At 53.6% G+C, this 125,319-nt stretch overlaps 1 protein-coding gene across 2 annotated transcripts; it reads left to right on the forward strand.

The window, feature by feature from the left end:
* The first annotated feature begins 7,137 nt into the window (after positions 1-7,137).
* Positions 7,138-119,537, forward strand: PLXNA1 (plexin A1). Of its 2 annotated transcripts, none has more exons than XM_064432727.1 (32): positions 7,138-7,329; positions 20,835-22,181; positions 28,252-28,434; positions 56,305-56,445; positions 58,470-58,570; positions 59,014-59,137; positions 61,081-61,234; positions 61,920-62,019; positions 70,800-70,914; positions 75,459-75,659; positions 83,704-83,800; positions 84,102-84,292; positions 87,841-87,992; positions 88,303-88,423; positions 88,765-88,901; positions 89,449-89,616; positions 90,491-90,584; positions 91,067-91,306; positions 91,463-91,606; positions 92,289-92,523; positions 93,887-94,029; positions 96,513-96,769; positions 100,574-100,640; positions 105,162-105,308; positions 106,090-106,249; positions 106,800-106,903; positions 107,337-107,433; positions 108,085-108,275; positions 108,947-109,116; positions 110,794-111,006; positions 113,932-114,082; positions 117,460-119,537. In XM_064432727.1, the coding sequence occupies exons 2-32, from the start codon at positions 20,979-20,981 to the stop codon at positions 117,553-117,555; spliced, it is 5,697 nt and encodes a 1,898-aa protein (XP_064288797.1). In that variant the 5' UTR covers positions 7,138-7,329; positions 20,835-20,978; the 3' UTR covers positions 117,556-119,537. The 2 variants fall into 2 exon arrangements, with proteins under 2 accessions (XP_064288797.1, XP_064288798.1); XM_064432728.1 differs by lacking the exon at positions 7,138-7,329 and adding an exon at positions 9,051-9,398.
* The last annotated feature ends 5,782 nt before the right edge of the window (positions 119,538-125,319 follow it).

The following is a 125,319-nucleotide window of genomic DNA, read 5'->3' on the forward strand; positions in this document are numbered from 1 at the left end:
GGGAACTGAAAAATCCTTTACAATGGTAATCTTTCTTCCAAGATGTAGACCTTTGACCATGTCTAAAAGAATTTCCCTCTTTCTCTTCCCTCCCCTGACCCGTTTCTTACTGTGGTGATGAACTTGCATCAGAACAATTGCAGGCTGGGTTTCAATTCAGTAAAAAACACTTTAGTCAATAATAATTTTTCAATGGAATTCTGGGGTTTAGGTCCTTTCTTTGTGCCCTCTCTCCTACCACTGTTCCAGGTGCACAGACTGAAGTCAGAGCCATAGTGAAACATCCCTGCTCCATCCCAGCACCATTATGCTCATAGCAGTGATGCCAGGATTCCTCTGGCAGTCATGTCAGGAGCAAACCTGACAGTGATGTCAGGAGCAAACCCAGCTCAGCTCTTCTCTGGCTGCCTTGGGGGTACCTCCAGTTCCTCCCACCCCAGAAACAGAAGGAACACAATGGATACAGACCCACCTCAGGAGGGTGCATAGCCAGGAAGCTCATGCCAAGAGACCACAAGCTACAGTGTCCTGCTGCCCTGGGCTGAGGCTCCTGGTGCTTGGTATTTCACAGCCCTGAGCATTTCTTCCTCACCAAGGTTCATGATGATCCTCAAGGGATCTCTGTGCTGCAATATAACATCCCTGTATAGAGAAATTGTCTTAAGTAATGGTTTCTGCAGATTTTTTTAAGGTATATTTATCCTATCTTTTATTGGAATAGAATTAAAGCAAAATTAGAAACTAAAATAACTTTAATTACGAATTTCATGATTCGGTATGTTGTAAATCTTTCAGCATAATATTGTGCCATAAAAATGCTATTTTGTGATAATTATTATTATTATAATTAATGTTCCTTAATTGCTGATGTCGCAGCACATGTTATCTCCCAGGTTTTCCTGCAGAGTCTCTGGAGGAGCTCTTCCACGCCGGGGAGATGCAGAGGATCCAGGGGGTGCCTGGGCAGGCTCTGGCTGTGTGCACACGGGTGGGTGCCCCAGCCATGCTGCCAGCTTCTCCCACCCTGGGGATTGCTTTCAGCACTCCCCAGACAAGGAGGATGCCACAAGCTGTGAACAATGCCCGTGCCCCAGGCTGTGCTGTGGTGTGCACCCTCCCACAGGGACACGGGCTGAGTGTGGCTTGGTGGCTCTGCCTTTGTCTGCCTCTGTCCAGTGAGAGCGCCCCAGGGCGTCTGTCTGTCCTGTCAGGGGTAGGGGCAGCTACTTGTGAGGAAGAGCTGCAGGGTGTGAGCAAGGGGAATCTGTGATGGAGAGCTCAGACTGGCAAGAGGGAGGTGGGGAGAAGGCAGTGGGATGGATGCAGTGGCCAGACCAGGGCTTGGCAGTTCTCAGAGCATCCTTTATCAGCTCAGAGGATGCTGCTGGTGTCTGGGAGGCAGTGGCACAGAGTGGGTCTGTGGGCCCAGGTGTGAGGGAGGAGCAAGAACACGGGGATGGAAAAGCCTGATGCCAAGCGCGTGAATTTTTCATGCGACCCAGAGGCCTCACTTGTAACAGCATGGGGCTGCCCAGACCCAGCTGAGAGAGGGAAGGCATCAAAATAGCCACTGAACCACCTGCTTCACAGTGGTGAGTGTATATGGGATGAAGCTGAAACCAGGATACATTTTTAATGACTCAGGAAGGGCTGGGTTTCTTTAAATAAGACTAGACAATGAATATGTGCTCCCGAAGCCGTGTAGTGCACCATGAATGCATTATTTACAGCAGCTTCTTCCTTGTCCATTTTAATTTTACATGGGTACTCGAGAAAGAGAAGGGACTCCTTGATGTCTCATGGCCACCCACTTGTTCCATGTGACAGAGGTGAATTTTTGAGCCACCAGAGGGTTTGATGTTGATCTTTCCATTATTTGAGTCATGGGGGAAACAGCCATCCTAGGAAAGGACCCTGGCACCCAGGAGTGGAGGGAGCTACAGCCTGAAGTCTTGTCTGGCTGATGCATCATCCAGTCTTGATGGTGCCATTTTCTGCCTTCTCCCCATGGATGAAATGCAGGGGGGATGTTCTAAGGCTGCTGCAGCCCTCCCTTGTGCCCACACATGCCCAGCTCAGAATCTCTGCTCCCTGCACTGCTGGAGGACCAGAAAGCCTTTGGGAAGTGGACAGTGACACATGATCCTGAGAGTGAGGGAGGAGGTGAATCTGCTCCCTGGAAAAGGTCCTCAGCTGACCCTGGCAGGACCTTGGAGCAGGTGGGAATAAACAGCAGCACAGTGGGCTGTGGCAGAGCAGGGAGGAGCCCGTGGCAGTGCATCTTGGAGACTTTGTGGACCTGGGGAATGAGGCAGTGACTTTTTCCCTGTCTTCAACATCACCCTGCCTCAAAGTCTGTGCTTGGTGCACCTTGTGCAGGGGTGTCGGGCTGCCAGGGGAAGCACAGAGTGGTTCCAGCACTCCTGAGGGGCTGCTGAGGTGGGATCAAAGTCTAGGAGCTGACGGACATGAGGCTGCTTTCCCCAGCCCTGCCAGGCCTGGGAGGGTTGAGATGGCAGCTTGACGGCTTGGAAAATAGGCTGAGATGAAGGAATATCAATAGGAGAGCGAGCTGCTCCTGCCGAACAGCCCCGGGGCAGCTAACGTGAAATGCTGGTTGTCTCGGAGGAGTTGACAGGTGTCTGCATCAGGCATCCTGCTAATTAAGCACCGTCATGAGTCACAGGGCTGAGCGATGAGGGAGCTGGGAAGGAGCTCAGCCGGAGCAGGTATGGCCGGAGGGGATCTCTGCAGGACCTCCCCGGCCCCCGGGGGTGGGTGGTGCCTGCATGATTTGTCAGCTGGTGGATGCACAGTCCTCGGTCTTTTGGGAGCTGGGATCAGCTTGGAGGAGAGCACAGCGAGGCCTCCCACTGAGTGTCTGTCTTGCCCCACTGTCTGTGTGTCCTTCCCTGGCTCCCTTGTGCTGGCACTGATCTCCAGACCAATCTCATGTCTCAGACCTGGCAGGGGCCCCCAGAGCCTCTCCCACACCCACAGCTCCCAGCTCCCGTCCCATCAAAGCTCTTCCCAAATCAAGGCGTGCATCACTGCCAGTGGCAGGCCAGGAAAATGTGGATATTCCCAGATTTGTCTTTCTCCTGACCCCTCCAAGAAGATCCTCTTACTGAAATGAGCAGGGGTGCTGCCAGCCCGGCAAGGCCTCTGCCAGCAAATTCCCAGGACCATGAGCGTGGTGGGCTGGACAAAGGGGCTGCTTGCCTCTTTGTGGACACCGTGACCCAGAGGGGGCCTGCAGCAGCAGGCAGAGGATGAAAGCTGCTCTGGCAGACAGCAAAGTGCCTTCCTTTCCAGGCAGAGCCAGGAGTGAAGGAATGCTGCCACCCTGGTGACAGCCCCTGTGCCACCCTGTGTCCCTGCCCCGTGTGCATCTCCAGCACCTTTTGCCCACTGCCCTTCATGCAGCTGCAATCCCCTGAAAAATGGCTCTATTCATTACCCATCTTAATTCCTCCCTGGATCCCCAGAGGTCCACAGACACAGTTTGTTATCCTGGCTGTCAAGGAGCTTAAAGAGTTGCTGATGCCTCCTGGAAAAGTCTGACAGTCCCTCTGGTCAGACCCAGTGCTGCTCCCCAGCCTGGCTGCTCAGCCTTTCTGCTCCTGAGGCTGGATTAGCAAAGACATCTGTGAGGGTGGGAGGAGGGAAAAAAACCCCTTTGCTGCCATCTGGGCAGAGTGGATCCCTCCTGCTGCCCGTGCCCATCAGGGGGATAGCCTGGGACCATTTGGGCAGAGCAGAGCTGCAGAGTTTGGCTGTGAAGGTCCCCAAATCTGCAATCCCATTTTCGGTTTCCCGACTGTTCTCTGGGCCAGTCAGATTTCACAGCCTAAAATCCTTTGGGCTGAGGCCACTGGGTTTCTCTCATCCCAGTGTGCTCAGCGCTTTAAACTGGGGGTTGCAGGTTCATGGGGGTTCATTTTCTGAAATTTTTTCCCATGGGCGATAACCAAGGGAAGTGACATGGTCTTGACTCCTGCACTGTGCAGAACTCTGCCTTTTAGCAGAATCTTTTAGCAATCAAAAACTGCAAACAGAAGAAAAGTTGTGAATTTTCCTGATTATTTTTGGTGCCTCACCACTCAGACTGGGAGAGCAGAGGAGAAGAGCTTCCCCATCTCCTTGGGCTCTCTCCAGTGACTCAATCCTCTCCCAGTTAGCTTCTGGTTTTGACAAAGCAGCTGTCAGGCTGCTTTTAGAGAACAAGATGCCCCTCAGTCTCTCTGCTAAGGCAGGCAAAGTGCCCCAGACACCCCAAGAGCAGTTTGTGTCTCGATGTAATTCTGCTCAAAGCTGGGTGTGCAGCACAGAGTTGGTGTTTAGAGCCATGAGAGCCCCTCACCCCCCACTGCTGGGTCTGGGTCCAGCTGCCCCCGGAGCCATCCTCATCCTCAGTGTCCCGGCCAGGCCCTGCAGAGCCTGGAGTGCCTTTGAGGTGCCACTCCAGCCGGTTCCTCGGGGCACGGCCGGGCTGCAGGGGTGAGGAAGAGCAGGGGGATGAGGATGAGCAGGGGGGGTGAGGATGAGCAGGGAGTGAGGAAGAGCAGGGGGGTGAGGATGAGCAGGGGGTGAGGATGAGGAGGGGGGTGAGGAAGAGCAGGGAGGGTGAGGATGAGCAGGGGCTGAGGAAGAGCAGGGGGGTGAGGAAGAGCAGGGGGATGAGGATGAGCAGGGGGGGTGAGGATGAGCAGGGAGTGAGGATGAGGAGGGTGATGAGGATGAACGGGGGGTGAGGAAGAGCAGGAGGCTGTGGATAAACAAGCAGCCCCGGAGGCAGGATACGAAGCCAAGCTTCCCGAGGTAAGGAGAGGCTCTCTGCGGGGTGCGGTGCCCGGGCTCGGGGAAGCCGTGTGAGTGACAAGCGTGTCCCCTGCCCCCGGGCACCCCAGCGAGCCGCCGGAGCAGCCCTGGGAGCTCTGCTAGCCCGAGGCTGATTCCCACCGACACAAAACCGGGATGTCCCCTTCCAGCTCCCTCCCGGCCCTTGCTGGGCACGGCCATGGGTGGTTCCCGGATTTCCTTTCCCTTTTTTCTTCCCCTCTCCCAGCGCTGGGCCGCCCTTGCTGCTCAGGAAGGCGCACTCTCAGCCAGGTGCCCGCTCTTCTCTCAGCTCCACCACCTTGGTTCCCCTTGTCACTGGCTGGTTGTGGACAAATACATCTTCCAGCCGGAATAAATCGCCCCGGTTTCCCGTCCCGGGGGCACACGGGAGCGGTCGCACCGGCCCGGGGAGGAGAATTCATCCCTCTCTTTTTGCCTCTCTGGCAGGAGATGGCAGCCGTGGGACCAAGGTGCCCCGGCAGCAGCCCTGGGAGAGAGTGGATTTAAAAGCAGGACTGGGAGATTGCCTGAATATCTCTCCCTTCTTTTTTATTCGTTTAAGAGGTTTTGCTGTCTCGGTAACTCCCCCGAGAGACAGGAGCAGCAGCCTCTTTGGATGTGAATACCTGACAAGTTTTTAATGTGAAAGGTATTCACTAAATTTAGTCTCTTGGAGGAAGGGGAAAAAAAAAAGGAGAAGTGTTTCTTTCAGTCTGGGGGAAGCAATCCAAATCCCAGCCACTTCCCTGCCGGCAGAGCTCGATGATGCCTCCTCTGTCTGCAAAGGTTTTAACTCTGGGCCCCGTGTGTGTCCCTGCACAAAGAAGAGGTGGGAGCATGGCAGCCACTGCTGCTGTGCCCTGGGAACGGGGCTGCTCTCAGCTCCTCTGGCCTCCTGGATGAGGCTGGTGAGTGCTGGATGGGGAGATAAACGAGAAGAAAACCTCGTTGTCCAAGTGGCAGGGACATCATCTCTGCTCTCAGGTGGGCTCTGAGCGAGGTGTGAGATGCTGAGGGTGCTGAGGGGAGTGCAGCTCTGCTGTTGAACTCAACCAGGTCACCCTTTTTCTCCTCCATTTTGTCCCTATTCTCTCTGGACCCTCTGAAAGTCCATTTTCTTCTCTTGAGACTCACCTGTGCCTTGTGCTCTCCTCTCATGTCCCCCAAAGTGCCCTGTGCTGCCCTCCACGGCTCTGGACCTCAGTTCCCCCTGCCAGAGGGGGCAGGAGCTCCTGTGGGAGTGTGGGCACGCACACACCTGCTGGGAGCTTGCAGAGGAACCCACATGTGTGCCTGCACGAGGTGAGCACACGCCTTCCTCCAGATGGGGCAGCTCCCAGGCTCCCACGGCGTGCAAAGGACAAAGTGTCAAAAGGACAAAGTGTCCCTGTGCTGAGAGCTGGTGGGGCTAAAGGTCTGGCTGGAAACCTGCAGCCATGAAAACCCATCTGAACAAGCCACCTTGCACCGACTGCCCCTGTCCTGCAGCAAACGCTGGGGCCCAGTGAACCAGAACCATTTACAGCTCCATCTCCTGATGGCGAGGTCTGGAAGGATCCACTCCTGTCATTTCCATCTCAAAGGCCTCCTGAAATCTGTGGAGGTCCCGATGGCACACGCTGTATTTATTCCTGCTGATTTTTACAGAGGTGCCTCCTTTGGAGAGGTGATGGAGCATCTCATTGGGGCCTGACCAAACAGGACAGAGGCCGGGTGCCACGGCAGCACTGCTGTGCCTGGGCAGGGACTCTGGGCAGGGAAAAGCAGGGGAAGGCTAAGAGAGTGGATAACACCGAGCGTGCTTAAAAATTACCAACAACCACTCAGACCTGCTATTGACACATTTTATTATTTCTCTCCCCTTTTGTAATTTTAATTTCAGGCGGAGTGGACGCGGTGCCAGCGGGAAGGCGCTGAATGGACAGCCCTGGAGAAGGCAGTGCTGCCGGCGGGGCCGCTGGGGGGGTGCGGGCCTGGGCCGCTGTCTGTCCGTCCGTCCGTCCGTCCGCGCCCTCCCGGCATCGCCCCTTTAAGGGCGGGCGGGGAGGCCCCGCCCATCTCTGCAAGCCCCGCCCACCTCCTCATGCCCCGCCCATCTCGCCCCGCCCCCTTCCCGCCTCGGGCGCCCCCTGGAGGCGGACCCGCGCGCGCGCCCCCGCCTCCCCCGGGCTCTCCCCGCGCGCGGCCGGCGCGGGGCGTGCGCGCGTGCGCGCGGCGGGGGCGCGCGCGGCGGGCGGCGTTCCGTCGGGGCCCCGCGCCCCGTCCCATTCATGCGGGGCAGCGGCGGCGGCGGGAGCGAGGCGGGCGCGGAGCCCCGGGCGGCGGCGGCGGCGGCGGCGGGGGGAGGCGGGCGCGGAGGAGGAGGAGGAGGAGGGGACGGAGGAGAAGGAGGCAGTGGCGGCGGAGAAGGCGGCGGCGGCCCGGCGGGCGGCTCGGTGTGGAATGCAATTATGGCTGGCACGGCGGAGGCGAGCGGGGACCGGAGCCGTGAGTAACCCGGCCGCAACTTTCGGGCGCGGCGCGATGAGCCCGATCGGTCGGTTCGTTAAAAAATAATGCGGATTTGGCTTTACTGCTCCCCTAAAAAATTTGGCTTTATTGCCACCGCGGCGACGGCGCGGGGCTGGCCCGGGCAGGGCACGGCGGCCCCGTCGGGGGGCGCGGAGGGGCCGCGGCGGCCGGGCAGGGCAGGGCTGGGCCGGGCAGGGCCGGCGCCGCGCCGCTGCCGCCGGGACCAGCCCGCATTGCGCCCCGCGGCTCCGGGAGCCGCCTCCCGCGGGGGGACAAAACCGCGCCGGGACCCAGCCTCTTTCTTTATCCGCCGCACGCCCCGCGCGGGTCTCGCAGCGCTGTGTGCCGGGGACCGGGCAGGGACGGGCTGAGGGCCGCCTCCCATCTCGGAGCTGCTCGGGCCGGGGCGCTCCCGCGGGGCGCCGCTGCCAGCCGTGCCTCCCCGCCCGGTGTAGCGGCGGGGCTCGGCCGCCTCCCTGCTGCCCTCCCTCCCCGCTGCACCCTCCCGCCCCGGCTCCCGGCGGCGTTCGCTGCCCAGCCGGGTCCGGCAGTGCTGGGGACGCGAACCGGGCTCAGCCCTTCCCGTGCTCGCCGCCTTGGATCACGCATCTGCCCTGCCCTGCAAGCCCGCTGCCATCCCCGCGTCGTGCTGCCCCACGTCCTCGCTGTCATCGCCGTGTCCCCGCATTGTGCTATCCCGTGTCCATTCACGTATTCCCGCTGCTTCGCATCCCCGCATCCCGCCGGGGCGCGGTGAGCGGCATCCGGGCTGGGCTCGTCCTGAAGCCCACAGCGCCGCCGTTCCCTCCGCGCTCCCCAGCCGCCGGCGGGGAGGTGCCGCGGGCGCCCTGCGGGATGGGGTGGGATGGGGTGGGATGGGATGGGACAGGGCGAGATGGCTGCCGTCGCCCTCGTTGTGATCGCCACTATTGTGATCGCGCCGTAGTTTGGCAGCGCAGCGCCGGGCACCTCCGAGCGAGGCGTGGGAGGCTGCGGTACCTGTGCGCGGGGCTGCGCCGGTGCGCGCCTCCCGCCGCCGCTGCGAACGTGGAAGGTGGCGAATAAAGCCGGCTGCGCGCTCCGTGCCCCTCAGCCCCTGCCCGTTCCTGCCCAGCGAACGCACACGGCAGCTCCGGCGCGCGATCGGGGAGGGATTTGCAAAATCTCTGTGGCATGCTGAAATAAATCCCGGAATCCCGCAATCGCCCTCTCCTCCCTTGTCTTCCTTGGGGGAAGATTCTTCCTTCTGCCTCTGGCCGAGCGCCGGGGTAGGGGGAGCCAGGGGAGGGGGGCTGGTGTGTAAACAGGGCTTAACATGAAGGTCACTGGTTAAAGAGGAGACGGATGGGAGAGAAAAGACAGGCATTAACCTCACTTGTTAGCTCCCCCCTGGCTCCTGCTTGGGGAGGACAAAACAAAAGCAGAACCTGCTAACGGGGGGGATGAATATTCATGATCCTTCTCGTAGGCTCCGGGACACGGAGGGGAGAAAAGTTGGGCAGATGAGCCGCCTCCCGAAGCTGCTTTTCCTCCAGCTTGCGAGAAAATCCTTTTTTGCTGAGCGAGAGCTGTGTCGGGGGGAATTATCAGCCTTTTGCTGGATTTCTTTTTTAAATTTTTTATTTTTTTATTTTCTTTCGTGTGCGGCTGCAAGAATTAAAAAGAAAGGAGAGGGAAAAAAAAAAGAGGAGCTGAGGCTATTGACTACATCAAAGGTTATCCATTTGAAAACACCATTTTCCTCTGAACAGCGGCTAATTGCTTCCTGAACAATCCCAGGGTCTTTTGTAAATACTCAGTGGGTAAAATGAGTGACTCGATGTCTCTCTCTTAAGACACTGGTGACCGAACAGGGCGGAAAGGTGGAGAAGCCAAGGAAAAGCAGTGAGGCAGATGCCTCTGGGAGGATGCATGGATAATTTCTTAAGTGGCTGCAAGGAGGGAAGGTTTTTTTCTCCTTCCCGCTCGCCGCCGAGTGATCTGCTGGTGCCAGTGGATGCCGGTGCCGGCAGCGGTGTGGCGACACGGGGCTGTGAGGAAGGCTGGTAAGGAAGTTTGGATTCAAAATACCCGATCATGCGTGTGATCTGGTGCTCCCCATCCGCCCGTGGCTGTGGCTGCCGGTGCCGCTCTCCGGGAGAGACGAGCCCGGGTGCGCCCGCTGCTCTCCGGGGGCTGCGGGGCGGCAGCGCCGGGGCTGCCTGGCTCCTGCTCCCCTGGGTGGCTGGGCTTTCTGCAGCTGCTACCCTGAAGATTAAAGTTTTGGCGACGTTGCTGTTGTTAGCGTTGCGATAGCGGCGTCGGGGAGAGTTTTCCCCTCTTGGCTTTTTTTTTTTTTTTTAATAGAAGCATCAGATTTGGAGCAGAGCGCAGGCATCTGCCTTGGTGCGCGCTCGGGCTGCGCAGGGAGCTGCGGAGCAGAGCCCTTGTGCTCCGTCACACAAAGCCCTTTCCCCGAGCGAGGAGAGATAAACAAACTCCTCGGAACTCGGCTGCGGACGGGGCCGTGCCGGCGGCTCCCGCGGAGCCTCGGCGGGGCTTTGCAGCCGAAATGCAAAGGGCGATGGAGCGGCGCTGCTGCTGCTGCCAGGGCTGCTCCCCTCCTCCACGGCGGCCGCAGCCGGGGCTGGCCCCTGCCCCGCTCCCTGCCTGCCCCTGGCACGCCGCGCATTTCCGCGGGCTCGCTGCCTTTGGCTTCGGCCGAACAAAGCGGAGGATCTGGCCCTGCGATCGGAGTTAATGAAGGAGGCTCGGGTGTGTTTGTTCTCCCGGCTGAGTGTGGGTCAGGGCCTTTGTTGCTGCCGGCCTCGCTGCTGGCTGCAGCGCTCCTGCCGCGGGAGCCGGACCAGCCCTGCGCTGGCGGCTCCCGAGCACCGAGACCGGCGCTGCAAACCGGGCAGCATCGCCCGTGCTGGGCTTCTGCTGAGTCCCGCCGGGCTTTGTTGGAATTGCCTTTCTGTAGGGTGTTCTGGTGCCTGGGTGTTTTGCATCGTCAGTGGGGAGGCACTCGTGGTTTTTGGCACCTCTGGCTCAATGGAAGGGGAGCCTTGAAAGAGCCAGGACAGCAGAGGTGCTGCCATGTCTCTGTGCAGCGACAGGAGGGTGGGCATGGGTCACCCCAGTGCCCATAATGCCACCCTCACTGCCTGCAAGCTTGAGTTTTTCATTGATCTGAACTGGTGGAATGCATGTATTGAGAACTTAGATTGTTGTTGTCTCTGATCCGTTAATGTCTCCTTCAAGTTTGTGTGCTGTGTGGAAGAAACTAGCGAGTACAGGGTTCCTGACCAGGGTTAGACCAGTGAATGGCTTTGTGATGTAGCATGTGTGTAGAGGAAGGCCCAAAGGCCAGGAATTATGAGTGATCTGGAGCTTGGTTCAGCATGTACCATGACTCCTTAACTTTCCTGAGTTTGGATTGGGACCCCTTTTCCCAGCAAAGTGCTGAGTGCCATGGTTTCATGCAAAATGAGGAGGAGCAAGTGTTTGCCACCATCCCCTGGTGAGGTGGCTGGTTTGGCTTTAGACTGGAGACAACCAGCTTCCTCTCTGGCTGTACCTGGGAAGTGTTCCATGCAGTGCTCTGGGGAACATCCCACCACAGATATGTGGTACTTGGTGAGAATGTGTGTGCCCTGACACTGTCCCTGACCCACAGCCTCACCCATGCCCCCCTTAGCCTTCCCCAGGGTGCAGATACCCCAGCATGGTCTGCCTGCTGTGCTTGGAAGTCACATTTGAGCAAACATCTTGTGCATCATGGAGGAGAAAAGCTGCAGACAATAACTAAGTTTTGATGGTTTCAGTGCCAGGCAGGGGCAGTCCTGGCTCTTCTGCCCTGCACTTGCCTTGTGGTGTATCCAAGCCCACACCTTCCCATGGGTTTGTCAGAGCGTGGCCAGACACAGGAAGGTGTCCTTGTTTGCCTTGCTTCCCTGAGCACTCTGTGGCTGCCTCCAGCCCTTGTTCCAGGTGGAAGCCTCCATTTAAAAACCTGAATGAAAAACATCTCAGAGTTTATTTTCCCTTTAGCCAAGGCTTGGCACGCCTCCTCTTTGTTGCTGGTGTGCCGAGATGTTTGAGTCTGGAAGAAAACTCCACATCCAGGTCATCAGGCTCGCATTCCATAAACACTTTTGCTCCTTTCTTCTCTGAATTTGCCCTGCATGGTGCAAGATGGACTGTTTTGGGTGATTCCTCTGTCCCTGTGGTGTCTTGGTGTAATGAGAGCCAAATCCACCCCTGGCCTGTGCCCAGCTGTGCTGGTCTGTGCCTGGGGCCAGAGACCCTCGTGAGTTGCCTGAAGCACAGAGGAGGTTTTTTATTGCTGGGGTCAGCTCAGGGCCTGGTGCGAGCCAGGGTGCGATATCCTCTTTGCTCCTTGAGCTGAGATTGTGAGGGATTTTGCTGGAGAAAGTGCCCGAGGTGAGAACATGCCAGGGGTGCCAGAGACAGGCTGCGTGGCTCTGGGGGACATGCTGTGCAGGGCCCATCTCTTCCTCATCTCTCCTCCTCCCCACCAGCAGCCTGCAGATCAGCCCTGGGGCTCGCTGCCCACCTTGTCATCCCGAGCATCCCGCAGTCTGCCAGCCACGCTGGCACAGAGACCCGGCAGCGCTGCTAATCCAATTTGGGCAGTTTAGCTGCACTTTGCTCTCCGTGCTGCTGGCCGGAGCTCGGGAGCTTTAATCTGGCTAATGACCCCAGCCTGAGTAACCAGGACCGTTCTCCTGATTCAGTTTTCCTTTCTGTCGCGATGGCGAAGGGCTGAGGCTGCTCCTGAGTCCTGTCCCTGGTGTCAGGGACGGTTTCCAGGTACAGGTATGTGCAGGGACTGCAGGGTGAGGGCAGCGTGGAGGGACACTGCAATCCCTGCTTTTACTTTGTGAGATTTCTCCTTCCCTTTTGCCGTTTTTTTTTCTTCTCTCCCTCTCTTTCTGGTAAAGATAAGCCCTTCTTCCGGAGTTATTTTGCAACATAGTATTATTTTCAGGAAGGCAAAGCCAAGAAAAATAAAAGTGTCTCTCTTCCTTGGGTTGCCTACTGTTTAATGTACAAAATACAGGGGTGGTAATTGCATTAAAACATGTATAATTATACTGGAGGGAGGAAAAAAAAAATCCTGCTAATTGCACATGTGTTTTGAACTGATAAATGTTGAGTGACTCTTCATGTTTTCTTGGGAGTTTGGAGGAGCAGAGATGCAGTCTGGCATGTGAGGGGTTGAGAGTGGGGATGGTTTCCCAAAATTATTGGGAAGCTTGGATGCTCTGAGCACCTCCGGGGTAGTGTCAGTGTCGGGGGCCTGATCCTTTGCAGATCAACCTCCCCATGCAGGCAGGTCTTGGTGTCATTGAAGGAGCCCTTTATGTGTTTAGTTAAAGTTTGTCTGTCAAAATATTCAGGCTGTCTCACAGAACTAAATTCCTGGCAAGAAGAGACGCAAATTCCTGTATTAGGGGGAGAAATTTCCTGTGTGTGTAGCCCCACATCCACGGGCTGTTCCTCCACTCTACCAGGGCGCTGGCATGAGCGGGTGCTGCTGAGGGGCAGGGGGGAGGAAGGATGGGTCACAACCGGTTTCGAGTGGCACGATGCAAAAACCACATTTCCTCCTGAGAATGCCGACCCCGTCAGAGCTGCCGATAACATCGCAGGTAATTATAATGGCAATAAGTTGTTTGCTTTGTGCATGCAGCCGGGCTTCGTGTACGGGCGGCTGCTTCGCTCTTCCTGTTCAGACTGTTAGTTTCAACAGGGGAAGAGGAAAACCCAAAAATATTTTAGGAGGAGTTTAAAAATAATCTTGGAGCTTGGCTGGTGGGCAGGATGTTTCGCAGGATCGTGTTCCCTGCTGGTCCGTGTCCAGCTTTGTGGCCCTCGGAAGGCTTTGCTGGATAGTGTTAAGTCCTGCATTGTCATTTTGGCCAGCCTGAGGGATTGCTGTTGGGTTCTGGGAGCTGGAGTGGATGGGAGTCTTCTGCCCTGGGATTTGACTTTTGCACTGGGTAGATCTGGCTGCCCTGTAGCAGAGCAGTGTCAGAGCCGGGGCGTGAGCCCCACTTACAGCTGCCACGGCCTCTGTAAAACATTTCTATCTGTTCCCCAGCACTGCATTCCCTCCACCCCCATCTGCTTCTCCATGGTTTTTATTCCTACAAGTGTTGGCATGCTGGCAGGGTCCCTGCCTGCCCGCTGCTGCTTATCTCCGTGTCCGGCTCCTGGATGGCTGCTTCCTTTCTGGAGTCAAGGGGGGGCTCTGCCCTCTCTGCCGGGACCAGAATCGGCCCGATGAGCCCCGCTGAAGTCAAGAACCTGTTTTTCAGGCTGATGTCATCGGGAAGAAATGGGGGAGGAGGAAGGCAGGAAAGCAGCGCCGTTTCCGAAGGAGAGCTGCTGCCGAGCCCCATGACGCTGACAGCAGCCTGGCTTCCAGGGCTCCCGCTGTTATTCCTTATCAGCACGGCCGAGGTGCCCGTGGGGTGCTGGCACACAAGGGACAGGTCCCGTTCTGCACGGCCACTGCGTGGGAGAGGGCTGGGAGGGAGGGATGCAATGGTGCCAGGGGAGCGCGCCAGCTCCCAGCACAGCAGGACCTCTTGGCCCACTGGCTGTGCCTTGTAAGGCTCCTGGCCTTCCGTGGGGGTGGTGGCACTTGCTGGAGCTGCCATCCAGCCACCTTCATTAGCAGAAAGTGGTTTTTTGGCAGAGGTGCTTGGACAGCCCCCCCAGCACAGGCGAGCAGCCGCCTCCTCTCGGTTTTGCACCGCTCCATGATGCTGATGCCTGTTGGAATCTCAGCTCCTCATGCATGGCATCAGGCCATAGTAGCAGGGTGATGCCTGTGTCTAACATGGCTTGGGGCTGCAGCTGGGATCTGCAGGAAGAGGAGAAGCCTTGCTCTGCTCTCCCTCCCAGCCAGCAGCTCATGGCTGCACCCACGCTTTGAGGTGTGCTCTGCCCGGGTCTGGTGGGTGAGACCCCCTTGCTGTGGAAATTGGGGTGTGTTGTGTTGGCACTGCCTATAGGGAAGCAGATTGTGGGCACAGCCACTGCTGTGGCACCTCCCCGTTAATATCAGATGCTCTTTGCCCGTGGTGCTGTGAATGAAGCTTCTTTTGGACTCTCAGAACAGTTTTCCCTGTGGTGGAATTGCTGTGAGGGGACTTTTGGGCTTTTCCTCTTCCTGTCTGTGCCTGTCCCATTGCCAGGTAAGGGTCTGCTCTCTCTCTGGATGTTTCACTTCTCCTGGGTCAGCTTCGCCTTGGGAAAATAAAACGTGGGGCTGTGCTGAGCTGGAAATTCCACAGGGGAAGCAGAGCCAGGACCTGAACTGTTTCCAGCTGTGGTTCTTGGGGCAGCATAACTGAAACAGCAGAGGGGGAAGGATGGGAGGATAATAGGGGAAGGAGAAGCACACATGGCTTGGGGAGGCTCATTTGGAGAAGTTTTGTGGTTGTTTTAATCAGAACTAATGTGATGGCAGTCGTGCTTGGCTCGCCACAGGACAGCACAAGTGCTGGTGTCAGCAAGGGGCCAGGCAGAAGCATGGGAATTTCAGCATAGCTGGGATTAAACCAACCCCAGAATGACCTCACTCTGCTGGAGTAGGGGGATCCAGCAGCCAGGAATCCTCCTGTGGCAGTGCTCCATTGCAAAGAGGGATCTCTTCAGATTCCCTCTGGGATTTGGAGGAAGTGCTTGTGACAGAGAGGTGAAAGTGCAGCTTGGAGAGCTGGGCTGGAAGAGGGGCATTGATTTGGGGAGAGTAAGATCATGGCTTGTGTTTGCGGCTGCCCTGGCCCAGTGAGGGATGTGGAGCAGCAGGCAGGGAGTGAGGAGTGGTGTGTTATTCTCCAGGGAATGAGATCAGACAAGGGAAAGATGCTGATGGCCAGAGGATCTCTCGTTGGACTTCCCTGCTGTTGAGAGACCTGGCTTGTGGGTGACCTCCTGGGTCTCTGCAGGTCCAGCTGGACCAAGGTGACCTCTGCCAGCAGGGCTGGTTTTTGGGACATTTATGTGGGGCAGTGGACTGATGGGTTGTGAGAATCAGAGTCTGGGAGTGTGTGGGCCAAAGCCAAAGGGTGAGGTGGCCTTCAGGGAACTTGGTCTGTACTACTTTGTTCTTAAGATGGGGGCAAGATGTTATTAATTGGTCCTGATTGAGGTGACAAATTTCACATCAGGCTGGTGTTTGAAGCCTTGAGTTGACCTGGGTGTTGATAGTAGGAAGCCACAGTCCCATGGCTGGTGTGCCTTGGGTTGGAGTCTGTGCATGATGAGAGGCACAGAGGGGTTGGAGGTGTTGTGCTCTGGGTATGCTGATGGACAAACTTCCTGAAGTAGGATGGGAAGCAGCAGGCTGTGTCCTGTGTGGATGATTACCCACGGGCTGTGCACTGCTCTCCTTCCAGGCATCAAGCCAGGTCTGTGTACTCCTCTCTTGGCTGCAGGGAGCACAAGGAAGGTGGGGGGCACTTTCCTCCTGGGAAGCCCAGATCCAGCACGTGGGCTGCAAACAGAAAACCCCTCAGCAGCCCTTGTAGGGTGCCTGTATGGACTGTGATACCCAGGTGAGTTGTGGCAATAAAGCAAAGGACAGCCACCAGCTCTCACTTCTGGAGTTTGGATTTGGGAAACGTGTAAGGTCTCGGTCCATGCCTGGATTCCTGGAAGGGCTGCTGAGGCTGTCCTCATGTGCCTCCTTGCCTTGGGACGCTGTGGTTGCGGGAGCCTGGGTTTCCATCTCGGAAATGCCTGTGAGCCCTTCTTGGAAGGGCTCTCTGCAGAGCAGCCTGCAGTCTCTTGGTGGTGAGTGCACGTAGTGGCTCCAGAGCTGCTCTGGAGTTCAAGCTGTTCTTGGCGTGACATGACTCCTTGCAGAGGACCAGAGAAGGGGAATTGTGCACTTGAGAAATGCTATTTAATTTCCTCAGTGCTTGTTCTTTTATGCTCCTTTTTGCTGAGGGTCAAGCTTCATGAGCCCTTGGGCAGTAGATGGCTGCTTCTCCTTGTCATGTTTCTTAGAGCAAAGGAGACTGAATTTTTTGCCCAGAAGATTCTTGCAGGGCAGGAGTGGAAGCTGGAGTGGATGGCAGGATGGAGTCCTCGGCCCCTTCCTGGGAGGGATGGCAGGAGCCTGGGAGGAAACTGAAGATATTGAATATATTCTTGATTGGGTGATAGTAACGGAGACTGGGGCAGCTTCAGAGCCTGCCATTGATTTCATCAGGGTGTGGTTTGAGCCAGGGATAAGGTTTTTAATGATTTAACTCACTGCCTAGGGAGGGACCCCAGCCAAATAGTTTTCAATGACTGCAGTGAAAGAAGGAGTTAAAGTTTAGCCCTGTTGCAGCAATTGCATATGTAGTGCAGCTCGAATTTGTACCACCAACAGGCTTTCCTCATTGCAAGGCTTTTCCCAGGCAGATGAACCTAAAAATACACCAGCTCTAGGGTGAGGCTGCCTCTCCTGTGGCCTGAAGGCTTTTTTCTCCCCGGGATAATCTCCCCTCTCTCCCCTTTGCTAATTACTGGCAGCTTGTAGCTGGTTCTTTCTTGACTGTTTCTTATTGCTGAGAGCAGCAGTGACTTGGAGGGATTACAGGTAAAGGCCCTTTAGATGCCATTTCCTCTTTTGTGGGTCAGTTATGTGGGGGTTTTCAATCCCACACCTTCTCTCCTCCAACCTCTCTTGCTAAAGTGCAAGGCTGTAAAGCTCTTGGGGTGTTTTGCTGGGAGTGAACCTGCTGGGGTCATGTTGATGGAAAAGCAGGGGTGGCAGGCGGGGTCTGTGAGTGCCAGATATGCACCTTTGTGCTTGTCTGCATGTTTAAACCCTGTCTGTGGCTGCTCCCATGAGAGCTGCTGCTTTGCAGGCTAGTGCTGACTCTGGACTTGCTGCCTGGATGAGTGGAGAGGTGGTCCTTAACTCTCTGTCCAGTCTTTGCCTTTTAAGGTTAGTTTTTCCATCCCAGTACTCTTGCTTTGTGCTATCAAAAGTGATGATTGTTTTCCCAAAGTGATGATTGTTTTCCCAAAGTGTGATCTCCCATCCCAAGCACAGGTTTTTCAGCATACTGCAGGACCAGGGAGCTCTCAGCTCGGGGGATGAGAGCTGCTGCCCCTTGCCACCTCTCCAGAAGCCAGGAAAGGGGGCACTGGCATCTCTGGGGCATGTCCATTGCTTGCTCTCTCATTGGGAGAAGCTGGGATGTGTGAGTGTTGGCCCTGCTGAGGTGGGTAACCCCCATCCAAGTTTTGCAGCCATCTCAGTGTGGCCACTTTGAGGTGAAACTGTGAGAAAATATCCTTTCCAGTGGGGGATGAAGGGGACTGGGGTGGATTTGGCTCTTGCGCTGGCTTTGTTTCTGATGGCTGGTTTCCTTCTATAAATATATGTGTATATATATATATATGTATATGTGTGTGTGTGTACATGGAAATCAAAACACAAGCCTGTGGTATTGTCTGGCTGGCAGTGTAGCCCCTCTGTGGGGTGAGCCCTGGGGATGCTCAGTGCTGCAGATGCTCTGTGCTGCATCACTTGCTGCACAGCTGCCTGCATTTGTGGTCCTACTCTCCCAGCTGGCATGCATGCAACTGGGCTGGGGTGAATTATTTTATTGCTGCCTGTTTCAGGGCAGGGCTCGGCTCCAGGGTGTCTGCCCAGGGTTTTCCATGCCTTTGGACTGCACTGGATGCATTTGTGGTGCAGGTCTTGCTTCCTGGTGGTGGCAGTCGTATGGTGGCCCTGGACTGGGTGACCCCGGGGTGAGGAGCTACTTGAATGCAGCCCCAGGAGGTTTGGGTGCCCTGTGGTTTAAAGAGTGTGCCAGTGGAGGAGCTGCCCTGCCTTAGCTGCACTGTGACCTCTCTGTGACAGCAGGAAGTGCCCTTTGGCTGCTGCTCCACAGGCAGGGAGCAGGGGCTGTGCTGGCACCCATGCTCCAGTGCAGGGCTGCCTGCACCGTGGTGGGCTTGAGCCTGCCTTAGTTCAAAGTTCAGGAGCCCATATCACTGAATCCCAAAGAAAGCAGACAAACTAACCATTTGTGCTGTTTTATTTTTATTAATAGTTGCTGATGATTTTCAGCAGGACTGGACAAAACCACGACTAGTGTCAGGTCACTAGGACGAGATGTTGCTGCTGCAGTATATTTAGGAGCAGAAATCTCTGAGGAGCTCTGCAGAGTGTCATCTCTCAGCTTGCCCCAGCTCTGCCTCACTTTGCTCTCGTTCCAACTTATGATTTGCAGTTCCCTACGTTAATTTGGGAATCTCCTGTTGGGCTTTCTAGCCCTGGTTTGTGGCAGCAGCTCGACCTCTAGTTCTCTCACCCACTTCCTGAAATAGAAGCAATGAATCATAGAAATGCACCAAGAAAGCAAGTTCCCTGTTGTGCTCTCTCATCCTGGCAGGAGATGCTCTGGTTGGCATCCCCACGCTGCACCAATCTCCCACTGTCACCTTCCCCATCTTCCCCATTCCTTCTCTCCTTGGCACGTCACTGACTCACGAATTTGGTGTTGGTGCTGCTCATGGGAGCAGTGTCTTGGTGACAGCTGTGCCAGTTTCTTGGGGTGGGAAGCCACTCTCTGGTTTCCTCCAGGAAACCCCAATGCTTGCAGCTGGGCTGTGGCTTTCTGGGGTAACCAGTGGGTTTGTGCTGACAGTGCCACTCGGTCCCACATCAATGTGGTTTGGGGCTGATAAGCTCTGATCTGGGGTGCTTGTTGTTATTCTCTTACCAACAAGCTCAGAAAAATGAAGATTCTGAGCAGTGTGAGTGTCTTCTGGGAGTGCTCTTGCCCTGACAGTGTTGTCACTGCCTATTCTCTTTGCTGGGAGGCTCTCAGTGTTGGAAAAAGTGGTAGGAATGGGTGCTCAGGACCATGGGGATGGTTTCCAGGGTGGTGCTTTGGTTGTCTCCACACCCATGGAGCTTTGTGGCATCTGGGTTTGGTCTCAGTGCTGCTCATGTGCCGTTGTCCAAATGTCCCTTGAGACTGTTGCCTTGGAGGTGGATGTGTTGGGAAGTCAAAGACAGCAGGGTGAGGAGCATTGTGGGCAGAGGCAGATCTGCAGAGAAGGTTTGGAAGTGGTGCAGGAGCTTTGCCCAGCGTGTCTGGGGCTCAGGGGAGCTGCAGGGCTGCAGGGGTGGCCAGGGCTGGGCTTGCCCTGAAAAAGGAGAGGGGAGTCTTGTGTAGGCTGGGAGTTGGGGAAGGGGGAAAGAAGTTTCTCCCTTTCCTTAGATCTCTCCCAGTCTGGCTCTGTGGCTTGGGAGGGGAGCAGCAGAAGTGAAGGATGCTGTATGGGATTTTGGGGTAGCTGTATGGCTCCGTGCTGGCTCCGTTTGGATGCAGCCCAACAAGGTTTGCATGTGGCCCAGCTGGTGGTCCCACAGCCCTGCCAAGGGCAGGATGCTGAGGCTGGGGCAATGTTCAGCCCTGCTGATATGGAAACTGGCTGCCCTCTGACACCCTGCCTCGCCAGGGCTGGGATCTGGCAGAGCTGCCAGTCACCGCGGGCCATATTTCCTACCTGTGCCACTCCCTGCTGGGGATCCTCTTGGAGGTTATCCTGGGCTGAGTCAGAGATGGATGATAAGGAGAGAGGGAGAGGCTTTCCTTCTCCTCCACTCCCTTCTGGAGTGGCTTATCTGCACTGGCTGGGAAACTGGGCTGGTGCCCCAGCCATGGACCTTGGTCCCACCTGGGTGGATGGATTGTGATGGTGGGGTGGGCTGTGTGCTGGCAGGGGGGCTTACATGAGCCCAGGTTAGTCTAGGGGTGCTTGTGCCTGTGTGGGGAGGGTGGATGGAGAAGACAGGGATGGAGTGTAAGGGAGAGGCTGCTGAACAGACACAGAGAGCAGAGCTGTGCACTGGTTTCCTGTGGCCATCTCCTCCCTGCTGCCGGGATGCCAAGGTCACCCTGGTGTGGGGGATTTGGCTGGCTCCCCACTGCTTTGCTGCTCCCTGTTGGTGAGCCCCAGCTGTGGCACAGCAGCAGGCAGAGCATTCCATGCCCCCTGCCTGTGCCCCCTTGTCCCTCTGGAGCCTCTCAAACCAACTGTCTCATGTCTGGACCTGTGTTTTCTAATGCACTGAGATGCCAGAAGGACAGGCTTGTCCTTGCCATGCCCGTGTGCTCCCTCCAACCCCTCCTGCCCATGACTCTCCTGGCAGGCAGGTGGCAGGAAAGCGGGCAACATGCCAGGGCTCTTGGCTCTCTCAACTCCTTTAAAAGGTGCTTTTGAGATCCTCCTCTGTGTAGAGGCTTGGGCTGTGCTTGCTGCTAACTGGGATTTTGCATCCTTTCCCAGCACTGCAGTGGAGTGGGATTGGAACAGCAGGTCAGGGTCTCTTCTGCCTGCTAGCAAAATGTGAAGCAGCAGAGTCTTCTGGGTGGGGTGGAACATGCTTGGCATTGCAGGAAAGCCTCCTAACCCTACTTTTCTTGTCTTTCTCCCTCTAGGGTTGACTGGACTGGCCACGCCCACGATGCCCTGAATGCTGAGCGCAGAGGAAGCAGAGGAGAGTGTTTCCCATTAGCTCCTCCTCCCTCCCCCATCCCTTTAGTTTGGGTTTGTTTCTATTTATTTTGTGGCTGGGTTTGGGCATGGCCTTGGCTGGATGTGAGGCTGCTGCAATGTGGCTCCTTTGGCTCAAGCACCACTTGTCCATCCACATTTGGACCTTGCTGCTCTTGGGGAGCACCTGGCTACCGCTGGCGGAAGGCAGCCCCAAATCTCCCTTTAGGACTTTCCCGGTTACAGACTGGAGCTTGACACACTTGGTGGTCCATAACAAGACTGGGGAGGTCTACGTGGGGGCTGTCAATCGGATCTACAAGCTCTCCAATAACCTCACACTGCTGCGGACCCACGTGACGGGGCCCGTGGAGGACAATGAGAAGTGTTACCCTCCGCCCAGCGTCCAGTCCTGCCCACACGGACTGGTTACGACCAACAACGTGAACAAACTGCTGCTGGTGGACTACTCGGGGAATCGGCTGATCGCCTGTGGCAGTGCCTCCCAGGGGATTTGCCAGTTCCTGCGGCTGGACGACCTCTTCAAGTTGGGTGAGCCCCACCACCGCAAGGAGCACTACCTCTCCAGCGTCAACGAGTCGGGCACCATGTCTGGTGTCATCATCGAGGTGCTGAACGGGCAGAACAAGCTCTTCATTGGGACGCCCATTGATGGGAAGTCAGAGTACTTCCCCACTCTGTCCAGCCGCAAGCTGATGGCCAACGAGGAGAACGCGGAGATGTTTGGCTTTGTCTACCAGGATGAGTTTGTCTCCTCGCAGCTCAAAATCCCCTCGGATACACTCTCCAAGTTCCCCACCTTTGACATCTACTACATCTACAGCTTCAGCAGCGAGCAGTTTGTTTACTACCTGACCCTGCAGCTGGACACCCAGCTGACCTCTCCCGACTCCACTGGAGAGCAGTTTTTCACCTCCAAGATCGTCCGCCTCTGTGTGGATGACCCCAAGTTCTACTCCTATGTGGAATTCCCCATTGGCTGCGTGCAGGACGGCATCGAGTACCGGCTGATCCAGGACGCCTACCTGACCAAGCCTGGCAAGGCTTTGGCCAAGTACCTGGGCATCTCAGAGCAGGAGGATATCCTCTTCACCATCTTCTCCCAGGGCCAGAAAAATAGGGTTAAGCCTCCCAAGGAGTCTGTGCTCTGCCTCTTCACGTTGAAGAAGATCAAGGATAAGATCAAGGAGCGTATCCAGTCATGCTACAGAGGGGAAGGGAAACTCTCACTGCCCTGGCTCTTGAATAAGGAGCTGGGCTGCATCAACTCGGTGAGTTCCTGCCTGTCTTTACTCAAGCCAGACTGTTTCTGGTTGCTGGTGGTGTTCTCTAGCTGGACCTTCCCCAGTGATTTGACCTGAGCTGTGTTTTCCCTGTGGATATGGGCAGTGTCAGTGAGTTGGGGCTGGGAGGGTAGAATGGTATGCTCAGGCCCCAGGGCATCTGTTGCAGCTCTTGTGGAGTCCCTTGTAAATGGCATGTGTGGTTTTGTGGGTGTTGTGTCATCTGGGGCTTGGCAGTGGCCAAGCAGGAGGTGTTGGAAGCAGCAGGATGTGCAGGACAGGGAGCACTGACCTGATGGAGGGAGCTGGGGAGGCTGCTGGTCCCAGCAGAAGTCGGTCAGATGTTCAGCATGGAGGGACCACATCCTCTCCATGGGGTGCTGGCAGGGCACAGGGCACTGTCAGTGAGGTGGCTTTTGGGGGTGACCAGTGCAAACTCATCCAGAGGTGCAGGAGGTGAGTGCTGCTGTCCTGGAACAGTGATTCCCAACTGAGGGAGCACTCCTCTCTGTCCCCAGAGAGGTGTTGTCCTGCCTGGTTCTCTCCTGAGTGCCTGTGCTCCCTGCTGGTGTCTCAGCTGCTCAGCGTGGGACCTCTGGGTCCTGGTGGGCAGGAGACCTCCCAACTTGGCTCTTGGGGTTTGTTTTCCCGTTGAATTGTTAGTGTTACTGCATTCTTTTCTGGGCAATGTTACAAACCACTAGTAGTTGCTGGAGGCTACAGCTCCAGGTGATGCAGAGGTCATAGGCTGGATAGTCCCCAAGCAGGGTCAGATATGGGGCTGCTGGTGTCTGTGTTTGGGAGGGTCTGGTGGAGGTCCTGACCCACCTGCTGTCACCCACCTCCCCCAAGTCCAGCTTGCTGGTGTTCAGCACCCATCAGCAAGCCCCCCAGCCCTGCTCAAGCAGAGCTTTGGGTGCAGGCAGGTGGGCAGGGGGGTCCCTGTGGAGCAGCCCTGCCCTCTCTCCCACCGTCCTCACCGCCGCGCTGAAGGAGACAGCTAACAGCTGCCTGACAAAGTAAAGGGTTTGCTGTCAAGAGCGCTGGGCTCGCAAATCAGATTTTGGCTTTGAACTAATTCAATTTTGCTGGAAAATGATGAAATCGTTACACGGCTGCCTGTTGGGCCGTGCAGCTGCTGGCTCTGGTGGCGGAGCTGCTCAGAGCTGCCTCCCGCGCTCCGCTCGCCGCTCCCACCGCCCCGGCAGCGCCACGTCCCCCGGGTTGAGGAGGCTGCTCTGCCCCCCTGCACTCCAGGCGTGGGTTTAAACTCTGATGGCCCTAGGATTGCTGCCTGGTGGCCAGTAAGTGGATCTCAGGGTACTCTCTGGGTCCTGCAGGTATGGCTCTTGTGGGGTGGAAGGATGTGTGCTGTGATGGGGAGGCTCCTGCTTTTGTATGAGTTGGGTTGAGGAGTGACACCTTCCTGCAGGGGAGCCAGGTGGTGTTTTCTGTCCCAGTCCTTTTCCAGCTGCCAGGCAGGTGGGGCAGGACATGACTGGATCATAAGTCAAGCCCTCAGCTCCTTGCTGTGTTGAGCACAGGCCAAACTAGACCACTGGAAGTATGTAGCTTCTTTCTGGCAGGAATTTCTGTGCCCCCCAAAAAATAAACCGACCTCTGGGGTGGGTCATGGCAATCATGGTGGGTCACCATCTCTTGGTGGTGAGGACTGGCCAGAAAATAAAGGACATGCTATTTTTCTAATTTATAAGAAGGCAAAATATAATTGCTCAATTCAGTAGTTGCTTGGGATTTACACCCCATCCGTGTGGAAATGTGCAAGGAGCTCTCTTGCTGTGCTCCTTCATGGCAGTGAGGGGCTGAGGCTGGTCCATGCTGGAGGAGGTTTTGTCAGCACTGCACTCCCAGACCTCAAGCTGTTCAGGGCCAGTGGATATTCATCCCCAGTGCTGCAGGGTAGCTCTGATTCTCCAGAGCTGGTGCTGGAGCTGGGAGGAGAGGCTACCAGGCTTGGCAGATAGCTCAGGAGATGTTAGTGATTCCTCTCCAGTGCTGGTGACTGGAGTGAATTCCTGCTTCCCATTTCTCTCTCCCTCCTTCTGGGATCCAGTGATCTGGAAGTGGGAAGGGGAAGGGACCTGGCTCTGTAGGGAGACTCCTCACACTGGTGCACTCAGACCTGAGCATGGACTTCTGAACGCAGCAGAGGCACCTTGTGGAAGCTCCCAGGCCATTCCCCTGTGCCAGCCCCGCTGCCTAAATTGCCCCTGACCCTCTCCAGAGGCATTAATGCTCCCAGGTTTCCCTCAGAGGGGTTTGGTGTTGTGTAGCCAGGCTCTTTTCTTCCCCTGTACAGCGCAGAGCTGAGATACCTTTGTGCCTGGGGCCAGATGTGCTCAGCACATCTGCCCAGTGCTCCTGTCCCCAAACTGGGAGGAACAAGGACTGGTGTAGCAGGGCTGGGAAAGGGCACTGGGCTGGAGCTGGAGTGTTGCAGCAGTGAGTTATTTAGAGTTCCTGGAGCCCTTGACTCCTGGGCTGGCAGTGTGGGCAGAGCCAGTGCCTGGAGCCAGCAGGATGTGGCATCAGCTTTCCCTGGGCTAGCCCGGGGAGAAAATGAGTTTTGACTCCTCAGTAAGGCTTGCTGCCCAGCTTGCTGGCACAGGACAGTGGCTGGTGACAAACTGGCTGAAAGTGGGCCAGGATAAGCCAAATCCTTTCCGGGGCAGCCAGACTAATGCAGGTGGTAACAAACTGTACCACACTCGGATTATTCCTGAGCAGCGATTAGTGCACAAAAAGCCTGGCATCCCAGCCTGGCACTTTGTACCAGCCTCCTGTAACCTCCTCCCTGGCTCTTTGCATCCCTCCACATCCTCCATCACAGCCCTTGGAGGTGTGCAGGGGGAATGGGGTGAGCCTATAATGGTGTTAACTGGCGAATTACTGGCTAATTAATAATGCTGAGTGATGCGAGCCTTGTCGTGCTGTCTGCTCCCTCATTGCTTTCGTAAGTGGGCTTGAAGAGAGGCAATGAGACAAGGCATATCAGGAGACACCCGCTCCTGCTCGCTTGGTGCTGTGGGCCTGCTTTCCCTCTCCTTCAGGTCCCTTTCCCCAGGAAATCCGAATTTCCTGACCCTGTTTTGGGGAGGAAAAAATAGTGCTGGGACAGAGAAGACTGCTGTGCTGTGCAGATAGCTGCCCTGGGGTGTGTGAGCCAGGGCCAGCTGAGAGGGGTGTCGAAGAAAAGCATGGAAATAAAAGCAAAACATAAAAATAATTTTTAAAAAAAGACCCTAACCCCAAGAATGAACATTGCAGCCCCCTTTGCAATAGGCTTAAGGCTGTGGTCCTACAAAAACCCATGCAAATGTGAGAGTGGGCAGATCCCAGTGTCTCCTGCAGATCCCAGCATCCGCAGGCTCAAACGCTGCAAGGTCACTGGTCCCCACGGGCCGTGGTGTGTGTCTGTCCCTGCCAGCACCGGCTGGGGCACAGCTGTCCCCTCTGTCCATCCTGCCCTCTGTCCCTCTGCCCGCATCTGCCAGGGATGTCGGTGTGTTCCATAACCCCGGCGCTGCCGCCCTTGGCCCGACCTCTGTGCCGCCTGCGCTTCCCTAACGAGGCAGTTTGCTGTTAATGAGCTAATTGTCGGCGTAATTATTTATCGAGGTGGTGTCGGCATGGCGGCGGCGGGAGTTCCTCGGTCCCAGAGCGCAGCTGTATTTGTCATTTCCCAGAGAGTATGTTGAGACAAAGCAGAGAGCAGTAAACACCATAAACATCTCTCCTCTTGCATATTCAGCAGCCGTGGGGTTGGCGAAGCTGCAGATTGAGCTCAGAGAGAGCAGAACCTGCACCCAGGGGTGCCAGGGCTTGAATGCCTTTGTGGCATTGCCCTGAACCCTTCTGCTGTTGCAGATGGCTGGGTGGAAGGTGCTGGGGTTTATTTGGGCTGTGGGGGACAGAATCTTTTCCCCAGCAAGGCAGCTAAGAAATCCCAGGTATTTGGATGGGAGCTGTGTATCGGCTGGAGCATTGCTCGCATCTCACTCTGTGGTTAGGAAGATAATTTTCTAGGATCTGCTGTTTTAAAATTCCTAGTCTCATAATACAGAGGAGGATGCTTATTATGTGTGTTGGCCAGTGGATAGGAGAGGGCAAGGCTGGCGTTCAGAGGATGAGTGGAGAGGTTGTGATTTCCCTCCTCTCTTCTTCTTACGGTTGCAGAGACATGCAGTGCCCCATGTTCCCGTTTTGGGGATCCCCACGTCTGTTATGACTGGCTGTAAGAGTTCCCCTAGTTCAGGGAAGGATGAGCAACAGTCAGGCAGGGAAGGGAGTTGATCTTTGTACATTAACTCAACACCCAAAAGCAGAAGTTAGAGAAACTGAGGGGACAGCCCAGCATCCCCAGAGTGCCTGGTGGGCTGAGTGTGACTGGTCCTTCCCTTTTGGAAGGCTGGCACAGCATTGAGTTTTTGCTGCATCAGGGATTGGCACCACTGGCCCTGGAGCTGGAGTGGTGGCACGGTGAGGAGGGTGAGCAGCCTGGCCATGGCTGTGGGAGGCCGATGTCATTGAAGCTGCAAGTGTACTGTGCTGGGGCATAGAAAAGTGGTGTGTTTTCTCCCCTCCACATGGGTGTCTGTTGGTGGGAGCTGGTCTGGGCTCATCCTTGCTTCCCAGGCAGTGGGAATTACAGAGCTCTGTACTGCCCTTGCGTACGTGGAGCTTGGGAGCTCGGCATTTTCCCATATGCTCTGTGCACATGCGGTATGGATTTAAAACCCCTTGGGGACTGGCATGCATTTGGAGCCTGCTGCTTGCCAAAAAACCTCTCTCCCCTTTAAATTCAAAATTATATAAGGAGCCTTGTGAAGCGGAAGAATCCCGTGACCGGAGCAGGCTGTCTCCCTGTCAGCCGTGCCTGCCTTGCCACTTTCCCCTCCTGCATCCAGGCTCGCTGCCACTCCTGGGGATTTGGCAAAGCCCTTCACTGCCTGGGACAGAGTGGGGATTTTGCTGGTGCTGTGTGACCACGTGAGGCTGTGGGAACACTGGGAGGTTCATGTGCCCCCCAGGCCAGACAGCTGTGGCCAGGGTCTGTTGTTCTGCTCAGCAGGTCAGGGTGAGGATGCTCGAGGTAGGGGTGAATGCTGTGGATCTGGTTCTGGTCCCACTCCCCTGCCTGCATCTCAGCTTTCACAGAGGGCATCCCTTTGTCTTTGCCTTGCCCATCATCGCACAGTCCTTGAAGGAAGTCCCTGCTGTCATGGCTGTGAGAGTGGACAGAGGCCACTGCAGCCCTGCTTCTGCCTTTCCCCAGGCAGAGGAAAAGCTTGCAAAAGCTTCTCCCATATCTGTGGGCTCGAGCTGAACTGAGGAGGCAGCTGGCTGAGCCAGCGCCTTGTCTGGGGCAGGGCAGCATGGAAAAAATGTGGGGATTTCCCGAAGACGTTCCTGCGGGAGGAGGAACAGGGCTGGCAGGTGGGTAGTGTGTTTGCTGGAGGCTCTGCTATGTGAAGTGAAGCTCTTCCAGGAGTCCTGACTTGTTTGCCTTGGCATGGCCTTGTCTGGGAAGTGTTTTTTCTTTGGGGGAAGGCTGGGGTGCAGGATTCAGCCCCTCCTGCCTCGCTGCCAGGCTGTTTTTTTTTTTTTTTTAAGCTAGTGCTGGGATGAGGAGGAGAGGAATGTGTGCGTGCTGGGGAGCTTGTGCTGGCATCCCATGTGTCTGAGATGGCACTGGCAGGGATGGAGGGGCGAGCAGGGATGCTCCACTGGCTCCTGCTGTAAGTGCTGCTCTGTAGGGTGCAGAGGACAGAGAGCCTTGGTCTGCAGTCTGTTCAAATGCAGAGAGGGCCTGCGTGCAGTGCATCTGTCCCAAGTGTCTTACATCAGTGTGCAGGGAATGTTAGGGAAATGACAACTCAAGCTTTCCCTTGGCTGGTGAGGTGGGATGGCTGCAGCAGGAGGCTGCCAAAGGTGCTGTAGCTGTGGGGTGATGGTGGATGGCTGATTGCCATCTGCAAGGTCCAGCGTGTTGAGGCATTGGCAAAAAGCTCATCTCTCCTCTGCTTTCTTCCAACAGCCGCTGCAGATCGACGACAATTTCTGTGGCCAGGATTTTAACCAGCCACTGGGAGGGACTGTCACCATCGAGGGGACCCCTCTGTTTGTGGATAAGGAGGACGGGATGACCTCGGTGGCTGCCTATGACTACAGAGGACAAACCGTGGTCTTTGCGGGCACGCGGAGCGGGAGGATCAAGAAGGTAGGAAGGCCCTCGGTGACACTGATGGGGAGGGATGACCCTTGCCTGACTGGCCTTTTGTGGGGTACTGGTTGGGCTGGGCCTCCATAACAGAGTGCCTTGATATATTTGGGGTAATGTGCAAAGGGGCAATTTCCCCTTGCTTCTCTCTGCCAACTGAACTCACAAAACCTCTGCCCGTTGGAAGGGTTGTGACATAAGGAAGGTGAGTCCTCGCTGATGGTTGTTCAGAGCCCATCCTGTCATGTCTCGGGGACAGATGGGCTTGCCCTGGAGCTGCCACGAGGCAGGCTCTGTCCATCTGGATCCTCTGTCCATCTGGCCTCGTCACTGACCTGGGCAGGGTGGGCAGAGGTGGGTGCTGATGGCTCCAGCCTGGTGAGGGGGAGCCTTCACTTCCTGTACCCTGCCTCACAAAAGGCTGCTTGTCGGTGGCAATTAGCAAATTGCTCCATGCGTGCCTTTCTCTGCCTGCATCTCCACAGGGCACGGATTTCCTGTTATCATAACATCATGCCTATAATTACAGCTGTACATGCCCTGTGTAAACATAGCTTCCATTAACACATCCTCAGCCAGGGAGAGGCCATGTGGAGGTCCTGGTAGGGTCCCTGCTATGGACCAGAGCTTGGCTGGGGGGTTCGGCCCATGTCTCTGTGACTTGTAAGGTGTTTCAGCACTCTGTTTTGGGCACAGCAATTTTCATTTTTGCTACATCTCCTTGACCTGTGCAGCCAGGGTGCCCTGCAGGAGGCTGGGTGGTTTCCCTGGCAAGAATCTGGAGCAGGATGCTGTTGTGTGGTCCCCATATGTCCTACTTGCTCTGCCCCTTTCTCCCACGACCCCTGACAGACCTGCCTGTGCCCCTGCCTATTAGCAGAGTTTTTGGGGCATGGGCAGCACACGTTGGGGTTTGGGGCATGATGGTGGGGTCCTCTCTAGCCCCACACCTTCTGCTTGTCTTTGTGCAGTCTTTGGAGGGTGCACAGCAGCAGCAGGGCTGTCGGGATGGAGGCAGCTCGTCCTCCCTTCCGGATCAATGAGGGATCCAGAGGGACTGGTGTCATGTTGCTACAGGCTTCTCCTGCCGCTGGGCTCCAGATGGGAGCTTTTAGATGGTGATGGGAAGGGAGGAGCATGTGGGAAGAGGGTTCAAAAAGCCACGGGGACAGTGTTACACCTCTAGTTCCTCAGTTACCTAGAGGGGCTGGTGGTTGGTTTTTAGATGGCAAATTGGCTTTTTCTTCTGCCTCCCTTTTTTCAGTTTTCCTCTGGTCTTTGCACCTTCAGAGCCATTTGGAAAGAGTCAACTATTGTGGGTGCCTGGTTGGTGTGTGGGCTGCATGCTGCAGCCAGGACTGCAGCTAGCACTTGATGCCCAGGTGTGGTTTGAGTGTCCTTCCTCCCTGCAGGGCTTTCTCAAGCTTTGTCTTTCCTAGTTCTGACCTTGGTGCCCCAAAGAGCAGTTGTGGCTCTCTGGCCCTGCAGGGCATGAGGACATGGAGCTGATGAGACTCAAGAGATGGGTCTCATCCTGTCTCAGTGCTGGAATGCTGGGTAGCTTTTACAGGCTTATCCTTCCTGGAGCCCCCAGATGCCCTGGTGTTGCAGAGCTCTCTAATGGCAGCATGGGAGCACTTTGCAGGCGCCAAGCCCTGCACCACGAGGTGCTCTCCTTGTCCCTGCAGTGACCTTGAGGGGGTCAGCCCAGCCCTCCTGCGGCAGGGGCTGCCTGGCTGCCCGGCAAAGCGCTGCCTCAGCAGCTACCTGATCCTGCTGCCTGGCTGCCAGGGCTGAGGCAGGGGAGGGCCAGGAGGGGCTGCTGACCTGTCTTTGATGGAACCAGTGTGTCCCTGATCAGCGGATGCAATACCTGGCAGGGGTTCAGCGGAGTGTAGCCAAGGTGGCTCCTCCAGGCAGAGAGGATGTGTGTGGGAGGGTGCAACCTTCAGCAGTGGTTGCAGTCCCTCTGCTTTTAAGCTGCTGGTGTTTCCCACTGTCCCCTTGGCAAACACCCACACTAGGCTTGGTGCAGCCTGCTGTCCCCCCCTGCCCTTTCCAGAAGCTCTGGCATCTCCTCTGGGAGAGGAAGGGCTGCACCGACAGCTGGGGGCCTCCCTCCCCACCCCCAGGAGCCCTGTAATGGATGCTGCTCTGCTGAGGGGCACTGATCTCGCCATCTGGGCCGGGGTAAGGTCAGGCCAGAGTCACTGCCGCGTCTGGCTTTTCCTTGGATGGCAGCTCCCATGCCCAGCATTTGTCCAGACTGTTGCGTGCAGACAGAGCCTCCCTTTGTCCCCCCAAAAAGCCACGCGAGCCTGTGGCTGCCCTGCAGCCTCTCCCCAGCCCTGCCGCCAACAGTTGCCGTCAGGAGGGCAGGGTGCTGGGCAGCACCTGCTGCCACCACAGCTGCAGGGGGACCCCGACTTTGGGGGGGGCTGGAAGGATCTTGCAGGCAATGTCAGATTTGCAAAACTGTCTGTGGGACAGGGGCTGTGGGCTGGGATGTGGAGGCTCCAGGGGGATGGAGATCACAACCCCTGGGGTGCTGAGTGAGTTGCAGCAGCAGAACCCGTGGCAGCCCAGTCGCAGCTTGTCCTGCAGCATTGCCAGGCAGGCGGTTATCTTTGGCTGATCCCAAGTTATGTGGAGAGGCCAGGCTTGGAAAGCCCTTGGTCCCACGTGCTCGCTGTCCTCTGTGCCAGCAGTCATGGGACTGGGGCACTCGGGGAATTCCAGCCATGCCCAGGTGAACAATGCAGGGATGAGTTCCAACACTGCTGGAGCTGGCACTGAACCACTTCCTCTGTACTCCTGAGCTGGCACGGCAGGGACCTGGCCTTGCACCCTATAGTCTGACAATGCAGTGGATGGGAAAGTGACACGGGGACGTGAGCTATGAGCATGCTGCAGCAGGAATATCAGGGGATGTTTTTGAAAGGGAAATGAAGCTTGCGTCCTAATGCTTGGGTTTTTCCTGGAAACCACCTGTCCTCAATTGGCAGTGCTTTTATTGGGCAGTTATGATTTTCCCAGGTTGTGTTTTCTATTTTTTGGGTGGATAGGAAGCTGTGTGTATGATTGCAATGGGAGTGCTCAGTCATGTGCTGGAAAGGCACGTTTGACACTGCACCAATGTCAGCTCTTGAGCTGTGTATGCCAAAGACTTGATTTTGGGTGTGCTTGAGGTGTTGTATGGAGAGAGGGAAGAAGGGTGATACTGAAAGGGGAGTGCTGAAGGTGGTGCAACCCCCTCCCAGTATCTGCACCGTGCTGGGCTGGCGGCTGCAAGCTGGAGCAGTGGGACATTCTGGGAGGTGCAGTGCAGACCCGGCTGCCCCCTTTCACTGCCATCTGCTCCTCGTTATGCAAACACGGCACTGCCCTGGGGCTCTGCTGAGCTCAGTGTAGCCCTCGTGGGTTGACCCAGTTTTGGGTGCTGTCTGGCTATTTTTGGGGGGATGAGCTGAGTTCCTCTCTCAGCGCAGCCGGTGGCTCCCTGCCCACAGCTGTCCCTGGCTGCTGTGGAGCAGGGAGGCTGTGAGCTGTGCCTCCTGCCACAGCCCTGCAGGGATACCCAGCACCAGTGGGCATCCAGGCACTGGAGATCCCTAAGGCAGGTGTGGTTACTGGACAGTGCAGCCACTGCATCCCAGCCAGGACAGCACTGGACTACACATCACTCACAGCCAGCTGAGCTCTCATTTTTTGAGGATTATCTCTCTCCCCCATCACCACTGCAATCCCTGTAGCTCCTGTTCTGTCCTGGAACTGGCTGGCCTTGGGCATGAACACATCGTGTCTCCCTTGGGAATCTGCTCCCACCCTGGGGCTTGCGCTTGCCACGTCTTGTTTATTCTCTCCCACAGAAAGCACAACTGAACTGGGCCTATGTCTGGCTGCTTTGATTTCACTTCTTTGATAATAATAATAATAATAATACTACTAATAAGAAACTCTTCACACTAAGTGGGTTATCCCTATTCCTAACAGTAGGACATGGTGCTTCTCTCCTGGTCTGTAGAGGGTTGAGGGGCAACCCCTGCAGCTCCCTGTCCTGTGGGCAGGGAGATGATGGCGCTTTGGGGGAGCAAATTTGGCAGCCTGTAGAATTCTCTAAAAGCTTTGGATTAAGGATACCTCAGTGTATTCACAACCCTTGGTGTGTCTGGACAGAAAATAGGTGCTGTGGGGGGAGGGAGTTGCTGACCAGGGCCTTTTTGGGATTTCCCTGCTGCCTGCTGGCTCCCTTCTATCACAAAAGCCCCCGTGCGTTGGCGTCCTGGGTGTGATGCATGACCTGATCACGGTCCACGTGAGCTGGGAGAAGAAGCCATCAGGCTCCCTGCCCACCCTGTCCCTGTCCCCACACATCCTTTCGCATCACCCTCTGCTTGGTGCTCAGGGTAAGCAGCTCTGGCTGAAAAGGGGCCCTTTGTGTCTCGCGCGTGAAATCCGGCCCGGAGTGCGCGGGAAGGCTTGGCCCGCCTCGTGACCCTGCTGCTGGCTCCCCTGCTTACTGCCTGTGCCTTGCCTGGCTTCTCTTTTGGGGTGTGTGTGGGGGGACACAGGGCAGGCTTGGGGCATGAACTGGCGGTGTCAGCCGGTGACCCTTGAGGACTCCCCAGGCATCGCCCCCTGTGCAGCCCCTGGAAATGCTCTCCTGCCATGCTGCTGCCTCTTCCCAGCTGGCTGCCCGGCACAAGGGCCTTTTGTTCCTCCTGCCTCTTCCCTCTGCCCTCTCCTGCTCCATCCCCACCCTCTGGAGACCCACAGCCCCCTCCCCACACGCTCACAGCCCCCGTGGGCGCCGGCGCTCAGCCCCGTGAGGGAGACGCGCTCCTCGGAGCATGCGCCCACGCCTCTCCCCAATCAATGGCAATAATTTTATTGGCATGACAAGGTAGCCGACGGTTGCCAAAGTGAATCCATCAAATACCTCTTGGCGGCTCCCCGCCCCCTCGAGAGCTCTCGCTGGAGTCGTTAAGCTGTTTTAATCAAGGTGGAGGCTGGAGAGCAGGGGTGTTAAGTGGATGGGGTGGTGGGGAGGGGGCGGCGGAGCCTTCCCGTATCCCCTTGCTCGTGGCAGGGAGCGCTCGGCATCGCCCCATTGCTGCTCAGCAGGAAGGGGCCCCGCTCGCCGGCGCTGGGCTTTGTTGCGCCGCCCGGCTCTGAACAGGATGTCTCATTGTTGGAGGAAACAATTAGAAATTCATCGTGAACCGCTGGCCTCTGGGATCTGACGGGGCGGCGAGGCCGTGGCTCCAGGCAGCTGCCAGCCTCGTCCTGGGGTGACTCCTGGAGGGGAATGCCGCTGGGGTTCCTGCTCCTGCCTCGTGCAGGGTGGATGGGGATGAACATTTCCAGGCTCCTGGCATCCAAGGGATGCTCCAGCATTCTCATGCAGCCTTGGGAAAGGAGAGGGGATGTCAGGGGACTCACTGCCCTCAAAGTCTGCTCCCCCCACCCTCCGTGCCCCCAGGCTTTTTGACTCACAAGCCACAACTCTCTCTCCTCTTTCCCCCCCATCTGCTCCGCTCTCAGTGCGAAGCCGGCAGGTGAGCGAGGCCTGGGAGCCTGGCTCCTGGCCAGCCGGGAGGCAGCAGCAGCAGCAGCCAGCCCTCCTGCAGCCTTCGCTGCCGAAAGCGCTGACGGTGCAGTCTCGCCTCTGCCTGGCGCCGGGCAGCCGTGTGCCTCGCCCCCATCCATCAGCCCGCTCCCCAGCCCGTGCCTGCTGCCCTTCACCCGCGCCAGGCAAGGTGACTTTTGGGCAGCAGGGCTTTGTGAAAGCCGGAGGAGGCTCAGGGGTGGAGGTGGACCAAAAAGACCCTGTGTCTTCCAAAGGGCTACCAGGTGTAAACCTGGCTTCTGTAATCGCTCTGTGAAGGGGTTTGGGGGCAAAACGCTGCTTGGCAGCCCCTCGGGACGAGTCGGTGCTGCCCTGCTGGGTGTGCTCAGGAGCTGGCAGGTGCCAGCCAAACAGGGCAGCATCACCTTCACAGCTGGTCCCTGCAGACCATGCTGTGCCCTGGCAGGGGCTGCCGCCCTGGAAGTATTGTGGGAATAAGGCTGGGAAAGGACAAAGCAAGAACCTATGGGGATTTGTGACTGTGTGCCTCGCTGGTTCTGCCTCTGTTGTTGCAGGGCTGTGTGGCCATGGCTTTGCAGTGCTGGGAGAGCAAGGCACACGAGTGATCTTTGGGGTCATTGATAGGGATGCTGAGCTCCCATAAATGTTTGGGTCACACTCATTGGGGGCTGCTATTAGGAAAAAGGGTGTGTTGTCTGGCTGGGAGCATGCAGTGCCAGCAGTGAGCAGTGGGTTTTCCCTCCTAGCTGGTTGGTTTGGTCGCTGAAGTGTGAAGCTGCTGAGCATTTTCTTCTGCACCTCTCTGCTGCTGAACACAGGGCTGTGGCCCCTGTCTGTGACCTCTATTCTGCTGGGAAGAGCGGGAGCACGACTCTTGCTTTGGACTGTGCCTCCTGCTGGGGACCTCTGTGGTGGCCCCAGTGGGACAGGGCAGGGAGAAAAGCCACCCCATTAAAATGGAAATGAGCTGGGAGGGCCCAGCTCTGTTGGATCCCTCCTGTTAGAGCCATTGTGCCTATTCACTGGCTAAATTTCACAAACACTGACTAATTTTGGTTTTTCAGGTGGGAGAATGGCCCCTACCTCCCACCAAAGGCAGCAAGGATGGTTTGGCTCATCAGGAAGGCAGAGGTTTGGGAGGCAGGGACTGTGCCTGGTGTGAAGGGGCAGTGCTGGTGTCTGCTTCGCCTTTGTGCAGGCCCATTAACCCAGATTTAATGGTGCCTGAGGAATTTGCCCTCAGCCCCCGGCCTGCTGGAGGAGGGAGGACGTGTACTTATCAGGAACTCAGGCAGCTCCAGTGTTGTCTGGGTCTCTGCGTGTTCCAGCCCTGCCCCAGGTAGAGACATGCCTGCAGGGAAGGTCAGACATCCCCATGAGCTGACCTTCCTGCTTTTGCCTTCTGGGCTGGGAGAAAATCCATCACAGATCGAGAGCAAGGTGGAGGTGTGGTGTGGCACTTGGGGATGCAGGATGTGGACTCCAGCTGCCCCTTAGTGGCTGCTGGATCCTGTAATCCATCTCTGAGACTTTGATACATGGATGGTCATTTGTCTCCAAGTCCAGGTGGGGATGGTGTCAGTCCCAGGCTGCTTGGAAGAGCTGCTGTTGGGTCTCTTGTCCTCTGCCCTGGTTAATTAATTACAGGCTTTCCTGAAGTGGAACAGGAGAAAGGATGCTAATGGCAGGCTGGTGCTGATGGGGAAGGCAGCAGAAAGGTGCCCCATGGGGTTGGCATTGTGGGGAGAAGTAGGAACAGAGGAGCTGGGGTGGGTGCTGGGTAGTGGTGAGGGTGCAGACCCCGGGGACAACGTCCCTGTTTCTCTCTGGTTCTTTCCCTGGATGACCTGTGCTACCAGAGCTGATCCTGGCACCTCCCTGCTCTTTGTGTACCCATGGACCAGCTGCCAGCACGAAACCTCCCTGTGGCAGTGAGAGCAATTGTCTACATGGGAAGCAAGTGGGAAAGTTTTATTTAATGGATGCTTAGTTCTTTTAATGCCATTTAGCAGCTGGAGAGAAGGAAGAGAGGCAGTGCTGTGTGACAAGGCAGCTCTCTGCAGACGGAGAATGGGCTGAAGTAGTGGGGAGCATCCCTACAGTCTGGCAGAGAAAGGCAGGATAATGTGATAGTGCTTTAATTTGACCACGCTTTGTGCTCTTGAGGGCAGCATCGTTTGGTAGCTTTGTGCTGGGACAGATCTGGCATGACCGGGGTGCTCAGTCCTGGAATGCAAGGAGAGGGATGTAAGGAAGGGTTCTGCTGGTAGGGCAGGTGCTGGGGGAAGCAGCTCCCTCCCACAATAATCCCTGTATGGGCAAAGGAAACAACGCTGGCCTGAAAAAAGCCGGCGTGGTTTTTATTAGCTACAACCCTAATGATGAATTTCGGATTGCTCTCCTGCGTGGATAAAAATTACCAGTCCTTGAATGAAGGGGAAATAAAAAAGTCTTTCTGACCTTGAAGCTGTTCGTTCACTTGTCTTCATTTCATTCCCCTTGGCTGGGGATGCAGGTCAGTTTTGGGTGCTATTTATAGTCCGCTTCATTTGGTGGTTTTCTTTACAAAGCGAAAGGTTGTCACCTTTGTTTCTGATACTGCAGAGAGGAGCTGCTCTAGGGAAAAGGAAGAATAAATGAGAAATTTCTCAGAGTGTTCCTGCATGCGGCAAAGCTTTGTAATCTGGAAAGATCAAAAAGCCCTGGACTGCCAACCTGAGCTCTTTTTGTGGAGGTGGCCAGGGTCCATGGTGCCTTGAGAGATAGGGGGTGATGCTTTTCCGTGCTGGCCAGTGGCTGCTGGGGCTGATCAGAACCTTTATTTGCACCAAAACAGAGATAGTTTCCCTTTCCAGGCAGCTTGGCTCATGTCTCCACATCTGGCATGGTTGGCTTTTGTTGAAACAATATGTGGGCTTGATTCTTCCCTTCTCCCACCCCCACGAAGGAAGCTCTGTTGTCCATCTTCACTGGAGCCACATGTCCACAGGAGCCCGACTGCTGAAGTTGAATCCCCTGCCTGTGCCTGCATCACCTCCTCCAGCCCTGCCCCTGACAGACAGACTCGTTGAAACAACAAATGTTGCCATAATTTAATTTTCAGGCAAACAATAGTCCGGGGACAATGTTAAATTCATGAAACTGGCTTAATGCGATGACATTTAATGAAGCAATTTGTGCACTAGCGTGGCTGTGCGTGGCTCTGGAGTAGTGGGGATGCTGCTCCACCCTGCTGGGCACTCCCTCTTTGGGAATAGGCTGGGAAAGGTTGGTGCTGCAGGGTAAAAGAGGGGGGTTGTCCCGCTGCTCTCCAGGCTGCCTGTGCTCCTGCGGTGCAGCTTTCCCATGCTGCTCCCTGATGCTGCTGCAGTGTGGGCTGAGAGCTGGTGGGTTCAAGCTCCGTGGTTTGGCCTGAAGGGAGGGGCTGATGAGAATGTTTTGGAGCAGGAGAGGACTTGTCCTCTGCAGCCTCTGCTTTCCTTGGACTTTTCCTCCCTGTGTCTGGAGCCCTGGAAAGGTTTTTTAACCCCCTCTGCCACTTCCTTAGTAGCCCAGATCGAAGCCTCAAACCCTGAAGCACCCCATCTCCCGTGCATGCAGTGCTGCCTCTTCCCTCCAGGGCCACCCTGGGTTGCACTATCCCATGGGCTGTTAAGAGGCTGCTCCCTTTGGAACAAGAATTGAGAATTATGCTGCACTGGGAGAGCACAGGCTTGGCTTTAGGGGGTTTACAGTTCATAAAAGCAGGTGAGAAGAGGCAGTTTGGAGGGTGGAGAGACTGGCTGTTTGCTCCAGGGGTGGATTGGATTTGTGCCATCCCACCAGCATCCCTTGGGCATCCCGGCACCAGCAACGTGTGGGCTTCTGCTGTGTCCCAGGAGAGGGTTCCCTGCTGTTTCTTCCTTCCCTTGATTGACAGAGCCCTGTAGATCTTAATTATGTGCCAGCATCCACATGCTGCTATAGCTGGAGGCTTAACGCTGGTAATGCTGCTCCATGGGCAGGAGTTCCCAAGGTAAGGGGTTTCCTTGCCTTTCTAGGGACAACTTGTAATCCTTGCTGGATATGATGGACCTCTGGAGGTGTGGGAGCAAGAGCTGGACTAGTGACAGGTGAAGGGACAGTGTTAAATGTACATGAGATTTTGGTGTGGTGTTCTTCAGTGGAGCTCAGGGAGGAGGGAGCTGGAGACACACCCATGTCACTTCCTTGGAGAACCCCACCTCATGTTTCCCACCTTGAAGGACACAGTTATCCATATGTATCCAGCAGGGCTTTTCCCACCTTCGGTCCTCCCAGTCCCTCCTGCATCCTCCCAGCAGCAACCCCAATTGAAACCTGAGCTCCACCAAACTCATGTCACTGCTGGTGCTCCTCCCAAGCAGGACTTAAAACTAAATTTGTACTGAAAGACAGCCAAATCCTTCCGGATGGATTTTGGGCTCAGCAGAGGTGCTTGTGGGCAAGCTTGAGGTCTGTAGAGCAGTTTGCAGTCCTGCTGATCTTGGAGGTTGGGTCAGTGCCTTGCTGTTCTCTGGTTCCCCTGACTTTTTCCTTTCCGTTAACAGTGGTCAAAAATTAATTGGTAGCTGTTGAGCAGAATGCAACTGAAAAAATTAATGGAGGAAAATATGATGCAGTTTGATGTGTGCACGCATGTGTGTCACTCTCTTTCTACATATGTATTTATTTTTCTTTGAAAGTTTCCAGAAATAGGTTTGTGTCTTGGCCAGGGTGACTGCATCTGTAATTATTTAGGGAAAGTGGGTGTCTTGGTGACAGCCACACAGAAATGCTCAGCATCCCTGGTGAGGATGTTGGGATGGGGGCCTTGGAGGCATCTAGTACTGGCAGCTTCCTTGGCAGAGGGAGGGGAGCAGCCTCTGCCCCCTGGATGGAAACACTGGGTTGGGCTGGGCTTACTGCCACCAGCCCTGGTGTCCTGGGAGAGAGTGAGGCTCGTCATGGTTTATGCAAAAACTAAGCAAAGTCCTTTAAAAAGACCCAAAGCCTTGAAAACTACACCTTGCATGCATGGCTCCTGCCAGCTGACTCCCACCCTATAGGAGGGATGGGAACTTCCAAACTCAATTCTGCCTTTATTTCTCCAGGATTACTCTGTGTTGCTCTCCTTCTCTTTCTGGTATGTTTATGAGCCTCAAAGGATCTTGTTTTTGTGCTCAATGCTCAAAATTAAAGATGTGTTTCCAGTAGGTGAGATAAACACTCCCTGTCTCAGCTGGGGGTTTCCTTCCTGCCTCTCCTTCCCTCCTGGAATCTGCTGGTGGGAAAGTGTGAGCCTGTGGCTGGAGCACATAACCTGGGAATGAGATTCCTGGGCTCTCCCAGGGGGATGAGTCAGCTGCAATGCAGGATGTGTGAGCTGTGGCTTCTTCCTCCAGTGGCTTCTTATTTTAAAAGAGGGCAAAAAATTGCTGCCTTTGGCATGGAGATGGAGGAGCAGGGAATGGGGAGGGGTAAATGTGCTTGCTCAAGCTTCAAAGTGTGGTTCATCTTGGTGGCTACAGGCATGCCATGTGCTGATGTGATGCTGCTGCCCATCTGCAGGTGTGCTCCTGAAATTGTGGTAACTCGGTTGCATGGCAGCATCAGCATTTCTGGCTGAGGCTGTGGCAGGGCTGGCCCAGCCTGGGTTGGCACCCACCACTGGTCCCTGCTGGATGTCCTGCTTGGTGTGCCTTGAGCATGTCCCCCTGCTCTTTAGCCAGAGATGGAGCCCATCTGTGTCCCACCCTTCATCTCAACCTGCCTTCCCTTCTGCAGCCTCATCCTTCCAGACCTCATGCAGCTGAGGTTGTCCTTCCCCATTGCCTGCTCACCTGGGATACTGAAAGGAGACTGGGCTTTGTTTTGGAAATGAAGGTGATAAAGAGCATCCAAACAGCTCTGGTACTCCCTGAGACCTTTTCTGCCTGGGTGGCTGTTGATGCCTCCCTCCTGGGATGGAAGAATCCCACTCACCTCTGCTTGGCTTGGTTTCCCCTTCCACGTGCTGTCACACTTGTGAGCACCCTCACCACTGTGCTGTGAAATCCTTGGCTAGAAACCCAGCCCAAATCTCCAAGTACGTGATTTTTCGGCTGAGACTTGGCCCACTGTGCATTTCTGAGTTGAGCCAGAGGTGACACCTCGTACCTGAGGACCAGAGATATTTTTGCAATATCTACTGTGCTTCAAGTCTTGCCCTCAGTGTCCCTGCCATGGGTGGCAGCTTGCACTGGTCAATGCTGTTAAGTCAAAAATGCTGTTTTTGAGCCCTCTGACCTCCCAAATTCTGTTTGTGCTCGAGACCAGGGAGAAACAGAGAGAGAGTGAACGTTTTTTAAATAGCTTGCGAGTTTCTGGTGTTGTTTTTCATCAGGAAAATGATAGTTGTATAGAGGCAATTAATTGGAGGAAAAGTTTCTGGTAATAAATGTCAAGAATGTTTCAAGGATGGTTTGGATAAAATACACTTTTTTTTAAAGCCTCCCAGCAAAACAAAAGCCTTACCCTATTTTGAACCTTGCCAAAGAGAAACAACTACAAAACTTCAATTTTCTTTTTTTTTTTTTTTGGTGTGTGAGTGTGTAACGTTTAAGTGCTTTTTTTTTCTGCTCAGCCTGTGCTCCTTAAACAAAAGCATGTGTTTTCCTGGCGTGGCTCCCTCGAGGCAGCTCTGTTGGAGGGAGGGCAGGGGCTGTGGAGGTGATGGCTGCACAAGTCCAGGCAAGTCCTGGCTTTTGGCAGGAGCTGGAGTTCTCCCTTTTTTGGGGCGGGGCGGGGGGAAGGGAGCTGGTGGTGGATTGTGGTCAGTTCCCTTCTCCTGCCTGCACTTCCCAGTTCTTATCTGTGCCAGCCGTGGGTGGTGATGCCTGCAGCCAAAAGGAGGAGCAATCCTGAGATGTGTGGAGTACTTTGATATCCTGGGGCAGAAGGTGATAAAGGAAAGAATGAAAGCTTCAGAGTGATGTTAGAGCCTTGGCTGCCTCTCCCGGAGCAGCCATCGCCTGCGGCTTGTGGGCTGTCAGTAACCCTGCTGTGCCTCTTGCTCCCTAGAGCTTGGGGAGTTGGCATGGCAAAACTGACATTTTATGGGGGAGGCGATTTCCTAGTGGGGATGTCTGTTTATGTGCATGCTCTGAAACATCCCTGGGGTGCTGTGGCTGTGTGAACCTGCCAGGGAGCTCTGCTCACCCCGGACAAGCCGAACCCTGCTGCGTGCTGCCTTCCAGCCACAGCCATACCTTTGGTCCCAGCTGTGGGGTTCAGTGCTGGTGTGTTTTTCATAAAGGCTCTTAATCACACACAGGATGTTTCTGTTTGTTCAAGCAATGAAATCACACAAACAACCCACCCCCAGTTTGGCTTTCGCAGAGCATCAGCTGCTCGACCCGAGTCCTCGGCAGGGCCGGAGCAATCCTCCCCTCTCCTCCTCCGGCTCTCGACCCGGCAGTGCGGCCAGAGCTCGCTTTTCATGCTGTGGATGTGCCCTGGAAAGGCGCCCGGCGCTGGGGATGGGATTGCACTGGGGCTGACTCATCACTGGGGCGCTTGGCCGAGGCAGCAGCAGCAGCAGCGTCTCGTGGGAGCCAGCAGAAAGGCTTGGAGACCTCAAGCCAGGACCAACCCTCAGTTTTGGGGGCTTGGTTGCAGGCAGGCTGCACATGAGGCATGGTGCCCCCCTAGATCCTCTTCTGAGAGGAGCATGGTGGTTTTTTGGGTGGGTGGGAGGTGGGGTTGCAGGCTCTTCTTGTTCCTGGGTGCTGGGGTTGTGTATTTTTTCATTACCCCAAGTACTTGGTCCTGGATGGGGACATCACAAACCTCCCACTGCATCACCATCTTTTGCTTTGGGTTTTGTCCTTCGGGGTATTAAGCAGAAGGAGAACAGGAATGCGTCAGGGTGGATTGAAATAAAAAAAACACCCTGACTTTTCTCACTCCTGTTGCGTGCATTGGTCCCATGGCTGCCGTTTCCATGGTAAAGCAGCGGGCCTGTAACCCAGCCCGCCCCGTGCTCCTCAGCACTTGGAGGAGCAAAAATCCTCGGAGATGACAAGAATAATTTAACGAGCCATTAACGAGAGTGGGGGAAAACACCGGAGGAGCTGGAGCAGGGTCGGGGTGGGGGCGAGGGGAGGCAGGGCTGGCTTTTGGCAGGGAGAGGGTCACGTTGGCAGCCTGCTTGCCTTGCCTTCGATGTGTTATGAAGTTTTGGAGGTTGCTTGAAAAGTGTCTGGGGAGCGGTGGCGAGCCAAGCGGGCTGCGGGCCAGCTCACAGCTAAACATGTTGTTGTGTAAAATTGCAGTCAATTAATTTAAGACCTGCCAATTTCAACTGCAAAGCGCTAGGAGGTTCTGTCAAGTTTTCAATGGGATAAAAAGGGGGAAAGGGGGATTAGTTTTCAGCACTTGGACGGGCAAATAGTGATCCTCTGCCCAAGCCTGCAAAGCACCTCCTCCTCTCTCTGTTTCTTTTGCTTGTGGTAAACTCAGCCTCTGCTGATGTTAAAAGTCCTTCTGGTGTGTGCTGTCGGGGCTGAAATGGCTGCAGGATGTCAGACAGAGCCTGGTGCTCTGCTGGTGAGCATTTCAGGGCTTAGGGAAGCACTGGCTGCAGGGGGATGACCCACACCCCTTTGACTTTGCAGCATTCCTCCATAGTCTTGTGGGGAGTATCCCCTCTCTGGCATTCCCAAAGTGGTCTTCCTCCAAACGTCTAGATTTCTGCAGGTGCTGGGTGGTACACTGAATGTCTGAAATAGAGGAGCAGCTGGAAAATGCTCAAGGCAGGCTCAAGAGGAGCCCCACATCCCCTGTGTGCAGCCTTGGAGGTCAATCCTCACTCATGATGAGGTGCATAGGCTGGTACTCACCATGCAAGAAGACAACCTGCCCCAGAGAGCTCATGGCCAAGTGGGCACAGAGTCTAAACCCCAAAAAGGCTTATTCCCCCCATTTCATGGTGGCAGTGGGGCCGTGCTGCTCTGCCCAGAACCCCTCTTTCTGGTGGTGCCCTCCTGTAATCCTACACCCTGTAATCCTCTTGTGCTGCAGGAGCACAGCACCCCCAGTAATGCGACCTGGGCTGAAAACTTTGCTGAGGTTTTGCTCTCTTTATGGTAACTTTAGTTTGAAAAGTGTTTCCTGGATTCTGGGTGGGGGGGGGGGGGTGTGTGTGTGTGTGTGTTTGTATGTGCATCTGCAAGCTGGCTTTTTTTTTCCCTTCCTTTTTATTTTTTTCTTATTTTACAGCTTAATGAAACTTCTGAGAAAATGCAGCTCTGCTGTGAGTAAGAGTCATGAGACTGGTGGGGCGAGCTGGCTTTGGCTTGCTGAGGGTTGAGCTCCTTCGTGGGGCTGCTTGAGCCTGAGATTTGTGCCTCAGCTCTTCCCTGTCCTTATCCCAGCTTGGTTTTCCATCCACAAGCACACTGTAGCTTAGATTTGCACATGTGTTCATGCATCTTTCATTCCTGTGGCCTTATACCCGGGCTTTTACTGTCACCTCTGCCACCACGGCTCTATGTCCCCAGGACACCATCTCCAAGCACTGTTTTGTCTATTTCTATTTTGTCATCAAAGGGTGTAAATCCACTTCTCCCAGTGTAAATTCTTTTCTCCTGGGGCTCAGAACCAGCTGCATACCCCACCCTGGCCCTGGGTTTGTGCTTTTCTGAGCCAGGGCTTTGTGCTTTTCTGTGTCAGGCTTTGCTCAGCGCCTGTGTGTGCGAAGGAGCTGCTGCACGTCCCTGCAGGGCTGCAGGCTGCCTGCTCCTCCTTGCTGGCAGGAGAGGGGATTTGGAGGCAGGTCCCTCTAGAGCCAGGCTCTGCTGCTTAGGCACGGCTGTCTGCGGACTTCCCCAGAATATATTAGGCGTAATTTCCTCCTGCTTCACCGGAAGCTTGTTAATATTTCACCGGGGCACGGGGGCAGGCTGCAAAGCCCATGCTTCAAAGGAGGGCAGCTTTCAGCAGCTCTGGGCTTGGCTTTTGGTTTTCCCAGCTCTTGCTATAACTCGTTCTGTGGTTTTGAAAATAGGTAAAAACCCTCAACCACCCAGCTGAGGAAGAAAGCCCAGGCAAAGCCCACCAGGCATGCCTGTCCCTGCCTTGCTGAGCTAGGCTGTGGCTCTACTGTCTGCTCAGCTCTGCTCTTCCTGCACTGACATTTGGGGAAAAAAATTGTAAATTCAGGTCTGGGTGTTTTGTGAGCTCACTTGGGTTTGAAATGGCTGGGAGGAATCCAGTGCAGCCCGGATGTGCCCTACTGTTGCCAGCATGGCTTGTGGAAGGGCTGAGGTGGGTTCCCCTTCCATGAGAGGAGATTTTTGGGAATGACTTTTAGGGAATTATTTTTGCTTGATCCTGGACTCCACAAATCGGAGCAGGATTGGCCCTCCAGGAGCAATAACAAAAGAATTACTGCATTGCATGGGCGTCTTTATGTGTTTTTTAAACTGTGCCTCCTAATTATAAATAATGGCTGCGATATGAGATATGATTATGATGGATGGTGATTCTGTATTCCGTGTGCATTAGCGGCTTTAACCTTGCCGGGGTAATTATGTCTCATTTCAAATTCTGATACTATTTATTTGAGGTAGGGGACTGGGAATTTAATTTCTACTGCTTTGTCTTTTAGTATTATTATTATTTGAAAAGGATACCTTTGCAAAATTGTTTTTTAATCATTCCCTCCAGTTGGCAGCACCAGTTTATTAATATTTTCAGTGCCCATGTGGGGCTGTTTTGGAAATGTTTGTAAAGGTAGATGTTTTGGGGGAATGTGAAGCTGAGAGCTGATGTATAGGAGAGGAGCTGTTCCTGCAAGACACCAGTGTGCACCCCGCAGCTTCAGTCTTCCCAGAGCAGCTGCCTTTGCCACTGGCTGCTGCTGAGCCACGTGTCTCTGCCAGCCTGGCTCCCTCCTCACACGAGGTCTCTGGAGGTCCAGGAAGGGCTGAGCCATCGTCCTGCCCACCCCTCACCATCTTCGATGGCACGTTTAATTAAAAACCGCATCAACCCCAAGATTGTGCACGTGGTCCTTAATCAGTTTGAAGTCTCTGTGAGAATAAAGTAATTATACTACTCGTTTGGTTACAGTAATTAAAACTTTAATTAACATCATTTCCCACCCCTTGGCCTCCCTTTACAGATATTCAGGCATGTGATGGGTGTCTGCCAGGGTTGCATCTTGGGATAAAGCTGTTTATGCTTCTGCCTGTCCCCATCTTTGTTCCCTCCAGCACCAGCCTGGTAAGGTCCAGCTATTCTTGACCCCACCCAGCTCTCTCCAGGCTGCCAAGTGTCAGCTGCATTCCTGTGTGGGAATGCTCCATGGCCAAGGTGCTGGCAAGTCCTGGTGGGTAGCAGCTCCACTTGAGGTCCCCTGTAAGCACTGGGAATGGTGGAAAGGGTGGTAGGTGTTCCTTGAAGATCTTCTGAGCCTCAGTTTTGAATGTGGCATGTGATTTGGTCTGGTCTTAGCAAAAGCTGGGCTTTCAGAGATCAGCCCTGCATTCCCAGGAGGAACTTGTTAAGGAGACAGCCAGGCTCTTCCCTTCCCATTGCATGGACCTGCAAGAGCTGAGGTCACAATGATTGGTGGCCGAGTGCTATCACACCTGGAAAGCTCAGGGTGGGCTCCAGCCCCTCTGCACCCCATTTTACCCCCCTGGCTAAAATATGGCCACACCACCCCGTGGTCAGTGATGGGCTCTGGGGTGGCCAACAGGACCCTGTGCTCCCCAGGGCCTGCAGAAGGGATTGCTGCCTGCAGAAGCAGGACAGGGAGTTCTGCATTGGTTCCAAAGGAAATCCACGCTGTGTAAAACCTGAGCGCTTAAATATCTTGAGCAGCATCCTTAGGGAAAGCAATCTCTATATTTAAATCTTCTCAATCTCTCCTTCGGAATTGCTCTGATGCACAGACTGAAGGGTCTGATTTCCATCCTGGTTTTGAACAGGGAGCCCACTGCAGACAAGTGGTTTTCTTTGCTCTGGGTTCTGCATGGTGGGGGAGCCATGGCCCCGTGGCTTTTCCTTGGCTTTTTGGAAATGTATAGCCAGGGATGTGGTTCTCTGCATTGGAAATTATGTAGGAGGGACAGAACTTTAGAGTACGGGAATGAAATTTTCAAATGTGAACAAAAATGAAGATCAGGGAATTTAGCATCAAGAGCTCAAGCTGGAGTGAGTGAGAGGGTCTAAATCTATTTCAAGCAAAATATTTGCAGGCACTCTGGTGTGCTCAGTGTGAAGCCAGGCTTAGCTGGCTGTTATCACCAGGATCACTGGCCATGGAATGTTGGAGGATTTCTTCTCTAATCTTGAAAGTGTTTTGTGTTTGGAGCAGGGACTGTTTTATGAGGAAAGGCGGGACCTGGGGTTTGATCATGGCATGTTGATAGTGGAGCTGTTGATCAGAAAAGGTTAAGAAAAGGTGTGGCTGTAACTTTCTGTCTTCTCCTGATGACATGGATTTCATTCTCATGGAGTTCATCAGGTAATGTACGATTTTGTCATTGAATCTGTAAGAGACTCTGCATGCCCAGTTGTACTGCCTGTGCTGGCTCTTAATATTTAATGTCACTGTGCCCTGCGATATTTAGACCCTGATTGTTTATTGCTTATCAGCTCCTCCCGGGCAGTCTGGTGTGATTTGTCCACAGAGATAAAACACCAGGACAGCCCAGAGCTGCAGTAAAAAGAGGACTGATGGGTAGGAAGGGATCAAAGCTGGTGTTAAATGGGTGAAGCTGAACCTGCTGTGCCATCAGTGTTGTCCTTCTCCCTGTGTGGAGGTGAATGTGCAGTGGATTTTGTTCCTATTATAGTCCCCTTGCTGCAGGAAATGGCTTTTGGCTCTCATGCCATGGAAATAGTGGCTGGTGCACTTATGTGGTTGGAGCTGAATGAGTGGGAGGCTGAGAGGGGGGTGCAGAAGGGACTGGAGTCTGATGGATGGGTAAATCCAGACATGAGCCACTGTGCCTCCACTGAAACAGCCCCTCTACAGCCTCCACTCTGTGGGCTTTTCCTGCTGCTGGCTCCTCTGTTTGCAAGGCCAAAGCCCCTGCCTAGTCCTCAGGCAGCTCCTCTTGCTGCTGTGTTGTTTAGGGACCAGGAAGGAAACAGCTATTTTCCTGGAGCCGAGAGGGGAGGAGGGATCCAGCTGATCTCCAGCTGTGCTGCAGCCCTGGGAGCTGATACTTCCTCCCTGATATGTCCCTGGTGAAGGCCTGTTAGCCCCTCCCTGCCTTTTTTCCCTGGAAATGGGGTGGTCCCCATTCCTGTTCTCAGGCAGCAATGAGCCCGTGGTCACAGGCAAAGACTTTTCCTGATCATTGCTCCATGTTCCATGTGGGCAGGATGGTGACAAGCCTTTGGCATTCGTGTTGGGGTTACCTTGGTCTGGTTGCATATCTGGGCAGAAGCTGAGAGAAGCCCAGGAAAAAAGGTTTATGCTACCCTGTTGAGCTGAGCAGCATCATTAAGAGGCAAATAATTTGGATTTGCAGAAAAAATACTAAATTCTAAGCTAGGAGAGGCTGGGGCTGGTGGCTCTGGGTCTGCTCTGCTTGCTGTGAGGGGCTGTGTGTCAAGGGGAGCCAGGAGCCAAGGGTTTGGGCTGGTCCCCATGTGATCTCTGGAGGAGCCAGTGCCTTGGCAGTGGAAGAGATGGCTTTTGTCTTGAAAACTCAGTTTTGAGTCCTTCAGGTGAGAGCTTTCTCCCCAGGGCCTTCTCTGGGAGGTTTAGGTATTAACTGGCCCCGGGCTGGTCACGTGCAGTCTGAGTCCTGTGGGAGCTGGGAGGGTGACACACTGCCATGGCTTCATTCATGCCTTTCGTGCCTGGGGCCTGCTGGGACTCTTGGGATGCCTTCAGTAATTAATGAACAGGAGAAAAAATAATCCAGTATTTCTGTGATGTGCTCTGCCCTTCACTGCTGTCACCCACGGCTTTATTTTCACATGGAGGAGAACAGTGGGATGCAGAGAGGAGATCTCTGTTGCATTTTGCTTTGTGCTCTTCCTGCCCTTCCCTTCCATTTTGCAAGGCTAAAATTCCTTCTCCATCTGTTACTGAGCTTTCCTGCCTCCAGAGCTCCCTCCTTTCTTCCCAAGGCTTGAGAAAAAGCAGGATTGTCTTACCTGCCTGTGCTCCTCTCCCTTGCAAGGGACATTTCTTTGGTGGGATGTGGTGCTGGGGTTTCACAGGATATTTTTGCTGGAATGGGAACAGGCACTGTGGTTTTTTTTTTTTGAGACCCTCTGAGGCTCCCTCCCCAGGGAACTGATGCCCTGGCAGCTGCCGTGCTGCCCCCAGGGACACCCTGGAATTCCTGTCAGTTCTCTTTAGCCTCAGGGGCAGAGCAGGGCTGGTGGCTGCAGAAGGCTCTGTGCAGAGGTTGAGTTGCATCACTGTTGCTTGGCCCAGGGTCAGCAAAGACTGCCACCTTGCCAGGTCATGGCATCACATGGAGGGGTCCCTGGGGTCCCCATCCCCCTTCCCTTGTGCCACTCAGCAGCTGCCAGTGCCTCCTGCCTGGTCCCTGGAAGCCCCAGGGCAGTGCTTGCCCATTGATTTGCTTGTTGGGGGCCCCCTGTGATGGCCTCAGCCCTGAGCGATGCTGATTGGGAAATAATTGCAATAATAATAGAGATATTTTGTTCCTGAGTGACTAGACAATATGAACTGGGCTCTGAGCCAAGAGGGTTTTGAAGGGCAAAGCTGAGAAATCAATGGTTCAAGACTGACAGAGCTGCTGTGGGGCTGGGGACTGGCAGGGATGGGGATGGGGATGGGACCTAGGGCTTTATTTGGGATGAAAGTGGGGCAATTTCCTTAACCCATAACACATTGTGTGGCTCCCAGTGGGAGCCTGTAATTCCTCCTGCCACTTCATTGTGACTTCACCATCCATCAGTCCCTCCTGCACCTGGGTTTGACTCTGCCAAAGGTGCTTCCCCTGTGCATTATCCTGGCACTTCTCCCTCCTTCCAGCAGTTCAGTTTTGGTACAGAGAGACGGGAAGGATTTTTCTGACATTGTTTTAGTTCTTTCAAAATTGCAGGAACAGTGTGTTGGGCTGTACTTCCCATCCTGCTGATGGAGCAAAGCTAGCAGACCTGGTCAGGAGAGATTTTGGGAGGGTTTGCAGATGGTGAGCATGGAGCTGGTCAGTCCTGTGCTGTGCTGAGTGGTGCTGGTGTAACTGGCTCTGCTGAGCCCACTTAGCATGGTGGAGCACCACTTGTGTGGGTGGCTGAACAAGAGGAAAAGATGGAAATGAGTTTAAATGAAAGAAAAAGGTGGTTGGGAAGTTCTGGGGAAGGTGTTGCTGTGCTTTGGGGCCTGCTGGGCAGGGTTGCTGCCCTGCCTCCTTCTCTCTTCTCTTTCCTATGGCAAATCCCAGTGCTTCACTCAGTTCCCACCCCACGTCTCAGAGAGGTGCAGTGAGTGTGTCTGTCCCCAGCCCACATGGCTGAGCTCAGGATCCTGCCTGGGGATGACACATTGGCAGCAACATGAGCTTTGAAACCAGCTTTGAAACCACCTGTGTCACATCTGCCAGTGTGGGTGAGGTGCTGGGTTTGTTGCTGAGCATTTGAGCATTGATTTAGATTAAGTATCTCCTTGTTTTTTGCTTTATTGTACCAATATGATTAAAGTCCCATATTCTCCAATATGATTCAAGTCCCATATTCTCCAATATGATTCAAGTCCAATATTCTCCAACTCAGGGTGATGCTGGGCACAGGACAAAAGCCTGGCTTGTGCTCATCTTTATCAACTGAATGGGTTTCACTGAATGCAATCAGGCAGCTTACCTTGCTCGTTTGCAGGTTAGTGATGAGGCAGGAGCATCCCAGCCCTGTGTGAGCGATCAGTGAAGCCTTCTCTTGCAGGGGAGGTGGAGAGGACAGAGCCCAGCTCTGCCAGATCCGAGCAGCTGCCCGCCCGTCTGGCGGGAGGCGTGTGTCGGATCCGGCTGCATTCCTGTGCAGGCAGCTGCAGGGATGGCAGGGAAGGGGCTGGCAGCCGGCTGGGGGGGCAGGGGGGAGCCGGGGTGTCGGCTGCCAGCCTGCCCTGCATAGCTGGGATGTTTCTGTGGGGCCCATCCTGTCATCAGCCCTGGGACAAGCCCCTGCGAGATGCATCCCACAGCCCTGCCCGTGGCCCTGCTGCTGGCTGTCTGCACCCTGTCACTGCTGTCCTGCTCCTGCCCCGTGGCACAGAGCACCCATAGGGGTAGCCCTGGTAAAGTGGGGTTGGGGCACTCCTAAAGGAAATTTCCTGGTTATCTGAGCAAAGCCACAGGCAAATCCTCACCACCCTGGACGCCAAAGTTTGGTAACCTGAAATGCAGTGGGAGGGAGCAGGAGCCTTGACCTCCCTGCTCTTGATCCCCAGCATGCCAGTGTCCCCCTCTGCTGCAGTACCCAGCTCCCAAGGCTGTGTCCATGGGATAGATGATGCCATGGCCCCGCAGCTGCTCCTGTCCCTGCCTTTTGCTGCACCTTTCTGGGTGGAGGGAAAAAGAGAGTGTGTCTCCTTGGAGCAGCTGATCCAGAAATTTAATTTAAACCCTTTCCCTTCCTTTGGAAACTGGAGAAGGGCGTGTGTGTGGCAGCTGCTTGTCTTGGGGAAAGGCATGTGGAGGGGCAGCTGGTGTCCCTGCCCCACATTCTTACTGCCTTGGGGTGAACCCAGGCCATGTGCTAAGAGGGCCTTTGCAGGCTGACCCCCCAAGGCCATCCCTTTCCCCCAAGCCCCCCTGGCTGGACATGGGCTGTGCCTTTTCCTGCTGTAGGCTTGTCAGCGTGGTGTTGTGTGACACTATGCAGCAGCTGTCGCCTCTGCCCCGGTGTGGCCAGGCTGCATTTGCCCTTTGTTGCCTCTGGGAGGTGGCTCCATGGCTTGCAGGGGCAGCTCTGCCATGACCTACTCTTCTTCTGGTTATATTTGCCCTATCCTGTGCCTTTTGGGTGGATGGTGCCAAAATCAAAGCAGAATGCTGGGGGTGTTCACTGCCCTGCTCTCAGGGAGGGGACATTTCCACCTGCTGATTTGGGTGTGGGGGCCTGGGGCTTCCATGGTGCCTGAGCTGTGAGCACCAATGGCCTTGGGAGGGGAAGGTTTCACTGCTGGGGCTGCACTCTGCCCTCCACCCATGACAAAGCATCTTCCTCCTCCCAGCTCAGCCATGTGCTACGGAGCTGCTCACAGGGCAGGAGGGGACCAGGACATGGGCACAGGTAGGGCAGGGTCCTCCTTCCAGCATCCTATCCTCACAGCCGTGTCTCGTCCCTGCCTGTTTAATCCCTGTCCCCAGTGGAGATCGTTGGGGCTGGGGAACTCAGTGCTTCCCTCAGCGTGTGTTGAGAGGGAAGCGGGGAGGCTTTGAAATGCACTCCCATAAATAAGCCTTTCTTTCGCGTTGCCTGTCAGCACCGTGCGAGCCCCGTGGAACTGGAAAGGGTCCCCGTGAAAAGGCTGCCGAGTGTGTTTCAGGCAGATAAGTCCCTGCCTTTGAAGTGTGGCAGGCGGGCAAAAGCGCCCTCCTCTTGTAGCTGCTGCCAGCCGCTGCGAATTAATCACAGCCCTGCGCAGATAAGAGTACAAAGCCTGACTGAGCACTTCTCCTGCCCAGAGGAGGGGTCTGCGGGGGACGCTGGGGACCCGGGATGGAGCCTGGAGAGCCTGCAGGTGGGGAGATGTAAGGCTGGGGTGGGAGGGTGCAAGGGAAGACTGGCTGTGGGGCAGGGCAGAGCCTCCTCTTCCTGGTGCTGGGCTTGGGGGTGTCCCCTGTGAGATCAGCTCTCTTGGGGACCTTCTCTGTGGGCCCCCAAAAATGTGGGCTTGGTCCTGTGGGGAGCCAGTGGCCCACCCAAACACCTCCCACACCCCGCACAGACCTCTGCTGGCATGTGTTAAATCCAAAAGCAGCCTTGGCATGTCTGCAGCTGCCTTCCTTGTCCAGCTGTGCTTCCTCCCTCTCCACCTGGTGTCCCTGGCCCAGGCTGAGCTGTAAAGCCCTGTCCTCCCCTGGACCTGCTGCCAGCGCTGGGTGGGTGCCAGGTCATGGCTGCTGCCCCGCCTTCCTCTCACTGCCTGTCTTTCCAAAAGCTGGCTCCTCTCTGCCTTGTGCTCTTTGCTGGTGCTGTGAGGATGTTGGGAGACGTTTCTCCTGGTGCTTGGCTGGCCAGCAGTGTTTGTGGCACTGGGGAAGTGCCTCCTCACCTGGACAAGCCTGAAGGGCACCTTGCCTGGGGGAGAAGTGTGCTGCCATGGAAGGAGCTGTTTCTCAGCAAGGTGATATGCTTGCCTCCCCCAAAGCCTTGTGTGGGATGGCAGCTCCTTTCTCCAGCCAAGACAAAGCCATCCCCAGGAACTGTCTCTGGGTCTCTTGGGAGAGGACCTTGCATTTGCCCAGCTGGGGTGTGCAGTGTGCAGTCACTCATTACACCGGGGTTGCCAGGGGTTGGGGTGTTGCCCCCCCATCCTTTCCCTCACCCTTCCTTTGACAGGGTTCTCAGCTTCTGGGGGTGCAGGTCTTAAACCCCTGTTGGGGTGAAGTTATGCTGGGTGCTGGCCCCATGGGGGTGGGCTCGTTGTTTGAGTGGGGAGGGTGTGCACATGGGTTTCTGGCAGAGCAGCCCCTGGCCTTGCTTTGGGATGATTCACCCAAGAAGGGAGTTTATAATTTCATGCCTCTGGCTCTCCCCATGTGCTTAAAAAGGCAGCAGCCCTTCAAGACCCTCACTCCTGCTCCTGTGCCTCAGTACAGCCCCAGGAGCTGGCTGCCCCTTGGGGCTCCTGCAGCTCCTGGGAGGAGGCATCACCACCAAGCTGCTGCCTGAAGCCAGCCCAAGGCAGCCAGGAGTGAGGGCAGGAATCCTGAGCAAGAAATTAGTGTGAGTAATTATTAGTATTGGGTAATTATATCAGCGTCAGGATGAGGAGAAAGGTTAATATGTTTATTTATTTATTTATTTATGGTAAATGTCTTTTCCCCTGGGTGGGAAGGCAGCCAGGGTGGGCAGGAAGGAGAGTGTTTCTGAGGGGGTCTGCTCTGATTAAACTGCATCCTCTCCCCCTTTCCCTGCTCCCACTACCCTGGGTGCAGGGAGGGGGAGGAAAGCAGCCCCTTCCAGTGTCTGTAAGAGATGGAGGCTCCTTGTGCATTCCTTGTGTATTCCCAGTGCATTCCTTGTGTATTCCTAGTGCATTCCTTGAGCTGCCCTACCATGCTATAGTCCAAAGAGCCCATCCTTATCCTGCTGGCCAGGATGGGTGGTTCATGTGGGGCTAACCCTGCTGGAAAGGCCCTGATGCTGGATTTTCACCTCTGTCTGCACAGCAGTGGGGTTCTTTGGGCACTTGGGTCCTGCTTGGCATGGGGGAGTCTGGGGTCTATCTGCTCCCACAGGTTGCTCATGGAAGTTGTGGATGTGGAAGATGTGGATCCCCAGGAATGTTCAAGCCAGGTTGGATGGGGCTTTGAGCAACATGGTGTAATGGAGCCAGGGAGCTGGAACAGAGGTGTTAGAACTAGATGAACTATAAGCTTCCTTCCACCCAAACCTTTCTGTGATTCCGATCTCCTCATGCTGGAGAGGAGTGTTAGGATGCATTTTCCTACCATGACCTAAGTCACAGTCTCTCTCTCTGCCCTGTGCTTTGGCCAAGCAGAAAACATCATGATTACCAGCTCTTCCAAGTTTCATTTTCCTGATTCCCAAACACACCTACAGGTTATCCTCAACAGGGGAAGAGCTGCTAGAGAGAAGGGTTCTTGTGTGTGCGTGGCCCCACCAGAACATCCTGACGTGTGTCAGGCTGGGTTCCAGCCCCGTTTGACTACTGAGAGTATTTTTAGGTTCTTCCTGGAGCCTCAAATTAACTGGAAGTGCTTCATGTCTGTTGTTTTTTTAATACATCTCTTTCTCTTTCCCAGCACTGCACAGTGCAATAATGTAATGGGGAAATTACCCCGCTAGTTAAAAATTACTGCCAGCGCGACACGCAGCCATAGATCTATTTTAGAACCAGGGTAAAACTGTATCGATTATTCTGTGCCGCAACTGCGGCCCATAAAAGGATTGGAAAGGTGTGTTTGTCACCTTGCCATAGTGAGGTGGGGTGATGGTGCGTTGCTGGGCAGTGGAAGGGGTGCTCCCTGTTACGCTCCTCCAGAGAGCAGGCTTGGGAAGGAGTTGGTAGGGGAGAAACTGAGAGCTGGGAGGGGAGCAACTCTGAGGAGATGTGGGGAGGCAGGGTTGTGCTCTGGGGGTGATGCTGGGTACCACTGAGCAAGGGACACTGCTGGCCATGTACTATGGATGTCTGCGGCTTGGCCTCCTCTCATCTGTTTGGAGTAGGAAGAAACGTGGCCCTGGACCTGGGCAGAAAGATACCCCTGCCAGAAAGGCAGGCAGAGGCTTTAGCACCTCTGGGGTCCCCAGCATACAGTGGTACCAAGTGTGAGGCTGATGGGGAGCAGAATCTGTGCAGGGGTCTAGCAAAGGATGCTGAGAAGCCGTGGGAGAATACCAGGACAATTTTGGGTTGTGGTGAAGGCTCTTCTGTCCTGTGGAAAGTAGTGCAGGGGGTTTTTGGCTGTGCTGTGAGCTCCCAAGAGTTAGCCTGGCCCTGCAAACCCAGTTGTCACATCCCTGGGGAGGGGGCAGCCCCTTTGCTCACTGCTATGCAGGACTCATCTCTCTCTGGTTGCTCAGGGGTCTCTTTCTTAATTAAATACATTTGTTTTGTAAAACTGCCTAAAAATAATCCGGGGCTGGTGCATGCAGGAGGCTGGCAGTGAATCAAAGGCGCCGCTCTAATTAAACGGGCCCCGGTTTGTTTGTGAGCCGCATACATTTCCATGCTAATCAGCTGCACACCGGGATCCTGCTTTCCCAGCCCCTATCCTCCTGATTGGGAACTGTGCAAATGCTGGCAGCAATTTACTGCAGGAGCAGGCGAGGTGGCCAGGCTGCTGAGGTGGCTGCCGTGGGGGCACACGGGGTGGGCATGGATGTGCTGGGCTGTGGGAGTGGGTGTGATAATCAGGGCAGGGTTGTGGGATGCATTTGGGGGGGGGATGCTTCCAAGCAGCCAATTTGCCCCTCTCCTGAGTCCTGCAAATGGGGATGCTGGACCAGGTCTCTCTGTGTGCCAGCAGCAGCGTGGAGATAATCACAGGCAGAGTTTGCTCCATCTTGCTGGGCATGATGCTGCTGCTGGGATTTTTGCAGAATGTATGGCTGGTGTGGCTCCCATCCCATCCCATCCCATCCCATCCCATCCCATCCCATCCCATCCCATCCCATCCCATCCCATCCCATCCCATCCCATCCCATCCCATCCCATCCCATCCCATCCCATCCCATCCCATCCCACCCTCTGAGCATTTCTCTGACGCTGCCCCATGCCATGGTCATCCTGAATTTGGGAGTATCACGAGTAATGGGGTGAGCACAAAGTCCTTCTGGCTGGTGGAGGTGCCAGTCAGGGTGTGCCAAGTGGCAGAGCTGAGTTCAGCCCAGCGTGGTGTGTGCCTGCAGCCTCCTGATGTGCTGCTCATCGGGAACCGGCGTGCTTGGGAAGAGCTTTAAGGTAATTGTGAGCCACAAGGAGATTAAAGCCTTCATCATGGTCCTGCTCAGGGAACAAAGGCGCTCTCTGAACCTCTGTTGACCTCCAGCTTCCTAGAGACCCTCTTGACTTCCCCGGTCACGAGTCCAAGTGTTTCCTGTGATGGGAGGGCGGGCAGGAGCCGAGCCTTCACCGCAGCATTCCTGCCTGGCCGGGCTCGGGCCGTGTGTGTGAGCTGAGCTGCTCTCTGCACCCTGGGGCAGGATGGGGTTCCATGCTTTGCTGCAAGATGGGGACTCATCTGTTCTGTGCTACAACTTGGAGGGGTTTTGGGGCTGGGCAGCAGCACATGATGGCTTGCAATGTGAGAGCCAGGGATGTGTCCTCCCACCCTGGAGAGAGATGAATGCCCTCGGCATGAATGTGGTGCAAATGCGCCAGTCAAATGTGGTAAAGCAAAGAAGGCATTGCAGTTTGGTCTTCTGGAAAGGGTTGGGATGCTTGCAGAGCAGTTGATGCTTTGCTGTGCTGCAGGGGCTGTGGAGTCACCCCACTGGTGTGGGATGGAGGGGTGGTGTCCCTAATGGGGCACATTCTGTATCCCCCATCCTGGTGCGGGCTGAGGTGTGTGAGGGTTCATGCTCATCCCCCCTTGCTCTCCCCACAGATCCTCGTGGACTTGCCAGCTGAGAGGAAGCACCAAGCTCTGCAATATGAGAATGTTGTGGCCCACGAAGGCAGCTCCATCCTGCGGGACCTGGTGCTGAGCCCTGACCGTCAGCACATCTACGCCATGACTGAGAAACAGGTGAGGGGAGGGGTCAGCAGTCCTCTGCTCTCCTGACTTGGCAGCCCACACTGCAGCCCTAGTCTACAGTCCTGAGTGCTGGGAAGCCTTTTGGGCAGCTCTCTAGGGGGGCTGCCCTTTGCTTCCTGGGATTGGAGCTGCCTAGGGACCCTGGGGCAGCTCCTCCCTGCAGAAACACTGTCCTGAGGCTTTAATTGTTAGCAGCAGCTGCTTGAAATTCCCATGGCCCCTGGGGACCAAGGGCTTCCTGACCCTTCCTTGCTGTGAGTGGCTGGCCATAAATCTCCTCCCTGTTTTGGCCGTCCCCTCCTGAGCAAGGGTTTTGCAGGTCAGCGGGAGCTCCTTGCTCCAAACAACTTTTTGTCCTCTGGAGCAGCTGCTTTTGCATGACAGGGCAGAGGGGACATCAGGCTGGTGCACCCCAGACTGCTGGTGTGCACCCCTTGGTCCCTGGCTCTGCTTGTGCTGAGCTAACTGGAGGTACAGACCCAATCTGGATCTGGTGCTGACATCCAGGCAGCATGGTCTGGGCACATTATAGGAAGTTTTGGTTGTCTTGGTGTCCCCAGGACCTGTGGGAGGGCTGCTGGTGTGAGTTCATCCACCCATGGGCTGAATGGGAGGGAGTGAAGCGGGTTCCTGTCATGGTGGTGACACTCTGGATCTGGTGTCAGCACACCATGCCTGGCAGGTGACACAGGGTGGCCGTGCTGGGGTGTGCTGTGCCTGTTCTCCCAGCACCTCTGCTCCTCTGCCCAGCCAGGGGTGTGTGTGTGACTGGGACTGCAAGCAGAGCTGGGAGCCTCACAGTCTCCTGGCCACCAGCCCGAGGGCTTGGGAGGGAAAGGACGAGTGAGCAGGAATGTAGGTTTGTCTAGACAGTCCTGAGGGGACAGCACAGTTCTTTTCCCCCTCCTCCCAGTGGCTGTTTCTGGTTTCTGCTCTGCTGCAGGAAGCATGCAGCTTTCCAGGTGGGGCAGAACCTGCATTTGGGCTCCTCCATGCAGCTGTCCTGGGCTGTGTTTCCATCCCTGGCTGTTTCTGTCCCAGGGCTTGCTCAGCTGAGCTTCCCCTCTGTGGGGCAGATGTTGGAGAAGTGGATGCCAAGGGGGCAGTTGCATTGTCCTGGACAGGGCATCTCCTCCAGGGACCACCACAGTTCCTGGGACCTGACACTTGTCAGGGCAGGGTCTGCCAGGGGGGTGCCCTCTGCTACCACCTGCCTAAAGCAGTGTCAGGGACAAACAAATGGGAACATTAGAGGTGTCCTCACCACCCTGGGGGGACTGGTTGGCTAGGAAATCCCAGCCCTGTAGACATCATGCTGAGCCTGTGCTCTGCTGTGCTGTTTGGAGGGAGAACACCCCAGGTTCAGCCTTCAGTAGAGAAGTTTGCAGATTTTAATTAATGAGTGAGTGCTGCCCCATGGGAGCAGTGGGGAAACTGAGGCACAAGCATGGCAGGCATGGGCAGCTGCTTGGTGCTGCAGATTCCTTGTGGCAGGCAAGCAGGAACCCCCTCCCTGCACCCCCTCCCTGTCCTCCCTCTTCTCCTCCCCTCTCCTTAATAAAGCCCACTCTCTTCCCTAGTACGCTCGGTGTTATCAGAGTGCTGGTGGAAAGTAATTAAATGAACAGTTGTAACAGAGCTCGAAGGGCTTGGAGAATGAGGGGATTTTAATCAAATCTGGAGGAGCAATTAATAAAGGACTGGTAACCCTTTCAGAGCAGGGCTGCAGCAGCCATGGGGTGCCTGGCTGGCGCTGGGAGCCCACATGCAGCTGAGTTGGCCCAGCCCCCTCTCAAATACTGCTAAGGTGCAACAATGAAAGGAACTTTTTTGGAGTAAAAGTTCTCTGGGGTGGGAGTGTTGCCTGCAAATGTGCTGGGCCTGGGAGAGGAGTGGGTGATGGCGAGGGGCTCAGCCTCTCCTGCCTCCCCACTAACAGCCCAGGGTGAGCCTGTGCTGGGTCTGTCTCTGCCACGTCAAGGTGACCCCCTTCACTCTGTGCCTGCTCCCCACAGGTGACGCGTGTGCCGGTGGAGAGCTGTGAGCAGTACGAGAGCTGTGAGCTGTGCCTGGGCTCCCGGGACCCCCACTGCGGCTGGTGTGTCCTCCACAACATGTGAGTACAGCAGGGTTGTCCCTGCAGCTGTGCCAGTGACCTACAGCTGACAAAACATGTCCATATCCTTGGGGACATCCCTCCTGGACTTTGGCTCCAAAGTGCTGCGAGATGGAATGGTCCGAGGGGTCAGTCATCCCCTCGTGTGGTGCCCAGGCTGTGCTTAGGAGCCTCTATGCATGGTGAAGCTGCTGCCAGGGCCTGCTCATCCTGCCCACAGGCTCCTGGGTGTGGCATTCTTGTGCCAATAATACAAACTGAATATAAAATACTCCTGCAGTCTCAGGGGAGAGCAGAACTCCGGTATGGACCATGGTCATCCTCAGTCCCTACCTGGCCATCATTTCCGTGCCAAAGGGTCTGTTTGCCGTGGTGCCAGCCCAAAGCCCTGCAGGAGCCCAGGGGATTCTCCTCCTCACCGTGGTGCTTTCCTCCCCCTGCAGCTGCTCCCGCAAGGACCGGTGCGAGCGGGCGGACGAGCCGCAGCGCTTCGCCTCGGAGCTGCAGCAGTGCGTGCAGCTCACCGTGCAGCCCAGCAACATCTCCGTCACCATGTCTGAGGTCCCGGTAAGGCACCTCTGCTCCCTCAGGCTCCCCCCCCCCACCTCCTGACCCTCTGGAGGCAAAGGCTGCGGAGGAGGCAATTAAAAATAACTGATGACTTGTACGGTGAATAGGGAAAAAGGGGAAGAGAGGTCTGAGTCAAAGCAGAGCAAAGTGCAAGGCGTGGATGGGGGCAGGCCGTTGGCTCCATATTGATGGAGATAGTAAACCAGGTGATGATTATTCAGAAATGACATAACTGAGCAATAAATATTTCTCCATAATAAAGCATGACCATCAGAAATGCCATTCATAGGCCAGCAATCGAGCTCTAGTTCAATAGCCTGTCTCTGACTCCAGCCTGCAGCAGATATTTTGGGATGAGACTTTGATGCTCAACTTGCTGCTCTCTCTCCGTGCAGGCAGAAAGGATGAGGCACTTCCCTGAAGTATTTTTCAGGCCATTAGCACCATGAAGAGAATAAGAAACAGCATATACTAGTAATAAACTGCAAGGTCTAGATATCTGGCACTTAGGAATCCTAAAGAAGTTGGCCAAGGATTTCTGTGGCCTGGGGATGTATGTAATAATATGCCTTTGTAATAAATAACTGAATGTTGAGAAAAGCCCCAGAAACAGAAAAGGTGCTCATTTTTTTCTCAGATACATAAAGGACCAAATAGCCAGAGACTGCTTTGTTTTACTTCAGAATTAGAAGAAGAAAGGAAAAAGAACAGGTTCAGAATACACCTGATAATGATTTAGGGATGGGAAGATAATTTATGCCAGTCAACGTGGGTTTGTGTCTGACAAACCCCATTTTGCTCTTTGGTGAATTTATGACTTGAATTAGAAGAGGTACTGTGGGGATGTGATGTCTTTAGGCTCCTACAAGGCTTTTGACTTGGTACAACACAACGTTCTGATTAAAAATTAGCATTATACAATATTGATAAAGCACGTGTTAAGTGGATTAAGAACTGGCTCCGTGACAGATCTCAAAAAGTTCTCATCAGAGGGGAATTTTCGCTGGATGGAAACAGTTTGGAAAGCACTTCTGCAGGGGTAAATGCTCTTTGGTAATGTGGAGATAAATGTGATATGGCTGCAGATGGGACCTGTGGACTCTTGATGCTCCTGGGGTGGAGCCAGGAGCTGGGCAGTGCTTTCACTCCTGGGGTAATTATCTCCATACTGGTGGCAGGATGCTGCACAGAGGTCTGGGGTGGATGACACAGGGATGCTCTGCTTGGGCTGGAGTGCAGCTTTCAAAAGGAGGGACTGAAAAACTCCCGTAAACATCATGTAAATGAGTTGAAGGCTGGAGAAAATGCCTTGCAGTGAGAGACTTCCAGAGCTCAATCTGCTTAGCTTATCAAAAAGAAGATTAAGAGGTGACTTGATTACAGAGTATAAGTGCCTTTACAAGGAGCAAATATCAGGGACTAAAGGGCTTTTTAATCTATCAAGGAAAAGCATAACAAGAACTAATGGCTGGAAGCTGTGAAAAATTCAAATTAGAAATAAGGCAAGCGTTTTGTAAAGTGAGAACTGCTGACCCTGGGGATGACTTTGTGAAGGAAGAGGTGGATTCTTCCCCTCCTTGCCTCTGCTGGAGTGGGTGCCTTTCTGCCTTTCTGTGCAACATACTTCAGCCCCGATGCTGTTCTTGTGCTCTGTAGAGAGCTGAGGCATAATGGCTTGTGGTGTGTTGAGGGCAGAGGACAGAGGCTGTGAGTCATTCCAGCTCTTAACCCATTTAAACCTGAGCTCCTTCCTTGAGCAGGGAGGTGCATGGATGGGGCTCCCTTGCAAAAGCCCAGAGTAGATCTCCTCACTATGTGTGGGTGGCAGAGGAGGGACTGCACCCCGTGGTCTTTTCTGTTGACTAGACATACACACAGCAGACACAGGGGAGCCTGTTTTCCTAGCCCTCTGTGCTGATGCTCTTGCCTCTCCTCCCTAGCTGGTCCTGCAGGCCTGGAACGTCCCAGACCTCTCGGCAGGAGTCAACTGCTCCTTTGAAGACTTCACCGAGTCAGAGAGCCGCATTGAGGATGGGAAGATCTACTGCAGCTCTCCCTCTGCCAAGGATGTCATCCCCATCACCAGGGGCCGCGGTGAGCTTCTGCCCCAGAGTGGAGGAAAGCCTGAGACAAATGTCCCATGTATTACCCCACAGGCAGAGGTGGAGGAGGACAGTCCTCCTGGGACAGTGATCCCAGTCTCGGGTCTGAACCCCACTTGGGTTCTTGGGATGTAGGAGGAGAAGGACTAGCTGCTCATGGGAGGCTGGTTCTTTAGTCTCCTCCAAGCCATGGGCACAGCTTATGGATGCAGCCTAAGGCAGTGAGCTGGGAACTAGATAATCCTTAAGGTCCCTTCCACCCCAAACCACTTTGTGATTTTACTTGCTGACCACTCCTGGTCACCCTGGCCCTATTTCCATCTGTGAACAATTCCTGGGTAGATGTGGCCATGGGGTCTAGGACATTCTTCTGACCCCAAAACTATTAAACACTCTTTCAGCACACCCAGTATAACCTAAGGCCCCAGTCTCCACGCCAGCAGGTTGTGTTTAGCTGTAGGGGCTCAGAGCTGTACTTGGGCTCTGCTGGCCCCTTAGGTGTCTGAGTGGGGGTGGATGAACACACTCTTTTTATTGCCACACTTGGAGGATTTTGTTAATTAACTGGACTGAGTGGTGATGCCCAGCTCCCTCCAGCCCATCACAAGCCTTGCACTGAATGCTGGGCCATGCACTGTGTCCTTTCTAATGTCTTTTTTTGCCTGGGTCTCTTGCAGGGGACAAGCGAGTGGTGAAGCTCTACCTGAAATCCAAGGAGACGGGGAAGAAATTTGCCTCTGTGGATTTTGTTTTCTACAACTGCAGCGTCCATCAGTCGTAAGTGGCCTGGACTTTGTGGGAGGGCTCCAGGAACAGATTGGTGGGATGGTGTGAGACGGGGAGAGAGAGTTCTCAGCTTTGTGGGTGCTGATGTTGCAAAAGGAAAGGGCAGTTGAGTACAGTGGTGTTTACAGTGAGAAACCTCCTCTTTTTGCCTGTGTAGGCTGGGACAATGACCAGAGCACCCACAGTTGGTTTGGGTGTGTGGGAACATGTAGCGTCAGGAGAGAACCTCGTGTAAGAGCAGAGCTTTGGGTTTGGCAAAACTGTGGAAGAAAAAACGAGTTTACTGCACTGCAGACTGTAGAAATCAATCCATGTGACTGAGAACGCCAAGTGTCTTGTTATTCCTGGAAACAGTTAATAGGAGTGGCTTGGCAATGCAAGAGGAGAAGCCTGTACTTTCCTGCCACGGTACCTGCTTCCCAGGCTTGCTGGAGAGGGAGCTGGAAAGTTACAGCAACATGGGATGGAACATGCCACATGTCCTGGGGCGTTTACCCAAGAATTTCCTAACTGGAAGTAATTGTGAATTTGCCTTCTTGTCAGGCTGCTGTGAAATCTACTCCTGTAAGGGTTTTTAGACAGCTTGAGATATGTGTTTGATAAAATAGAGGAGGTGCGGATTATTGATGTGCTGTCTAAGCAAGGTGTCTAAAGTCTCAAACCACAACTCCTGCTGAGGAGCTGCAGACAGTGTTCTTGAGCAGTGGGGGATGGCTGTGCTCTAGGACCGTCAGAGCTCCTGCTGGGGTGTGTTTGGGCAAAGAATTTGGAGCTCAAGAATGGAAGAGATTTCATTTCTCTGCCAGAAATCTGCCATGGATGGTGGAGCTCTGGCTGATCAGTAATTACAGACAAGCAAATGCCAAGTGATCTCTTTTGGATGTCTTTTTGCAAAGTGTTGAGCCTGGCTTGGGGGCTCTGCTGGAGTTCACTCCTCCAGAGCCTGTTCAGAGTTTCCACTTTGATCAGGGAAGAGCAGGTGAGATGCAGGTGCCCTGGCTGGGAACCCACCCACAGTGAGCTCCAGGAGGGATGTGTCAGAGGAGAGCCCCTGCAAAGTTCCTGCATCACAGGGATTCCTTCCCTCCTGCTCTTTGCACCAGGAACAGGGCTCCTCCTGGGAGCGCTGTGCTGGTGAGGGAGGAGAGACTTTGCAAACTTGACTTTCTCCCTCACCTTGACTCTGAGATGAGCTTTGTCTCCCTTCACATCCTGTGGTTTCAACACCATTAGCTCAGCTTTGGCTCGGGCTGGCTGCATGTCAGAATTTTGCAAATCAAAAAGCAGATATGACTTTTATTTTTGTAAATGAAAGAAAGATGGCTTTTAAGCACAAATGGCATCAGATTTGGTCCAATCAGTGGTCCAGTGGGAAGAGGTGATGAGGGAATTGGCATTTTATTTTATGTGCCTGACACAGGAGGGGAAAAAACCCCTACCCCCCCTGAAACAAACCTACAACAAAGAGCCTGACTGATTTATTACTGCGTTGATGTTTAATTTTGGATGCATTATTTAAAAAGGCTAATTATGGATGCATTAATATTTATGGCTCCAGTTGAAGCTGATAGAAAAGTCCATGTTCTGAGCTGGTGAACATTATTATTTTTTTGACGTCAAGAGTTTTAGGGTTTGGAGGTAGTTTTAACTATGTGACCTGCAGTCGAATCGTAGCCAAAGAGCATGACAATACCTCCTGGGATGATGCAATACTTTTAAATACCATTTGCAGACAGGCGTCTTTAATGGATCTCTCTGGAGTTAATAGCCTTTCAGATCCAGGTTTCATATTTTGTGGAGGAAAATCTATACGTCAGCCTGATAAATTCTGTATTAGGAACAATGTGCTTTTCCACGAGGCTAATGTTTTTCCTGTGGAGATCTCTGATCACTGTGCGTTATGTTTTCTTTTTATGTTTGGATGGCTTTGTTTAGGTTGGAAGGCAGAGTTCTGCATGTCGAATCATTTCTCAGCTGAGGACAAAGTGTTTGAGTGAGATTTTTCAGATGGTTGTGGAAAGATGGGAGGCTAGTGAGGCAGCTCTTAGCTGATGTCAGCTGGGGTAGCTCCAAGGGAAGCCAGTGCAGCTCCACCATGTGCACCAGGGAGAGTCTGACCCCTCTTATTTTCAGCAGACATCTGGAAAGGCATCAGCAAAATGTGGGTTGTGGGGCTGGTCCTGCTGCTGCGGGAGCATCCTGGCTCTCTTATTTCCCACCACCTTGGCAGGTCTTCTTCCCATGCATTTTCAAGAGCTGCTGGAACCTGCCTGGTCAAGGGAGGGGTTGCAGAAAGGAAGATGCATCTGATCACTTCTGCAGGAAAGGAGGGTACAGAGGGGGTTGGCTGCCTGTGTGTTTGGCTGTGATGTTTGAGCAGAGGGGGTGCCTTCCAGGTAGAGCTCCCAAGCTGTCCCATCTGTTAATGCAGGGCTTTATGCCTGTGTGATGGAACTGTTCTCATCACAGACCAGCATCAGTGGCTCCTGGGATACTTTGTGCAGGGTCCTTGGGAGCCCTGGTCTGGAATTTGCATCCTCTCTGGGGATTCATTCCTTTGCAGGAGTTACCTGGAAGCTTCTGGAAGTCCCAGCTTTATGTCCCAGCTCCTGAGGGGCTCTGGCATGTGTTTTCAGGCAGTGGTGTCTTTTGGGCACCCTGCTCCTGAAGGCTTGGGCATTGGGCAGGGAATACTTGTGGCTGAGCTGTGGAATGTGGATTTAGCAGGGGAGTGGAAACCAAGGGCTTGATGCAGGGAACTGGGGCCCTTGCAAAGAGGGATCTGGGTGGCTGAGGGTCCCTGCCAGCCACAGCAGGGGAGCAGGGCTGCCCACAGGCTGGTCTGCAGCTCCTGGGGACCGGCTCTGGTTCCTGCAGTGGGGAATGAGATGAAAACCCCCATGGCAGGGAGGGGCTGGGTTCCCCTGGGGGTTTCTGGTGGGACCCTGCTCGAGTGCAGGCGTTTGAAGGCGCTCGGCACCTTTGATCGCGCGATGAACCAGCCGAGCCCCGCGCGCACGGGCAGATGTTGAGGTCCTCTTTGTCAGAGCTAAACGCCTTCTTCAAAGCATTTGTGGGGAAATGAGTCCCCTTTTAAGATAAAGATGTAACACCAGGCTCCCTGCCTGCCTCTGGCAGAGCTTGCTGGCGAGGTGGGGGAGTGGGGAATCCTCACAGAAAGCTAGTGAGCAATTCCAGGGAATAGTAAGATGTATTTATTTCTTCCCTCTGTTTCCATGTTTTCTTGCTGGATTTCTCCTCTGGAAACTCTGTTTCATAAGTCCTGTTGTGGTTTGGCTTTTTGGAATGTGTGGCTGTGGGAAGGGAGCTGGCAAGTGGAGCGGGATGGGGAAGAAGATGAGAGCCTTTGGTGCTTCCTTCAATTCTGTGGGCAGGTTTTGCAGAGCTGCTGGTTTTTCAAGCACCAACGTGCTCAGCTCATCACCAGCACGTCCTGCCGCTGCAAGGTGGAAGCAAAAATTCAGGTGTGGCACAGGGAAAGGGGGAAAATCATATCAGCAAGTCTGATTCCAAGAGGGAATCCAAGCATCCTGGAAACCTGTCTCCAGTCCAGGAGGTGGCCATGATGCTACCAGCCTTGTGGTTGTGCCTCAGTGTAGTGACAGCAGTGACACCCATGTCCCATCAGCTGCAGGGTGCTGAATTTCTCTGACGCTAGGGCAAGGGCAGACATGCCAAATGGCTCTAACTCCTCCAGGCTGGAGAGATGTGACTCTGCTGTGTCTCTATCCCACAGGTCAGGCTTTCCCTGTAAGCCTACATTAAGTAAATGGGATTTTAATGCATGTCCCAAGGGCTGGGAGCAGCAGGGTTGTGCTGGTAAGGCAGGGCTGGGCTGTTCTGGTGGCCGAGGCACCCTTGTGCCACTGGGCTCCTCTCTGCAGCCTTTCTTTCTGCCCACACATGGAGTGGCTGCTTCTCTGTTGGCCCACTGCTGCTTGCTTCCAGATGCTTACAGATGCTTTCTTTTCAAAGGCATGGACAGATGGCTGCAAGCAGTTGAGTGAGTGTATCTGAGTTTTTGTGGCTGAGTGGTGTGGTGGTAGCAGATCCCTGTGTGTTCCTGAGCTGGGGCAGGTGGAAAATCCTGTAGGATGGCCCCAGAGACAGCTCAGGATAACCTGGTTTACATCATGTGTGTTGTGAATGAGGAGGGCTGGTACAGCCTGGTCAGTAAGGGGAGGCAGCTGAGTGTCTTTCAAGAGAATTATCTTAAAACCCAGGACATTATTCTGCATCCTCTGGTGTGATGGTGGATGCTCTGGACCACCCTGTAAGGACCTTGGCAAAAGCTGGCAGGGATGGAAAAGAATTGTGTTGGTGTGAAAGGAAGGGCAGAAATGGATTGAGATGGGCAGGGCTGCAGGGAGACCAGAGCTGACTCCCCCCCATGCCTTTGCTGGGCACCAGTGAGGAAACTGCCTGTGGGTCTGTGTAGGGCTGCGGGGACACTGAGCCTCTGGTTCCACTGCTCTTCAGGATTTCCCCTTCTCCCTAGAGTAGAGAGATTGATATGAAGCCCAAAGCACTGCAGTTCAGCCCCTCAGCCCTGACAGCTGCTGCTCCAGATGCAGGCTGTGCTGGAGCTGAGTATTCACTAAGGATGCATCCTCCTGCCAAGAGGAGATCTGAGGAACAGTCAGGGGGCTCGCAGGCGGCTGTGCTGTGCCTGTACAGATGCTGTTTTCATCAACACTGTGTTTATAATTTCCCTTCTTAATGGACCTCCCCTGCTCTGCTCTTGGTGCCATTCAACTTCCCCCTGTTCCTCCCCCCTGCCCTTCACTCCATGTCCTTCCTTCCTTCAGGGACGTGCTGTGCCATGGAAATAGCCTCGGTGTCTGTGTGTGCCTGCAGTGCTCACACCTCCCGTCCCGTCGTGTTTGCTGCTCGGGCTTATCTCACTCCTGTGGATGCTGGTTTTGTTTTCTGCCCCCGCTGTTCAGTGTGATGAGGAGCTCTGGGCTCCTTTGGGCACGTGGCACCGTGGCATGCCTGGGGCTGGCAGTGCAGGAAGGAGAGTGAGTGAGGAGTCTGGATCCAGCACTGCTGGCTCTCCACACTTCCCATCAGCTGCAGCTTTGCTTTGGGTCCTGCATGGGGACAGCTGGAACCTCTCTGTGGTCACTGAAGGTGCCTGCACACTAGGGAGGAGTCAGTCCCTGAAGCTACCCTCAGTCTGGGCTCATCCTGCAGTGATGCTTTTGGCTCTGTACCCACCCTGGTCTTTGCTGTTCTTCTGCCCTCTCTGCAGCTCTGCTTCTCTGCAGCCCTTTCCCTAGCATGGCATTACCAAGTTTGGGATCATTTATGGAAGTGGAGGGGAGCTTTTGGCCCAGCTGTGGGGTGAGATGTGGGCAAGCATGGGGGCTGTGGAGAGGCTCTGGCTTTGACCCTGGGGCACTCAAAGTTGAGCAGAGCTGCTTTGTTGCCTGCAAGGATGCCTTCTGTGGCTGGGGGAGGTTTCAGGCCAGCAGTGAGCCTGGACTTGTTTTGGGATGGGGCACTTGGCACAGAGTGACCCTGAAGTGCTGCTCTGAGGCTGGTGCCATGCCTCTATCACGGGGTCATCAGGAGGCAAGGAGGGCACTGCCAGTGGGTCTGGCCCCTTTCCCTGCCTTGCCTGGGCTTCATCTCCTCTGGCAGGGCTGGGGAGGAGGCAGATGGGGAACAAGCTGTGGGTCCATATCAGTGCTGCCCCCCCACCCTCTGCTCCCTGCCTCACTGGGCTGCTCGCTCTCCTGGCACGCTTTGGGGAGGCGGAACACTTCAACACATGAAGGAGAGCCTCCCTCTAATTACCAGGAGTGATGAAAGCCTCTTAGGCAAGAAGTGATGAGGGAAGAGTGCCTGACCGTGGGAAGGAGAGAGACGGCGCAGATGGCACCGTGCTGCCGAGCAGCCTGCTCCCGTGCCAGGAGCACACACAGTGGCACGGACACACGGGGACACAGCCCCAGCCGTGCTGCCCAGCCTGACCAGCAGCCAGGGAGCCCTGCCTCAGCTCCTCTCCTGGCCTTTGGGCTGCTGTGGTGGTCAAACTGCCGTGCTGAGGCCAGCAGGACCGAGGCAGGCTGTGATCAGTGTTTCTCCACGTTACTGGCACCCAGGTGCTGACTTAACTCACACTGTGACCTGGACTGGCTCTAAATGCAGCAGAAATGCTGCAGAGCAAGGTGTGTGTGGGGAGTGCTCTCACAGTGGCATTTGATGTTCTTATGGCAGAAGGGAGAGTGTGGAAATCATCACTGAGGATGGGGCTTTAGGAATGTCTCAGTTAAATTAGAAGCAACTGGGAGGGCCAAATTAGGAAGGGGGAACCATGCACCTCAGTGTATAGGTGGAGGATAACCTGAGATCCTTTGACAAGTGGAGACCAGCTGGGACCTGCAATAATTAAATGGCAAAGGAGACCCTCCGATGAGGAGGGTGTTGAAATAGCCAAGATTTGGCTCTGACCCTGGAGAATTGCAAGCAGAGCTGCAGATGTTGGGGCTGGGGTGCTCGGGGCAGGGCTGCATCAGGAACTTCACCCACCTGCTTTGAGGTGCCTTGTGAGGTGATGGAAAGGACTGGGGAGTTTTTTGCAGACCCTGAAGGACCTGGTGACTGCAAAATCTCTTCTTTGGAGGATGGTGGGGGCAATTAATGGGAGGCTGTGCTGCAGCTTGATAGTTGGCTTGTGGCTGCTTGTGCTTCTCTCTTATGTGACCTCTCTGGGGCTGAGCTACTCCCATGAGGATTAATCTGAATTTTCCATGTCCTGTCCCTCCATATCCTGGATTTATCTGTCCATTGGTCCTGCTTGAACCCTTAGCAGGAGGGCAGGACTGTCCTTTGCCTTTGTTTGTGTTCGCTATTTCCCCCACCCTCTGCACCTCCCTCCATCAAAGCAACCAGAGATAGGAGGCTGGGGCTCTGCTTTTAAGTTGAATCTCTGCAGCTGAAATAAAATTGCATATATTTGCATAAGGAGCATCTCAATTAGCATATTTGTGGGTAAAGCTAAAAGGGCTGTTCATTTGGAAGTGAAAATGTGAGCGAAACATGGAAATGACTTCCAGCCCCCTTTGCAAGCAGCTTAATTAAATATTTCCTTAGTGTGTGCGCATGGATTTGGGAAGCTCTTGCTGTATATGTAATGGTGTGTGAAACCCCAGGGCAGCCCGGGAGACCTGCTCCTGCAAAGCCTTGGGTGTGTCTTTGCACCCTGGGCTGCCCTCACCCTGTGGCCCCCTCAGGTCCCCACACCTCCCAAGTGACAATTCTGCTGGAGGGCGAGGGATTTGGCATGCCAGGCTCTGCCACCGAGGATATCTTCTCCACGAAGATTGTCTTTCTGCTGCCTCACAGGGTGATGCTGTGTTTTCCTGTCGTTTCCCAGGGGTAGAGGCAGAGGTAGCTGTGATTAGGAGGAGGATTGGGCTGGGCAGGGCTGCCTGCCTCCTGCCAGAGCTGTGTTCAGGGAAAGAGCCTGTCTTTGTTTAAATATAATTGCTTTGGGCCTGATCCTTTTGATGCTTGGATCTGTGAAGAGCAGGTATGAGCCTTCTAGGGTGAAAACCAGTGCTGCTGCTTTTTTATTTTCTTCTTTTTTTCCTTTTTTTTTTTTTTTAAAGCCAGGCTGATTATTTTTACTGCCTTTTAACCTATGCCTCAGCAGCTCTCCCATCTTCTCCTTGGGAGAACAGCTTAGGCTGCACAGACATGCCTGGTGCAGACCCACCCTGTGAAGGCTCGTGTACTGAATGTGGGACCTGTCTGCTCTGCCCCCCCAGACAGCATGGCAGGGAGGGCTCAGCCCCTTCCCTCCTCACAGGGCTGAAACCCCCAAAAGCCTCCCCCCAGCTGTGGGATGCAAAAGGGATGCCTGGGAGGGGGTTATTGAGGGAAGCTAACCAGGTTGTCAAGGTGCCACTCCTGTGAATGGCTGTGGGACTCTGTGTGTCCCCTGCTGCTTTGCAGAGAGCCATCAGGTCCCTGGGGCTGGTTTCATTGCTAAGAGGAATGGAAAGCAGAGCATGGGGCTCCTGGCATCCTTGGGTGCTGAACACACACCCAAAAAAGATGGGGAGAGGGAAGCAGGAGTGGTCCCTGTGCACAAAGAGCCCTGAGAGGAGGATGAGGGCGGAGATGGAAGTGTCAGGGTCTGGGAGAGGTGGAACCCACAGGCACAACGCACGCGCGGCTGGGGAGGGCTGGGGCTGAGGGGGCTGAGGGAGGGGGTCACACACAACCTATTGTGAGTGCCTGAAAGGCTCTACAGTCCTGAAATGTTAATCTGACCCAACCTTTCGCCAGTTATAATTTTCCTCTCAATGAGCATGCATTAATCTGGCCCTTTCTCCCCTGTTCCCCTGTGGTGCAGAGCCCTTGTTCTGCTGCCTCTTGCTAAAATCGCCTTTCAGTGAACCCAAATAAAGCTCCCAAAGTCTGGAGCTCAGCCCCTGCTGGAGTGGGGCAGTCAGGGTCAGCCTGCCAAGAGGAAGAGGGAACGTGGCCTCTTCAGCTGGGACACAAATCCTGCAGTGCCTGAAAGATCATATCCCCCCACCCTGCCACGGGCAAAGCCTGAGGGCTCAGGTCATGCAGGCATCTCCTCCCCAGTGCCTGGCCCATGCCCCATGGATAAAGGATCCTTTCCACCCCAAGGTACAGGATCACCTGGGCATGCTGTCCTGCTGAAGCATCCCAAGAAATGCCCCTGCCTTGCTGCTGCCCTAACACTGCCCACTTCTCTCCCTCTGCAGCTGCCTGTCGTGCGTGAACGGCTCCTTCCCCTGCCACTGGTGCAAGTACCGCCACATCTGCACCCACAACGCTGCTGACTGCTCTTTCCTGGAGGGACGTGTCAAGCTTTCTGAGGTAAGACTGTGAAACTGCTCTCCTTGGCTGTTCTGGTCCTGTCAGGGTCCCCTGCCCTTGGGGAAGGGGTTAGAGGAAGGCAAACTCTTCAGAAACCATTCCCACTGCCTCTCCTGGGGTGCTGGGACTACCTGAGGAGCAGTGAGGGAGGAAAGGGAAATGCTGCTGGAACTGTGTGCTTGCTGGTGGGGAGAGGCTGTGTGGCTGAGGAGAGGCAGCTCGGGAAGTCGGCTGAAGCCCGGAGCACTTTAGGCTGAATGAAAGGAAAAACAAAGGCAGAGATGCTAAAGCATTTTCCTTTGATGTTTGTGAAGGGAGCAAGCTCAAACTGTCATTGCAGAACAACTTGTTTTTGGAGAGGGGAAGGTTGAAATCTGTAAAACAAACTGTTTTGCTGCACCTTATGCCTTCTTCATCTCAACTGCTTTGCTAAGGAACATGTTCTTTTGTGGGGGTTCATCCTGTGCAGCATCCGTGCCACCCACTGGGGAAAGCTGCCATCAGCAGGGTGTTTGCAGGACATCCTGCTGTCCCCAGCTTGTGGTGGCTGCTTGGCTTGAGTATGGAGGTCTGGCAAGCCACTGCTACACTGCTGGCTCTACAGTAAATGCTGATTTATGTCCTGAAGAGAGAGTTATGGGAAGGAAACTCTGTCCCTATTCTGGAAGGGGGCTCCACTTAACGTATCTGGGTTTCCCACTGACTGTGCATGGCCCCAGTGGGAAGGTCCTGCTGCCTCCAGGGGAATTTACTAACTTGAGAAAGTTGGAAAAAGCTGTTTTCTCCTTGCTTGTGCTGTGAAGAAATCCAGTGAGCAATCTGCCTATCTCAGGCATCCCAGAAGCCTGCCCCTGAGGTCATGCTTCCAGCCAGCCAGCCAGCCCTGGCATTGCTTCTGCAAATGCAACACGTGGTGTCCAGATCTCTGGAACACAGCAGTTCCCATCTGCACATTCCCCTCTCTGAGGCCATGGGATCTGCCCCCCTCCCTCCAGGTGAACCCCAAGGCATCTGGCTGTACCCCTCAGTGGTGGTGCCCTTGGGATGTGTGCAGCTGTCCCACAGGCTGGCTGTCAGGAACTTGTGTCACTCCCCAGTGTGAACAGGGTGTCCCCCAGCAGACCTTTTGGCCACACTGGGAAATGGACCAGTGCCTGGTCTGAGGTTTGGATCGCCTGGCTCAGCCTGTTTGCACACTGGTGTGGCCTCAGCAGTTCCCAGCAGGGATGGTGAGGCACCCCCAGAGCAGCTGCAGCTGTGGGCTCTGTGACCAGGCTGGGATGAGACATCCTGTCCCCATCCCTGGGGTGGTGTGGTGGGTGGGGGGCTCGGTGCCAGTCCCATGGCACCACCAGACAAGTTAATGGTAGACATCCAGCCCTATCCTCTCTGCAGGAAGGTTATTTTAAGCAGGATTTGGTCTGTTGTGTTGGCTGGAGTGTGGTGGGCACTGGTCACGAAATGCAGGGACAGAGGGTGACTGTCTCTGCTCCTTCCCATGGGCAGTGCACCACAATTTCCTGGGTGGGAAAGTGGTTGTTTTGTAGGAAAACAGAGCGATCCAGGGCACTCTGTCCTGGGCATGCCAGGAATGCTTGTCTGGATTTCTGGGGGTGGCAGGGCTGGAATGGGCAAGGGTAGGAGCCACCACTCACATAAATGTGCCTGAAAATGGTGACAGCAGTCAGGATGTCCCTGTCCTCTGGCTGTGGCAGCTTTAAAGCCTGGGCTCTGGAGGTTGCCCTCCTCTGTGTCTTGGCTGGGGGGTGCAGGGCTGGGGAAGAGGAGATGAAGCAGCAGAGGCTGCTGTTCATTTTTTTTCCACTCATGGTGTGCAGTGGTGGGCAAAGGGTGGTCAGTGATGGACACTGGAGTATCCCATCCCAGAAGGCTGCTCTTCTGAGACAGCCCCTGCTGATGCAGAGCTGCTGTGGAGGGTGAGAGGCTCCTGGACTGTGGGGAGCAAGTGTGTTGGCTCAGATTAGGTAGGTTCAGCTTGTGTTTGTTCTTCATTCCCCATCCGTGGGAATGGCTGAGGACTTTGTGAAGGAACCTCAAAGCTGGGGTCAGGCCCAGTCCCAGTCCCAGACTGCCTTCATCCTATTTCTGCTGATGCACAGCCTTGCAGCCGGAGCTGGGGACTGCCAGAGAAACCCAAATGGCAGCATTTGCAGTGTGATTCTAAAGCTCTCACCTCTCCAGACAAACTTGGACATCCATGTCATGTTCTCACCCAGATAGAAAAATGGTTTCAGTGGAGATAATCTGAGTTGTGTGCTGTTTGGGAATTTGTGGAATTGGGGCTTTGCCTTTCTGCTTATCCCATGCCTTCATAGCTGCCTCCTCCTGGGGCCTGGGGCTCTGCTGGGGGGGGGGCTATTTTTGGCAGGACACAGAGCTCTGTGGGCTGTGCAGAGTGTTCCCAAGGGATGGAAGTGCTGGGCAATGCCAGACCGAGTTGTGTCAGCGGTTGGACTTGCTCATAGGGGAAATGAGTTGTCCTTGTACCCCCACCCCTCCGGGCACCCTGGGCGCCCACCAGCACCAGGTGCTTCCTGTTTGGGCACAGGCTGACATTTTTGCTGGATGAGACACTTCTGCTGGCAGATGTGGAGCGTGTGACATCATGGGGGGATTCAGCTCAAACTGTAAATGAGCAGAATGAGCCCCCCTGCCTATGTGGGGAGAGGGACACCCGTGCCTGCTGTGCTCCCTGGGCATGCCTGCAAACAGCCTGGGGGGCATGGACTTACCCACCACCCCAGCTGGGCTGCAGCAATAATTACTGAAAAAGGAGGAGATGGGAGTGTTGGAGAGTGAGCCAGGAGTTAATACTTGCCAAGTGTGAGTGTGCCCTATGGGGAAGGCTTGTGCCACCCATGGGGTCCCTTGCAATGTGGAGGAGATCAAGCAGGCAGGGGCTGCTTCCTCTGACAGCACTTCCAAACTGGAAACTGGTGGGGAAAACCACCATGCAGTCATGGGGACACTCCATGGAAATGGCAACAGGAATGAGGTGTCTCCCCACTGTGAGCTGAGCTGATTCTGAAAGTGGGGGGAAACTGAAGCCCCACTTTGCAGAGTGGCAGCCATGATGTGGAGCAGGGAGGTGACAGAGCAATGCCCAGTGTCCCAGACTGCCCCAGCCCTGTTGCCATCTCTGTTCCTCTCATCTTTTATTTTGCTTAGTTTATTTTGGAGATAAGTAGTTTCTTCCCTTGAAAACTGTGCTTTTGGGGAATACAGACTTGTGAAGAACAGAAAACCCAAAGAGTAAAAGTAGTTGGGTTTTTCTGTCAAGATTCACTAAATGAAACAATTTCTTTTTCTTTTCTCTGCATTGTTTGAAAGTTAATTAATCATACCAGCAGAGATAAAGCCTGGCACTTTGCAAGGTTCAGCCTGGCTTGCTGCAGGATGGCAGGAGGCAGCTGGGCAGCCTTGGTCACACACGGCTGCTGCTGGCCTTGGGGCCAGAGCTGCCCCTGCAGCCGCACTGTGACCCTTGGGAGCTTTGTGGCAGCAGTGGAGTGGCTGCCTCCACTGCATTTCTGTTTCTAAAGCAGCTCCCATGTTATTCCCTCTTGATGTTATTTCAAGCCAACACTCTCAGGAGTAGCTGCTGTAGGTGTGAGACCTCTGCCCGGCTCGGCAAAGTCGGTGTGGGATTGCATCAGGCTGTTGTTGCAGAAGTGTTACCCGCCAGGGCTGCAGAGCTGTTTTGCTGCCTGAGCTCATTTATTTTTGCTCCCTCCTGCTCCCCTGTGCTTTGCACACAAGAGTCACCAGCTCCCCTAGAGCAGCTGGGAGCCTGTGGCTATTAAAAGTGGAGTGCTTTGCCCTCCCAATGTCTTCTTCCCCAGGGGCTGGCAGGAAGGTGCTTTCTTCTCCAGCTCAGACTCAGCAGCATCCCCTGGCTGGAGTCACTGTGTGCTGGGCAGCCTGCAGCCAGGCTGGGTGGGGTGACACTGCTTCAAGCTGGTGCAAATAGAAGCACCAGCAGCAAAATTTGCTGTAGAGCAGGTTCTCTGCCACGCTGCAGGGGTGCATTGCTGTATCAAAGAGGGAAAAGGCTTTTCTGTCTGCTTATGGAGGAAGGGGGATGCAGGCTGTAAGGGAAGCAGGAGGGCTGAGCAGGTAGCTTGACAATGCACAGCCCAGTGGGCATTGACTCTGAAACCTACTGGCTGCAATGATGGCATTGGAGTCCATATTGTTACCAGTTGGCCCAAACACGTGTTGCTGTAGCAGTGGCAGGTTTCAGATTCCAGAGATGGATCCTCTCCCCACCTCCCACCTAAATCAACCTGAGCTGTAGAAAACACTCTACTGCCCTGCCACCAGGTTCCTTTGTGCTCTTCTTTCCTGTCTTCAGGGCTTTGGGCAGAGCAGGTATAGGATGCTGGTTTGGGGTTGCTGCATGTGAGGATTTTCTCAAGCACGTGCTCAGGGTGGTGTTTGCCAAGGCTGCCAGCCAGGAGAGGGTCACAGGGGTGCTGGGGGAGTGCTCCTGTCTCATCATCTGCTTCTTGTTCCCCTTGCAGGACTGCCCTCAGATCCTGCCTTCCACCCAGATCTACATCCCCGTGGGTGTGGTGAAGCCCATCACGCTGACGGCCAAGAACCTGCCCCAGCCGCAGTCGGGGCAGCGCAACTACGAGTGCATCTTCCACATCCCCGGCAGCACCACGCGCGTCACCGCCCTGCGCTTCAACAGCACCAGCATCCAGTGCCAGAACACCTCGGTGAGTGTGCCAGGAGCTCTCCTGGCTGGGGGCTGCTCCTTCCTGCCTGCCCCAGGACCACCACGGGCAGTTTTGTGCTCTTGTGGCAGGTGACAGGGTTTGTGTTGCTTGTGGGGTGTGAGGCAGGCTCCCTGCCACTCCCTCCAGGTGCATTGGGAGGCTGCTTGGGGTTGTTCCAGATAGGATCAATGCTGAAGCCACCAGGATTTAGGGAGCACTTCCAAGGAAATTGGGTTTGCAAAGCTGAAGAAAGTTGCCTGGACTGGAGCCAGCAGGGCCTGGATGTGCTGGAGCCCCCCTGACACCAAGCTGTCCCATTTTACAGGCGGGAAGGAGGTAACACCTCTGTGTCCCCTTGCACACATGGAGCCCTCCACATGCAGCTGTGCCTGCCAGCCCTGCGAGCGCTTCCCCTCCTCCCCTGCAGCCTCTGTCCATCCCTGACTGCATCCCTGATCTGACCAGCAGCTGCCTCCTTCCCCTGCCTGCCTGCCCTCCATCCCATGCTCCCTGCATCGCTCCCTGCCTCTGTGTCCTTGCCCCCTGTCACTTCAGCTCTCTCCTACAGGCATCTCTGCCCTCTCCAGGCACCTTGTCCCCTAAGGGGGGGAGCGGGTTTACCCCTGGGTGAGCTGTGTGTGTGCCTCTCACTGAGCACTAGGCCCATGAACAAAGCCACTCTGGGTGCTAATAGCCCCACTGGGAGCTGCCATTGCTCAGCTCCTCAGCTGCCTGCTGTGCTCTACACCGACCTGCCCTCATCCAGATGCAGCCAGCCCCTCCCTTTGCTCTCCCATTTAATCCTTTTAAAATTTGTTTTTCATCTCTCCTACTGTGAAAGCTCATTTGCAGCCTAACACCAGTGCTGATCCCTGCTCTCTTTGGTGGCACAAGTGACATTTAGAAACCACTGAAGATGAGCGCTGGCTCCCTCCCTCCTCCAGCGATCCCAGGGCTGCAGAGCCTTGGGACAGGAGCATCCTGAGCCATTGCCTCCTGCCCTGGGCAGCAGTGCTGGGGGATGCTGTGCAGCCAGTCCAGCCTCCTGCCAGCCCTGCTCTGCCTGGGGCTGGCAGCTGTCTCCTGCCCAGCTCTGTAGTGTGGGGTTTGGCTGAGTTTGTTCCAAAGCAGTCTGGGACACGTGTGCTGCAGGACGCTCCCTGTAGGGAAGTGCTGTGGCTGCACAGTGCTGACAGCAGCAGCCTGATGGCTCCTGGGGGTGTTGGGGAGAGGTGCCCGTGCCAGAGGGGAGCCTTTACATAACAGAGGTGGAGCTTGCAGAGAGGCTCTGAACGATGTGGACTCATTTCTCCCCACTATGTTTCAACTTGTCAAGCAGGGGGGAGAGTCTGAAGCACAGTGCATTCCCCGTGTTTCCCAAGGGATGCTGTGGCTGCCAAGATTGCATGGCCTCTGCAGCTCTCCTCCAGAGGAACAGGACAGCTGTAAGCAGCACCTTTTCCTGGGCTGACAGTGGTGGATGTTTGACCTGGAAATTGTCAGGGGTGCTGTGACAACAGCACGGATTGTCAGAAGGGCGTGTGTGTGGTGTTGTGAGGAGCATGGGGAACAGGTAGCTGCAGCTGCATGGGCTGCACTCTGGGGCAGGAGATGTGGCTTTTGGGTGCAGGGTGGCTTCACAAAGAGAAAAACAGAGTTTTGACTTGAAAGAAGCTGCTTTGCTTTCAGGGTCTGCTTGCCTGCTTTAATGTTTGAGGGCAATGAGCCAGGCTGCATTATGGTGTGGGGGATTCAGATTCACACTTGTGTGGTGTTTGTCTCCTTCATGCCTTTTTGCAGTCCATCTGGCTGCTTGATAGTGCTTCAGGCTCTCCCAGCCATGGCCCAACGGCTTCTTCCATTGCACCTCATCCTTCGGGTTAGGATTTTGGTGTGGAGAACACTGGCAAGTGGAGAAGTAGGAAAAGGATGACATCTTCCCAGCCAACAAGTGAAGGATGAATGCCAAAAGGCATTTAAGCACGCAGTGTGTCCAGGAGTTCAGTGGGATCTAAACAAGAGGTTAAATACTCTGTGGAATAAGGGATGCTTTCCTGAATCACTGGTGAATGAAAGGCATAATAAGTCAAGCCCCTTAAAACTCTTTGTCTTTTGTTTTAGTGCTTGCCAAACTCCAATGACTTGTTAGCACTTTGAAGAAAGGACATCTTGGTTAAATATTCAGCAGTCCATTCATTAAGGTCTGAGTGTTGACTATAAACATGGTTTGAAACACCCAATAGATCTTTGGCAAACTCAAGGGAGACCAGCTCTGGTATTCCCCAGCATCCCAGGCCATAAACCAAGCTGAAAGAACATTTTCTGCCTCCTCGCTTTTGTCTCTTTCTGCTCTTTAAGAGGAAAGCAACCCTAATGGTTTTCCATATGTATTGTAAAGATGCAAAAAGGAAAGACAAGCCTAACTAAGAAAATGAAGATCTTTGCCAATAAACTAATTTTTGCAAATTGATTGCTTTTAATCTTCTGGAGGCAGATTTTTCCAGGCTTGCTTTTTGCAGCAGAGGATGGAAATTGTCACCTGTCTCAAAGCAAAAGGTTGATGCCACTGAGATTCATTCTCCAAATATCCTTGCTTTTGCCTATTCTTTCCCATCTGACATCCCTCCACAGAGTTTGTGCTCCTGATTGCTGTAAAAATGAAACAGTTTTGCATTTGAAAAGTGCCACAGTCCCGAATCTGCACTAATGCCTGTAACATTGGACTTGATCTGATTTAGTACTGGCCTTTGCAAAATGGCTACAGGTGTTTCTCACTGTCAGGGCTTTGGCTTTTTCTCTCTAAAATGTTCCTCTTAAGGCTGAAATAGCCCCATAGCTGCTGTTTCCCTTTAAATGTATAAATAGGAAGAACCCCTGATCTCCTTTTCATGAGCTTGTTGTCTCAGCACTTTAAATTAAGCATCATGCCTCAGTTATTTCCCTTTCTTTTTAGCCAAAGCCCCACGTGGTGAGGAGCAGCTGTGCCACCTCCCTGGCTCCCTTTTGGTTCCTTTCTCACCAGTGCCCCTGGCATGGAGAGCCCACCTTGCCCACTGTTTCTGCTGTGGCTGTGGAGTTCCTGCCCTCTGGCTCGACTTGGGTTGGGATGTTCACCCTGGAGTGAGCATTATTGCTGGGACAAAGTGGTTTGGGTTCAGAGCAAGCTGGGCTGACAGGGGGGGCACGTGTGGTGCCCCAGCATGGATGCTGAAACCCAGCCCCAAGTGTGGATGCTGGGAAGTGAAGTAAGGCCTCTCAGATTTGTGTTTTCTGGGTGTTTTTTTTGTTGCTGTAGAACCTGGGTGTTGCTCTGACATATTCCCAGGTTCTCAGGTTGTCATACCATGTTAGATTTGAGGCAAGAGGAATCCAGGTGAAGAAGCTTGTGTGTGACTGGGGAGGAAAGGAGGAGATCCATGTGAAAAGAGAAAAGGGAGATGCAGAATCAGAGGCTGAGCGTTGCTGTCAAGTTGTGCCGTTGTGCGGATGACGGTGTTTTACTCGGCCCAGGATATATTTATAGAGGAACATAAATCATACACACATGCCCTGTTCTGAGCACTGCACACCTCCACTATATGTATCTCTAATTAACCAGCCATGGAGAGGGAAGCAGGATTGGAGCCCACAGCCCCAGCTCCGTTCTCCAACAAAGCCGCGCTCTCCATCCTCGCGGTGCCTACATTTATCTTTCCTGCAGCAGTGTTTAAAGTGAAAAGGGAGTATCAGGAGAGTTTGATAGGATCCAATTAAATTCCAGCAGATAAAATAATGATGAATTGCAGTTGAGCCCTGGCGAGACGCGATGTACATTACTGCCGTCCCTGTAGTGCGGGGAAGGAGTTGAGGTCATCAACTACAGAAAAATAGGACACAGCTGCAGCCCAAGCGCTCCTCCAGAAATGCAGCCCAGGGGGATGGTGCATGTGGGAGTGAGGGGGGCTGCACAGGAAATTTGGATGTGTGGGTTTGCTCACAGAGGAGCAGCCCCTCTGCTGCCTTCCCCAGGGATGGGTTGGGCAGGTGGTGGCTGAAGTGGGATGGATGCCCTGTGGAAGGGGGTGTGATGGCTGTGGGGCTGCCCTGCCTCCTCTGGCATGGGAAGGGCTAGTGCCTCGTCCAGTTGGCATGGCATTTGCAGGAGTGTCCTGAAGTGCATCTCAGTGGGATCTGCCCACAGATTTGGGGTGTTTCCTGCTAGCTGCAGCTGTGTCTCCTGTGTGGTTCCCTGAAGGCACCTTCTCAGCATGCTGAATCTCTCATCCCAAGGGAAGCTGGGTAGCTCTCAGTGCCTCTTGCTGCTAGCTGGTGGGTGTGTGAGCAGTGGGCTTCCTAGAATCAAAAGTGGGGCTTTCATGGCAGGTGACAGCCACATCCCTTGTTGTGTGCAGGGGTGGTGGCACTCCCTGCATGGGGGCAGGGTGGGTGAGAGAATCAGAGATGTGAAAAGAATGTGAGGTTGGTGGTTGTTATTTGGGAAGATGTCTGAGATAAATTTTGGGTAAAGAGCCTTGAGAAAGGCTTAGAGAGGAGTTCTCTTGCCTGAACTTCACCTCTGCAGGAGACCTTGCTGGGAAAACCACTATCCAGGTGGGTGGGGCTGAAACATCCTCTGTCCTCTCTTCCACATTGGCCTTGTAAGCTCTTCAGGGAGACTGGCTGGGGTAGGTAAGGAGCCAGGCAGTTCTCACCTCAGTTGCTGACTCACTTGATGGTATCTTTACTCCCATCCTCTTCTGTGGGCTGTGCTGCATCAGAACACATCACTTTTGGGCACTGTTGGTTTGCTCTCAGGCTGTGTCTGTTGCATTTTGCTCCCAGAGCAAACATCCCTTTCCCATAGCTTGTCCTCAGCAGTTTCCAAGCCAAATCATCTTTTGGCACAGCTGGGGGTCCTGGGCAGAGTGAAAGATGGTCTGACAGCAGCACTGCCTGGGTAGGTGCATCCCCTCACTCACACCCATCCTGCCCTACTCTCCCGCTGCTCATCCCAGTCTGCTGCCAGCCACTGGGATTGATTAACTGGGAGGTTAATAACAGTTAAATGTTTAATGGCTGTTTAACACCATGTTAGCTCTGAACAGGGAGGAGCTATAGTGATGGAACCTGTTGGCTGTCTGGGAGCTCTTTTTTGGTTCCCATAGGATGGACAGACTGGTAAGCACCCCCTGCCTGATCCCCACCAGTTGTGGGGCCTTCAGGGCTGGAAGGTGGCTGCTGCTTTACTTGGATGCTGCTGCCTCCCTGGCTGTGGCTGTGCCAGTGGGTGGAGAGGCCACTTTTGTGCTGACAGTATGGCAAGGGCTGTTGTGGGGAGGCCTTTTGGAAGCACCTTTCAAAATACAACACGCTTTGGAAATTAGATCTGATGGATCTCCAAGTCCCAGGAGGCCAAGCCCAGAGGCCCTGCAGCTGCAGCTCCTGCCTGTGCACAGCCAAGTCCTGACTCCAGCTCCAGTGTTCCACAGAGACCAGGAACAGTATCCAAGTCACAGACCCACTGCTGTCTCTGCAAGGCAGGTTAGAGGCTGCTGACAGTCATGCAGATGCAGAGGACACATTTTTCATTGATATCCATGTTCCCTTAGTGATCCCACACTTTGAACACCAGCTGAGACAACGACTCCTGGTCTGCCACTTCCCTTCACACAGTCCTGTGCTCCTGCTGCTCCCCGCTCCAGCTCTCTGCCACAGCAAAGTCAGCATCCTCAGTAGTGTCCTTTCCCACAGGGAGACAGTCTCTCATGCAGTTGGCCTCTTGCTGTCTCAGGACTGGTGCACGAAGAGTTAATGTTCTCCCTCCCTCTCCCCCTATTCTTCTTCCTCCAACCCACCTCCCAGAAGAACTAATTTCCAAAAGCAGCCGGGGCAGAGAGATGCAAATAAATGTTTTGGACAGCTGCAGGCTGGATGCCTTCCCGAGATGCCAGGGCCCCAAATGAGACATGTCAGAGTACAAATTGAAAATGCCAATTTCACTTACGTTGCCACGTGGCTCGTCACAGCTAAATTCTGCTCCGGCGCTGCCACCACCCTCCCCAGCATGTGCTCCCTCCTGCTGCCAGGGAATGGGCTCTGCCCACTGCCGTGGGTCTGGCCAGCTCCTTGTTGTGGTTCTGTTGGGGATATCCTTGGGTGGGAGTAGGGTAGGGCAAGGTGAACAGATCTGGACTCCTAGCCAAGTTCTGCCTTCATCTTCCCAGGCCTGGTAGCAGGAATGTTGCTGAGGGGCTCTGGTGGTGGATGGTGCATGGTGGGGATGTGGGGAAAGTTGTCTGAGCAAACACAGTGAGACGTGGCATGTCTGGGGGGTTCTGTTGGGGGTGATGGGGCTCTGCCTGGAGACAGGAGATGGTGGTGGAGCTCTTGGATTTGCAGGTGGCTGTGTTATGTCTGACAATTTCTGTGTGCAGCTGACCAGCAGCAGCCTTCCTCCCTGGGAAGGGCTGCATTTTGGGGTTCTCCACCCTGCCTTTGGGTGGGGTGGCTCGTGGATGAGGGATCACCAAGAAAAAGCTGTAATGGAGGACCAGGCATGGCTCTCATTGGCACCCTGTAGCACTGAGGGAGGGATGTGTGTCTCACACTGGGCATGAGCCCCATTTTGGTGCCATGTCTGATGCTGGGCTGGTGTTGCTCCCTGTCTGGGAGAGACTCAGCACAGAAGGGACCAGCTTTGATGGTCAGGTGAGAAGACTGAAGTGTTGTTTTCCAACTGAGGAGGGGTCGAGTAGAACAGAGCCACTGCAGAGGGTCTGTGTGGGGCAGCAGCTGAGGCAGTGCTGGAGGAGATGCTGAGGCCACCTCCTCTGGGTACCGCCTGGGGCTGTGAAAGGTGACACTGGGACTGGCTGGAGGCGGTGGCAGGGCTGTGGGTGAACCACTGCCAGTGCATCCACCGCTCCCTAACAAACTCCAGCAAGCCATGAATCATTCATTTAATCTCTCCTGACACGCCTGTCATTTTCTCAGGCGAGGAGCGGGGAATCTCTTGCCGAAGGAGGTCATTAGCTGTCAGGGATGGTTCCAAATGCCTTCCTGCCTCCGTATCGATTAAACCTCTCTGTCTGCATGCAGGGTCTTTGCAGGGAATACTGATGGTGCTGCTGTGGCTGGGACTCAGATGTTGAGGCAGGGGAGAGGGGTCTGAGTGGGGAGAAGGCGCTGGCCAGGCTGGAAGGAGAAATTGAGGTGGATTTGTCTGGGCAGCAGCAGGTCCAAGGGCCGAGTTTTGGGTCCCCTAAAGCTGGGGCTGGTAGGATTCCCTGGTGTCACCTTCCTACATGGAAACTCAGGGTGGTGGTTCCAGTCCTGAAATGGAGAGCATCTGGTGTCCAAGTGCAGTGTGGAGCTGGGAGTGGAGCATCTGGGTGTGGTGTGGAGGGGAGGAGTGCTCTCTCCTGAGATCTTTCTGAGGGCTGATGTGACACTGAAGTGGCCCTTAGCTCTGTCCCACCCACAGCCTTGTGGCCACAGCTTTGTCATTTTGTTGTGGATGATGGGGCTGGAGGGGACTGTGAGAGGCATCTTCCCACTGGCTGTCGAGGGTGACTATACTGAATCCACTCCTGTGATGTGCCCAGCCTGTCCTCCCCAAGCTTCACTAGTGATGACCATAATCTCAGATATCCAACTGAACATCCCTGGAGTGGGGAGGACATGGGGAAGGCCTCGGGAGCCTTGTGGGGAGAAGTACATCTGTGCTGCAGAGGCACCATCTGTTTCTTCCTCTTCCAGCAGCAGCAGCTTCAGACCTTTGAGTTGATGGCTTTGGGTCTATTTACAAGCCCTCTGTTGTGCTGCTTTATCTTTTTTTTTGTCAGTCCAGCCCACTGGTTTCATGTGCTGTGACTGATGCTTTGACGAGTGACTGTCAGACCTGTTTGTCCCTAGCCAGCAAGTCCCAGCCAGGACCCCATCCCTCTCCTCTAGGCTGATGGGAGACATCCATGTAATGGGATTGTCTGTCTCTCTATGCCCCTCACCACTAGGACATTTGTCTCAATAATTAACAGGCTCTGCCTCCTTCTGTTTCCTCCTGCAGTATTTCTACGAAGGGAATGACATCAGTGACCTGCCCGTCAACTTGTCTGTGGTCTGGAATGGGAACTTTGTCATTGACAACCCCCAGAACATCCAGGGTGAGTGAGGGATGGGATGGGACCTGGCCCAGTGCCCCCTCAGCCTCCAGCCCACCCTGGCTCTGACCAGAGTTTGCACCATGCTTTGGTGGGTTTTCTAAACAAGAGGCTTTTTCTAAGGAGCTTTGGAAAGCACTCTCTACTTCGGTGTTGAGTCCAGGGTGCTGCTGGCTCCTGCCTGTGGGGGTTTGTCCTACTGGGAGCTGGTGGGAAGGGACAAGGACAGGTGCCTTTTTCCCCCAAACCCTTTTCCTGTGGGTTGGGGGGCTGTGCTGACCCTGCCCTCCTCCTGCCCCTGCAGCCCACCTGTACAAGTGCTCGGCGCTGCGGGAGAGCTGCGGGCTGTGCCTCAAGGCCGACCCGCGCTTCGAGTGCGGCTGGTGCGTGTCGGAGCGGCGCTGCTCCCTGCGCCAGCACTGCCTGGCCTACGAGAACAGCTGGATGCACGCCAGCAGCGGCAACAGCCGCTGCACCGACCCCAAGATCACCAAGGTACGTGGGACACCCTGTGCCGAGCGACCGGGATGGGGATGGGATGGCGATGGGGCTCTACAGGGGCAGCTCACGGCAGCCAGATCTACTCAGTGTTTAGTAACTGACTGTTTTTGTCACCAGTTTCATTTCCAAGGTTAATATCCTCTCTCCACCGCCCCTGTGCACTGGGCTTTCTGGCTCATTTCCAAAATTCCAGCCCTTCCTACACATGACTGAGGGATGCAGGGGAGCTCTAGGTTGTTTCTTGTGTTGCCTTGTGCACTGGGGCCAGTAGTTCATCATCATCATCCCATTTCCCTGACAGCTTTTATGACCTTTGCTTTTAAGATTGTGTATATTAATATTCACATGCCTGATGGGCTGGAATCCAGGTTCACAAGGAGGGACTGGTGGGTATTTCAGCTGGATACCTTCTGCTAACCCACGGCTGGCCGGGCCTCGAAGGTGTTAATTACCGGAGTCTTAGCACAGGATCTGATCTGTTTGGGTTTCAGTGCCTTATCTGATGGAGGCTGGAAATGAGAGTCCTGGCTTTTCCAAGTGTGTGCTGCCTGCCTCTCACACGGATGGGCCCTGCAGTGTGCTGGGTGGCAGCCATGTGGAGAGAGGGGAACAGCCCTGCTGGGCACATCCCTGCCTGCAAGAAATACTGCCTGCAGAGTTGCCTGGGGCTGGTGGAGTGCCGGCAGGAGGAGGGATCCATTCCTGAAAAAGTGGGGTTGAGCCTCAGAGCGTGCATCCCTACATGGAAGTTTGCTGTTGTGTGCAGAGCTGCAGGGCTCCCTGTCAGCTTCCCACTGTGCTCAGGCTGAGCTTCCCAAATCCGGACCCCTAGGGGTGATGGGAGTGGAGAATGCTGTGGGGCAGGTCATGGTCAGAGTGGCCTCGCTGTAGGCTGTGCCCTGATCCTCTTGTATTCAGGTGAGCAGGGCTGCAGGCATTTACACACACACCGCTCACAGCAGCATCCCAGCAGCTGATGGTGCCCAGCGTTGGTCACAGCAGTTGGTCCAGAGCTGATGGTTAACAGCTCTCCCACCCTGAATCATTATGAGGTTTTACAGTAATTGCAGGTGTAGCAGGAGCAGATCTGTTAGCAGGTGGGTTTGACCTTGGCACTGCTCTGCGTCAGTGTCCTGGGAGGAGGCAGGTGGTGTGGATGTGCAGTAGCTGTTGGTGTGATGCTGCTCCTGTAGCCTGCCTGCTGCCTCCCACTACCCCAGGCCCACATCTGGGCTGTGGGCATGCTTGCAAGTGATCCAGAGAAAAGCCTAGTGCAGAGAGGGCAGCGCAGGCCGATGGGGGAGAAGAGTCTCCTACAGTGGTTTCATGAGGTGGAGCCTCCTTCCTGGCCAGCTCACCAGAGTGCAGGTCTCTTCATGGGTGGTGGGGCTGAGCTGGGAGATGACCATGATTCTTCACCCTTGAATCATTTCCCCATTGTTCAGTGGTGGGGACAAGCCCCTTCCAAACCTCTGTGGTGTTTTGCCTAGTGCTCACTGTGACCCTCAGAGTGACATCCTTTCCCTTGGGAAGGGGGTACCCCTTGGCCTCCGCACCTCCTGGCTGTGCCGTGGCCACAGGAGCTGAGAGCAAGCCAACTGCTTGTACCCACTGAAGCTGTTTGCTTGTTGATGTAAAAGGACCCTATGAAACCAATTAGGAGAAAAGCAGCATTGTTAGTTGGGGCCAGGGGTCCGGAGGTGGAGAGGGGAGCGGGGGGGTTGAGCAGCTATTGCTCTGCTTGGCAGCTCCCCCCTCCCACACACCTTGTTTAGCTGTGACCTCCCTGTGCTGGGCGGCACACGATGTCATTTCGTTCCCGGGCTCCTTCCTCCCCGAACACGTGGCCCTTGTCAGCTTTGCTGCGGAGGAGGAGGGCTGGAACACGCCGGAGCAGCTTTTAACACTCGTTTGGAAACACCAAACAAACAGCCGCTTCTCGCCAGCCGCCCCGCCAGGGCTTTCTGAAGGGGAAGACCCAACCTGCTGCTGGCTGCTGCTGACAGAACGAGCTCCAATCCCAGGCTTGGGCAGGGGCTGAACAGGGTTTAGGCAAACAGTGGTTCCCCGCAGCCCCAGAGGGTTTTGTTGCTGTGTAAATAGTGAGCTGTGACTGCCTTGGCATGACCCAGGGTTCAGACACCAGTCCTAGCTCTGATGCTGCTGTGGGACGTGTCCTGCAGGATGCCTGTGTGGAAGGGGACTGGGTGCTCCTGTCTGCTGAAGGTCACCAGCCCAGCCTGAATCCAGAGGGCAGAAGTTAACCCCAGAGGCAATGGCTGTTGTGGAACTGTGCAGAAACAGCCCCTGGCTCCATGCAGTCCATCAGGGTTGATGATGTGGACAGTGTCCACTGCTGCATGTTTCCCACCCTCAGCTCAACTGCTTTTCCTTGCTGTGGAGATGCTGTTCAGGAATGAGCCCTTCACAAGGAGGAGGAGGAGGATCCGTCTGGCTCAGGCCCCAGGGCTACAGCTGCCCAGATTTGCCAAGAATGGAGAGAGCTTACATGTGCTTGGTCATGGCTTGAACCTGTCCAGGAGCTGGGCTTAGTGCAAACAGAGGTGCCTGCCTGTGCTAGAGGGGAGGAGAGGCTGCTCTCAGCCACGAGAGCAGAGGAGGCCAGCACCTGCAACAGGACCATCCCTCCCCTGGGCCAGGGTGTGATTTCTTCCTGGACTGACCCAGCCCACATTCCCCTCTCCCTCTCCTGCTGCCTGCAGCTGCTTTCTCCTCTGCTGTGTCTTCATGTCACTGGGGACCCAGCTGTGTCCCTGGGCCCACTCAGGGCATGCAGCTCTGCCATTCTTCCCAGTTAGTGCTGCAGGTGGGCGCTTGACCTCGGGGCCAGCAATCACTGATGTAAAACTGCCTGTAATTGCCTGGTTAGAGGCAGCATCCCCACATACCTTGGAACAGGGCCCACACCTCTGTTCATCCCTCATTCTGCCACTGTCTGTCAGGCCACACCTGTCTGCTTTATTGGGCATCATCCTGGTAAATGAGGCATGGTGCTGTGCTGACGTCCCCTCCCTTCCCAACTGGCCTCAGCAAAGGGTTTGCTGGTGAAGAGAAATGCATTTCCCCCCGTCTGCCATTTCACCTCTGCAGGGACCTGTTGGAGATGCTTTCTCCTTTGAGGACATCTTGGACATGGGAATCTCATCCCTGGGCACCTGGGACCTGGCCAAAAGCCAGGCACATCCAGGGGCTTCCTTGCTGGCTCATCTGGATCCATGGCTGATGCTACCTGTGTCCTTCAACTCTTGTGTCCTTGTCACCTAGGGATGGTTGTGCCTGCAGGAGGGTATCCCTGTCCCAGCCCTCTGCTTGGACACATCTCACGTCTCATGGCTTGTTCCTGGGGAGATTTTGTGGATACAGCTGTCACTGGGGAGGTCTTTTCTGCTCTGTGGGCAGCTTACATATATGCTGACATTTCTCATCACCTCTCTGCTCCTTGCTGCTTGTAACACACATCCTGCCTGAGTGAGATGTCCCTGCAGCTCTGCATCCTGGTGACAGACCATGCTCTCTCCTAGTTGTTCCCTGAGACTGGCCCCAGACAAGGAGGGACCCGTCTGACCATCACTGGCGAGAACCTGGGCCTGAAGTTTGAGGATGTCCGCTGGGGAGTCCGAGTGGGCAAAGTGGCGTGCATCCCCATCGAGAGCGAGTACATCAGCGCCGAGCAGTGAGTGCCTGGAGAGGGGTGGCGTGCTCCAAATCACCTCCGGGGGTTAGGGGCAGCAGTGATGGTGTTCGAATGCTGCCCATGGCTGCAAAAGACAGATCTGATAGGGCTGGACTGGGAGGGAAGTACCTGCTGGTTATGGTTGCTCTGGGAAGAGCTCAAAGGCTTTGGGGAAGCTTCTCTGAGGGCTGGCAGTGTCAACTGCCACCACCTTGGTTTCTCATGGATCTGCTGGCACCTGAGACCTTTGCTTTGCACAGGGAGTGTCTTGGTGCCAGGTCACTGAGAGCTTCTTACTCTCATCTTTTAGGATTGTGTGTGAAATCGGAGATGCCAGCCTGAGCAAGGTGCACGAGGCACGGGTAGAAGTGTGCATCCGTGACTGCACGCCCAGCTACCGCGCCATATCCCCCAAGACCTTCACCTTTGTGGTAAGCCCTGTGCCAGGGACAGGTTTGTCACCTCGAAAGGGAAGTGATGCTGGGTGGTTTTGAGTGGTTTTCTGGTTGAGTTGGAAAGTTTGCCATCATTTTCCTGAGGGGGAGGGAGGGGTTCTGTGCCCGGGCATTGAGTCATGGTGATTGAATTTCTCCAAGACTGCCACTGCTCTGCCTCCCCACTGTCCTGCTGGCACTGCCAGGCCTTAGTACTGTGCCCAGCTGCTGTCTCACATGTCCCTCTCCTCTGTGGCCCTGTCACCTGGTTGAAGCTGCTTGGGGATGTGGGTTTCAGTTGCCAGCCTGACTCCAGGGATGCTCTTTTCCTTTGACAGATGCCCACTTTTTCCCGTGTTGTCCCCGCCCGGGGCCCTCTCTCTGGTGGCACCTGGATCGCCATCGAAGGCACCCACCTCAATGCTGGCAGCAACGTCTCCGTGACCATCGGGGGACGGCCCTGTGCTTTTTCATGGTGAGGGGCACAGAGGGTGGTGGAGGGTGTGCAACAGGCACCTTCAAGGCAGTGGGACCCCCAGAGAGAGCAGCAGCCAGAGGCCTGGGCCAGGAAGCCAGGAGAGACCATGGGAGCCAAACCCCCTGGGTGGCCAAAGGTGTCTCCTCTTGAAACCTCTGTATGTCAGAGGCTGCAGGAAGAGCCCTAAGAACAGAGATTTTTTTCTCTAAAAGCACAAAGCCCTGAGGCATGAAGTGGATAATTTTTAGATTAGGGATGATAATGGAGCGGCTCTTTAAATATTTTCCTGCGGTAATTACTGGTTATCAGCCCTAATCGCTGCTGTTTGCAGCCGCCGCACGATGGGAACGCTCAGGAGCTGCTCAGTCTTTCCCGGCTGCCTTTTGTTTCATTTCTTGGGTTTTTGTTTTTTCTTTTTTTTCCTCTTTTCTCTCTTCACTCCCCAGCTGTTTCAGAAGGGGAGAGGGGCTGGGGCAGGGGGCTCCCTGGCTGCCCTGGCCTCCCTCCTGCCCAGGCACTGACAGGTTGTGTGTTTCCACCCCAGGAGAAGCGCCCGTGAGATTCGGTGCAGGACCCCCCCAGGGCACACCCCTGGCGGCTCCCCCATCCTCATCAACATCAACCGAGCAGAGCTGAGCAACCCAGAGGTGAAGTACAACTACACAGAGGACCCCACCATCCAGAAGATTGATCCTGAATGGAGCATCAACAGGTGAATTGCAAGGAGCTTGTAGGATGCATGGGGAGCTGTTTCCCATGTGGATTTCCCGCTCCCGATGGGCACATCTCAGTGCTGTGATAACTGCCAGGCTGCACTCCATAGATGTGGCAAGAGGAGTGTGAGCAATGGCTTGGCACCAGGGCCCTGCTAACTCCTGGCCTACACTGCTCAGCCTGGCAGGGGGCAAGAGCAGAGAGTGCTTTGGATCTGCTTAATTTCAGCTTGACATTTGGTGGCGGCAAATAAAATTAAAATATTTCCCATCGGGGGATTTTTTGAAATGTTTACATATTTTTCTAAAAGGCTTGAATTGGCTGGAGAGGAGGCGAAGGAATCCATTAAGAGCTAGTGCCAAGGGAAACCTTCCCCAGGCTGTTGATGAGGAGCAAGCTCCCCAGAGGCATGGCCAAGGTCTCTGAGACCATGGGGCTTTTAACACCAAGTCGTGGAGAAAACCTGGCAGTGTTCAGCCTCTCCTGTCACCCACTGCCTCTGTGGTGGAGAAAGGGTGGCAGAGAGGAGCTTGTACTTCCTGGGATGCTTTCCTGTTGTGAATGCTTCATTGACTTTAGCTTGGGAGTCATCTTCAGACCCTAAACTTGCACACAGGGTGGGATGTCAGTGTTAATTACCAGGTTTTATATCTCTAGTTGGCCCTTGGGTCAGCTGAAATGATTTGACAGTGGTGCATGCCAATTCCTGCCAGCCATGCAACATATGGGTGGGATAAGAGATACCTGGGGCATGGTGGCTCACCCAGGCTGGGGCAGATGGGCATCTGGCTGGAGATGGTGGCTGCTTCCTTCCTAGAACTGGGGATCCAGTGCCAGCTGCCTTTCCTAACCCACTGTCTCTGTGTCTCTAGTGGTGGGACATTGCTGACTGTGACTGGCACCAACCTGGCCACCATCAAAGAGCCCAGGATCCGGGCCAAGTACTGCAGCTCTGAAAGGGAGAATGTAAGTGGTGCTGGCTGGGGCTGGGGGCAGAGCACAAAGAGGAGGGATGTTGTCTGTGTGCAATGCAGAGCAGCAAGTGCACCCTTTGCCCTTCAGGTGTCATGGTCTGGAGAGGCTGAGATCCAGGGGCTCCTGCCCCAAAGAGAGGCACCAGTCTCTCTGCAGAGCCTCCAGCCAGGTGCTTTCAGGAGAGGGTTGAGATCTCAGCATTCAAAACTGGTGGGAGGTTTGTGGGACATCTATAGGATATTGACAGAAAAAGCCCATCTGCAGCTTGCTTGCCACCCCTTGCACATCCATTGCAGACAGGAGTCTGTCTCTGCCCTGGGGGGTGGGGGTGTGATACCTGTTGATAGAACAGAGCAGGAGATTCCAAATCTACACTTCGTGTCCAAAGCTGCTGCTTTCAGGAGATCCTTGTGGGGTCTGATCCTGCCCACCTTGCTGGGAGTGGGTCTGACCTTGTTCTGTGCCTCCTGCAGAACTGCACTGTCTACAATGACACCACCATGGTGTGCTATGCTCCCTCCATTGACAACCCCGTGCGGAGCCCCCCGGAGCTCGGCGACCGCCCGGATGAGATCGGCTTTGTCATGGATAACGTCCAGGCCCTGCTGATCATCAACACCACCAACTTCGTCTACTACCCAGACCCTGTCTTTGAGCCACTCAGCCCCACAGGGATGCTGGAGCTGAAGCCCAGCTCTCCCCTCATCCTCAAGGTAAAGAGTCTGCATGTGGGGGCAGAGGTGGGGACATGTCCCTCTGTGGAGGTGGCGTTTTGTCTCTCCTGGGGCAAAGATTTTGCCCTGTGTTGGGTTTTTTAAACATTCCCCATTGCATGAGAACTGACAGTCTTATTCCTTGTTCCCACAAAGGGCAGGAACCTGCTCCCACCAGCTGCTGGTAACTCCCGCCTCAACTACACGGTGCTGATCGGAGACACTCCCTGCACCCTCACGGTCTCTGAGACACAGCTCCTCTGCGAGTCCCCCAACCTCACTGGCCAGCACAAAGTCACAGTAAGTATTGGCACTGGTGCCTTGCTCCTTGTGCCTTGTGTCTCAGAATGTCAGTCTTTATCCCAGCACCAGCCCTGCTGTGTGCTCGTCCTTGAATGAGGACCGGATAGTAGGTGTATGTGCAAGAGCGTTCCACAGGAGTCATCCTCCTGCTCCCTAGGCATCCCTCTTCCTAATTATGTGTTTGGTAAGACCATGCACTTTGTCACCCTCCCCCACACTCAGCTTGGTGTTACTGTGCCCTGGCTGGCGCTGGATGCAAGGCAGGGGGCATTCCCACCTCTCCCCCTCAGTGCTGGCACATGCTGCAAGGCAGGCTCCTTTGTTTGTGAGGTTGTAGTACAGCACTGCTCACGCTCCAGGACTCTGCCATGTTAAAAGGGACCCAGCACTGTCCTCCCCAGGCTCCCCATCCGGGGGGAAACTCGCTTTACATCCCATCTGTTACTGTAATGTTTGAATGAGACATCAAACTCTCTGCCTGCTGCACGTGCACTGGCAGTGTGTGTGCAGCATGCCATCAAAGAGCCTCTCACTGCTCCCGACCAGCCCCTGCCATTCCTGCATTTGCCCTCGTCATTCATGCCCTGGGCTGGGAGTCACACCCAGGGGCACAGCAGGGAGGGTACCTGTGGCACATAGTCCCTGACAGCAGGTCCATTTTTCCCCTGCTGTGGTGCAGATCAAGGCTGGAGGGTTTGAGTTCTCTCCGGGGACACTGCAGATCTACTCAGACAGCCTGCTCACGCTGCCCGCCATCATCGGCATCGGCGGCGGCGGCGGCCTGCTCCTCCTCATCATCATCATCGTCCTCATCGCCTACAAGCGCAAGTCCCGGGATGCTGACCGGACCCTGAAACGTCTCCAGCTGCAGATGGACAACCTGGAGTCCCGGGTGGCCCTGGAGTGCAAAGAGGGTGAGGGATCCCTTTGCCGTCAGCATGGGCGTCTTTGGGTGTTTCTTACTGCTCCAAGGCTCAGTGTGCTCCTACCCTTTCCTTACTGCCTTTCAGAGAGGGAATGGGAATGGGCAGAGCTGCTTTGTCTGTGGAAGTGAACTCATTTTAGGTGGGATTTAGGGATTTTTCCGGTTAAGAAGTTCTTCTCCATTTCTCCAAGTGGGAGAAAAGAGAGCAAGCAAGGTAGCGAAGGCTTCCTGTAAGTGGGCAGTGGATCTCTCATTATGTGACAGACAGAAGCTGTGAAATTGGACAGAATTCCTTGTATGATACTGCTGATAAAACCTAATTGCCCATTATCCCCCTGAGCTGGCTCCAGAGGCCCCGACCCTGCCAGCCACAGCCACAAGCAGCCCGGGCACTGCGAATGAAGCAGGCACTGAAAACAAGATAATAAAAAGGGGAAAGAAAGACAAACCTTTGCTCCCCCAAGTCCCCATCCCTCCACATGCCTGTGGATGGCACTGGTGACAGGGAGAGGGGAGGGAGCTGGTGGAGGGGATGGTGTCTTGTCTTCCACAGCTGGCAGATAAAAGGATCTGCTTTTAATTAAAAGGCACAATCTCTTCCCTGCCTTTTCTCTTTTCTAGTCCCACTAGTTGCAGATAAGATAGCACGCCTTTCAAGCTGACGGTTTGTTTTTTCTCATCAGGCTGACGAGCCTGCAGTCCTCTGCCTGGCTTTCAGCTCCCTTTAAAGTGCTGTTAATTTGATTTTTCTGAGGGTTTTCTCCCCCCACCCCAACCCCCTTCCCTGGTGCATTTCCAGGACTCTGCTCCCATCAGCTTTTCCCTGTAGGTGCAATTAAAGGTTCAGGACCCCCCCGGATCATCTTCCCCTGGGAGTCACAGCTGCCTCAGCTGGGATCGGGAGGTTCTGGGGTGGGTGTGTTCAAGCTCTTCTCTCAAGTAGTATTTAGGTCAAAAAGAAATGAGGGCAATCTTGTGATTTAGGCTAACATTTTCCCCAAGAAGCTCTGTTTTTGTTCAAACCTTGCTGTTCCTCCCTGCCCCCAGCATCCCTGGGAGGCTGCAAGTGCTGGGCAGGGGGGATTTGACCCCCCTGGGACCTGGCAGTTCTGTTCCCAAATCTGCCACTTCATTTATTCCGGGGATGTCATCCCCACACTCTGCAGCTCAATTTCTCCATCTGTGAGATGGGGACAGCAATCACAGCCTGCCAGGAAGAGGAATGCTGAGAATATTCATGCCTTGGGGAGGGTCCACCCATGGGATGCTGGGGGTGTGATGAGGGGCTGAGTGCCAACGCCGTGTGCTGAGACTCCAGGATGTGTTGTTTAATTCTGCTTTTCCCTCCCTAGCCTTTGCTGAGCTGCAGACAGACATCAACGAGCTGACCAACGACCTGGATGGGGCTGGCATCCCCTTTCTGGATTACCGCACCTACGCCATGCGGGTTCTCTTCCCGGGGATAGAAGACCACCCTGTGCTGAAAGAGATGGAGGTGTGGGTCTGTCTGTCTGTCTCTGTAGTGTTTCACGTTAGGGATGTGCCCCTGCACAGTCCCCTGCACGAGCCCCTGTGCCCCCGGGCTGGAGAGATGCTTTGGTTGGATGCTGGCCCGGCGTGGTGCATCTCTCCACGTGGCAGCCGGCGCGGATGTGGACTGGCTGCCAAATGGTTACTGCGTTCTCTGACATTAATATCAATATTTATATTAATATCATTGCTGCTGTCATTTTCTACAGCACTTGCTTTATTCAATTGGGTTTGTTTGATGCCTGACTGGTCGCTTGTTTTTAGCAGGGTTGTCTGACATCGCCTGCTTGCTTGGCTCTGTTTCCCCATGCAAAACCCATCCTTGGCATCCTTCCTCTGCTCCCCAAACCAGCTCCTTCTCTTCTGTCCTCCCCACCTCTGTATAATTTAGTGCATGCAATTGCATAGCAATTGCCTCTCGTGTGCTGGGCTGCTGAGGCCACTCTTGATTACAAGAGGAAGGAGGGGGGTGACCTTCGCTTCCCCTCACTGCTGACCCAGCACAGTAATTAATGTCGACGTGGGCTTCACAATGTATTTAGGAGAAGTAATTGGCCCTGGTGCAAGATGCACGGTCACTAATTACAACACAACAAGCTCTTACCAACTGCAAGTGCACGTGCTGGTGTTGTACGCCAGCATGGCTACGGCGTGGGCCCTGGCCTTCTGCCTGCTCTGTTTCCCCAGCCCCTAATCCCAGCTCTGGAGGGTGGTGGGGACCCTGTTTCCATGGATTTCCCCTTGCAGCTCAGGTTTCCGGATGCTCAGAGCCAAAGCAGGCGTGTAGGTCTCCCTGAGGCACAGCCCTTCCTGTCTGTGCAGATGCCTGGCTCTCCTCTCACCCCTGCTCTTGCTCTTAAAGATTTTCCCTAAAGAGGGAACGTGGAAAGGGTATCAAAAAGGGTATCAGAGGAGGAATTTTGCATTTGCTGTGGCAGGCTGGGTGGACTTTGTCCATTTCCAGCTCCTAACTCAAAACATCCTGCCTGAGAGAGCACACCAGCTTAGCCTGGTCTGGGAAGCAAAGGGTTAAATTTGCAAAGGAGGAAAAAAAAAATCCCCAAAAGAGATTAAATAAAGCAACTAGAGTTGTGTAAGCTTCATATAATTTAATCAGGTTTGCTTTTATTTGTCTCTTTACTCAGAGTGTAACATTAGCTATTGCGAGTGACGGAAGGAAGCTTGCTCACGCTCACGCTAATCCACAGTGAGCACCGGCACCAGCTCCCTTCCTCTGCAGGTTTAGGGGCAGGCTGGCTGCTTTATGAGAATTTAAGCCTGATTAAATATTTAACTCAGTATCGTTCATTTATTTCTGCTAATGATCAGCAAGTTGAACATGGGGGCTTTGAATTGACAAGGACTTGGTGGGAAGCAGGGTTTTTGTCCAGCGGGAAATAGTATTTTGGAGAGTGAAATTATAACTATGAGGAATTTCACTGAGCTGAAGAGCACCAATCCAAAGTTTTGATTGAAGTGAAATGATTTGATGTGTCAAAACTCTCTTCTTCATTTTGAGTTGGTGTTTTGAAATGAAAAGTGTTGTTTTGTCTCCAAATACCGACATGAAGCGAAATTTAATGCTTATTCTCCCAATCAGGAAGACAAGGGGGGGGGAGATTAAAGAAAAAAACTGATATTTTATCACAGGAAGGCTTTTATTCAGAGGAAACCATCTTTTCTGATGGGAAAATGGAGTATTGTAAAAATATTAGTTTCTGATAACAAATGTGGTCAGGGCTGGCCAGAGCTGGGCTGCTGATGGCAATGCAGGTGTGAAAGCATCCAATCCCAATCCCTGCTGGGTCCTACGTGGCCAAATACGGCCAGAAATACAACTTCAAATGTCTCATGAGTACAGGGACTTTTTTAGGGTGTGTCTGCAGTGGGACAGAGACAGATTTCTGCTATTATTTCCCTATCTGAAATCTATCCCCCCAAACCAGGCAGGTTTGCTGCTGGTGGAGCTCGGGGTTGTGGCTTTATTTGCTTTCTATGTAATACCCAAAGCGCATGTTGCAGTGACTTGGGTGGGAATTGAGCTGCTTGTTAGCTGAAATTGAAAATGATAATTCGTGTGTGTGCTTGGCAGAGAAGGAGTGTTTGTTTATGGGAGGGAAGTGTGTTTATGTGTGTTCACACAAGTGGGAGAGAGTCTTTGTGTGGAAAGGTGTGTCTATACAGACATATATCTGCATTGATGCCCTGAGACTGTGCTAACCTGATGCTGGGATTTTACAAACTAGATAACTCTTGTGGAGGAACTGAGACTGATCACCAAAGGGGAAGCTTGGTAGTAGGGATAGACCTAGTCCAGCTGCTCTTTGACCCTTTTTCATCATTTTGTTTTGTGGGATTGAGAGTGAATTCAGGGTGTGGTTCAGTCCAGCCACCTTCTCATCACTCTCCCCATCATTCCTGTTTCTCAGCTTTGCTCTATCCTTGCAGGTCCAGGCTAATGTGGAGAAGTCCTTGACCCTCTTTGGTCAGCTCCTGAACAAGAAGCACTTCTTGCTGACCTTCATCCGTACTCTGGAGGCCCAGCGGAGCTTCTCCATGCGGGACCGCGGCAACGTGGCCTCGCTCATCATGACAGCGCTGCAGGGCGAGATGGAGTATGCCACAGGGGTGCTGAAACAGCTCCTCTCCGACCTGATTGAGAAGAACTTGGAGAGCAAGAACCACCCCAAGCTGCTTTTGCGGAGGTGAGTGTCCCCCTGAGAGGCTGGAGCTGTGGGACAGTGCCCAGGCACTTCTGAGCACGGTGACGTGAGCTGGTGTCCTTTGGGATGCCACCAGTGATGGCTTGGTGTTGGCTGTGGCAGTGAGAGCACTCAGTCTGTGGTCAAGCATTTCCTTGCTTGACTGTGTGCAAGTCTGAGAGGGATGTGGGACCACCTGGCTCCAGGCAGCTCAGGAGCACGCGTGGGACGTTCTCACTCCAGTTTGGCCTGTGTGGGCTCCTGCTGCCTGGGAAGGAGACAGCAAGGTGCTTGCCAGCTGTTCAGGCTGGTGCAGGTAGGGTACACGCTGGTGTCAGGCACTGTGGTGTGTTGCTGTAGGTCACCTGGAGAAGGGAAGGTGACCAGGTGGTCCCCACATCACTTGGCATGTGGGGCAGCTCTTGCTTGGTGGCTGCGTGGGTGCCTCCATGGGCTGGCAGCAGGCAGGAGTCCTCCCTTCCCTGCTGTCTCCTCAGGGCTTACCTGCCTTGCCAGTCACATGGGGGTTTTCCTGGGAAGGTCACTCAGATCTCTGTAAGCTGGGAGTCTCTCTGAGCCGGGGGAAGTGCAAGCAGGAGGCAGCCTGCCAAGCCCTGCCGTGAGTCTGCCTGCCCCATCAATATTTAACGATAGCTCTGAGCTCTCCTTCATCACGGGCTGATGAATATTGAAAGATACACCAAGTCCTGAACAAAAACTATTAATAAGCTCCGCTGGTTCAGCTCGAGGCCCTCGGTGCCATCTCCTGCTTTTGCACACCATGTGGTGCCTCCCCATCCCACATCCAGCAGCCTGGTGCCACCAGCTTTGGCAGAGATGCAAGGATGGCTGAGAGGCACAGGGCTGGCACGTCACCAGAAAGGCTCAAGAAAGCCAGGGCATCTTTCAAAGATAAACTGATGTTCATGGCATGGCCAGACTGGACAAAGCCTGTCAGGTTTTGTATGCTTGGCCCTCGGGAAACACCTGGAGAAGACCCAGATCTGAGCTGGTCCCAGTTACATCCGTGTTGCCCGTCTTGTTAGGCATGTTGCTTTCTTACTGTCTCTGCTTCATTTATCACATTACAAGAGTGCCCTTAATGTCTCAAAGCATCTCATTAGCAGTGTGTTAGAGGGTGTGTTGTGCAGATGATGGCTGTCTGGGAGTGGGGTGTGTCTTGGAGGTGCCAGTCACTGTTCCCCATCCCTGTCCCCTGACTGCATTCTTAGGCTCTTCCAATCATTCCTCCATAACACCAGGTTTCACTGAAATATTTAGAATGCATTTCCAGCTCCTGAAGTAAATCAATAAAATATAAATAAAAGGCATCTTGAGGAGGCCAGCAGCAGCAGTGACTGAGCCATGGCAGCAGCACAGGGGCAGAGCCCAGCCTGCACCAGCACCCAAAGACTGCCAGTCCCCAGCCACAGTGCTTGAGGACCATTGCAGTTAGGCCAGGGATAAATCCCCTGGCCAGCACCTTGCTGGTGCCTCCCTGAGTGATATTTAACAGAGACACTGTTCTTGAAGCCATGGTGAAGAGAGCTGTGCTTCTCTATCTGTTTGATTAGCCTTGCTGTTGGGTGTGAGAGTGTGCTTACTGCCCAGGGCAACTGGATTAGCATTGATCTAACTGGGGAGAGCTGTTACTTATTTATTTGGTTGTTGGATAATCCCCCCATTGCTGTGGCATCTGGCTCTATCATGGATAAAGACAAACACCCTCCAGAGCCTGAGTGGAGGCACTTCAGATAAGCATTATGGGCTTGTCAGGTCCTTTCTAGGGCCAGGGAGGATGTCTGCTGAATAGCTGCAGTCCACTTCTCCTTTGGCTTTCTCTCCATGTCCCTTCTCCCTTTTTTTGTTCCCTCTGGTGGATTTTTCTTTCCTGGTGGGGGCATGAAGCCTTCCCTTCCCTGAAGGCTCAAGTAATGCTGTCCTCAAATGGTTTAAGGAGTGCTGTGCTATTCCAGGGAGGGCAGAAAGGGCTAAGCCCCATTAGCACAAGAGAAAACCTTGGAAGGGACCATATGACACTGAGTCAGCTTGAATAAACTCTGGGAAAGTGGATTTTCTGCCTCAGCCATCTGGTCTTTGGGAACTGCTCCTGGCCCATCTGCTGGGCATGGCATTGCAGTTGGGCAGTGCATGGAATTGGGCAGTGGGTTCCTTCTGGTGGCTCTAACATTTTGGTTCCTTCTGGATTTTGTTCCTTGAGTCAACCATTTGTATTTGTTTCCCTGGTGCAAGAGGAATGCAGCCATGTCCCTGAGGTTATTAGTATTGCGTGTGCTGTCAGGACCATCTGCATTTGCAAGTGGCTGATCTGATAATTAATGGGTAGATAAGCTGAAGATTTTAGAAGGAGTGAAGGCCATGTTACAAATAATGGACATGCTAAGGGGAGTTTTAATCTTATGGCAGAGAGATAAGGTGTGGTGCAGAGACAGGCATGTTAAGCTGCACCTGCAGGGCTCACCAGGGCCTGGTGTCACCCTCAGCTCCCTCCATGTCCCTCTCTCTGCTGGTGTGGCACATCCTGGCTGCAGTACCAGCACCACAAGGCCCCTCATTCCATTCACACATTTCACACCCATCCTGAGGGATCCTGCTCTCCCTTTTGTGCATGGTCCCCAGCAGACACAGGCAACTCCCTGGACCTTCCCTGCTATGCTGCTTTGTCATCTGAATTTGAACTGTGCTTTAGGAAACTAGGGGTAATACACAGGTTTTCTCAAGGCAGTTTTGGCTGCTTCCTTTAACTGCATATCCAAAAGCTGAGAGGTACAGCTCCATTAAAAAATTTCTTTTGGAGCAAGCGGGTGCAGCATTGTACACTTGCAAACCTCCTACATCACCACCCCACTCCAAGGAGACACACAGCAACCCTGAACTTCTCCATTCAGGCATGGAATGATTAAATTCCAAGCCTGGCACAGTGTCTGTGTTCCAAAAGTACATGGAAAAAAGGTTGATTTTCCAACCACTGCTCTTACTCCCTCCTTCTTTAATCCCTTTGTTTTCAGCTGAATTAGTAGTGAGGATAAAGTTTGATCAAAAATGTATTTGGGTCAAAGTTTCCAGACCTAAATCTGGTTGTGGCTTTAACCAAGGCCATGTGCAGTGGACTGGTGGTGGTCAGTGTCGTCTTGCTCTACTATGGGCCCTGGACTTGATGCTTTAGAGATCAAGGGCTGCTTCAGGGGTTGCAGGGCAGTCCCATGTCACCAGTAGTGGTGGCCTGCATCAGGGCAATGGCACCGAGTGCACTGCAGGACCAGAAGGGAGCAGCAGCTCCCAGGTGGGGAAAGGGGCTTCCAGCTAGATCTGTCTTTGCCTTGCAACCTCAGCCTTTCTTTCAGGTTGTACTTTATCTGGGGAGCTTGAAGTACTTTTGGGGATATTGTACTTGGTGTAGGTGCCTCATACAATCCTCCTGTGAAGAGAGCTGCCTGCTTCCAATGGGACATCATAAGAGAAAACAAGTTCATTGAAGTAGAAGGTACCAGGGATAAGCAGAAAGCTTCTCATCCCCTGGTGGGACTCCCAGTGGGACAAGGTTGAGCTTGACTTGTTGCAGTTCTCCAAATACACTGGAGACCAATTTGCTTTTCTCTCCTGGGGGCTGCTGATGGGCAGGCTTTCCAGCAGAGTTTGTGCACCTTGCTTTGAGCCTCCTTTCCAGATGAAGCCTTTTAAAGCCAAAAATAATTTAGCTACAGTCTCAGGGTGAGGTGGCAATGGGTGAGATCAGAGACCTTTAATATTCTCTGCTGATGGCTTTGCTCTCTACCTTCCCTACAGAACGGAGTCGGTGGCAGAGAAGATGCTGACAAATTGGTTCACCTTTCTGCTGTACAAGTTTCTGAAGGTGAGTTTGGGAAGGGATGGCAACCCTGTGTGGACAGGGAGGTGGTTCCTGCCTTGCTGGGCCAGGTAGCATGTTACCCAAAGCCCAGGCTGACGTGCTCCTGAGCATTGCTGCTCCCTCCCAGAGCAGAGGTTGCTTCCCAGATCTCTGTTTCCATCCTGGTTTTCTGAGATGCAATTCTGGTCTCCTTTTTGGGAAATAGCTGAGATTGGGAAATGAAATCCAGATCGGGATTGCTTAATGCATAGTGGGTTTGAGATTTTAACAATGGTGCCCTGAGGAAAGATAAATCTGAAGCAACTCAGCTAAGTCTTGGAGTGGTCCCCATTCCTCTTTTCTTGCCTTTGCTGGTGTAACTCAGGAGGAAAAAGCCCTGAGAGCTGATCCTTCTGTAGGCATGGCTGTGATCAGGGCTGTTTCTGCCTCTTTGAGTTGTAGTTTGATGAGTTGCACTTTTCATGTAATGCTGCTGCTTTTCCTTCATCTCTCCAACACTGAGGTTCTGTGGTAGGGGAATTGTTTCCTGCAGGCATCTCCACTTCTGCTGCTCCATCTGACAGAGGTGCCCTGGTGGGGATGGATGCCTTGAGGGGCTGGTTGACAGCCAGGGACAGAGCTCTCCACTGCACCTGCATGAGGCTGCAGAGCCTTTTAGCTTTTATTCATTTGTTTCCCATTTCATTGGGGTAGGAGAAGAGGATGCCACAGTGTAAGCTCTGTTTTTACCACTGGTGCATCTACCCATATTGAGAACATTTATTCCATCAGCACCAGTGCTTCCACCTGCTACAGCTGCACCAGTTTTCATGCAGATTACACAGCAGCAGCTCCAGTGCATGCACCCCAGGCTCAGTCCTGCTGCAGCTTTGGGATGACTCCGATGGGTGAACGATGCCTGCAATCCTGCTGCTGGTTTGTCAGGCAGCAGGGCTGTTTCTTGGGATCCTGCCTGGTGTTGGTGCAGTGAGACTGGGTGGCACACTGCTGTTTTTGTGGGATTTCATCCCTCATTAAGATAAAGAGGGTTTGAACTATTTCCAGCCAAGAGATGAGAGCGAGCAGGAGTCTCAGCAGAACTCAAGTGATCGTCAACAAGAGGTGATTTATAATATCACTTACATGCACTCGGCTTTTTGCCTCTGTCGAGGAATAGCCTGTATCTATAAAAATCTATCTAGCATGCTGGAGATTGCTTACCGGGGGTGGGAGAGGAGAAGAGCTGTGCTGGTCATAGGGAGATGTCAAACCTCCCACCACCCCTTTGTGCCAGGGCCCTTTTGCATCAGCAGAACCCAGTGGGATTGAGTAGAACACTGGCAGAAGGCTCTTTGGGCTCTGTGAACTTGGTGGGACAGGCAGGAGTAGCTGTCCTTGTGGATAAACTCCTCCAAGGCTCCTTGAAGTGAGCAGGGTTATGCTTTGGCTGAGCAAAGTGCAGTGCACAGCCTATGAACACCCACAGCAGGATTTGGGGACATTGTGTGTGTGACCTGACATCCTTGACCTGTCCTTGGCTGGACTGGTCATGTTCAGAAGCTACTTTGGATTAGCTCATGCACCACCAATGTCCCTGTCCCCATTCAGAGAGGCTTCTGGGCTCATTACCTGTTGTGGAGCAGGTCTGAGGATAAGCAGTAGCAGGTGAGAGGTGTGGGGATGGTGGAACGAGGGCAATGTCTCTTTATAAAAAACTCCTTGGTTACACCATGACTTAGACATGGGAAAACACCTCCAGTCTCTGGGTGGTAGCAGCAAGAGAAAGGTCTGATCTAGGTGCACCATTACAACAGAAACATACACAGAGGTCCTGGATGTACTTGCTGGCTGTGAAATTTGTTACGCTGGGATTCATCTCCTTGGGAAGTGGTTGAAAATCCACTCCTTGAGTCACTTGAGTTAAACTGGAAGAGACTTGAGGATGTGCTCACGCCCTCTTCTGTGTCAGTCCCACCAGAGGAGACCCATGAGGCTGTTCTCACCTGTCTCTGGACAGTGAGGATCACAGGTGGCAGCAACAGCAGGAGAGGACCGTGGAGTAGATGGAGAGTATCACAACAGACAGCTTGCCAGCAGGGAAAGATCCCCAAACTGCAGTAATTGTGCATGTAAATGAGGCAGACAGCCATGTGCCCAGCTTCTGCATCAGCTCTCAGCAAACCTGCCCTGAGCAGAGCAAGACACACTGGGGTGAGGGATGGGGACAGGCACAGGACAGCCCCTCATGCCCAGGGCCAGCAGTGTGGGGAGCCAGCGAGGGCTGCTGCTCTCAGGAGGACCCTGTAGTAGCATTTATCAGACTCTTAATGAGACACCTCAGGGAAAGGGAGATGGATAAATCAAGACAAGTGCTGAAAAATGCACAATATTAGGTGCCTGATGAGCTAGATCTAGTCACTAAGACAGTTTGGGAATTAGCTGGCTTGTCTCAGCCTGCTCCCAACATATCAACACAGGCATGCACAGGGTGTCTGCAGCTGCTCTCCTCCAGCTTGGTTCACATGGAGAGCACCCAGAGGTCCCCTCAGTCAGGTCCCCAGCAGTGAGCAAACTGCATAAGGGCTGGCAGGGTGGGCACAGTCACATTTGGGGAACAGGCTGCCCTTCATCAACCTGAGCGACCACCTGGCCACATCTCAGTGGTCTCCTTTTGTATTCACCTGATGGAGTTCATCTCAGCTGAACTGCCCAGCACTGGTTTCTTTGGTCCCTGTTCATTTTGTTGGTCTCTGTCAAAGATGATCCCTAAACCATCCTCATCTGCATTGTCTCAGTGAGCTGTGACCCACAGCAGCACCTTGGCCCTGGTCTTCAAGAGCCAGTGGGGACAGTGTTGTTGGGAGCGAGGTGTTGCATTTTAAGGGTAGGATCCACACTAGGAACAAACAGAGAAGCCAGTGTAGGAAAGACTGAGGTGTGAATCCCTAGAGGTGGGTGCAGAGCTGCAGATCTGGGGGCAGCAGCCGTGTCTTACTGGAGAGGTGAAAGCTGTGGGCTGAGAGTGTAGCAACCGTGGCAGATGGAAGCAAGAGTCCTGCTCCAAGCCATCCTCCATCCGTACCACTTCCACAGACTTGGAATTTTCACAAGGAGTTTTTGCAAGCAACCAAAAAAGGGAATTTAAGTCCTTCCACCAGAACCAGAGGGGTAGGCTTGGGGTGCCCTGGGACCCCTGGGCTCTCACCACTCTGCAGCCAACCTCGCCTTGCAGGCAGCCGCTGATGTGCAGCCTAGCACCCACTTGGGTCTCTCACTTTTCCAAGCTGACTTAATGAAGCCAAGTTTGCAAATGAAACATAATTTCAAAGACAGGCATGTTGTCGGAAGGTCTGGGGATGATGTATGCCTGTTCCTGCTCGTTAGCAGCTGTCTCTTTAATTACCGCAGATGCTAACGAGATGCTAACAGCATATGGTGACAGGGAGAGCAGCCGCACTTTGCACCAAAGTACAATTTATTTGTGAGGCGGCCGGGAGGGAGGGATGAGGGCTAGTGGGGTAAAATCTGCTGGGACTTCTCTCCATCCTCTCTGTTCCCTTTTTCTCCCTTAGGGCTAATGCCCGTGTCTGGAAAGGCTCATTGGGATGCAGCTCAGGGGGCACGTTTGGGCCCTGGGTTATGAACGGGTGTCCACTCCCAGTCCTGCTATGCCAAATCCTGGCCCCAGGCTGGTTGGTGCTTCCAACCTTGGCAGCTCCTTTCATGTTTCTGCATCCAGCATGTTTTAGGGGGAAGTGTCTGGTCCAGTTTCCCTTTCCCTTCCTCACATGTATGAGATAGATGCTGATGTGGCTCTGTCTGGTAGCTAAAGCTGGCTCTGACTACAAGGCTTTGGCAGTGGAGATGTGTAGGTGGCAAATGGTTTAACTGCAGGAAACCTCATTGCCTGGTCCCCTCCATCACCTGGAGACTCAGGGTAGGGTTGTCTGTGGGTTGGTCCCTTGCTTTTCCTTTCCAGTGGGTCTGGCTGGCTGTGCCCAGCTGTCATTTGGAGAAACCTACTTTGACCTTCTCTCATGTGAGACTGGGCTCCTGGCAGATGTCAGAACTGCATCGTGATATCTGGGCAAGAGCCCCCAGGCTGTCCCACTGCTGTGTGCCTTTTCCAGTCCTCAGGTACTTCTCTTGTCCGGAGCAGCTCAAAAGACAGGCTGTATCCCATACACAAGGTTCCCAGATTCAATCTGCTCTTCAGTAGACCCGAATTTACCATTTTTAGCTCATCTTTGGCTTGCAGAATGAGCAGAGTTCACCCAGAAGTGTCTGGAAACACTGGGAATCTGAGATTGATAGACAAACAACTTCCAGTGGGTTTAGAAGGAGAAAGTGAGTTCCTTCACAGGATGAATTTTACCATGGACCCCCCCACTTGCAGTCTTGATCAAGGGGATGAAGACTTTTTGTAATGCCATGTGTGGGGATTGATGCTGCAGGGCCACAGGAGACTTCTGACATGGTGGTGGTTCTTGAAAGGCAAAGCTGGTGCCTGGCACCTTCTAACTCCTCCATCCCCCTGTCCCACAGGAATGTGCTGGGGAGCCACTCTTCATGCTCTACTGTGCCATCAAGCAGCAGATGGAGAAGGGACCCATTGATGCCATCACAGGAGAGGCTCGCTACTCCCTCAGTGAGGACAAGCTCATCCGGCAGCAGATCGACTACAAAATGCTGGTTAGTGCAAGCAGAAGCCTCAGTGGTACTGCTGCTTGCCAGGACTGCCAGGTCCTATTTAACAAGATCTTGGAGGCACACAAAATACTTTTAGAGAGAGTTTTGTCTGTTCTCTCCAGCATTCCTGGACTTCCTCTCACCCTGAGTGGGGCCCAACTCAGACAAGGTCAGAATCTGGGCCTTTCCTTGGTGTTTGCTCTTACCGTGGGCCCAAGGAAGTCAAACATGAACTGAATCCTGCTCCATATCTTTCCAAGCAAACCCTGATAATGGCAGGTTTGGGTGGGAGATGCTGTTGAGCTTGTGCTATATGGAGCTAATTTTTGGTGGGGATCAACATTAGAGCTTTGAGGTTACTGCAGGAGATGGAGAGCTACTTCTCTTCTGAGCCATGTCCTCTGTCCAGCTAAATGATAAGCCAACCCTTCCCCTGGCTGAGCCTGCAGCTGGTTCTTCATCTGCAGCTCAGTCTCCATAGGGATGAGGAGTGGAGTGTGTCTGGGCATTGCTTGTTCTCAACAGGCTTTGGTGCACTGGGCATGGTTTGCTGGCCCAGGATTCCTCACTGACACTGTGCTTCCTTTCTGGGAACTGGAGGTTTGAGAGTGTCAGGGAGAGGTGGGGAAAGGGGAGCAGGAATGTGCCATGTGGCTACAACTCCACAGCAGCTCAGGAGGTGAGGAAATATGGCCTGTAGACAGCTGTAGCCTTGTGTCCTTGGATCTGCCTTTGCAGCCAGTGTGTCACAGCCTCTCACTCAACCCTTTCTGACCCTGTGCAGACCCTCAACTGTGTGAACCCTGAGAATGAGAATGCCCCAGAGATCCCTGTCAAGGTGCTGAACTGCGACACCATCACGCAGGTGAAGGAGAAGCTGCTGGATGCTGTCTACAAGGGTGTGCCCTATTCCCAGAGACCCAAAGCTGGAGACATGGACCTGGGTAAGAGAGAGGCCAAGCACTTCCCTGTGGGGAACAGGGATGTGACTAAGAGCAGAAGTGCCAATAAATCTGTGCAGGGCAGGAAAATCAGAAGATTCTACAGAAGCACATTTGTGCTTGTTCAGTCCACTTTTGCCATGCTGGTGGCACTGACTCTGTGTGGGGAGCCCTGACACGAGAGTGTGGATCCTGCCAGTGGAAGGGGTGGGGAGGACAACCCCCTTGGGTCTTCTGGGGTCTGAATTGCAGGCTTGAGGTGTCTTGAGATCCAAGGAGGCCAGCAATAGTTGAGAGCAGTGTTAATAGTCCTGTTCTTAAAGGGGGGACAGGGGAAAGGAGAGGAGAAAAGGTAACAGTCACAAGGGTCAAAATGGTGCTGTCTTTCCCTGAGTACTTGGATTTGTCCAACACATTGACAGCCACCAGCCCTGGGGCTCAGAGAGGGGTGGGAGGCCTCTGAAGTTGATGCCTTGGGACTATGCTTATACACTTGCCTTAGCTTTGTGTCCTGTTATCCACTAACCACGAGCCCTTTCCCTCTTGGGGACAGAGTGGCGGCAGGGCAGGATGGCCCGCATCATACTGCAGGATGAAGATGTCACCACCAAGATTGACAATGACTGGAAGAGGCTGAACACCCTGGCCCACTACCAGGTAAGGCTGTCCATGATGGAGAACGAGGAGCAGTCACCAGCTGCTTTGAGCTTCAGCCTCATTTCTTCCTCCTCAGCTTGGTCAGGGCCTGGGCTCAGCTCTCCAGGGTCATGGTCAGGAGGTCTGCAGTCACTTTCCTGCCTGCACCTCATGTTTGTGGTCCTTTTAAGTGGGGTATTTCCAGGGTTCATGGAGGCTGTTGCCCACTCTGACCTTACTCTGCCGTTTTCATGCTGAGCTTTCTGGTGTGTTCCTGTTCTTCCCCTTCCCCCAGCTGTCACAGAGATATGTTTGACTCCTTTGCTGGAGATGATGTCCCTGGGGTGGTGGCAGTGTCACTGCATCCCTCTGGGGCTGGTTTCTCCCTGTGCTGGGGTTGTTCCCCCTGTGCCTCTCTGGTGTGGCAGCCTGCTCACCCCATTTCTGCCCACAGGTGACAGATGGCTCCTCGGTAGCCCTGGTGCCCAAGCAAAACTCAGCATACAACATCTCCAACTCCTCCACCTTCACCAAGTCCCTCAGCAGATATGGTGAGTGCACATGGGCATCATCCTCTGGGCTGGCTGGGGAGGTGGCACTGGGCTGGGCATGTGGACCAAGGCACAGGGCAAGTGACTATAACTGTAACTCATGTGAACAAAGTCCTCCAAACTCCCAGCTCTCCTGCATGGTGCTGCTTATTCTAGTGTTGGAGAGGGAGCAGGTGCCCTCAGAGCCACCTTTCTTTGCAGTGTGTTGGGCTCAAGGGAAAAAGGCAAATGTTAGATGGCTGTTGTTAAGGGATCCTTTCCCTTTTATTCCCCTGAAATCTAATTAGAATAAGCACAGAGGCACTTAGCACTTAAAAGAGCAGAGTTGAAGACTCCCACGAATGTACTGGCAGGTGTACTTCAGCCTTGGTTTGGAAGGGAATAGTGTGATCAGCTCAATATGGCACAGGAAGCATCTGTGATCCTGGCACTTGCGTGCTGGGAGCAGGACAGGCTCTGCAGAATTCCTCCCGTGCTTGTCCTGGCCCCTGTGCCTCAGCCAGGCTTGCACGTGGCCCAGCAGGCTGTGAGGATGGTCACAGCACAGCTCCCAGTGCATGGTGGTGGCAGAGGCTGAATCCCAAAGCTCCTGTGGAGGGAAGGGGGATGGTGGGGCTGGTGGCAGGGTAGGAGCATGGCCTGTGCTTGCAGAGAGCATGCTGAGGACAGCCAGCAGCCCCGACAGCCTGCGCTCGCGGACCCCCATGATCACCCCCGACCTGGAGAGCGGCACAAAGCTCTGGCACCTGGTGAAGAACCACGACCACATGGACCAGCGGGAGGGCGACCGGGGCAGCAAGATGGTCTCCGAGATCTACCTGACCCGTCTGCTGGCCACCAAGGTATGGCCCAGAGACCCAGAGCTGGTGCCTGGCTTTGGGAGTCTGGGTGGGGAAGGGTAGTGATTTGGGTTGTTCAAAAATGGCAAGCACTGCTCTTTTGTTAGCCTCCTGCTCTAGCACAGGAAGAGGTCCTCATCTGGTCTCTTTTCTGAGCTGGAGGTGAAGGGTTTGTGTGTTGAAACCATCAGTGAATATCCCCTGAATGGATTTTCCTGTTTGCTCTTTGCACCTCTTGGTGTTTTTACTGTTCCCTGTATCCTTGAACAGCTGCTGGTCTGTAAAGTAGAGATGCTCTGAGTTAGGTGCCTCTTTGGTATTTGAGATAGAACTAAAGAACTAGTGATGTGGGAAGGCTGATTACCTCAGGCATTTGGCACTGCAGCATGTTCCACTTCCTTCAACACATACAACACTTTTCTGTTTTGTGTGGTGTTTTCCTTTGTATACTTTTAGCATGCCAGATCATACAGTGAAGGAGATACCTCATCACTGCAGTGTCTGTTTCCCAGTATAAACCCTGAGAACCAGCAGGGTTACAGACTGTACAATGCTACTCATTCAGGTGTAGGAATACAAGTGAAATTGGTTAGAGGCTGACCATTAGTTAAAGACCCACCTCTCTGCTGGCCCAATGTGTTGCTGAGCAGCCCTTTTCTCTTTCTCCTCCCCAGGGCACCCTGCAGAAATTTGTGGATGACCTGTTTGAGACCATCTTTAGCACAGCTCACCGTGGGAGTGCACTGCCCCTCGCCATCAAATACATGTTTGATTTCCTGGATGAACAAGCTGATAAGCATCAGATCAATGATTATGATGTCAGGCACACCTGGAAGAGTAACTGGTAATGGAGAAGGACAGTGGGCTGGGGGGTGGGCTAACAACATCACAGCTTCCAAGCCCTCCCGCAGGGAGCAGAAATATGAACCTGGAAATGATCCAGGACAAGAGAGGCCCATATCTCTGTATTTCGGGTGTGGGTAAATCCCTCGCATGCCTTCCTTCGAAGAAAAAAATCCCAGGAATGCAGTGCTCCCTCAGCCCTTCCCCAGATCCCGAGCACCACGCTCCCCCTGATGGCTGCAGTGGCTGAGGGCTCTGTTCCCATCTCACCTTGGTCTCTCCATCCTCCGGGCTCCTCCAGGGCTGCCAGCCCCAATTCTCATCTCTGCTGTCCTGGAGGCGTTTCCACACGCCTTGCTGTCACTCAGCTGTGCCCAAACGAAGTCAGCACAGCTCTGTGTGCACATCCTCTCTGCCCTTGCCTGCAGAGCCAGCCCCTGCTCTGATAATCGCTGGCTGAACACCGGGGCGGGGCAGCTTGTGGCACCTCCTGGGTGTGTGCTGGGGCTCCGGCAGGTGTTGGCTCCTTAGCCCCCTTTGGCGTTTTTCATTTCTGCTGCCTCACTGATTTCATCTCTCTGATTTTACTGTGACTGGAGACGGGTACGTATGTTCCTCGTGTCTGGCATTTGTTAAATGGCAGCCAAAACGCTTTTGTGCAGTTCAGTAACTGTTTGCAATTAGCAGGGCAGGAAAAGAAACATTTTTAAATGGAGTTGTGAGAGCACGGAAGTGCTTGGAACTGATTTATAACTCAGCTTCCTATATTAAAAGAAGGAGTGAAAGGCAAGGGAGGAAAAAAAGCCCCACTCTTCAGGGGCTGGGCATGCAGGCTCTTGCATACTAATGCCTGTGCTTATCTCTGGGCGCTAATTCGACATGTGGAGCTAATTTCTCCAAGCCATTCCCTTCACAAATGAAATATGTACATGCACCCAGTACCCTCATTAGGGGAGTCCTGGGGAACAAAGTGTGTTTTCTTTAAGATAAAAGCATTCACTGAGAGTAGGTGCTGGGGGATGACAGAGTGAGGAGGATTTCTGGTGGGGGAGGCTCTGAGGTGCTCCTAGGAGAGGAGAGGGGCAGCAGGATTGGGAAGTGGAGCCATGGAGGGTGGCACATGTGTGTCAGTATGCAGCAAACAACCAGTCGATGGCTCGCCAGGAGACCTGCTGTCTCTACAGCTGAGAGCTTTATTTCCAGCATCTGAGGCCACCTAAATTTTCCTGTGGTGTTAAATGTGCTAATGAGTCCCTTGAGGAGTCCAGCTAACTCCCTCCTCTGCCACGGGAGATGTGTGAAATGCCACACAGCACCTTCAAAGAGATTATTAATGTCAGAGAAAGGGACTGTGTCTGGTTTGACCCACAGGCTCACCAAGATCTCTTCAGTGACAGTGGGTCCTTGGGGAAACCACAGATCTGCACTGCCCTGGTTTGCCTTTGGGGATCTTGGCAGTGCTGAGGAATTTTTCATGGAGAACTGCAGCCTTTTTGGGGTGGGCAGGGGGGAATTGCCATTTACCCAGGGTGTTTGCATCCCTGGAATGCTGGGAAAAGCAACCTGCCCAATTCTGGGTCATGGGAAGCTCCTTCTCCACAACTGGAGGTGCATGTATGTGCCAGCTGCCCTGCAGGGTGTGCTTCAGGTGCTGACTCCTATTTCCTTCATCCCTCAGTCTACCTCTACGTTTTTGGGTGAATGTGATTAAGAACCCCCAGTTTGTGTTCGACATTCACAAGAACAGTATTACTGATGCCTGCCTATCCGTGGTGGCTCAGACATTCATGGACTCCTGCTCAACTTCTGAGCACAAGCTAGGAAAGGACTCTCCCTCCAACAAACTACTGTATGCCAAGGACATCCCCAACTACAAGAGCTGGGTAGAAAGGTGAGTAGACTGGGCAATAGCTTCTTGCTTCTCCTGGGGGATTTGCAGTGGATGCTCATGGGTGTGGGGATGTGTGTTGTTGGAGGGCTCCTCTTGGTAGCTGACTGAAGCAGGACTGTACTAAATGCTTGCAGAAAGTGGTCCTCTTGTTTTGGGGGATGATGCTTTCTCATGATTGTCTCCTGGAATGAGTTTGCAATGACTGTTTTAAAGAGCTGTTTGTGACTTGCTTAAGGGGTGCTAAAAGCAACCTCCACTATTAGGTTTTCTGATGTTTTTTGTTGTAAAAACTTGGTCTGTACTAGGGAATTACTAACACCTCGCTTGATTGCTTTTGAAGAGCGGTGAGAACTCAGCCTTGGACTAGAGAAGTGCTTTTTTTGTATCACAACAATACATGCAGGTTTTGGTGAAATGCTTGAAAATTATCATTTCCCAGTGCTCAGGCTGCAGTCTCTGTGCTGAGGAGAGGGAGAGGAGCAGATCCCCTGACACCTCCCAACACCCTCCACCTTCCCTGTTAGCTGAGGAGAGATGTCCCTCTGTCCTGCTGAATTAATGTAGTGTTAAAGGTTCAGGGTTTGAATGAGACTGATTGCAAATTGATGCACTCAGGCATAATGCTGTGTTTAGCTTTATCCTTTTGGGAGAGAAACCTAGGAGATGTCCTCCAAAGCCCTCTAAATAGAGCTATGGTTAAAATGTTACCATCTTGTGAAGTGGAACTTCATGAAACTTAAAAAATGGCAGATTTCAGGTTGCTGTTGCAACTTGGTGATGATGTGCTGGGCTAAAGATGATTCTTTTTTCATAACTGAGGGCCTTTTTCAGCATCTTGACCAAATACAGAATGAGCTAAATGAAGGATGTCCAGACAACAGTAAATGTCATATTCTCTTGTTTGTAAAGGTGGAACTTTGTAGCCTAAATCATTCTTGGGTACTCGTTTGGACACAGATATTTTTGTTGCACCATTGGCATGCTTGCTGTTTCGCAGGCAAGTACAAAGACAAGTGTCTTCCCTTGAGGAAGGCATGGCTTGGATCAGAAGGAAAGGTGCCCCTGAAATACGATGCCTGAGATGAGAGATGAGCTGCATTGTAATAGAAGGAAGTTCTTTGCATGGGGCTGGATGGGGCTTTGGAGTGGGATCCCATAGGAACAGCACAAGCTTCATAAGGTGAATTTCTCTGACCTTGCCATCTCTATGACAAAAATATTCAGCTCTCTGTATGTGCCTGGAAGAAAAAAGGTATAAAACCATTTCAGAGTTAAACATTGGTCTAGACATTCTGCGTCCCTGGGGAGGAGGTGGGAGATCTCAGTGGTGACAGATGCTCCTGCCATTGCTTACCTCTGCTGTGGTCCCAGAGGCAGATGAGCAGGGGGCAGAGATGTCCTGTGCAGGGGGTGACTATGTCTACTACTGTTCCTCTGCTGCAGGGATTTATGGCATAATCAGCATTTCTGGCTTTTGGCACAGTTATAGTCACAAAGCTTTGCAGAGGAGGGACGGGAGTGGTGCGGGGGTGGCTGAGTGGGACTGCCAGTCCCAACAGCAGGTCTGTCTGCTGCTGTGGCTCAGGCACCAGCTGAAAAAAGGGCATGCTGCCAATATGAGGCAGGAATAGCACAAAGAAGGGCTTAGGAAGAGGGAAACCTGGAGAAACCCAAGGGGACTACTGCTGGGGTCAGATGTGTCCACTGGAAATGGATGGTGTGACTGGAATCTTGGTCCATGTGAGCCATGCACAATTGCATTGAAAAATGGTGGTTTCTTCCCATCCTATGTGTCACGATAATACCTGGAGCGTGAAACTGCTGCTTTAGGAGACGTCACTCTGGGGTGTGAGATATCTCTAGGGGTGTAGGAGATGCCTGGTTTAGTCAGAGGTCCTCACCTCAGACCACTGCTCTCCTGGCAGCATCCTCTCCTGGCAGCATCTAGAAATCCTCTTGCATCATTTTCTGGGTATGAATGAGCCTCTTTGTAAAAACTGCCCAAGTAGTTTATCACTAGCTCAGTTCAGTGCAGTGGGATGGAGTGGATCCTCATATTCATCTTCTCAAGTGGTCTTGCTGCCATCTGCTCCTACCCAAGTGCTTCAGCAGTGTTCCAGCTCAGCGTTCAGCTAAGTGATGCTAATCACTGTACCAGAAACTTTACCAAGTGTGGAGTCATGAGGAGCAGAGCAAACCTGAGAGAGACTGGCATTCTGTATTTCCAGGTGGAAATGCTGGTAATACTGCTCCCTGGGAGCAGCCAGAGCTTGTTTGCTTGTGGATGGGGTTGCTTTTAAAATGAGGCCTGTGGACACAACCCTGGTTTCCAAAAAGTCCTCAGTATCCAGTCCACTGGTGCGTCTGCTTGGTGTAACTCTCCTGCTGTAATGGGACGCTGCAGCTTTGTCCTCTCAGGGTTGTGATCAACATCCTGTTGGATATTCTGTTTTTCCACTACCACAGCACGTGTATCGCTGCAGGGGAAGGATGTCACCTTGTCATGTGTTCACAACCCAAGTATATAATTGAATGCAAAGGGGCATTGTTGGCTTTAGGGGCATGGTGACCTCAGGAGAGTGGTAGCAAAACCTTGTCTGTTAGTGCAGGTATGGATGGTCCTGATGCATGTAGTTTGGTGGCAAAACATGCCAATGGCATGGGAAGGACAAAAAATGTGTGGTTTAGGAGAGGGTGGAAAATCCCTTAGAGCAAGACAGCTTGGCTTCCCAGCATGGTGAGCAGAAGAGTGCTCAGAGACCTCTTAGGGAGCCGTGCTAAAATGGGTGATTGTATGTCACTGCTTGGAGGGAAGATGCTCTTCACTTGCCTTTCCTTGGTTGTTCTCTGTGACCATCGTGGCAGGGACCCATCCCTTCCTGCCTGTCCCTATTTCTGACCCACTCCTCTGTTCCTCCCTGGCAGATATTATGCAGATATAGCTAAAATGCCAGCGATCAGTGACCAGGACATGAGTGCATACCTGGCGGAGCAGTCACGGTTACACCTCAGCCAGTTCAACAGCATGAGTGCCCTGCACGAGATCTACTCCTACATCACCAAGTACAAGGATGAGGTAAGATGTGAGGCACAGTCAGGCCTGAGCTGCCATTTCAGTCTTTTTGTCCTTGTTTCTGCAGTCCCCTGTTTTTTCCAATAGAATAGCACACTGTTAAATTGGGAATAGTAACATGTTCCATGTCTGTGCTTGGGCTGCTGGAGAAGGAAAGGTTTGGGAGGCATGAAGCCAGGAGCTGGAGTGGGCAGTGCTCATTCCTCATATTTTCTGCAGTGAGTAATGTAGGAAACACCTATTTTTCTATGCATTTGGCACATGAGCTCCATGAGGCTGCAGAGCTCCCAGCATTATCTCAGCGTGCTTCCCCTATCCACTGCCACCAATCCTGCACCATGGTGGTACCAATGCTGTGGAACTGTATAGGTGGTGTTTGACTTCTCTCCCCAGCAATCTTAGAGGATGTGGTGACCTCTCCAGTGCTTGTTTTGTGAATGTCAGTAAGGATGGTTAAGAACTCCTCTGTTGTAATTTATACAAATTAATTTCTCAAAACTCTGCTCAAATCCACAGCCTACATCTTATTAAAGCAATAAAATATGTAACTACAGTAAAATATAGGTCTATTCACATAGCATGATAATACAGATTTTATTGTCCCAATAAAGGGGTTGATGACTATATTTGAACAGTGGCTAATTTAGGTGACAGAGTGCCAGAACATCTTCCCTCTCAGAGCCAGGAGAGGAAATGGGGTCCCTGTTGTACCATGCAGCAACCCAAAGAGGCTTCTCCCAGTGCCATTTTGAGGTGTGAATTTAAGGGGTCCATGGGCAAGTTGTAGCAGACCTGGCTTGTGGGTTTAAGGTCAGCACTGGAATCGTGGTGGCCAATATCCTGTGGAACTCAGGGCTTTATAGGAGGGAAGAGGAGATCCTGGCTTTCCTGGTTCTTGGGAAGATGTGTGTGGTGGTCACCATGCAGCTGGTGGCCATGTACTGATGACCATGCTGGTGGACCTCTATGCCAGTCCTTAGATGACTTTGGATGGCACATCCCAGAGGCCCCTGTTGCTCTGGGTAATGGGCTGGCCATGAAGGAGTTCTGGGGTTTTACAGTTTGCACACAGTTCTGTGACTACCATGAGACTGAAAGTGGACCAATCTAGATTTCCTGTGGTCCAGCTATCATCCCTGAGCCATCATCCAGTGCTCACCTCCTCCATGCTAAAAGTCCCACAGTCCTGAAATAAATCCTCCAAGTCCTGGGCAAGGGCATAGAGGTGACCATGTGAGATGAGCCCATGGCACTAATGAGCTGCTCTTTAGGTCCTCTTCTTGCCTGCCAACAGCAGCCTGACATCTGTTGAGTGTCTTGCTCTTGCCTGCTCTCTGAGCATCACAAGTGTGTTCACAGCTCTCAGGAACTTCTTTTATTATTTGTAATGGGATTAATAAATCGCAGCTGTTCCCTTTGTTTGTTTTCATCATTAAGCACAATTATATGCAGCCCGATTGCACCCTCTTTGATGCAAAATGGGAGAGAATAATTTTTCCTGTTGTTCAGTGCAATAATATGCTGTCATTGGCTGTGAATGAAAATCATAATTAATTTTCATTTAGGTACTTGCATCTTGGTAATCAGTGGTCCTGGCTCCTTACAGCAGGTGACAAACCTGGGTGTCTGTACACTCAGCACAGGTTTCCTTTGACTGCATTGTTTCCATAAAGCTGAGATAAGAGAGGAGTAGATAAAGGCATAGGCAGTTTGGGAATCATTTGGCACCTCAGCATTCCAGGATATACTGCTATCTGGTTGGGAGAAGCAAAGGAGGCAGGTAGGGGGAATAGACTTCCCTTCACTTCTCTGATCAATCTCATTTGGTTCCAGCTCAGGCACCTTTCAGGCATGTGGGGTTTTGATTTCTGTGTGTCACTACAGGTATTTTACTGTGTGTATAATGAGGGCTGAGAGAATCTGTGGGGATGGATGTGGGGGAGTGTTCCCAGTAGCAGGTTTGTGGCAGAATCTATGAGTTCTTCCCAGTCCAGCTGCTGCCCTGGGATGTTGCTGCCAGGGGAGGTAAATCAGATGTGTCCAGCTGATGCTGGAGATTTTCCCCTCCTCAGAAGCTGATACCAGTGCCCAGAGGTAGCTTTCCTTTCTCTTTTGGGAGGAGACTCTCCATCAGGCATCACTTACTGCCCCAGGAGACAGAGACCAGCCTGGTCCTGCCCCAAAACAGCCTGGGGGAGCCCCAGTCTCTTGGTGGCCAGAGGCTGGTTGTGGCAGTGTGGTGGATGCTCCTCAGCATGCTCTGCCTTCCTCACAACTTGCCAGCACTGCAGCAGCTCTTAATCAAAGGGAGCTGATTCCCCATTAAGAAGTTACCTGTAGGGCTCCTGATGGACTTTGCCTGCCTCCTAGTAAGTCTATTAATTATACAACAGTTGGTTTCCAATTATGCAGCCAATGAAATGGTTAATCAAGTCCCCTTTGACGGATGCCTTGATATATAATTGCAAAAAATTTGCTCTCTCAACTAGCTCACCCGAGGAGATGAGATTTCTGTCAGGTTTGTTTTTTTAAATCAGCTTTTCTGCTCTGCTGGCATGATGTTACTGAGACGACACTTCTGGCTGCTGGGAGGGCAATTGCCCCTTTGTTTTACACTTTGTTACTCCCTTTTCCCTACTCTGAGTCTCATCCTCTACGTTCCTGCTGCTGCTAGTCCTTCCCCAGCCCTGGGGACACGGTCACATCTAGCCCAGGGCAGGGGACTGTCCCTCCAGCCTGCAGTCTGTCATCCTTATCAGCAGCTTGTTTAGAGAAAGGATTTCAAGGCAGGAAAGTCATTCTCAGGTGTCTGTGGGTGCACCCCTTGAACAGGGCTGGGGGCTCCCAGGCTTTGCTGGTGCATCTGTCTGATGTCCCCTTCCAGCACCCCACTGTCCCCCTGTTGGGATGGAGTGAGACAGGTTTTAACACTGGTGGCAGCTGAAGCCTTGTGGATTTGGTGGTTGTGTGCGTGTGGAACCAGTTCATGGTTTGATTGTGGTTTCTGAAACACAGCCCCTGCATCCCTCAGGTGTTACAGGATTGTTGGAGTCACAGACATGGCGGGAAGGTGTCGTTGGCTTGGATTTGGGGTTCACCCTCTGTGTTTTCTTCATTTCCCATGTGCAATTTGGCTCCTCGTTAGTGTCAGGCAGGTCCCCGGTGTCACTGCAGACCCTTTGGGTGCTCGATTTGTGGGTGGCACCACTCACAGAGGTGTCTTTCACCTTGCACTTCCTTTGGCCCTGTTGGGGCACAAGAACACTTCCCATGGGGCCACATCCCCATGTCCTGATGCCATCAAAGAGCCAACGGGCCACAAGGAGCCGCTTTGGGTAGAAGGGCACCTCCTCACTGTCTCTCCTCCCCTCTCTCCCCAGATTTTAGCTGCGCTGGAGAAGGATGAGCAGGCCCGAAGGCAGCGGCTGCGGAGTAAGCTGGAGCAGGCGATCGACACAATGGCCTTAAGCAGCTGAGAAGGCGGCGGCGCCAGCGTCCGGCAGCGGGGCGGCAGGACGGACAGACGGACGGATGGACAGAGGGAGGGAGGGAGGAAGGACCGGCCAGCGGCAGCCGCGGGCACAAGACTTTGGGGCTGGGAGCGGCCGGGCCCGCGCGAGCCGCCGCGCCTCCGCACGCTTCCCACGGACACACGGAGAAACCTCGCGCTTTAGCGGAACAAACCACGAACCCCGACGACGGCAGCGGCGTCAATGGAACTCCCTGACCCACAGACAAACCCCCCGGTCCAAGCGGGATGCAGCAGGGGCCTGGCAGAGAGGCCATGCGGGCGGAGCAGAAGGGGATCCTGCCCCACGGACCCTTGCCTGGGCAGAGCCCCTGAGCCCACGCGGAAGGAGGGTCGGGACCGCGGGGCTTTCTAGGAAGGCGTTTGGATGTTGTTGTTACTTTGGTGAAGGGAGGGTGGGTGGGCTCCTATTTTTACTGTACTTGACTTGCTCTCCCTTCCTTCCCCCCAGCTGTCCACCCCCTCTCCTCCTCCTCCTCTCTCTTTTTCTGTCTCTGCCCCCTTCTCTCTCTCTCTCTGGCCTTCTGCCACTAGTGTTAACTGCTATATTTGCACAATTTACACGAGACAAACAAAATTTTTAATTTAAAGGGAAAAAAATTATAACAAAAAATGGGAGGGGAAAAAAATATTCTGAATTTTTTGCAACAAACTAACAAAAGCGATTTTAAGAGATAAGCTAAAGGACTGATGCTGGGGAGATTTGGGGTTGGGGCTTTAGGGGTGGGCAGGAAAGGGAGCTTTGATATTTCTAAAATACGTCCTGTGCCATGTTTTATTTGAATGTTGTTTAGTGCGAAAAAAAAAACTGAAGAAAAAAAAAAGTTGGGAGTTTTGTTAGCTGGATAGATGCTGTTATTTTAATGCTGCTGAGTGGTTTTGGAGGTCAAAATCAGAGAGGAAGGGAGAATCCCAAGGCTGGTTTTTCTTTTCCTGGGTGATTGCTGAGGGATGGTTGGTGTTTTGTTGAGCTTGTCCTTGTTTTCCCGGTTCGGTGGCCGTGGGGTGGTCTGGGCAGTGCTGCCTGCTCCTGCCTGTCCTGGGATGATGCGGGGTGGAGGATGGCTGTGGGGCCTTGGGGGCTGTCAGGAGGGTTGTTGCAGAGCCAGCCTGGCTTTTTGTGTCGGATTCTTTGGCACTGGAGCCGCCTTAACAAAGCCCCTTTAAGTTTATTTTTCCCCATCATCTTTTTGTGCTGATGCAGGGGAAGAGACCAGATCCCCAGCGAAAGGGGAGGCAGCTCCTCTGCACTCCTGACTGGGATCCCCCTGGCAAACCCCACTGGGTTCCCATGCAGGGACTGGGATTCTGGCTGCCATGGGCTGTCACCTGCTCTTCCACCTGGGGAGCCCAAATGTGTGCAGGACCTTCCACCCAAGACTGACCTTTCTTTCTCTGTCTTTTCCTTCTTTCTCCCCCTTTCTCTCCTCGCTGTCACCCCGTCTCCCCTCCGCTGCCTCTGCCCTGACAGGGCTTCGCTGGAGACCTGAGGTCTCTCCCTCAGCTTCCCCCTTGGAAATGTCAGTTCCTTGTGGGTTTGTGCTTTCCAGAGATGAAAAGGTGCTGAATGCTGCCCTGAATGGCAGCAGGTGACCAAAAACTTCCAAAAAAAAAAGAGCAAAACCCTTTCCTTTTCTGTACTGAGAGCTCCTGTCACTGCCCAGGCCACAGCACATGGGGCCACACTCTGCCAGGAGCGGATGGCTGTCAAAATCCAAGTGGAGAGAAGCCCAGCTGATTTCTGTCCATTCCCTTAAATTGCAAGTTAAGGGGGGGGAGAGGGAGAAATAATGAAGTTTTTAATTAAAAAAAAAAATAATAAAAGTGTGTATATATATATATGTGGTTACAATCTAATTCTCGTGCCCCAGTGGGGTGCTGTATAGTTAACTGAAGGAGAATTGAACCAATATAAAAATGAGATGAATTTACACAGCCAGTTAAAACAAAACAAACAACCACTGCAAAAAAAAAAAAAAAAAGGATACCAAATGGTGTGGAAGGAACTTCCAAGCCTTTCTCACCATGCAGAACAACCGTTTGAAGCCTGCACATCTCTCATTATGTTGTAATTTTGTTTGGTTTTGTTTTGTTTTAATAAGGAGGGAAAGGAGAGAAGATGCTGATAAAAAAAAAGAAAAGAAAAAAAAAAGATGACAAAAGAATCCAACCACAACAGCAAAACTGTTTGAAAAAGAATTTATAATTGTTTCCCAAACCTATGAACCCTGAGCTGTCGCTGGATTTCTGAGAGCTGTGGGCTATTGCATGACTGTGCTAGATTTTAGTCTGAGTTGATCTTTTTAAGAAACAGAAGAAAAAAACCCATAAAACAAAGAAACTGCGAGTATTGAATATTAGAGGTTTGTTTAGACCTGTTACCTATTTTTTTTAATTTGAAATTAATTTGCCACTTTCTTGTCCAAAAGAAAAAAAAAGAAACAGCAAAAAGAAAGACTTTAGAGGTTCACATCTCAAATGTGGTACTTGGAGAGCCTTAAAGGACAGCTGTGTGCCCTGTGCTGGGGCCACTGCTGGCTGCCAGCATCTCTCTGGGTGCTCTGGTGGGACAGAACCCTCCGGGGGTCCCTTTGTAGGATTCACTGCTGCTGTGATGGGGTGGAGGCGTGCCTGCAGCTCCCTTTGGTGCAAAACTTCTTCCCTGTGGCATTGCTGGCTGCGTGGTGCTGGTGGAGGTGCTGGAAATCGCCCGGAGGATGGCGGCAATGCATCGGTGATCACCGCGGTGTGATGGAAGGGGAGCCATGGCTTTGGGGTCTCTGTCCAGGACTGGAGTGGGTTCTGCCTGTTGCAGTGGTAAGAGTGTCTTGGGGAGCTTTGGTTGCTGTTGGGGCAGCCAAGCACATGGGTTTTGTGGTGGCTGAGAGGGGATGGAGATGTGTTTCTAGGAACACCCCCCTGAAAATTTCCCTTTTGACACAGAGGGCTGGAAGCACTGTTAATTGCTGTTAATTGCTGAGGTCTATTAGCCTGTAGCTTTCCCAGCACCAGTGCTGTGGGTACTCCTTCAGCCAGCTGGAGGGACAGATGAGTTTTTTGGCCATGGAGGGTCTGAGATGGATTTGGGCAGCAGAGAGGCTCCTGGGGAGGTCATGCTGGGCAGGCTGGCAGTGCCATGGTGTGGCTCTGCTTTCTGGGCCCCCCTTGTGCTGTGACCTGGCTCTTCCAGCCCCCTGGTGATGCTGACTGCCCATAGTGTAGTCCTTGGGATGAGTTCCCATTGGCTTCCTCCTGGAGAGCTTTGGGGTGTCTGTGGTTTGCTCCACTGAAGGGTACCCCAGCAGCTCCCCACTGCTGGGGGGTCCCCTTGCTGCCCCTGACAGGAGAGTGCTGGTCAGTGAGGTGGGCACTGCAGTGCTGCCCGCAGCATCTGGCGCTTCTTGGTGCTACCTTTGCCTTTCGCATGATGCCCAGCGTCCTTAATTGTGCCAGGCAGCTGCCCACCCTCCCTTGACCGGCCTGGTGGGGTCAGAACTGGCCCTGTCAGACCCTGCCTCAGAAGGGGGAAAGGTGTGGAGAAGCTGGGAAGCATGCACGAGCCTCCTCTTCCTGCTGGTGTAGCCCATGCCCCAGAGTGGGGTGAGATGGAGAGGCATCCCTTGTTGTGAGCCTGCATTTCTGGGCACTCCTGCTCTGCCCCCCAGCAGAGGCAGCTGGACCGTGCAAGCTGATCCCCCACCACTGCAAACAAGGGGGTCCCCCCTGCTCCCGTTGCCTTTCGCTTCAGTTTGGGGTTAAAAAATGTGCAGTCCAGCCTGGAAGTGTCCCCCCTAGCAGGAGCCCCGTGTCACACCCAGATCTGGCTCCAGCCTGGGGACAGGGAGCAGGGGGACACTGGGGGGACCCCACAGGCTCACCCGCTCCCGACCAAAGCGCACAACAAGCTGTCCTTTAAGGAAGCAGGGGGAAACCCAAGGTGGACCCGGCGAGAGGCAGAGAATTCTGATAGTTTTAGAAAATTAAATGGGGAAAAAAAGAATCACACTCCGGAGTCCTGATTCCCTTTCTGTGATTGTTTCAGACTTGAAGCAACAGGCCAGCGTGGCTGGCCAAGCACCCTTTGATCGTGTAAATATCCTGCTATTTCCTATTTTAATGTTCTTCAGATTTAGTACTTGTAAATAAACACATGCATCAAGGAGAGATTAAACATTTTTGCTAAAGCTGGTGTTTTGCCTGTGTTTTTGGGGGTGATGTGGGTGCATGGAGCAGGCAGCTTTGGGAGCAATGGGCAAATCCGTGGCTGTGCTGGGAGGATGTGATGCAAAATAGCATCACGATGTGCCAGCAATACGGTGCATGTGTGGTTTTTAACACCCACCAAAGGAGCTCCAGACGCTCACAGGGGGATTTAAGTGGCTTCCTCATCAGCCCCTTTCCTGGGTGGATCGTGTTAAATTGCTTTAAACCATACGATTTTACTCATTGCCTTTCAAACTGCTCGGAGCTGCTGATCAGCTCCTGCCACGCTGCAAGCACGGAGAGGTGGATATCTGCCTGACTCTTCTGGCACTCACTGGGATCCACAGGAACTGACCAGGGCTGGGGCAGCTTCACTTCTACCCCTCGGACATCCTGGCCCTTCCTCCCATGGGACATAACGGGGTGACAGCACAGGTGTTTGGGAGGAAGTACACGGTGCTGAGCTGATGCTGCAGTCGTGTCTCTGCAGGCTGCAGGGGCATCTTCTTTTCTAGCTCCTCATCTTTTCTAGCTCCTGATCCTTGCCTTTAAAGGTGTGTCCTCCTGTAACTCTGAGTACCTCCAAACTGCATTGTAGTCTCTGCAGGTTCCCAAAGTGAAGCACCAGGAGAGGAAGCCCAGGGCAGCAGCAGGTCACCTCAGCACCCTCCTCACAGGGGGAGCTTCCTCAGTGAGGTCGGTGCCTGTGGCAGGTGTGGGGAGACATTCCTAGAGAGGAGGGGGTGAATCCCTGGGGTGTGGGGTCAGCAGGAGCCCAGCACACAGACCAAAGTCACACAAATTAGGCTGCCTTTTTGTTTTTTATTGTTTCCTTAGCCTCTTCCTGCCCTGGGGCCAGTCTTCTGAGGGATTGGGCTGGCAGGGCTGATTGTACTGTGGATGCTGAATACATATTTTCTCTGCTTTTATTGTGTGTGTAAACTGGATGTTTTTCTTGTTTTCTCTTGCAGTTTTCTTTCTCTCCAGCAAGAACATCATCGGCAGGTATTAAACATCCCCTATTTTTGCCATAGCATCAATAAAACAAAGCTTGTTTTGGTCTTGTTTTCCTATCTTAAAAAAATAAAGTTTTTTTTTACCAGCCTTTCAAATGCTTAAGAAAGTCTAATTTGAATTGAATTTTGGTCAGGTTTCTGGGAGGATTTAATTGAGGCTAGTGGGAAAAAGACCCTCATCTTCCTCAATTTTGTGCTGCACCAAACACCATCTTCATGGCCATGTGGGAGCAGGTGGCAGCTGAGCATCAAACAGGTGAGCACTGTGGTGGGTACAGAAACTGTATATAAGTTGTCAGTCCAACATATAGAATGGTTTCATTGCATTTTTCAAGTCATAGAGATGAGGGTGTTTCCCTGAAGAGACCTTGCTGCACTTTGGTGCTTTACTCTGAGCCCTTTGTAAGCAGGATTTTTATTTTAAAAATTGTTCTATTATTTTACCAGGGAACAAAAACTTTAAAACCTCCTGGCTGACCTAATAAATAAGTAAATAAATAAATAAATATCTAGTATTTCACCATCACCAGGATGTTCTTCAATACAAATTGCACCAGTTTTCCCAAGGAGTAAGAGCTTCTGGCAGGAAGCCAGGGCCTCCAACGACAGCTACAAATGTCTTTGTTTGCCTCCTCAGTGCTAGTGCAGAGCTAACCAGAAAAAGATTATCATGGCCTGCAAATGATTGTGTAGTCCACAAATGCACTTTATTTGATTAAATGATAAAACGTGAACCTTCCAGCAATAACATACACCGCTGCCGCCTGGGACGGTGCTAATCCAGCAAATCTGCAGCAGCCTCCATGGCTGGAGCTGGCTGGGCTTTGGAGGTGGAGGCAGCCCCTCCCTGTGGCCTCCCTGCCTGACCTGGGGCTCTTGGAAAGCCCCTTGTCACCATCTCATCCAAACTTGGGTTCCAGGTGAGTGGCACATCCCAGGGCACCTGTGTGGGGTCTGAAGGTCTCATCTTGGGCTCTTTGTACAAAAACCTCTATCCCCTCCCCAGCACTGTGGTTTTGTACTTTGCCTGGGCACCTCCTTGTCCTCCTTCCCTGGGAGATGATGCTGTCCTGCCTTTGGGTCTCTTCTCTTCCACATGCAGTGAGGGCCAGGACATGCAGATGGTAGCTCTGCTCCTGCAGAACTGTGTGCTCAGTGGATGTGTCACCTCGGGCTGTGGTGGGTGTGGGACATGGGGACCCACAGCCTGCAGCACAGGGACACACTCATCTGCCTAGGCACAGTCATGGACAGCCACATCCTGGTGGTGCCTGTGTCAGTTGTCAGTAAAACTCCTCCTGCCTTTCATGAGCTTTGCTCCAGAAAGAAATGAGTGCTTGGCTTGGGGGTTCAACACCTCTTTGACCTGTCACTGATGCCCCCCAGGGTGTGTTTGCTTCTGGCATCACCACTGCTGTGCTCAGAAACCCAGAGTCATGAAAAATGATGATAGATTCATCCTCTTCTTCAGGTTAAGCTTAAAGCTCAGGAGGAACAGCTCCCTTGCCCACCATCCCCAAATTCCAGCAGTGGCCACCAGCACCTCCCCTTCCTCTCCTGCACCATCACCCTGGGCAGTCCTGGTCCTTATGCTGCTGCCCCACGGCCCAGAGACCCACAAATGAAGAGAGCAATTAGCTGGGCTAATTGGGCTGTCCCTCATTGCCCCCTGAGCTCTGTAATCCTGCAGGAAAGGGATCTGCCACATCTTCAGGGGAATACAGGCAGGTCCTCAAGCAGCTACTTTCCAGGGGAGAGAGGCTTTATTTCTCACACATGAGATATATATATACATAAAATCCATAGTCTATAATCTAAATGTATATATAAAATTGATAACAATGTATATTAATAGAATAGAATATAAATTAAATCCCAGCTAGAGCATTAACATGGGCTGCAAGTGCCAGGCCATGTGCTGTCTTCAGATATTGCACAGGAAAGGCCAGAGCAGCATCATGTGACCCTGCAAGATGAAGGATACGATGGGGGGTTTCTTCCCCCTCAGAGGTGATGATTAAGTTTCTTCTGAGCTGCTAGGAAGAGGAAAAAAAAAAAGAAAATCCATAAATTTTGAAGGCAGTAAGGACTGAGCAGAGCAGCAACCCCTTTCTCTCCCTGCCTGGACTAATGAAAATCACAGCCATGCTGGGAGGCAACTGGTTTATGTTTGTTCTTTGCTTTAAATGTAGTGGTAAAAAGCCCACAGTTTTGGGCACGGATCGGAGGTGGGATCATTAGGAGGTGGCAGGCGATGGCTGATACACATTAATGTGCCATGAGCAGAGCACCACTGTGTGGGGTTTTTTTAACTGAGGCAAATTATTGCTTCAGGAAAAAGACTGTCTCCCCTGGTGAAATTATAGCAGGGGGAAGGGGGAAAATTGATTTGTCTCAAGTTTTATTGCACCAGATTGACAGCTCAGGCTCAGCAATCTGCCCCCCTGCAGAGCCGTGGGGCAGAGGGAGGGGCACTGCCAGTTGCCCCTTTC

Source organism: Passer domesticus, chromosome 9 (genome assembly GCF_036417665.1).
Source record: "Passer domesticus isolate bPasDom1 chromosome 9, bPasDom1.hap1, whole genome shotgun sequence".
Lineage (NCBI taxonomy): Eukaryota > Metazoa > Chordata > Aves > Passeriformes > Passeridae > Passer > Passer domesticus.

What these genes read in the sequence shown, in the direction of transcription:
- PLXNA1 (XM_064432727.1), top strand. Translation starts at nt 20,979, where the DNA reads ATGGCCTTGGCTGGATGTGAGGCTGCTGCAATGTGGCTCCTTTGGCTC. An exon ending in AGCTGGGCTGCATCAACTCG is followed by an intron (nt 22,182 to 28,251) that starts GTGAGTTCCTGC and finishes TTCTTCCAACAG; the next exon opens with CCGCTGCAGATCGACGACAA. An exon ending in TCCAGTGCCAGAACACCTCG is followed by an intron (nt 75,660 to 83,703) that starts GTGAGTGTGCCA and finishes TTCCTCCTGCAG; the next exon opens with TATTTCTACGAAGGGAATGA.